Consider the following 138,498-nt stretch of genomic DNA (forward strand, 5'->3'; position numbering starts at 1 on the left):
CGAAGTTCTTTCGCGATCGACACAGACATACGACCAGCGACTCTAAAGGAATTATATAGAGTATTTCTGAAGCACGCTCTAACCAGTCTGAAAGAAACCCTGCAACATTCCGACGTAACAATGGCCAAAGAATGTCCTTCCATTGTCTTCAATGGACGAAACCGAAGGAAAAGAAGAAACGGAAGAAAAACCGAGACCACGAAACTTGCTGATTGCACTGACTTGTTCAGGAAAACAGAGTCGGGATGCGGGATTAAGAGATAACAAAGCTCACGGATAACGAGGGATCAGCAGTGTTGCCAATCGAGTTTCATCAAAGTTCCTGCTCTCAGTCTGCTGAAGGTGCTGAAGAACAGCTATAGCCTCCTTTAAACTAGTCCTTCTTTATTTAAACTCATCTAAACAGAAACAAATTATGAGAGAGGCAAAGGAAGAAGAAAGAGGGAAAGAAAAGATGAAAAAGACAGGGAAAAAAAGAACGGGATAGGATGAAAGATGTATAGGTAGAAAAATATAAGCCCAGCAGCCAAGCCCATCGAAGAAAATCCCTCCTGAAAAATGTTTTAAAAATAATTTTATAAATAATTAGAAAGAGACAGAGAGAGAAAATATAAATAGGAAGGAATAAGAAATGTAGAGAACAGAAGAAGAAAAGAGAAACACAAAAGCAACAAAGAGAATGAGGAGGCGGAGAAAATGAGAAAATGAACAAAGAGGTACAGAGAAAGAACGAAAAAGATAGACACAGAGGAAGAAGAAGAGTAATACATGAAAGGTACAGAGGGAAAAAGAGAGAGAGAATGGAATAATAAAGAAATGTCTAAACAGAAGAAGCAAAGCGAGAGCAGGAGAACAAAGAGAGAAAGAAGGAAAGAAAGAAAGAGGAACAGAGAGAGAATGAGACAAAGTAAGAATGAGAGAAACACAGGATAGAGACTGAGAAAGAAAGAAATAGATACAAGGAATATAGACACAGAAGATACAAAGCAAATGAGCAGGTAGAGAAGAGAGAAAGAGGAACAGCGAAAGGAAGGGAAAGAGAATAAGGAGGAAGAGAAGAAACACAAGAGAGATAGAAAACGAAGAAGAAGGGAATATATAAACATAGAAGCAGCAAAGTGAAGGAGGGTCAGGGCAATATAAAGATAGGAACAGAGAAATAAACAAATGAAGACAGAAACAAGGAAAGAGAGAGAGAGAGAAAGAAACAAAGAAAGGTATAAAAAGGAAGAGAGAAACAAAAAAATAAAAAAGAAGAGAGAGGAACAAAGAAAGATAAAAAAGGAAGAGAGAGAAACATAGAAAGATATAAAAAAGGAAGAGAGAGAGACGGAGAGAGAGAAAGAAGGAAGGAAATAAGAGAATGTTAACAAGTACGACTACCCAACCAGAGTGCACCTAAATATATTTCGCCCATTCTTGAGCTCACCAGAACAAAAAAAAATCTCTGCAGACACCACTACTGATCTGAAATAAATACTACTCTAATTGCAAATTTATATCACTGGACAAACTTAATATCTTCGTAAAAAAAAGAAATGTCTCTTCCCTATTTTCTTTAAAACAAGATAATGTTTTTAAAAAAATTAAAACGCACTAAAATGCCATGAAACCTCCCTAAAACTGCAATGTCCCACAAAGTCAGCAAACTTGCAAAAAAGTATAGGAAGATGCTCTATGTAACACCTTCGTTATGAACACATTTATACTCAACTGAACATAGCAGTGGCCTTGCCGGAAAAAAGATACAAACGTATCAAAATCCTTTCCTAAATTTAGTGGTGAGGTTCAGCTACATATCCAGTTTATATGTAAATAGCCAATTATTTTGTTTTCTTTTTAGAAATTGTTTTACGAAGCAAAGCCACAATGGCCCTTTACATCGCGTTGAAATAAAAGGTTCCGTGGTGTGATTTCCGGTGGGGAAGGGCAGAGTCGTAGCCAGAATTTTATTTCGGGGGGAGGGGCTCATCCCGTATCAGCAGCCGCCATCTAAAGGCGGACAAGTGTCGAGGTAGAAGCCTTGAAGATGCATTTCTCTGTATATTACAACTTGTTACGCAAGATGTTTAATCCTACTAAGGAAGTAAAATTAATTACCACTATACACTATTTAAAATATACATTTCTAGGATTTCGAGGAGGCTGTCGAGCTCTCTGGAGTCATTACTTGCGCAGAGACTTGATTGATTGATTTAATGTTATAAATCCACTTTATGCACAGTAAGGCTAATCGGGAATGGACCTACAGTTTTTTTTTAAAGTGGGATCTGAACCACTATGTGCTTCCACCGCGTATCGAACCCGGGACCCCTTGATTACAAGGTGCGTCATCGAGGAGGCCCTTGCGTAGAGAATTGTTTTCGTTCGTTTGCTCCAAAGATTCCCGGAACAGGGTTTAGTTTTGTGCGTCAAGTTCACTTAAATTGTTTAATTTCTTTGAACATAGCCACAATTTGCTGCAGTTGGCAACACTGGGGCGGAGTTCACGAAGTTGGAACAACGGTGCCTGTGTGGAGGAATCAGTGACGTCACGGTCTCGCGTTGAGGTTGGTTGCTATCGCCACGGAGCGTATCTCGTTTTCTCATGCGCTCGTGATCTTCTCCGCGATTTTTACACTGGCTTCCATTGTTTCGGCGGATCGTTTTTGTCAATTATACATGACACGTCTTGATAAATTATCAGCGAGCAGAGACAAAAATGCACTGCCCCCCTCCCCCCTGTTTCTTTGATCTGATGAATTCGTCCTGATTATAGAAACGACGGTCGCAGGAGGTCGGCCATGTTCTGCGCTGCAAGAGTTGGAGATTTTCTGCGGTAATTGTTGTCGGATTGGCCTGTCAGGAGTCTCGTTGTGACACTTCAAGGTCCATCACGACTCGAAGCGACATTTCGTGACTCCGTAATGACGGTGTCGCCTCGGTTTGCTTGCGTTACTTGCGAGTTCTGTCTTCGGTTCTGTCCCCGGTTGATGGGGACAGCGGCCCCCAAAACGTATGCTACTTGTATATTCTATAACAAATATAAGATCTACATCACTTTATTGAAACAATATATTTTGATTTCTCCTATATCTTTAATTACAGTGGGGTTGCTGCCTTCTTAATTTCCTTGTACCACCCTCCAGTTTTTTCGTGGTTAATAGAAAAGTTTATCTTTTAAAAAACACTTCAAGATTCAGGAAGAAATGAATTATTTAATGATTTCTTTTTTGGAAACGTCACATGTCACCAGTTAAATAATGTATAACTTGAATTTTTTTTCCATGCACTATCACAATTAATGGCACATAAATAAATAATATATGTGTGTGTGTGTTTAAGATATTATATAATCAATATTATTAATAGAAAATAATATAACTTACAAGGAATAATATTATTATGTTTATCGTATATGACTCCCTTTTAGCTAAATGGTTTTCCCTCCCGCCTTTAGTTTTTTTAATACGTGTATACAACACGTAACTATACTATACATGCACCATCACACACCCCAGTGGTACAGTGGTCCCGGGTTCGAATCCCAGACTGGGCATGGATGTTTGTGAGTGTCCGTTCATCAATTTCATCATATCATCACTCATCCCCATCTTCGCAAATTAGCCAAAAGTGGCACAAAAAGCGAAGTAAAATAAAGCAAATCAATCAATCAACCATTACACACCCATGTATACACATATACACACACAGACCATGTAGGCTCATAGTTAGTAAACTGGTACGTTGTAATTATGTACGTGTGTATGGGTAGGTACTTCTAAAATATTAGGATAGGAAAATATGTTGATAATATTAGTGAATAGTAAAATAAACCAGATCACCAAGACTTGTAAAAAGTACTTCCCCACCATGTAGTATTTTCCAGGGGAAAAGGTGTCACCAGGAGAGAGAGAATTCTCGTCACCCCTCCCCCCACAAACAGAAATGTTATTATCAGGGAATGGGTTTATATGTAAATATACATATTTTTGTATGAAGCTGAAACCAGCTATATTTTATATCACCTTTGCGCATCATGGCATGTAGACTTGAAAAATGTAATTTTTATTTTCCATATTTGTACATATATTAGGTTTTGGCTCATATTTCACATACTTTAGTTACTTTAACATATTATTTCCATATTTCAGAACATTTCTCAACATATTCTCCATATTCGCGCAGAGTATTCTTGCAAAATAACTGACAATTTCACACCTCCCAACTGTTTGCTTTTGTAATTGTAAAACACTTGAAATTCCTGTTTACTTACAATTGCTGTCAACAATTCCCGATTAAAATTACCACCTTAGCGCTAGTGTCGCTTCCAATATGGCCGCTCTACAGGCACGTATCCAGGAATTCCCTTCGGGGGGGGGGGGGGGGGGCTCAACACCATTTTTTAAGGGATATAGTAAGAACCTCACAATTGTGTGTTTAAGACCAGAGGTGGCAATTGGGTTCCAAAACGGGGGGGAGAGGGGGAAGGCGTTGCAAGGAAAGTTTACTTTCTCTTGATAGCCAAGGCTTAACATTAAGAGGTCATAATGTTCAGGTAAAAAAATTAAAAATGGGGAGCAACTATCCCTTAAATCGTTGTCACTGTAAGGCTATCATTTTAATCAGAACGTGAAATCGGAACATTTTTTACCACTAGACTCCTCTGTGCCGGAACCATCTCAGTATGTGGGTTTGTCCATTTTTTCTCATCAGGCATAAAATCATCTATGGTGTCTTTGAGTGTTTTTACGAAGCTGTTACACATGCACGGGATGGACAATCCACTCGACAACGCGAGATTCAAATTGTGGGCTGCGAACTGGACGCAGACAGCTCTCGAATATTTCTCTCTGATTCGAACCTGAACACCACTAACGTGTCTTGTACTCCCATTTTTTCAGCTCTTATAAAAGCCGAAACCCAACAAATTGTTCAGATTCAGGCCTTAGCATTCACAAGTGTTCAAAAATGCCTTTCACAGCTTCCGCTGTCTTGTCATATATCGGCACGAAACAAAGGAAGTCTTTTCGAATACAGGTGGATCACGAAACAATTAATGCACAGTGAAAACCCTTCCGTTCCCAACACATCTAATGTTTCGTCTCCCAGTATGATGAAATGCTTACTCATTTATCTCTAGTGACGTGCCCAAGGGAGGTTTGGTTAGGTAATAACCCCATTTGACCCAGTATTTTTTTTTAAAAAAAAAGGAACGTCAAAGACAGGGAAAATATGGCAAAATCAGGACTGACCACCAACAATAGTATGCGTAACCCCTCTCCCTTCCAAAAATCCTGGGCACGCCTCTCTTTATCTCGGACACATTTTTTAAAATCAACTCACCAGAAGTTTTTATCATCGTATTGGAGATTGAAGTAAGATGCGTTCTTCCTGCAGGTGTAGATATGATCCTTAAGGGTGCTGTCGTCTGTCTGCCTTCACACCTAACCTTAACAAGGCCCTAATTTTCCATACTTTGGGACTTGGATTTTCAAGACTTAGGAAGGTTTCAGACCAAAGGGACACGCGATACAAGTCGATTGGAATGGGCCAATCAACAGCAACGTTTCACACCGTAGCGACACAAAAGGCCGCACAAACCTAATCTTCAGGCGACACGGTGTGAAATATCCCTTATTAGGCCACTGTCATTGTCACCTCGAAGTAATAGCTCTTGTTGACCACAGAAAAAAATATCCTCAACCGGTGATAATGCTCCTCAGTTTTCTTCTCTCCCCTATATTTTCTGTGCTTGTTCACTATACAGGCAACACCTTACAATTTGATATACACAGGACATGTACTATGTAGACATTTTAACGAAAAATCGGTTGAAGTCAAGGATGGCTAGGTGGCTCAGTTGGTAGAGTCCTGATTTGGGTCCTGGCATAAAATTTTCGGCTGTCCCTTTATGGTAGTTAAGTGTTTGAATGTGTTTCGAACCCAGTAGGCTTAAACAAAAGTATTTTTTTATACCATGAAATTCTCGGACTGCATATACGAAATTTAGTTCTGGCAAAACTAAATCATCACTCAAAACTTCGACCTTCAGTTGATCTATGCAGCTTATTTCTGTTTTAATTATCCACTCCAATATCCGGTACTGCTGAAATATTCACTTTAGAGAGATACCTTTGATCTCTTCGGCCCTCGAACCGTGCTAGCGCTACACTGAGGCCCCGGAAGTTCCGCTGTCGTCAATGTCTTCATTTTCGAATCACTATATCTTATAAAGCAATCAGAGGACGCTGACTGATATGATCATAAATCGACTGTATGAATTGTCACACTTACCTCTGAAATCTCATTAACCGATTATTTGTACAGATCAACCGAAAAATTGAATCCGCGTATTTATATCCTCATTATATTCTAGAACGTTCCGCAGATAAAACGATTCGTTAATATCCCCAGTAGTTGACTCCTTCTCTCATTCAAGAACGTACCCTCTCCTGCCTTCCAGAGATTAGAAATTACAACGAATCGCCCTACGTGTGGCGTACCTTTGTTGTGCAGCTTCAAAATGCTGACAAGTTTCTACATAGTGCTCAAGTGCGCTGCGAGAACACCGAAAGCTCAAGAAAAGTGTACGTGCAATATTATCAACAACAGTTTTATAGAACATTCTCCGTCTTGCCTCGATAATTGTCTATCTCCTTAAATCATCGTCACATTATTCAAAAAGCCAAAAACCTTATTTTATCTAGTGTAAAATCAAAAAAATCATGGTGGAGGGGCTCGAGCCACCTCAACCCCAGCTTGGATACGTGCTATTAACAATGACAATGTTATAGAACATTCTCCATCTTGTCTCGATAATTATTTCTCCAAAATTATCATCACATTATTCAAGAAGCCAAAATCCTAATTTTATCTAGTGTAAACAGAAAAAATTCCTGAAGGGGGCTCGAGCCTCCTGATTCCCACCGTGGATACGTGCTATTGACAATAATAGGGTTATAGAACACTCTCCGTTTTGTCTCGATAATTATTTCTCTTCTTACATTATTTTCACATTGTTTAAGAAGCCAAAAACCTAATTTTATCTAACGTAAACTGAAAAATTTCCTGGGGAGAGGGTCGAGCCCCCTGTGCCCCATCTTGGATACGTGCTATTATCAATAACAGGGTTACGGAACATTCTCCGTCTTGCCTCGATAATTATTTATCTCCTTAAATTATTGTCACATTATTTTATTTCACACCACAAGAAATCAAAAACTTCATTTTATCTAGTGTAAACCTAAAACTTTCGGGGGGGGGGGGGCTCGAGCCCCCTAAGCCCCCCTCTGGATATGTGCCTGCCGCTCTATGTAGTATAAATCTTTGTTTACATTCAGTAGTACTACGTAATAGCAGCGTGTTGTCATGGATGGTATGGAAGAAACGTTGAAATTTTGTTGCGACATTTTTAAATATTGCGAATGTGATGACAATTCCAGGAACCATAACGCAGGTAAAACTGTGCTGAAAACGAAGCATTTAATTATGATAGGCAAAAATAACGGAGAAAACGCAGACGAAACTAATGTACGTATTGTTTCTTCAAAGGAGTGCTGTTTCATCTGCACCTAAGGTTGTAACTGGGGCTCTCAAAAATTATTTTAATATAAAGCAATATACCTGTACTTGAAATGCTGGCTCAGGAAAAAATGGACAACATATCGTTGTAGTTCTTCATCGCAAAACACAGGATAATAATAATGGAATTCACAGTTTCATCCATATTCAACTCCATATTTTGATGAAAATAACTAAATGTGTATTTACATATTTAGCACATTTTTACTACGTATAAATCCGTTCACGGGTTCTTATAAATGACAAATCATACGTGAACTGGATAGAATAACATTTAACTGCCCTTGACGTGATTTTTCACAGTGTATTTATTGAAACAACATACAGTAAATTGTGGTAAACAACAATGCATAGTAGGGACTTTTGTTTGACTTCCCCTAAATATCATCTTATGTACAGAAATTCTGTTAACTTCTGCTGTTAATGTAATATTGGCGTTTTTCTCATGCTATTTCAATGTTATTCATAACTGTATAAATATTCAGATTGAATAATGTTTTTTTAAATTTAGGCAAGTTTTAATTTTTAGATGTATCTAAATATGAACAAAGATATTCGATTTGGATGTTCACTTGATCGCACGTTAAATAGTATTTATTGGACATGGGAACTGCATGTAGTGATGGTACCGGAACTAGAAAAGTCTCAAGACTCGTCTCGAAACTCGAAATACCACCGAGACGGAGACGGACTTGTTTTAGTCGAGTCGAGAACGAGACTTGTAGTCACTGGGTCCCGGGTTCGATACCCGGTGAAGGCGCATTGTGGCTCAGATCCCGCTTAAACTGTAAGTCCACTTCCTATTAGCTTATCTGTACATAAAGTGGTCTTAGAAACTCAAATTCAAACACCGAGACTCTCGAACTCGTTCGAGACTTTGGTATGCTATTGAAAAATTTGAATATAATCAACTTTCCTATGAGACTTCCTCAGACATAGAAGCGATTATCTACCTGGTTATTTACAGGCAAGTCGTATATTTTTTTAATAGTAATTACATATTCAACACATTAGTGGCAATTGTGATTCTGTTCTGCGTGGTTGCATATATATTCAGGATAACGTTTTTCATAGCGTTGAAACGAGGCGGCAAACAGAGAATGAAAGTTCTTCCGGTGATACGTTGTATATGTTATTGTACGTACAGTGGGATCCATAAGTATTGCTCAACAAATTGTCCATGTCTATTTTCGTTGGCTTTATCTTCATCCTACGTATTAGGTTGTAAGCAGATTGTTTGGTGTTTTGTGTCAGTTCTTGAAACTCTCATTGCATAAAGCAAAGGGAGTAAACGTGGTGATGGACAAATTGCTTGGTAATACTTATGGATCCCACTGTACTATATATTTCGAGCGCCGAGACGGGACCGCGAACATGTCAGGAATTTATAACTTGCGACGATACTGATACACTGCCAAGTCTCGCCTGGTCTCGAGTCGATACCATGCTAAATTAAATTATTTTAAAGTTTCTATATCTATGGATTTGATTTTCAGAGAACAAATTTTATAATGACTTTGTAATTTACCTGTCAGTTCTGCAGATATGTTGCACATATCGTAGTTACAAATTAAAAATACTCACATACACCACTTTCTGCACACCTTGTCTTTAACACAAGACGTTCAGTAGGAAGGTTTTTGACCTCTTTAGCAAATTGACTTTTAATATAACATAATATATTGTTTATATCGATCTTGCCCTCCTCATTTTCTTCAACTTGCGCTATTAGATTCAGCCGAAAACGTGCACCCTTAAACTTCTAAAATTCCACCTTGCTGACAGAGCTTGCTGAGTGGTCGAATCATGAACTCGCTACTAAATACATTTCAGGTTCGATCCTGGGTCCGGGCATGGCTGTTGCCTTGTGAATTTTCTCTTCACCAGTTTCATCGCATATGTTCATTATCGCGATTACACAAGAATGACAGAAATATTTAAAAGAAAACACACAAGCATATTTGCACAATTTATTTTGTTTCCTTAAGCTTATTGATATTACTGCTAAATAAAAAATGTATCTGTATTTTTTGTATTTTGCGTTATATTTCTGCCCTTCATGAAAGTGAAGATGAATAATGATTAGATTAAATTGACGGCTACACTATCTTTCACGGGAAGGTCTCGAACCAGGGGTCATTGATAACAACATCGAGATTCCGGAGCGAGCACGCGCTACAAAGCCAGAGGTCACAAGTTCATATCCTAGATATACCAATCATGCATTTCATCGACCATTCTCAACGTCGTGAGGTAGAAAAGAGGCGCAAAATAGCTAAAACAGAAAGAGAGACCGTGCGTCGACGGTTGAAACGAAAACTTCAGGTCCCTTTGAAGGCGTGATCACTTGAACCTGGCTTCCGACTCCTTCTTCTGACGCCGCTTGGGAGTCTTCTTGAGGCTCTCCAAGGCCGCGACCACGTCCAGCCTCATGCAGAGCCTCATCACCCGCCGGGGTCCTTCGTCCGCCTCCAGCTTCGGCAGGGAGCGGATGGCCGCGGTCTTCTTGATCGGCCCCTTGCTCGGGTCCAGGATACGCCGGTGCGGCATGATGGACGGGAACAGGCTGCAAGGAGAGGAAATGAAAAAATATATTATTGGAAAGTATTCATCTTAACTGAGGTGCAGAAGCGTCTCGTGAACGCATGCGGTGCATGAGTCAATTGTGGGAAAAATGACAGCTTGCTCTGCGACGACATTCATGAGCATTTCTACATTCTAATTTCTTCACATACCTAGGAGAAGTATTTATTTTACACGAGAGCGCTGAACTAAGCTTATATTACATTTCTGGGATCTGAAGTGATGCATGCATCAATTGTGGGAAAATAATTATTACTTTCTTTTACTTCAGATCCAAGAAATGTAAGCTTAGTTCAGCGCTCTGGTGTAAAATAACTACTTCTCCTATATGAAGAAATTAGAATGTAGAAATGCTCATGAATGTCGTCGCAGAGCAAGCTGTCCATTTTTCCACAATTGACGCATGCGCAGCAATCACCGAATGCGTTCACGAGACGCCTCTGGGTACAGGTGACGTATTAGGGGCGATGGGTCCGAGGTTAAGGAGATAAGGGGTCTCAAAGTTAACATGGGAGTTTATTGAAATACTCTAAAGCAGTAGTGTTTCACTCCAAACATAGAGTGATGAGATTTTTAGAGGAAATGAATGTCCAACTACTGAACAAAACCAAATAATAACACATTTTGTTATGAAATTTGAAAGTAATTTGTTATTTGGAAGCAGAAAACATGGTAATTGGATTCAAAGAGTGATACAATCAATGTGAAGTTCAGAAAACAGTGCGTGCGTCATACAAATGCTCATCTCGCAGTGAACACACTTTACAAACGCGATTTCGTCGCACTTGAAGCACTTGTCGGTTCCGATCGAGTCGAAGCAGAAGTCACTATTTCCCTGGCCTGTTCTACCACACAAAGCCAAACTTTTAGATAAACAAGTCAGAGTTCCTATGGCTAATGGATGGGTTGTGATGGGCCCTTTACTTGTGAGTATCCTATAGACTAGTTTACGGAACTGCTCGGGAGAGATTCATTCTCAACCCTAGCATACCCTAGGGCAAACGCGGATCCATGGGGAGGGCGAAAGGGGCGATCCAAGGGAGCCCGCAGGATTTTTTCTCAGGGGGGCAGTCATAGAAACTTTTATTATTATTATTATTATTATTATTACTGCTTTTACTTTTGTTATTACTATTATTATATTACTTCTACTACTACTACTACTATTTATGATTTTTTAAAAATGACATACATTTGGAATTTCCATATTCATATAATTTGCTTAACCGAACACTTAACATCAATTCTTGCAGGACAAAAACTATTTTTATAGTTAAATCAGTGTAAAATAAACTGTAAGCTTAAATGTAACTCTACTTCAAATAATAATAATTATACTAATACTGATTGCTGTAACAATATATTTTGTTGTAAAATATCACTACAACTTCACCATTCGATTTTCATTAAATATTTCCAGAAATCTCAGGAGTTGGCGATCGCGCTTCCCAACTGTCATATATATATATATATTAGTATGCCTAGTAATATTCAAGACTCATTCGTTGTGTATTTTTTTCACCACGTTTAACAGGCTCGAGAAGTCCAGTGTATGCTCACGATAGGCTAATGGGAACTGGACCTACAGTTTAAATTTGGATCAGAACGACGAGTCTACAAGGTTCCTTAAAAGAGAATCGGATATGAGAACACTGCACATAATGCATTTTTATTACTTTGTTTTTCTCTTTTAACTCCTCATATCTGACCTTCAGTTTACCGTGACAATGGGAGGAATTATGATTACAACAGAGGCGTAGCAAAGGGTGAACGAAGGGGCCTCGCATCCCATGGGCTTGTTATTTCTTTTTTTTTTTAAAAAAAAATAATAAATAGAGGTGAGAAAAATAGATGGAAAGGGCTGATTTTTGTGGGAGATAAAACTACAACATTATGTTTTTAACCGGTTATAAATTCTGGTGAAACATTAAAATTTGAATGAATACATCAACTACTTAGTATTTTAAATAAACCGGATTCAGGAAGCCAACCAACAACAATGAAACGTTCTCTTACAAAGGTTGATAAGCATAAACACAATTTTTGACTTCTCATAATTTAGCGGTTCGAGAACGCCGAGAAACATACACAGCAGAAACAACAGAAAATTAAGGAAACTTCACGTACGCGTATTTGGTGAAATTTCTTTCGAAATATGACCAATTACCACAAGAACATTTCAGACGTACACAATAAAATGAGATTCACAATAATTATCCGCGTTCTGAAATTCAAAATGAACTGATACAGCAACGAAGTCAAAATGGCTATCTAAAAACAAAAAAGTAAAATTAGCTAAGTCCACAGATTTACTAACTTCATGTTCAGTTTCAATATTTACTTTTGTAATGATCCTGCGAGATCATCACAATTATTTAGTTCTGAGTGTTATTATTCCATGTTCATTGATATTTCTGTCAACGTTATTTGTATTAACCATTCATTGTAAATGGTATTAATGAGGTGAGGTGCTCTGTGTTAGCATATTATGCTGAGTTGTAATGTTAATCAGGCTCTGCGTGGTCGCAAGGAATATGTAATATTTATTTTATAATTGTATATTAACGTTTAGCACACGTTTGATATAATAATATGTATTTATCGTTTGTGCCTTGAGCACGTAGTTCAATTGTCTGCCGTAGAGATGACCTTGCCTGCTCTAGCACGGTTCCACGTAGTTCGCGTGAACGGCGCTAGAGGCGCTACTTGAACCGAGGCTATATAACCAGCCGCGGAGAAGATTTTGTTCAGTTGGCTTTCAGGTCGGTTCACGATAAGATGTCTTTTACCAACTGACCCGGAAGAAAGGAGCACTCCGCTCTTGCGAGAGGCCAAGCTTCTTAAGGAAGGAAGGTGCACTCTGCTATCCAGCAAGAGAGGTTGAACTCTGCCTTTGGCAAGAGAACCCACTCGACTTTCGAGTGAGAGATACCTCACTCCGCTTATTGGCGAGAGAGAAAAACTCCACTATAGAGTGAGAGGACCCGCTCCGCTTGCTGCGAGAGGTTTCCTCCCCCTATCAACCTGCGGCACCCCGCCAGGGTAGTGTGGCGTTGGGTTTCTAGGCAACCGCCCAGAAGGTAAAATTACAGGTCAGGTGAAATACTACGGTTATCGTGAGGGTGACCCTAATAGATGCCCTTGCTCCCCGAAAGCCAACAGTTCCCTGTAAAAGCCTGCAGGTACAGAAGTCGGCGCTAGTAAAGGACTGCACTTTCCTGACGTTTGTTGGAGCTAAGGATACAACTCCAGAGGACAGCAGCAGCAGTGTATCTGTTTCCAGTTTATGGCAGTTTTCAGAAGCCATTCTCCCCCATTGTGTGGTAATATATTGCCCAAGCTAGTGTAATATCCAACACGGGCGGGTGCTAAACTTACAACGTTTACAGTTGCATAGGTGTATCCAGCTACATTCATTAAACTTTCTCTAACGTTGGACAGTGTACTTGTTCCCGAACCCTGAGTGAAATAGAGTCTCATACCACCGCTGGAGAAAAGGTTAGCATAATGGGTAAAACTTTTCAGAGCGTATGGTGCTACTGATTGATCGTAGCCACGTTAGTAGACTTGCATCCCGCTGACGTGCTCGTGTAGGTGTAGTAGGCACCCTTTCTCGAGCAGGACGTTGCACTTTACGTTTGAAAATTCTTCTTGTACATTCTAGACCATTTTGTAAGTGATCGTGACCTAACAAAAAACAGCACAACAATGATTAACATGCAACAGTTATTGTTCATTGTTGAAGCTCGTTACAGTCGCTATGAAACTACATCCAAGAACTGACGACCAGACACGCATAAGAATTATATATATAAAGCTTAAACATCGGATTTCCACTCAAAATGGAGATATGCTGGCAGCTGCAGGATAGTAGTACGTAATTTTTTGAATTTTAATATTTTCAGTTGCTTTTCTGTAATTTCTGGCTAATAGCGATGATGCGAATTTAGTGATGATGTAATTAAAGAAAGGACACTTACAAGGACACCCGTGCCCAGATCGAGATTAGAACACGGGAAGTCCTGTGGCAAGATCGAAAGTCGGCCACTTAACACACTCGGTCACCGAAACGACGTGTTTATGTTATTAATGCTACAATAATTTGGCTTATTTTACTTTGCTTTTCTGCCACTTTTGGCTACTCGCGAAGATGAAGATGATGGGACAGTCACAAAGAACACCCATTCCCAGGCCGGCATTCGAACAAGGGACCCTCATAATGCTATATATGTTCAAACGAGTTTGTCTGTAAAATAGATAAACCCTGTGGCCAACAGGTCTTATAGTTCCGAAGCCTACCAACCAGATTTCAGTTAGATGGCGCCTGGCGAACTCATATAATCCCATCAGCGCTGCTGTATACAGCTTAATAGATTAGATTGCAGAATTAATGCTAGTTATTCTCTCTATCTGCTATTTCATCTACTAGTTGTATCCTGTGTGTTATATTTTGTTAGCTAACAAAATATAACACACAGGATTTTCCTGAAGTAACTTGGATTCTTGCTGTAACACGATTATGCCTTGTTTCCATATTAAACACACTATAATTGCTAACCAAGGCAATTTTTTTTTAAAAAAAAATTAAAAGCACTTTACACGTAATGTTTACACCTTACATGTCATGGATACTTGTTATTCGGATGGCAAGAAAAAGTGTGGGATCTCTCTGATAAAGTTTCTCCCTACAGTTTGGTAGGAGACCTCGTGGAAGTTCCACCTAGGACAATGGGCATGCCTCTGCTAGTACGAGTTCGTCTGCTCTGGAATATTGCTGGGTCGGGAAGGTCCTATGTTTGCTCGGCATCCACTGTTGTTATGCTGGGGTGAACTTGGCTAGCTTGCCATAACAGTAATCACTGAGATTTTTCCATGTCGCTTCAGGCAAATGTAGGTGTGTAATGAAGTAAGTCTTGATAGCTAGTGTGTATGTAGGTATGCAGATAGTATAATGTAAGACCACTAACAGTTCTTTCTTTTGGGTCTGCGAAGTAATTCCTTAAGCTTGTAGGTTAGGTTGAGTGATAGGTATTTCAAGTGCTTTGTGCAATTTTTATTACCATCGATTTAAACATGTCAGTATTTGGACTCAAAAGGAAGAATGGTGTATTACAAGAGATCGCTGTGGACATAAAAGCGAGATCTTTTTAAACACAGATGCAATCGACATTTATATCGAGTGTATTTGCAAGCAATATATCAAGTCGATTGCAGTTGGTTCTCCGGCGCAAGGCTGCAAGATACAAATGGCCTTGCGTCCCTCTTCCAACTGAAAAGAAGAGGCCCTCACAGATGGTACAGACGTTTACGGCGTTGTGAGGCTTTGAACTGACACCTGTACCAACGCCAGTTGACCCCATCTTTTCAGGATCTTGAGAGACATAGATTGCCCACGAACCACATCGGATGGAAAGCACATCAGACGTCTAACTTCACGGCTTCAAAATAAAAAACGCAACGATCCATTCTAGGTCACGAATTGTGGAATCTAAACTTGGAGCCATCTCTAAAAGAAATTGGGACATATTTAGGAGATCAGAGGCACAATAGACTTTGCAGATCACGTAATAATTGTTATGGAAGGTAATTCAAGAACAGAGTTGGAAACATAGACCAGTATTGCGATAAACTCTCTGAAGGGCTTGTGTGATAAGGCGAAATTGACGATTGCCACCCACTTTATAATCCTAAAGGTTAAGCTGAATGATAATAAACACCTACAGATAAAACTCAGAGAAAAATCTTAGAAGAGTAAAGGAAGATAAATATATGGATGTGAAATTACGAGAAATGCAACGATGACATGCATGACGTAACTTCAAAAGCTGAGCCTGTAATAAATAAACTGGTAGCAATAGGTTCGAATACATTCAGACTCCTATATAAACCCATACAAATTCATAATCTACAACGCGATAGTTTCTTTTCACTGACTAATCTGGAAAGACTACCTAAAATATACACCATATGTAGCAAAAAGAACATTACCACAAATGAAGACCAAATAATCAAATACAGAATGGCCATATACTGGTGCAAGGAAGGGCGAGAAGAGAGAATTTACAAAGTAATTGGCAGATATGTTCCTCCCATTGCAGAATTAACTCCCAGATCATCCAGGAGTGGAAGGAGACTGTAACACTTCTTCCCATGTATAAGAGACAAGCTGATAACGACAGACACTTCACTTACGGTAAATGGTCGACCGGATTCACAATTTCCAAATTCCTCAGCACACACAAAATAACTTTATGTTTAAGTGCTGCATCATATGAGAGACGCTTCTGTCTCTCCATTTTTAATATCAGTCTGATGTGCACTTTGCAAAATCTGGCTAACTGAACACCTAACCAGCATAAGAACAAATCACGGAGCTCACTACTAAAAATAGACCGACTCTTTGTTGTGAAATATTGATTGTTCTAACACAACAAATTTAAAGGAAACAAAATTTCATTAAGGGTGACTTTTTTAACCAATGCTTGTACTTAGGTAAAACATCAAGGAGAAAACTTGATTACTGAAATTTGCAAATATTTCATTCTATATTACACTAATACCATGGGATATTTACCCTCAGGGAGCCAACTCTTTTTTAATTTGTAAATATGTTATAAGAAAGCCATGGATCCAACTAAGATAAAGCTACACATTTTGAATATGACCTTAAAACATTTAATTTATTAATTTAATTGGATTGAAAGTAATTAATTTGTTGCACGAGAGTGGCCTTCCTCAAGAAGACTCAACTGGTAACAACATGAAAAACTATGCAATAATTCTAATTTATGGCCGACTCTACCATATCTCCATATTCGGATATAGCAACAGTGAAAAAATATAATGGCATGATTATTATTATGATGTAATGTTACACGTGATACAGAAAACACACAAACATTAAAAAACTCTGCTCGTTATTTTTTTTTAAAAAAGGTAATGGAAATTCCATAAGCGAACTAGAAATATTAAAAAAAAAAAAACATTTATTACTGAATGTGAAAATTCAGGCAGCAGGTGAATATTTTCAGGCATCCTGTATTTTTCTACCCCTGTTAATGCATACTTATTCTGATCAATACGCCATCGAATCCAAGGTTCACCTAAATTTTCAAGACGAAAGACCCGAGAAAAAGGTGCGCCTGGAATTCGAAGAAATACGGTATTTACATTTCATAATACCTTTGTTGACGTATGCCTGAAGATTTTGTATCTATGCACTTTGAGATGTACATTTTAAAGAACGGATCGGAGCTTTGCAATATGTTGCTATGTTGTACAACAATACCCATCTATTCGCCCTGGACCCCTTAAAAGAGCTAATCCGTAGAGCATAGTTGTCTCCTGCTAAAATAAGCATATCCAAGCTATTGTTCATATAAAGCAGTGCAATAGTAGTGTCGGTGAGGTACCCGACTCTGAAATTCGCACCTCCCAACAGTAATTTCTGGATCAGCCACTACCCGAGGGGGAGGGGAGGGGGGCTGTCAGGCCCACCACCTCTATTTTTTCAATTTTTCAACTGTGAAAATGTTTATAAAAATTGAAAATAAATTACACTGTTCCCTAGGGTGTTCTGAATATTCTGTATTACTTTTGTTCATAAAACACATAAATGTAATGTAATTAAATAGAAGGCAAAATGCACTTGTGGGACGTTTCAGGCGCCATCTTAAAAAGCGTGTTATTCAAGTCACTCATACCAGAGTGTACAATTGATTGGTAATGATGCTTTTTTTGTAACTATTATAATTAATAAACAACTGCCCCTCTATAAAAAAGAAGCATTCAAAGAAATTATTATGTTTTTTGTGAGTTTTAGCGAATGATAAAATATGGGTGTGACACTCATGTAATAATTGGTTATTCTTTTTTTATTAATGATGGTGATTGTTGTAATCATTATAATTAATAAATAATTCAACTTCTCTAAACAAAAAAGCAAGAAGCAATTCAATAACAAAATGTATTTTTTCTTGAATTTAAGTGATTTAAAGAAAGTGTGCCCCCTCCCTCACATATGTAATTTTCTCGTACGGCACGGGTAAGCTGAAATGCACAGTGGTTCTTACATACAACTTTGATTATGATGATGAATTAAAATTTTTGGGATTGTCGGTACATATGGCCATTTTGCACCCTTCAAATTGTACAAGGAAAAATTCTCTTATCAAAAACCCTTATCTTAAAGTTAAAATAGGATGTAAGAAAGCCCTTGAGAAAGATTAAAAGTGCAAGGCTGTAAAGTAACCTGCACAGATCGTACAGTGGGATCCATGAGTATTACCGTTCACATTATCAATCACCATGTTCGTGCACTTTATTTGACCCAGTAAGAGCTCAAGAATTTAAAGAAAACTCAAAACAAGCTGTTGACAACTTCTGCACCAGTACACATAAAAAACCATCGCTTAAAAACACATAGGATGCAGGAGAAAAATTAATGGAAATAGTCATGGACAATTTGACGAGCAATATGCTACTAGTGAATCCCACTGTACACAACACAGTAAAAATGCATTTCTCAAAATTCTTGTCTTACCTAAGCATAATAATAATTCAAACAATGGAACACTCAATAGGATGCTAAAGGCCTCTCCGATGGCGCAGTGGTAGCGTCGTCGCCTTGTAATCAAGGGGTCCCGGGTTCGACTCCGGTGGAGGCACATAGTGGTTCGGATTCCACTATAAACTGTAGGTCCAGTCCCGATTAGCCTTACTGTGCGAAAAGTGGACTTAAAACACGAACTCAATCAATAGGAAGCCAACAATAAGCTTCAAAATGACCATGGATAAAGCTGGGATAATGGAATCCATAAGACTAAGCGGAGAGTATTTTATTGGAAGCTCCAGCAAAAAGAAAACTAAATTGCTAAGTGAAATAAGATATTGAAACGAATATGAATGCAATTTATAAATATTATATAGATGGATTATCCTGATTTAGTGTAAAACATTTTATGTTAGTTAGTTATTTATTTTCTTTTTGTGCGAGCCATAGGCTGTACACACTACATAGTTTTGATTTTTCTACAATATTTTGTTACATTTAGTTTTCTTTTAAGCTGTCTCTTACTTTGTCCCCTATATACACATTCTTCCCCTCCTTCAACAGTTCTTCTTCCAGTCTTTCTTCCTTCTTCCTCGCCCCACTTCTCTTTTTTTGTACTCTCATCAAAAAACGCACACATTTTACTTTACACACACTTACACTATAAAGATGGCTCTTCTGGAGCATGGTCACTCATTTCGCTTCCTTCTCTAATAGCTTTCCCCCGCCGTTCTCTTACTTCTCCCAGGTATTTCCTCACTTGCTGCCCGCTTCCTTTATCTTTACTCTGTCGTCTACCACTTCTCTCACCTCCTTCCCTGTTAAGTTTTTCATCCATTTGTCCCTTAGGTCACGCGTAGAAGGGCAGTTCAGTAGGATATGCTTGTCCGTCTCCTCCCCATCGCACAAACGACATATCGTTTCCCCTGTTTCGTTTCTCTTTCTTAGTTGTTTCCATCCCCCTAATCTGAACCATGCTAGCGCGTATATTTAATTTTTTCCCACAACTTTGATATATTTCGCTTTCCCCCATTCTCTTACTCTTAGCTGTTCCGTGATTGAGGTCTTTGTTTGGCAGTCTGCTATTATGTTACTTGCTAATATTTCTATTGTTAGACTTTGTATGTGAAACATTGGGTAAATTACGTACTTCATCTCACTACTTTTCATCCAGAAATATTGATTGTCTTTCAAGAGGAAAATGTTAAATCTTGAGTATACAAGCTCCACAAGAAATTATAAAGCTTAATAATTATAATTTTAAAGTTACATACAGTCTATTATCATCATGTAGTGTTAATTTGACATCTATTTTATTGTGCCTTTAAGTATACTTATTCAAATAGTATTGAAAGTTATACATTTGGCCCCTTAAAGGGTGGGACGGGCCCGGGCCCTCTCCCGCCCCCCTAAGTTCCCGCGAAAATCGTCCATTCCAGCTAGGTGCGTTGGTGGCAGTCGAAAGTTGGTTTGATTTAAGTTCAGCACACGTGTCACCACATTTATATTTTAAATGTTAATACTATTAATAATAATACATTATTATTACTTCTGAAGGTGTTCTTTACTCCGTAACGTTAATCTACGAGAAATTCTCCAGAAGTATATTTCTACATACGTATCTGCTTCTTGTCAAACGATTGTGTGGTGGTTCTTTAGTTGAAGGAGGATGCTATTGGAATGCAGAAGGTTACGGGTTTTGTAAATACGTAAAATTTAGACTGACAAAGGAAAAGGTGACAGTTGGAGTGTCGTGGGGAGGAGTTTGTCTAGAGGGTAAGTGTGAAGTCCAAAAATAGAGGAGGACATGACAGAGAGTGGACGCCTCTTGTTTGTCTTAGAATTTTCACCTCTGGAGGGTTGTCATCTTGCGGACGTTTCCAAGCCTTTCTTCATCTTCATCAAAGCAAACTTCATTTTCCTCTCTCAGCATGTAAAAGAAGTTCGTTCCCGAATGTCAAATCTAGCACCGCACCGGTTACGGACGTGTTTGGCGTGGTTCGATCCTAGATGGAGGCACATTGCACAGATATTTATATTTCTCTTTGAACTCTGTCTAGTTCCCATTAGCCTCCTAAACGTCACAACTTTCCTCAAAAGTAGTAAATCAATATATTCTCATGTTACTTATAGTATTTAGGCTCGAAGATTTGCTTCGCAAAACCAATTATTTTGGCATTCTCACAATTTGATAAACAGAATTAATCCTTTTCTTATGATTATAGTAGGCCGCATACGTACATGGACATACAAACTGTTCTAAGCTTTTAAAGTGCCAACTTTTCATAAATCAACGTTGAAATAAATTGAAACTCTTTTCTTACGGAGTGACATTATACTAGTAACCATAGCGGAAGGATACAGGCAGTAGCTACTTGTGATTTGTTTTTGATTTGGTTTATTTTTACTTCGCTTTTCTGCCATTTTGGGCTGATCGCGACGATGAGGATGAGTGATAATGTGATGAAATTGATGAAGGGACACTCATAAAGAACACACACAACCAGACCGGAATTCGAACCTGGAAACTCTGGCGTCTTAGCGCAACGCCACGGAGGTCAGCTGGACGGTGCTTGCGAAATAATCCAATGACTAAATGCTGTTTGTTACTACTGACTAATCGATTTAATCAAAAGGATTGACAAAATCGTTTCAACTCTGTGTGTGTGTGTCAGGGTGTGATGGTGTGCACGCGTGCATCTAGTAGTACTACTATCAAATAATTGTTTTTAATTACATAACTAATTGTCAAAATGTTAATTGGTATTTTCTTTAAATATTTTGTATAAGCTCTTTGGCAAGCATCGAGGGCTTGCACCCACCCTCTCCCACTCGGGGGCTACGTCACTAAACTTATGACATTCCTTCGATTAGCAAAGCTTGCGTTGGATTCCATACACAGGCGTGCCCTGACGCGTTGTTTAAAAATGGTTAAGATTTAATGGCTTGTTATGGAATTAATTGGCCATTTGTACTGCGGGGTCAGACCGAAAGGTGAGGGTTTATTGACGCTTAGGTGGCTGAAGAAAGCACATAGTTCGTTTCTTCATTCCTCCCGTCGTCAATCATGCTCTGAAGAAAGGTGAAAGTGGTCTGTGATTAGCAGCCCAAGCGATTAGTGAGATAGTGCAAATATACTGAGTTTTCGTCATTGAAAAGGTAGCAAGTAGAAACGTAGATATGAAAAGTAATGACTATTTATAGTTCCTAGGTGTACTGTATGCAGTAGCACAGAAACATTGCGGGGAACACACGGATACATTGCAAGTAACCAAATTGTTAAGGGCACGAGGAACAGTTTCCAAGTCCAGCCAGACGCAAGGACCCGACACTTCTCCTCGCCATCAACCTTTCGCCGTGGAGAGTTGGAGAAAGAGAGGTCTGGTTGTAGGAGGGAAGCATTATTTTACTTGTTTTCCTGGGAAAATCAAACTTCTGATGGTGCAGAAAAACACATTAACGTGAACAGGACAGGTTGAATATTTTTGTTTGTATTAGGAAAAGTTGAAACTTCCATTTGATTAACCGTAACTTAAAAAGTATAAATTATTTGTCCATAAGGAATGCATGGGAGTCTATAAATAATTACTAATCATGTTTTTTACAGAATGTATCTAGCTTAATACTCAACTTAAAAAATCGCTTTCACTTGCAACATGGGTAGAAATTCATACTCTCGTGCTATGTTTTGTTTTCTTCAGGATTACTGATATAAATGTATATCTCGTGCGGAAATGTCACTCTTCGCCTTAAGAGGATTACAGTACTGTCCCGAAAGTCATCCGCACTCATTGTAAATTTGTCCGATTTATAGAAATGCAAAACAAATTTTCGTCTACTTTATACCTAGAAGCGTAAATTTGCAGAATCTGTACATTAGAAAGCACCATTCACACTTTTTCCAACTCTCTCTATACTGGGACCCCAGGCAAAATAATCTGAAAATAAGTGTTCCACCGAGACCGACTGTACAGGGGAAAGAAAGTACACTTTCAAAAAAACGAATTTTTAGCCCACTTCGTGTGTTTTATAAAAATCAAATTAGCTATTAACAAGGAAATACAGCACTTTTTTCATGTAGTCCAGGCAGCTTAACATTTAGGTGTTATTATTTTTTTAGCTTATCCATGTCGTTTTATTTTTTTTTACGTGCCCTAGCTCTATTTCAGACACTTTTGGAAATTTTAATTAAATGTTAGTGCATTTTAATCTATTTTACAGTACCATCTCGTGGGGGAAAAGGTAAATTAATTTTTTTCGTTGTTAAGTTTGAATTAATGTTACTATGTGCATTAATGTATTTCAATCATGATACTTTTCTCTTCAGAATACTATTGGAAATATTTTTTGCTAAAGCATGAAGTAGGCGTTGAAGGGTTGCCTACAACTTACGTACGGATTTCTCATCAATAGTTGCTTCATTTTGTCAATTAAACAATAATCTCTGGCATTTGCATGTATTTTTGTTATTTATCGTCGCTTTCCGTTTCCTTTTTCGCTAATCGTGACGATGAAGTTGAGGATGATTAGATGACATTGATGAAAAAAGACAAAAAACAGCCATGCCTAGGTTGGAATTCGAACCCGAGATCCGAAGTTGACTAACGTGCTCGGCAATCGGCCCTTTGCGGACGTGACGTGGTCAGCACCACGCTCCGGCTGCCTTGACCCACAGCTATAGATCCACCAAGCTTTCTGAAACCTCGGAAAATATGCGAACTAACCGGCCTCCCCCACCGCCTTCTTTCACCCCCGGTGTTTGCTCTGGCGCTGGTCAGGCAAGGACCTTCCCACTTCCGCTGACACAGTGTTGCTAATTTTACTCTCTTCAAGAATTCGAGGAGTGTTGTTGATGTGCGTAGACGAGTTTTTGAGTAGGCTAAGTGTAAAGTGTCGAAAGTTGTACACAGCAGTGAGCGAAATTTGCTACTACGAATCATCGAGAAGGGTGGAATTATCCTCGCGATCAACCCCTAAAGAGAGCAGTATATCTAACGGGCGCTACGACGCCAAGGGTCCCGGGTTCGAATCCCGGTCGGGCTTGGTTGTTTGTGAATGTCCTTTCATCAATTTCATCACTCATCCCCATCTTCGCAAATTAGCCAAGAGGCACAAAACGTGAAGTAAAATAAACTAAATCAAATCAAATCAAAATATCTAACGGGACGGTTGGAGTCATTGCTTAAAAAACTGAAAAGAGAGAAAAAAGATTTACAAACCCCTGACCAGAAATTGTCCATGAAATGTACGTAGTGAAAAGAGAAGTTCCTACAATATTGAAACTTTTAGCTATTGCTCAGGAAGAAATTAATTATCAGGGGGGTGGGCGAGAAACATTACGGAAAATTATGAAACAAATCGGCTTTAAATTTAAAAAATGTAGAAACTCTCGCTTAGCTCTGGTTGAACGAAGCAACATTGTGGTTTGGAGAGCAAGATATCTTCTTGCGATCAACAGATTCCGCAACGAAGGGAGGCCAACGAAGGGAGGCCTGTTGTTTACATTGATGAAACTTGGATTTATGCTTTTTTCTTTTTTTTGTTACATATTTTTTTTTTATAGTTTACATAATTTAGAATATTAATCTTATGTGTTTAAGTTGTTGATATCCTTCTGCGAGACAGCTGGTGTTTTTAACTTTAGTGTCCCCCTCCCTCCTCTCTCTTATGCTATGTTATTTGAATTACCACGTCTAGCTGCATATTTGTTTACTTGCAAACCTTTCACGGCACACGCCCACTTCTAGATTTGGCAACACAGGGGGAAAACACGTGTTTCTGCCATCCCTTCCCTTGCCCCAGAGTTCCCGAGGTCCCCTCCTAAACATTCGACACTAGCGCCACTTGTTTCTGGCCAGGGTTTCAAATAAGTTGGTGGATCTATACCCATTTCTTGGAGGCTTGGTGAACCGAAGAGCCACTCTATGCAGGCATGGCTGGAAAAAAAATCCACATGAAACCAGCCACCAAGGAAATAAAACCCCGGTCTCCTGTGTGATATTCAGACGTCATACAGACTTAAAACCTTTTCACATATCATTTACATTCTTCTTTCTTTCCTTACTCATTTTTACTCTCAAAGTTTCAACAGGTGAGAAAAACACAAACATCCATGTCTTCCCCAGGATTCGAACCCGGAACCTCACTGCTAACCGCAATGCCATGGAAGTCGACAACCGTACCACCGCGGCTCATATTACGGCGAATGGTTAGTTATGTGTAGCAATATAAAAAAACAGTCGATTTCAGGGGTGCCTGATTTCAGTAATGTCCCTGCAAAGGGCGGGAAGTTGGGCATGGATGTTTGTGAGTGTGTATTCATCAGTTTCATCATAATCCCCATCTTCGCAAATTAGCCAAAAGTGGCACAAAAAAGCCAAGTAAAATAAAGGAAATCAATCAATCAATTTAGTTCAGAGCTATAGTAATAAAACCATTCTGATACACCGGGTACACAAACGGATGACGAACTAGTTTACCAAAGAGCCACAGAGTGCAGCACACTCCTTCTGGCGATAGTGCAGACATCTGTGAGGCGAATGGAGAAATAAACTCGTTGGTTCTCCATGTCCCTTACGATGGATTATTCAGGTAGTCAAATAAATCTAGAAATAATTGTTATAATTTAGGCAATATTAGTATATTTCTAGACAAGGACACGAAGCTGATCCAAATTAGTTCCAGGTTTTCAGTTTTCGAAAACTGATTAGGGGGTCGGGGGGCGAGAGTTGCTCCAGCACTATGCTGAAGCCATGGACGTCCGCAGGATTTTTTCCAGGGAGGGGCAAGGAAAGTATTTTTTCCAGGGGGGGGGGCACATTTTCCCCCAAAAGTGTGTTGTTACCTAAAAAAACATTGCTGAAATTTGAATTTATGGTGTTCATGCAATAATTAACACATATTATTGTGGCTAAAATGAAATTGTATGTGTGAAATACATAAGTTTTGGTTGATTTTCATTTTCCAGTGGGGGGGCCACGGCCCCCCTTGCCCCCCCCTTCCGGACGCCCATGGCTGAAGCTTATCTACCAAGGGACAGAGATGGTACCAAGACGAGATTTCACAGTCTTCTCTCTCTTGATTCAGCGTGTCTCGTTCTGGTCTAAAAACACTCTTCTCTAGTGTGAGTAAGTCTCACAGAAAAGCTATGAAGGATAATGCAATGTTAATCGGACACTGTCCATCGCTTTTACTTCTCTTGCCGGCCTCCGTGGCGGAGTGGTTAGCACATCGCGCTACCATGCCAGAGGTCCCGGGTTCGAATCCTGGTATGGGTGTTTGTGCGTGCCCCCTCAACAATTTCATAATATATTTTCGCAATTAGCCAAAAAGTGGCGGAAAAGCGAAGTAAAATAAAAATCAGTCATACCAATATTTTACTTCTCCTAACGTAACGTTTCGAGGGAGCATCTCTTCTCTAGTCTTCAGATAGTGGAGATCGAATTTACGATAGATCTGACTGTAATCGAATTACTCTGCGCCGTACACTACAAGTCTGCCACTGCCATTAACATAGTTTATATTAGCTTATAATTATCCTAGCCTGCATAGACAGCACAGACGTCATAAGAAGACTGTTTGTATAAGGCCATCCGGAAGAAGTAAGTTATAAAAAAAAGTAATAAAAAAGTAAAGTGCTCCCATGTGCTTTGCATCACGCCATGAAGGCGTAAGGCGGTGTGGAGTTAGGACCCCACACTTTCTTCATCTCGGCCGAAAATTGGGGTGATGTGATCAGCACCACGCCCCTGGTCGCCTCTATTCCCCCAGAGTTTCCTCCAGGTGCCCACTTTATACCTGTACAACGGTGGGTTGGTGCCGGAGCCGCTTGAACATGTGGAAAGTTATGGTTTTTAAAATGTCAGCTTCTATGCAGCCCAAGGGGAAGGAGCTGATGGGGTTGCAGACCCCAACCCCCAAATTTATAAGCAAGAGAGTGAAATGTTAAAGGAAAAATCTGGAGTATGTTCTATTCAGTTTACAGTAGCGGTTCTCAACCATCGCGAGATCGTGACCCGGTAAATTCATTTTTAAAAGTAGGCGACCCGATCCCATTTTTCAAAAATTTTGTCTAGGATTATGGACAAATATAAATATTTGTAATAAAAATTGCTGCGCAAAATAAACTCACAAGTTCCAGGAGAAGCTCTTGCATCATGGATGGCACGGTCCGCCGGTTGAGAAACATTGATATAGAGAAAACATATTTTGTAAAAAGTAAGAAATACTAAAACATATTTAGTTCTAAACCTTTCATGTTCATATTCGTTAATTCTAATACGTTGTCTAAATTCATCTACACATATCTTACATTCTCTCTCCATTAGATTTTGTCACAAAATACTATATTGCAAATAAGCCTAACAGAATGAACAAGAAATGTTACATAGACTAAATAAACGCCACGCCACAGAATTGTCATAGCATTAGATTCACCCCTCTCACCCCGAAAAAAGAAACTGGTTATTCTACTGATCCAGTCGAATACAATGTTATTCACAACAGAAGTTGTTGCAGCTACTGGAAATATAAAATGTGGGCTATATCAATTTCTTTGTAATCTGAATTTCATTTTAATTTTTAGTTTTTATCTGTTCTATTGTATGAGATTTTATTCCATTTGAATTTTATTGTACTTTCTTGTTCATTTTCTTTGTAATCTTGAATTTTATTTTATTTTAATTTTAATCTGTACTTTTTGGGGTTAGGTGGTAGACCAGCAACAGCTGAACCTCGCCCAGCAATAAAGTCAATTCAATTCAATATTAAGAGAAGGGGTGTAAGGGGTGACCTTCCACGTAGCTCACCCAAATGTCAACCTCACTTCCACGTTAGTACACCCTGGACTGAAGACTACCGAGGCTCTGGCGACTGGCCCCATGGCCAGTATAATTTTGTTTGTATTGTCCTGTTCTTTTGTCCTTATGTGTGCTGAGTGCCCCTTTACAGCCTCAGCTTTTAACGAAAGTCAGAACATTTTAATATTTTATGATTTTAGTTCTTGCAACGATAGAGTTGTTATTTCTAACGATAAGGAGCTGGACCCCGTATAATGTGACGGGTGCAAAATAGCCTTAGTGCTGACGCACCCACAATTTTGAATTCAAATTCAAGAATTCAAAAAATATTAAGAGAAATGCCAGAAGAAAAATTTAGCCCCAACCCGCCACTGGACAGAAGTCAGATTGAGAAGATGGAATTTGTCTAGAAATAGTTTTATTAAAGTACATAATACAGAGACAATTGAAAACATTTTTTATCCACAAAAATAGTGATCAGGTGCTATAAGAAACATGTAAAAACATTCTTCTTACAGTCATATTCCAAATACCATTCCAAAATCGTACATGTTAAAAAATACCAGTCTTTCCACACAGCGTTTTAGTGTGATGTTATTTCTTTAGTTCCTGCATACTCATAGTTTGGTTCATCCCCAAATGTTGTCGCACTCTAAAAACAGGATTCTAGCGTTCTTATCAGGAGAGGGCAAAACTATTCATTTTTGAAACACAGATTACTAGTCTTAAAAATATATTTCATATGACGTACATGATAATAATTTTTCAAAGTGAAATCAATATATTAGAAGTACAGTTGTGTTGGAAGTTTTACCTAGATTTTTTTACGGAAGAGGGTAGAGAAAGGCACCCTTTGACCCTCCATGAACAAAGCAAAGTAACCAGTATTTGTATTGAACAAAATGTAGAGGGCGTAGGTGAAAGGCAATAGCAAAATTTATTATTTCACGTTTTGATATATTTTTTAAAAGTTTTATGGCCTGCCTAGTAAAGACCTATTCAAATCCTGCCTTAACAGTTATGATTGTAACGAGGTATACTATTCACATCATAACCGCTGGCCATTTTATAACAACGTTGTATACAATTGAATCTTTTAGATTTACAAATATTTGACACACCAGAAGGGCAATTATCGATTTCCACTTGAATAGTATATACAATTATATATGGTATATATAATTTAAAAATTGATAATGAATAATAAAGATAACATTATGGGGAGAATGCATTTAGAAATTTAGAGGCTAGAAAAATCAGTGTGGGGAGGTGGAAGAAATTCCTATAAACACGGAATATAACATGAGACTAATTATGTTTCTAGTAAATCAAATTATTTGATGATTTCAAATATGCATATTTCTAAACAAAATACTTTTCATCAGAACCATTACGAAATCAGTACATAATATTTTTTATTTAGGAAAATAATCCCGCTCATTAGCATAATGAATGTTTTCGTATAATTTTAACACTTCTCTCATATTGTAATTATAGGTTTCATCCTGGCATGTAATTGTAGTTTGAACGTTATGCAATAGATGTCAGTGATTCGTTATCTTAACATAATAGTTAGTTTCTTAATTATTATGCTACACCATCCACAGTTTACATTTAAACCTTAATAGCCCTTTGAACAGTGTGCGAATAAACGGGGGGATGCCGGGATTTCCCCCCTCCCCACAAAAAAATCATTGCTGTCACAAGAAAAGGTTTTTAATTCCTGACAGAGATGTTTTTATCCCCTCCTCCCCAAATGGAATTTAAAGCATATACCATAACATTTCTTAAACGTGGAACAAACACCACTAAAATATCATTAGGGAAAATAGTTATTCAACCTTCGCATCTGAAGTTCTATTTTTAAATAGCCCATTCTTTACTATTTACATTGGTGTCGGGTGCAGAGGTTATACAAGAACTCCCAAACTAACGTCGCTACTCTGTCCATTGTTAACGACGAAACCCTACAGATTTGATTTCGTTAGCTTCATTCTTTGGAGGTAGATTGCATTTTTCGCCGCACACAGTCATTGAGTTGAACGTGCAATAGAAATATGGTCAGGTTTTCTCAGTGTTACTAGTTCACAGAGGCGCAACCACGAATTGTTGTTTGGGGGGCAAGTACCAGGATAAACGCAATAACAATAATAATAATAAAATAATAATAATAACATTATTATTATTATTGTTATTAATTTGCTTTATTTTACTTCGCTTTTGTGCCACTTTTGGCTAATTTGCGAAGATGGGGATGAGTGATGATATTATGAAATTGATGAATGGGCACTCAAACATCCATGCCCAAGCCGGGATTCGAACCCAGAACCAACATTTTTATTATTATTATTATTAGTAGTAGTAGTAGTAGTACTATCAAAGACGTTATTATCCTCTTAAATTATGCAAAAAGGAGGTAGAAGTTGGTGCTAAAGCATTTGTGTTTAAACAAACTATTTGAATTATTTTTTCAACACGTTCAATTTCACATTAATAATGGAAAACAAGCACACAAACTATTTTTGAAAGACAGGAAATGCTTGATAAGTGCATTCCAAATATATTTTTTTTTACATTAACATGTATAACTTTTATGCACGATATATGTTTCACACATATACAACATGGAGCGACGTGGGCACTAAATTGTGTGCGTATTCAAAGTTTCCTTAATACATATTACAACATATATTATTTAAATACATTACAAACCAATTCAACCATGTCACAATAAACCAACAGCAAATATTACATAAATTATCTCTCAAATGTGCACGCTCCCTTTCCTTCAAACAATTGTTTATTCATTTAAGACTAAAATCAATTAACACAAGTGTTTTTTTTCTCTGTCTGGGAATTCAGAATCACAAATTGCATTTGCAATTGCATTACAAAGAACAATTATATATTACGAGCGAATCGAGCAAGAAAATTTTTGGAACCAATTTTTATCCTGGCTGAAATTAATATTGATTTAATAGGACGCAAATAATTTCTAGGGACGCCAATGCATTCTCTCCTTTACAACTTTTGTGCCTCCCCGATGGTATAGTGGTAACATTGTCGTCTTGTGATCAAGGGGTCATAGGTTCGATACCCGGTGGAGGCACAGTGGTTCGGGTCACACATTAAACTGTAGGTCCAATCCCAATTAGTCTTTCTGTGCGTAAAGCGGACTCAAAACCACAAATCAATGAATCAATTTTACAACTTATTTTCATTTAGATCGTTCGGTGCCCAGGGCCGATTCCCACCGCTTCTCTAACTACTGTTCTGAACTTGATAAGACCAAGAAAGGAAGCCTTTGCGAGCGTAGCGAGCAAGAAAATTTTACGGATAGTGTTTCGATTTCTATAAAATTTGAAGTTGTGGGCGGTAATTGCCCCCTGCAGGTACATTTGGCCGTCAATTTTTGCCCCCCCTTGCTCCCTAGAACTCATTTCCGTCCAAGGTTGGGGGGGGGGGGGCTATGCCCCCCTGCCCGCCTGTGGTTGGGCCACTGCTAGTTCAATAACTCTTTGTTGTGCATGCGTTTTCTTAGAATGCAAATACACTAAGAATCTCCAAATTACGTGTAAGTAAGATTTAATGTCCTAGGTAAGAGTCACTGTTCTAAGGCACTTTGAACTGGAAAATAATAATTTAGTTTACTAACTGCTAAATATACAAATTTCCATACCCAAAAAAACCTGTCCCCGAAATGAAATCGCAATACGCCACTGAGTGCCTCCCACAAAAGCAAAAAGCTTTATTCGCACACTGCCTTTAAATATACTGTACAACACGAATTGAATATAAATAAATATTACAACTTATGTATTATAAAAATACTAGATAGTGCACATTCACAAATAAAGAATTGAAACTACCTAAACTAGTTGCGAAAAAAGCTGCACATAATCGTAATTAATGTATTTTATTCCTTTGTACCTACTTTATCACTGTTCACCAATAAATAATTTTCGTTCATTTTCATAAAATTAAAACTAATTTTGTATACCTATACAGTATATAAACAAGATTTTCAAAATAAATTGGCATTGGCAGAGATTTAATTTGTAGATGCTAATAATACTGAGGTAATGTATGTTTAGGCATGTACGTATTATTCTCTATTGTGTTGAATTTTAGAGGATATAATATTACAATCGCTGAAATCAGAAAATTCCAATTTGTATTGTGACAAAGTACGAGGGCTTCTGTTTAATTACTTTGATTCTTGCAGAGTTTCAGCTTCTTATTCCAAATTATTTTTCCGAACTATTTAAAACCTGGGCAACGTGTTTAATATTTCGATGAACTACTATAAAAAAAGAAAGGTTTGCAAATTTATTCTGTTGTAACTACAGTTTTCGAGCAAGAAGGAAACACTCTTTCGCGTAACGTTTCATGTGATTTCATACCTCCACCTTAAGGCCTTCATTTCAAAATATAATAGAGATATTTCATGAAACATAACTGAAAATGTTGTGCTGTACATGTGTATTACAGTCTAGTACAGAGCATTCCCTAACATTCGCTACGAGACTCGGCTGCAAGCGGCCCGGCGTCAGTGCTTGTCTTTCCCGGTGAACGGGGTCCGCGACAGTCGCACGCTACAGTCTGTTTTTTTTTTTTTTCTGTCTCCCTGCCTTCACTCTCTTTCCCTTTCTGTTGACATTGCAGACTGACGCCAGTATAATCATCCCTCGGAAGTTGTGTTGTGTCGTGTCCGTGTGTTGAAGATTATGGCTTAATATGACACCACAAAAGTTTACATTACAACAAAGGATTTATCTTGTAAAATGTTACTTCGGAAAGAGGAATTGTGGAGAAGTGCGACGACGTTTTGCAACGAAATTTCCTGGTGTTCCCGTTCCACATAGGACCACTATATTAAACCTCGTAAAAAAGTTTAGAGTAACATGGTCAGTTCTGAATAAAAGTGGAAAGAAAAACCGAAATGTACTTACTGAGGAAAAACTCGATGCGATAGGACAAAGGTTAGAACAGTCTCCTCGGAAATCTATCCGCCGCCTCTCACAAGAAACGGGTGTTTAAAAAACCCTTTAGGTCCCCCGATTTGTCAGCCCGCGATTTTTATTTATGGGAAATCTAAAAAATAAAGTATACAAAGACAATCCGCACACCATCCGTGAGTTAAAAGAGTGTATTGTACGAGAAATCGGGAGAATTATAGTAGACGAACTTGCACGTGTAAATGCCAATTTCCTTCGGAGATGCCAGGAATGTGTTGCAGCAGAGGGACATCATTTTCAACACCTTCTGTAGTCAAGGTTAGTACACAATATGAAAACTGTAATTTTAATAGCCGACTCTACAGACTGTCGCGGACCCCGTTCGCCGGGAAAGACAAGCGCTGAACGACGGACCGCTTGTCCGCCGAGTCTCGTAGCGAATGTCAGGGAATGCTCTACAAAGAAACGTGTATCCAAATTTTTCACCACCATACTTATTTATATTGTTCTGGGTAAGGTGGCGTTCAAAAATTTAAACAAAACCGTCAATAAAGCAGAGGATATATATCCCAATGTGAGCTCACAGCATGTAAAAAGGAAATAGTGATATACAACTTGCTTCCACATAATCTTTTAATTTGATGATGTACAGCCGTAGCTATAAAAACGGTACATCTGTGAAGTTAATGTGAGTTGTGTATCACATGTACTTCCCATGATTATGTACTTAAAAGCAAATACAACGAATTTTTCTACAATGGAAAGTTTAATTTAGAATTCCGGTGCGTTATAACCACGAATCCTAAATACAAGATGCTACAAAATGTAAGTATATCAACTTATGGCTCCGCTTTTACTTCTCTAAGTACAATAATATAATATAGTACCTTATATATCAATTGCAAAATTATATATATCATGGGAAATTATTTTTGCCTTTCGAAGAGATAATAATCCCATTTACACTTAAATGTAACCGTTCCGAAGTTTGTTATGCTGCTGCAACGTAGATGATTCTTCCAGGGACCTTCGTTGTCATTGGCGTCAATACATAAATCTTCCTTTCCATTCGTGAGGAGACATTGGTCTCATTTCTTTGCATCGCCGTTCATCGACTCTGTACCTTCAGCATTGAGAGACTCGTTCTCTGGACTTTCCTTTTCCTCTTCTTCGTTCTTCTCTTCATGTTCGTTCGGAGGAGATGTTCTTCCTGCATCATCGTCTACTTCACCGCCATCAATCACCAATAGGTTCACGCTGTGGCCGTCATCAGCCTCTTTGCTGTCCGTCCCATTGGACTCATCCACCACATCTACTTCTTCCACGTGATTCTCTTCATCTTCTTCATCAAGTCGCAGTATATCGCAGCTCCCTCCATTGTCCTCACTGTCCTTTGTCGCCAGGCTCTCCACGTACTCCGCGTCTCCATTCTGGGTTTCGTCCGTGGTGGTTTTGTCGTCCGAACCGTTCCCTTCCTGATCCTCTTTCGACCTGTCCTTGTTCGTTTCTCGAGTCGGTGACGTGTCCTGTCCTGCTTTCGAGTTTCTTCCGTTGCGTCCTTTCCTTTTGCCCAGCTTCGGCAGAGACCTGACGCCCACCGTTTTCCTTATCGGTCCTTTCCTCGGGTCCAGAATCCTCTGGTCAGGTTGGATCCCAGAACTGTCACTGGAGCACAAAAGAAACACTGTTAGATCGCAAGTTTCCTTTCGCACAGCTTGTTTACTACAAAGTACGTCACAAACTACATTGTAAGCTTAATGCCCATCACTGTTTCAACATCTACGAACATAAACACACCATGCAAATAAGAAAAGCCAGTGTTGCAGGCTATTACATCCACAGGCAGCCATGCTACATCATGCCATACCATGGCAACTAACTACTGAATGACACAACAATAGTTTTTATGCAAGCTACGGTTCAACAATACTATGTTATGTTCGCTGTAAGAACGAACTCAATGTAAACAAATACACGTGGCTTTTCAGAAATCGTACTGGTTGTTCGAATGACAATTATGTAGGTATTCTTGAGATAAAGCCAGACCACTCAACGTAGATGTTATATTGAAGTTGTGGGACCTCATATTGTGAGCAGTACAGCTACCATCAATATATTTATGGGCAAGATAAGGTTAAAGTCAAGTGGTTTTGTTTAAATTATTTTCGCTCTTACAGTGAATGAAGGATAGTTACATTACTGTGATTATATGCAAAAAGACAAAACATGGGTCAAATTTCCATACATGTCCTCGTAAACATTGTTTACAATGGTATCTTAATCGTAAAAATGGGATCCAATCAATCTTTGCTCTAATAATAATCTAAGCAAATCTCAACATTTGATTGTTACTAATAGGCAAGCAAAATCTTTTTGGAAAGTGGTGCTATCTGTCGGTTGAAGTAGGAGTCATCGGACCCATTCTCGTAAAACAAAGACTATCTAGATGGAAACGTGACAAAGTAACAAACAGAGAAACTAAATATACTTAGCGATTCCTAGGCGAAAACTAAAAAACAGAGTAATCTGATGATTTCTACGTAGTGTTATGCTATGAAGCTGAAAGTATCACCAAAATGAACACGCGAACAAAGCATCTCTGAAAGAACCGTCTGTCAAAATGCACACCAAATTGTTTCGCACATACGTATACAAATATTTCATATTATTAAAGGATATAATTCTTGAATTACGTAGAGCCCTGATGTAGAAATGGAAGTCCGCAAGAAAGAGAATCAACAGAAACTTCACCAAGCACAAAAGAGAGAAGATGCTGGCATGACAGATGAGGGAGGTGTTGGTTGATTTGATTTATTTTACTTCGCTTTTCTGCCACTTTTGGTTAATCGCGAATATGAGGATGAGTGATGATATGATGAAATTGATGAATGGGCACTCGCAACGAACACCCATGCCGGGATAAGAACCCGGGATCCCTGGTATCGTAGCGCCACAGATGAGATGTAATACTAACAGAGAACTAACAAGTATTGGCTGAAATAAAAATAATAGGTGTGCCAGCAGTTAGGCAATTTGCTTCCGACAAGCTTCTTTCGGACAACAAAACGAGAACACCCCAGATATATAATTAAAGTAAATAAAAGTCATTGACGTAACAACCCTTTGAGAATCAGTGTCTACCAAACTGTTTTCGCATTGGGTCAGCGCATCGAGTCCCATCGCCGCTGTTTTTGAGCGGCGCTTTTGAGTCACAAGGCACCGAAAGTTCCTGGCGAGACGAAACATATGAGCGTCGGATACACAGCACAGCAAAACGGGGGAGGGAGGGAGAGAGGTGATCAGCGTCGTTACTGGCTAATAGTTGTATAATAGTACACAAAGCACGGAAAATTAGTACACAAAACACCCAAACAGTGTAGTACAAACAAGCCAATAAAAGCAACTGACAAAAACAGATTTACGCTTGGCAACGTGGTAACCGGAGAGCGATGTCACCCCTACAGCTTTCACTTTGCAACTGAGGTTGTTGACACTCATCAAGGTACATTCCCTGAAGACGATCGGTGGACGGATAGAATATAATATAATTTATTTTCAAGTATCAGCCTTTACACCTGTGCATACCATACAAGGATGAACAATTTTAGTGCAATTTTTCTACACCCCTCCTCCTCTCAGTCTAATTCCTCTTATCATTGCTTGGGAGTTCATAAACACAGTCTTTCATTTCCCTTACTTTCACTACACTTGCACCGTTTCACTACAGTATTTCACTAAACTCTTACCCGAGTGATTCCTAGATTTTTCTTAGATTTATTTATTTATTTAGTAGCCCCATGTCACACATTTTCGTTATCCCCACTGAGCATCTTTGCTCTCTTTGCCCAGACATATAATGCCTTTTCCGGAATGTCTGAAGTAAGAGAACGCGAACGCGTCCTTAGCGCACGTTGCGGCTGTGCGCCTCGTCCAATGAACGCGCGGAGGGGAGGGTACCGCGCTGGAGGGGCAACTCGACTGGTCCAGTAGTTCTGTAGCAAACATGACAACTCGCAAGCCTACTAGGGGAATTCTGCATTCTGCACCCTTCTCCACCTAGTCTGGCCCCGCCCACAAGCTTTCCCCTCTGCGCGTCGCTACTCCAGACATTCCGGAAAAGGAATATAGTGTAGGAAAGTTCCCAGATTCCTTATTTGCGCCTCTCCCCCTCTCGGTCTCTCCCTCCTAATAGCGATTGTCATTATGTTCTCAATTTTATTTTCATTTATTTCCTTGATATATTTTTGTCTTGCCTCTCCTGTTTCTTTGTTTCCATCCCTCCAGTTTGAACCAGGCCAACCCTGACTTTTTGCTATGTAGCAAAAAGTAGATCAGCCGCCAGTTGGGCTTGCGAACAGTATATTGCCCGTGACTGTACATGAAGTTGACTTTGAGAATGTTCCGTATATCTCAGAACACGTAGAAGAACCTTCAGAAGAAGCTGCACGGAAGATTTCCTAGAGTGAATGACACATAAGCCTTTCTTCTCCCACATAAGGATGCTCCCAGATCCTCAGGGTTTTTAAAAAAAGTCATGCTTCGTCTTCACGAGGGAACGCAGCAGAAGCACTCGAGCGACCTAAAACAACACACTCGGGTGGAAACGGTCGACTCCTTTGTTTACTCACTGCCTCCGGGGACATTTGTCAATCAGGACGACGACGTCTCCGTGAATGCTAAGTTGGGGCAGGGATCAAAAGCGATGATCAAGGGGTTTTCTAAATAAATATTTGGATTTCTGCCGAGGAAGAAACGTTGGTGTTACTTCCAGGGTTGCGGAGAGAAAGAGAGAGATGCATTCTGGGAGTGGCTGGAGGATGCAGCAAGGAGTTTGACCTTCTCCAAAGATTTCCACGGCGTTGGTGTGAAGAAGAACGACAAGCATAGAGGCGTCCTCGGCTCGTTGTGACGTTTCTCTTCCTCGAAGAACGGTTTGTAACAGCGCATGTCGTTGTGAAAAGTCTGGCTACCAAACTGGAGTAACACAGAAAGTAATATCCAGATAATATGCACGATGTAAGCGTTCAGTGGCGAACTAACGACCTCCTCTAGTGGGGAGAGGGAGGGGTGGTGGCAGTAACGTAGCAAGATGGGGTGGGCAAAACCCTGATGAAAAAAAAACAACACATTGTTTTCATTGTTAAGTAAAACAGTACTGAAATGAAAACTTCTAAGCAACCTGCCACTCTATACCCTGTTGACCTTCCGGATGGCGTAGTGGTAACGTCGCCGCCTTGTAATCAAGAGGAAGAGGGTGTGATACCCGGTGGAGGCATGTAGAGATTCGGATCCCTTTTTAAAGCAGTAGGTCCAGTCGCGATTAGCCTATATTTGCCTAAAGTGGACTCAAACCAGAAACTCAACAACAATATACCCAGCACTGTATTTCGTATTGTTTTAAGTTCACTTACTCTCAGGTAGGCTCATCGATACTAAATTTGATCCCAACTACTGTACAATGTGCCTCAGCGAGGATCGAACCCGGGATCCCTTCTTACTCGATTGTCTTTGGTTCCAAGATTATAGGCGTTACGTTAATGATTGCATCACCACATACGGCTAGTGTAATTTCCCGACGAACATCTTGAATCCACCATTTTGGGTTGACGTAGACATGGGACTTTTGGCACTCAAAACAAGCGGTCAAAAATACGCAATAGGCACTTACATTCATGAGCACCAAAAGAATTTTCATCATTTTCAAGAAGTAGGCACTCAGAAAAGCAGTTATCTTTGAATTAGGACATACATTACTGCATAAAATTATAATACAAATCTCCGAGTTCAGACAATCTAATATTTTTCAAAAGTTGGCCCCACTGCTCCTTAAATTCAGTGATCACCCACAGAAACAATGTCTAAAAACTAACGCTAATTCAAACCTTAGGACGAGAGCTCAATCCACTCCTCACTGGCAGTCAGGCAATGGCTACTCGAGCTTCTTCAGAAATGTTGCCAAATTTGAAGAAATATTGACCAAATCATTTAGAATGTTTTCAAGTGACACATACAGTGCCGATCATGAAAAAATATTCTTTCAACATTAATGCTGAAATATGAGTTTAGTAGCCATCAGCAATGGGGGAAAGTCACAATGGAAGAAATCAACTGATATGGTGAAGAAGCTTGTTCAGATCAACAAACAATTTTTGACCAAGTGTCTATGGACTGCTGCAGCAAGGAATTGTTCAGATCAACAAACAATTTTTGACCAAGTGTTTGTGGACTGTTGCAGCAAAGAATTGTACAGTTCAAGAAACAATTTTTGACCAAGTGTCTTCGGACTTTTGCAGCAAGGAATTGTTCAGTTCAACAAACAATTTTTGACCAAGTGTCTACGTACTTTTGCAGCAAGGAATTTTACAGTTCAACAAACAATTTTTGACCAAGTGTTTGTGGACTGTTGCAGCAAAGAATTGTACAGTTCAAGAAACAATTTTTGACCAAGTGTCTTCGGACTTTTGCAGCAAGGAATTGTTCAGTTCAACAAACAATTTTTGACCAAGTGTCTACGGACTTTTGCAGCAAGGAATTTTACAGTTCAACAAACAATTTTTGGCCAAGTGTCTACGGACTTTTGCAGCAAGGAATTTTACAGTTCAACAAACAATTTTTGACCAAGTGTCTACGGACTGTTGCAGCAAGGAATTTTACAGTTCAACAAACAATTTTTGACCAAGTGTCTACGGACTTTTGCAGCAAGGAATTTTACAGTTCACCAAACAATTATTGACCAAGTGTCTACGGACTTTTGCAGCAAGGAATTGTTCAGTTCAACAAACAGTTTTTGACCAAGTGTCTACGGACTTTTGCAGCAAGGAATTTTTCAGTTCAACAAACAATTTTTGACCAAGTGTCTACGGACTTTTGCAGCAAGGAATTGTTCAGTTCAACAAACAATTTTTGACCAAGTGTCTACGGACTTTTGCAGCAAGGAATTTTACAGTTCAACAAACAATTTTTGACCAAGTGTCTACGGACTTTTGCAGCAAGGAATTTTACAGTTCAACAAACAATTTTTGGCCAAGTGTCTACGGACTTTTGCAGCAAGGAATTTTTCAGTTCAACAAACAATTTTTGACCAAGTGTCTACGGACTTTTGCAGCAAGGAATTGTTCAGTTCAACAAACAGTTTTTGACCAAGTGTCTACGGACTTTTGCAGCAAGGAATTTTTCAGTTCAACAAACAATTTTTGACCAAGTGTCTACGGACTTTTGCAGCAAGGAATTTTACAGTTCAACAAACAATTTTTGACCAAGTGTCTACGGACTGTTGCAGCAAGGAATTGAACAGCTGAACAAACAATTTTTGACCAAGTGTCTATGGACAATTTTTGATGACAATGATATGTGAACCGTAGCTTCCGGTGACGATATCGCCACCGAAGGTGTGGATCAGAACCTTGGCCAGAACATAGATATTCGTAGTGATACCTTTTTCAAATTTCATACAGATATCTAATCACCATTAATTCTCATTCATCTCATTCATAGCCAAATGTTCCAGTAAAGGGAGGCAAAGTAAGAAAATTAGAAATGCCTACGCAAGAAAAAATATCGTGAAGTAGGATTTTCATAGAAATATATGTATTGTATGAATACGTTGAATATTGTATAAAATGCTGTGTGCGAATAAAAATGCAACAAAAATAATACTTGAAAATAATATGTGACTATACTTAGAGCAATAAAAAGCATTTTTATTATTATATCTTAGAAATCCTTACCAGTTCATTGCTTGGGAGATATTACGATACAAGCCTATAACACCTGCTTCTTCCATTTACGACTACATAGGTACAAGCTTCGTCAATTGAAAGTTTGTTTTCAAACGCAATTTAATCAACATCATCTTCTTCGTTCAAGGAATTGAAAACATGCTCACTTCTTATCGAGATTTTGCATATTTTATGAAATGGACGTTTCATCTTAAAAGAGGTCTTGTACTGCGCACCGATCGGTAAATCCTGCGAGAACCTCAGACGCGAAAATAATATTTGATTGTCTCCACTCTTCTGATTTCTCTATCGTTTTCTGAAACTTGCCCAAAACATAAGAAACGCGACACTCCGATCATTTTGTAACATTTCCACTGCCGTTTTTTCACGTTTAGTTACTTAAAATTGCCAATAGTTGAAACATTATTTTCATTGGCCAATGAACTTCCGCGTTGCCTAAGCTCTCTCGCCTGTGGTACGAGTGGCCACGGTGGGAGCTCTAAAATTTCGGAGTTGACCAAGCACCATCAGTACAATTGGGGAGCAACTTTCAAATCAACATTAACGGATTCCGCTTTCGAGAGCCAGAAAACAGCGGCGATGGGACTTGATGGGTTGTTCACGTGTCGCCCAACGAAAACAGTTTAGATTTTTGTTATTTAGCGTCGCTTTTCTGCCACTTTTGACTAACCTTGACGATTGGATGAGCGATATATGATGAAATTGATGAAGGGACATTCACTAAGAACATCGATTCCCAGGCTGGGATTTGGACCTGGGACCTCTGTGCTAACCACTCCGCCAAGGAGGTCGGCACAAGTTAAAGAAGGTAAATGGAGGAAGTATAGATGAAGTAATTATGAGAGTACTTAAAAGTGTGATTTGAAATGTGCTATCAAAAGTAGAAGCGACAAAATTAGCACAACAAACTTTAATGTTCTGATATATCCCTAGAACTAAGGAGCATATATATGAACCAGTGTATGATTTAAGGTCTGTGTCCAGCACCACACGCTGAGGTACTTAAAAAAAAAACCTTCTCCCACTCCTTATCTTAACCTCTCTCTCAGAATTTTTGTGTACACTAAAGCCAACATTCTTGTAATATACCTTACTTGAAATCCATTAATATAAATTATAATAAGGGTGTAAGGGTTGATTTTCCACACAGTACACCCAACTGTCAACCTCACTCCCACGTAGTACACCCTGGACTGCATTTTGCACACGAACGAGGCTCTGGCGACTGGCACTATGGCCAGTATAATTTTGTGTGTGTTGTCCTGTTTTTTGTCCTTGTGTGTGCTGAGTGCCCCTTTACAGCCTCTGCTTTTAACGAAAGTCAGGATATTTTAATATTTTTAGTAACATTTGCAATTATGCTATTTTAGTTATGGTAAGGGGCTGGACCCAGTATAATGTGACGGGTGTAAAATAGCCTAAGTGCTGACGCACCCAAAATTTTAAAATCAAAATTCAAATTCAAATAAATTATAATAGTTTTATTCAGTATCAAGTAGAGTGTGACGTTTACCGAACACACTCACGTACAGGTCAAATCAATAACGTCCCCAACCTTGCCTTCTTTTGATTAATTTGATTTGATTGATTGATTTGGTGTTTTAAGTCCACTTTATGCACAGTAAGGCTAATCGGGACTGGACCTACAATTTAAAGTGGAATCCGAACCACTATGTGCCTCCACCGGGTATCGAACCCGGGACCCCTCGATTACAAGGCGACGCTACCACTGCGCATCGGGGAGGCTCTTGGTTAATTTGAAATTTGGCATACTGATAGGACCACCTGAGGGATGGAACTATGCAAAGTTTCAGATCCATATCTTTTGTATTTCCGAAATGACAAGGGTTCAAAGTGTGTAGTTTTGACCATTTTTGCAACATCTTGTTAACTTTAAGTTGCAATATTTCGACAATCAGATTGTGGCGCTGTACTTCCATGATGAGTTGTACAAATAATCACCTTAAGTGGTTTTGCTAAGTTATTAATTAGAAAGACATTTGTTAGTGGCTGGAAGTTGCGAGAAAATAATCTCTCGTTTATTGCAAGATTGCAAGGTAAAGGCGAACCCATAACCAATTGGAGCAGTTTACGTCATTATTACAACCTATCATGGAAGTACAGCGCCATATTTCAACCTGGTGGCGGAAAATGGAACTATTTTTTATCGCCATCCTTTTCCCCATGGCCTGGATAGTGGATTCACCTAATTTCAGAGTTCTACGATGCCTCAATCAGGCTACAGAGGGCTCTGAGTTGGGTAACTTTAATTCTGGCCACCCGTTACGTATATTAGGTCAGGATAGGTTAGGTTAGATAATGCATGATAACATATTTTGATAGACAAATTCCTATAATTGAAATGTACAATTCTAACGGAAACGAAATACAATATAAACACAATATTGGTTAAATTAACAAACATGAAGCTGACTTTTACATTCCCCGTTATTGGAAATACATTAGTGCACACAGCGAAAAATGGAAAGAGGGGAAAGTTGTTGGTTATAGAATAGTATCAATCTAAAGTGCTTGAATTTTTAAAGTAGCGTGCACCATTAGGTCTGTACACTGATACGATCCTCCTTCGTAGCCGAAAACGTCAAATGCCAGGCCCGGAATATTGTAAACCATCTTAATATCATACAGTACTGGATAAATTAAGAAGTGATGGCGATAATTACAGGCAAGGTAACGGGTGGTTAGGTCGCGAGTCTACCATTTGTCACGTAGGATTGTGAGGAAAAAAAACAACAGATGAAAGCTACGCACTACGTTGATAAGTATGATAAGGTTCGATAATGGACTAATTACTAAAGAATACTCCTTCACAGCAATGTGTCAGTGGAGTCCAAAATCAGGCATGGTGTCGAGACTTAGTGTGATGAGGCATTGACAAGTATGTCTGGTATCCTCTCGCATTATCGTTTGGATTTTCGAAATGGAGGTAGTACATGTCACCACACAAACTTTCACAACGTATAAAGGTCATTCAATATTTTTGAAAAATGTTTTACGCCTCTTTTCGACGCTACGAACCCTTGAAAAACGGTATTTTATCCTGGATGTATGCAACCACGTTGGACAAGGTCACAGTTACCACGAATGAACGAATCTTAGGTGCATTTCAAGGTAAAAGTTTGGAACCTCATCTTTTATTTTAATCAGGATATTCTGAATTCTATTAACCTCTTTCCCAAGCCAAATTTTCAGTATTCGACTAATACAGAGGCGATGTGGTTTGTCTAATTGTCTCATGAAATGTATCACAGATGTCGCATCAAATGATAAACATAGAAATCTATTCCAAATGGCTATCCCTTTAAAGTAAAAAAATATTGATTCTACTTTATTAATAACATTACTCTCTGCATCATAATTTCCATGTCGATTTCTATATTCGCACGTAAAATGGAAATAGTGTGGTGCACCTAAGCTTCAACCAACTGAGGAGAATATATCACGTAATTATAATATAGGTTCGTCAGTAGTGCTATAATTCAATTTCTTGTCAATAGTCATAATGACTTAATTTTTGTTGACAGCGTTTTCGTCTGTCATAATTTGCCAAACCTACATTTCATGCCAAGTAACTTTCTTTGTCAACATGTTCATCGAACATACGTAGCCCTTACATCAGGAGCGGCACCAGAAATTTTCGACAAGGTGTGCAGAAGCTGCGTAACGGTAGATTAGTGTGGGCATTGTAAATGTAAGGTATTACACAAGTTTTACAAATTTTACAAATATGAACCCCCTCCTCTTTAACTCCCTATTTTCCTCTTACCTCTCTCCCTTTTCACTTTCTTCTCTCTCTCTCTCTTTCCATGCTTGAAGTCTTTACCACCACTATTTGGCAACACATCATCATATGGTATGACGTCAAGCTACGTAATAGAATAGAATAGAATTTATTTCCAGTATGAGCCGTTACAGCTATACATACCATACAAGTGCAAAATTTTCGTGTACTTTCCCTACACCCTTCCTCCTTTTTAGTCTGCTTCCACCTTCACCACTGCTTGGGAGTTCACAAACACTATGACATTTGAAATCTTTCCCTATACTTGCCCTGTTACCTGAGTGGTTCCTAAATTTTCTCAAATTTATTTATTAATTTATTTATTTAGTACCCCTCCCCCCTTTCACACATGTTCGCTATCCCCACTGAGCTTCTTTGATCTCATTACCCAGGCGTAGTGTAGGAAAGTTCCCAGATTCTTTATTTGCGCCTCCCCCCTCTCGGTCTCTCCCTCCTAATAACGCTTGTCATTATATTCTCAATGTTATCTTCATTTATTTCCCTGATATATTTTTGTCTTGCCTCCCCTGTTTCTTTACACTGGAGGAGAATGTGAAATTTCGTCTCGTCTTCGCCGCATAACGGGCATTCTACGCTCCCGTCCTCCCGTTTCAGTCTAACTTGTGCCCATCCCCCCAGTCTGAACCAGGCCAATCCTGACCTTTCTTTTGCCCCACACAAATCTACGTAGTTCCTCCTTCCCCATTCTCGATCCGTATCCACTATTTTCGCCGATGTTAACGATATTTTTGCGTCGCATTCTGCCAAAATTTTCTGTTTGGTAATATCTTCCAGCCTGGCACGTATGGCCCCTAGCATCTGTGTATCAATCCTCCCCTCTATTCCCTCTTCCCACATCCATCCTAGCCCTATACTGTATAATTCCGTCTTTATTTTTGCTACCCATTGCCTCCCATTACCCCCCCTTATCTGTGATTGTACACAGAGTTTCTTCAAATTTCCCCCCTCCATGGTGATCAGTTTTGCCCAGTATTTAATGCTCCTCATTTTGGCATCCGCTTCCTCTCTTAATTTTCCCATTTCCCTAAGTGCCCCACATGTTGCCGTACCCCTCCCTACTCCTAGCCCTTGTTTTAGGAATCTAGACTGCACGACGTTTACGGTTTCCCCTCCCTCCCAGACCCATAGTTCGATGCCATAGAATAATGTTGCCTTAACTGTGGCCTCGTAGAATTTTGATTGGAATATTTGGTACTTTGTATTTTATTTTTCTTGTTTTTTCTAACGCAAAAATTGCTTTACATTTATTCCTGTGTACGTGCCTTGCCCACCTACCCGTCATTGTCATCACCATGCCTAAATAATCGTACTGTTTCACCTTATCGACACTTGCCTCCCCGTATTTCCATTGTTCATCCTTACCAAATACGTACCCGTTCTTAAATACCATTATTTTGGTCTTCTTCATATTTACTCGCATGGCCCATTTCCCGCAATATCCGTGTAACGTGTCTAGACCGTTCTCTGGTGTCCGAGCCAGGAGAATCGCTCACCCACTTGGTCTCGGGTAGCGAAGCTATACACATACACTGGTGGAAAGCTCCACTGCAGTTAAGTATTTCAAATAAACCATTAATAACGTAAACTGCTTTAGTCAGCTTATCGGCCATTAGGGCTAAAAATTGACAATTAATTTGGGGGGGGGGGTTATATTTTTTAATTTTTTGAAAACTAAACTTTCATAGATTTGTATGGCCGATAATAGTACGGGTATTAATGCAAGAATTAATATCCATCTATTTTAACATACACACGGGGGGAAACACTAAATCACTAAATCTAGGTGCAAATTGTTCAAGGTTATTTACTGGATAGGTATATATATACATGACTGATCTTAGAATTGTTGTATTGGTTCTTCTATTTACTGTTAATACGTTGATTGCAATAAACCTGAAGAATGGAAAGATAGCTTTGGTTATAATTTATGCTTTATTGATAAGGTCTCTTGCTCTCACTACTAAGTACGTAGTTATATGGCTCAAGTATAATGGGGGCCCAGTATAACTTTCCACTGCGTGGTAAGACACTCGCACGTAAGTTGCTTCGTATATAGAGGTAAAATACGTGCGCAGGTCATATCTTTCTCTTAACTGATTTTCTAGTCCAAAAATCTCTATTTCTCTACCATTTCCTCTATCTTCCCTAATCTATCTTGCATCTCATTTCACTTCCCTTGCTTTCTCTCCCATGGACACTGCTTGCAAGAAGGTATTTGTGTACGCGCAATGATGCAATCTACTCACCTCCTTTTATGCTTACACCATAGTGAAACACTTGGCGAGGAAACGGTAGGGAGAGGGGGGGGGGGGGGTGTAAGGCTAAGACCTTGCTCAATAGCACCGCAATCTCTCCACAAATAACTGGGAGACCAAATTCGTAAAATTATATTTTGCTTCAGTGGAAACAGTACCAGTGGTGAAGGAACGTTCATGATTTGGGGTAGCGGAGGTTGGAGGCGTACAATGTTCAACCTTCATATTATATATATATATAGCGATTTTCAAGATACTTTTTAAAACTTTTAAAATTAGGTACAATTCAAGAGCAGATATAACTAACTCTAGGTCTCATTCCATCATTTTGTACTTATTTTACACAGTTTTCACTTCCATATAAAGATTTAAAAATTCCAGAAACAGATTCTTTAAACGGCAGCATCTTGTGTGTCTCAAATTATTTGAACGGGTACAAGAGGTACAATTCGTATTAAAGGGTTTAGGGGTGCCATAAACAACATATAGGGGGTGCAATGTACCCCTGTATCCCCCACTGCTGCGCCAATGACCAGCACTAACGGCGACTAAGAAATTGAAGCGAACTTTACCACACATCTCTTTATAAAATTGAGTTTTGATTATGTGAGCATCATTTTGAGAATATATAGACACCATTATGATACCTCTTAACCTCTAGACCTCTTAAGTATTGCGCCCCTGTATACAAGTTCTTAATTATTCCGCTATAAGACTTGGAAACATTTGTGGAGAAAGTAGGTACAGAAATAGGAGATATATGAAGGAAAAATAATCAACAACTTCAAGACTCGTACAGCCACGGACACTTCTGAGTTGTCAATCTCACTGACTTACAAAGGGATCATTACAACCCATAAGTGTCCGTGACTGTACAACTAAAAAATAATATAGTTTGAGAATATAACGCTTGTGTGCACCAGTAGGTACGTACTCTAGTATGTACTTAACCCAGTGTAAATATAATCTACAGCTAAATACGTGAATAAGAAAGCTTTGTAACTATAATCTGCCGTGTGGAGCAGCTGTTCTACAGTATGTAGTGAACTACACGTGTCATGTCCCATACACACATATATTTACAAGATTCTACCAAACATTTATGAAGCAAGAATGAATGTGCTGCATGTGAAAGTGCAGTAGTTTTTTTTTAGAGATATTAATATTTAAGTGGTTTATTTGACTTATGCTTTGCATTATTTATTTATGGTACTTAATTGAAACTATTTAACACAGTTTATGGTGGATACATATAAAACTTTATGAAATTCATCATGCAAACTGATCGATATTTTACCAATGTATTTAATTGAATATAAAGAGAAGTTTAAAAGTTAACGCTTTTTCCCCTCGCTTTTGTTTTGAAGTTCTGTAATGACTATTTCTGAAATGTGTTCTAATAAATTTAATCTTGCAATGCAGTCTCATATTACAACTCAGTCCGTTATAATATTGGTACGTTCCTTAAAACCATATGTATTCTGATATTTTGGGTAAAAATACCGTATTTGCCGGCATATAAGACGCACTTTTCACCTTTAAAAATCGGTCTCAAAAACAGGGTTCGTCTTATACGCCGATACTCAGGTTACACCATCAGGAAAAAGGAAGTTTGCGAATGGCTCAGAGCTTCGTGGAATGTTGTAAAACTAATTTAATAAGTGTGGCATTGTTAATGCATTGGATGGTGCAGAGGACAAGTTGTTGCATGAGGACTCCAGATTCTGATTTAGAAGAGGTTTCAAGTGACTCTTCACTTAGCTCTGGAGATGAATGTCTGGGTTTGGACGAAGAAGATTAATAAAATGTATTCTTTCCTAGTTAGATAAGGTAAGTTCTTTTTTAAAATAGACCTCCATAGTTTATAGTTTTTACAATACTGTAAATTAATAACAACATTCATGGATGAAGCTTTTTACTCAAAAATGTGTACAAAAGTGAGGGAGAGTCTTATACACTGGTGCGTCTTATATGCCGGCAAATAAGGTATATGGTCAGAGTTCGTTTTATATATTTGACCGTGAAAGTATTATTTTGTTATCAAGCCTATATGTAGAACTCGCATACTTTCGATGTGGCCTTTGGCCTCGTCTTGTGTGCTCGCGGACGTGACCTTGAGCCACGTTTTGTGCGCTCTCATGTTACAGATGGGGATTCCTCAATGCCCTTATGTCTTTGAAAATGTCAGCATGTGGTTTTGGAAGAAGGGAAACGAGTACGTTCGCTTATTTGAAAAGTTTGAACGTAACGTTGTGTATGTACTTGCTCCATTATTGTACAAATGCTCGAAATATTTTTGTCTATTTTTCTTAATAACGAACTGGGGATATATCCTATCCGTTTCAAAATTGTTAAATGTTTTACATAAACGAATTCAATAGCGGCACCTAATTTGAAAAGCAATATTTACTTCTTCATTTTTATATTTTTAAAAATAACTGAAAAATAATTGTTTTTCGTCATTCCCCGTAAATTCCTACCTTGTCTCTGTAATAAATTCTGAGGCTCATATTTTGAACTACGAAAATTCAAGTAACGCTCACCGTAGTTTTCGGCGTAAAAAGAACCTTTCTGTAGATTCCCTAGCAACGTCCTTTTCCATAATCAACAACAAATACGGCACTCGACAGCATTGTTACACTTCTAAGCATTTTATTTAAACAGCCACGATATAGCTGTTTTCGTATTTTGAATACTAAGTTGTATGGACTAAGTCTTCTTATGTAGATGTGACTCTTGTTTGGCACGTTTTCTAACTTGGAACTGAATCATCTGCGTTGTTGTTGATCTTGAGGTTAAATTGTGAGGAAAAAAAACCGTCTGATTTTTAGCCCCTGGAAACGGTCGTTGCTAGGGACGCGAAAAACTGGCACTTTACCCTTAAAAAGGGGATAAATGAGTGATTTTTAAAATTTTCTCAATGTTTCCAGACAATTTTGTGGGGGGGGGGGGGGGGGTCGTAATGGAGCATTTTTTTTGCCTCCAGGGCTTGCTTCATGGAGAATATTTTTGTCAGTGGGTCAGTCAGTGGTGGGATTGGGGCTCCTGTATGAAATAATTTTAACACCTCATTTTATCCATGTTTATTTGATGTTTCTAATTTATTTCGATGATGTGTTACATACAGGGTGGCATTTGAAGGAGAGGAACCTTCTCCCTGACTGCTGTACAACCCCTAGTTGCAAATTTCTAGCTTCTAGAGGATGTTTTGTACAGAAAGTCCTAATGCTTCGGAAGAAGTACGTATACCAGTACTGGAAGTTTTTCAAATACCACACTGGCTCAGACAATATGATGTTTAGTTATTACCAATCTTATAGTGATCCTTTAGTGCACAAATAAATGTCTGTATCAAGTGTTCAAGACGGTCTCTTGTCACAAACGTCACCTGAACGCCTTTCTTTTTTATTAGTAACAGTTAGAATTAATTCATTTTATGGACTGGAACTTTATAATATATATTTGCATTGAAGCAAACGTATTAGTAAAAATACATCATTACATATTTTACACGTAATACAAAAAAGACTGGCTCCTAGCTGTATATTAATTAATTTACGTGCAGAACTTTTAAGTTACCCATGCTCCCTCATTTTGATACTGCAAGGGAATATTTCAGTTCCCAGTTCAACAAGTTTATTGTGTATAGCATTCTCAATTCTAATTACGATGTAAAAACTTGTAACACTCACAAAATATTGGAGAATGAATTCTCTCAGTGTAGGAATCAAGTTCCTTAATTTTTTTTTGACTCATTTAAATTAGGTTATTTGGACGATTTTGTTAAACGCAGCGACATGACGACGAGGAATTGAAATAAAGGCAGAAGGAAATGTAGCCTTTCTTTAAGAGAAGCATTTGACGGAGCGACTGAGGAAAACCGCTTCAGGCAAGATACAGGTGCCGGATATCAAATTTGCTATGTAGAAAAATCACGTGTAGGGCATATAATCCTTGACAACACAAATATGTTATACGTAAATATCTGTTCATATTACTTTTTCATTGTGGTTTGTCAACATTGTCCACATTTTTCAAATGCTGAAATACATACAATGAAGTCGCATGCTCCATCCTAAGTGTGTGGAAACAACATTGCTCTCAAATGATTTGCAATTGATTGGTGGACGAGAACGTTTAGTAATCGCCAACATAGGCTCCGGGTTCGAGTCCCGTCCTGAGCATGGGCTTTCCTTTGTGTTTGCCATTTCATCAATTCCACCTTATCACCATTCCTCCTTACCGTTAAGATTAGCTAGCCTAGTATGCAGAAAAGCGGAGTAAAATAAGAAAGATACAAATTACATGAAATGCCCTTTACGACTGAAATATTGTGAAAAGAGAAGAAATGAGTAATGCAATACTTTAAATTGTAGGGATGGCTGTAGGGAGAAGGAAGCGTCAATACTATGGATCTTCCACCCAAAAAAAAGGGGGGGGGGATAAAAATGTTTACAGAAAACTGTGATAAAAATTACATCCAAGAACTGAATTCTTGGTTGAAATACGTCATGCTGTGTCACCAAGGGGTTTCGAGTTCGATTCTTAGTCATGGGAACATAGTGATGCAATGATCTGAATTCGTCTATAAACTGTAGGTCCAGTTCCAATCAACTTATCTAGCCATAAAGCTGGACCTCGAAGGAACAAATAACCATATGATATGAACAAGGTGACAAGAAAATTGCGTACAAAACGTGACAATTACCGAAAGGGCAGTAAAAGTGAAATTTGAAGGTATATAGGCGTAGGAGGTATGTAAATATGTGATAGATGAAAGCCACAATAAATGACATGAAGTAATTGTAATTTGTGACGTCACATACATAATCCATGAGTGTAAACATGGAAGTCAGATATTTGGGAAAAATGCTTACGAATTGTCAAACTGATATCTTACAATGGAATTTTATGCGAAGAAGTAAAAAATATGTATTGGCAATCCCAATATCATAGAATGATTTTTTTTAAAACTTTTGAGTATTTGTAGATCGAAAATAAGACGTAAGACGAACACAGATGTAACAGAAATAATGAATAACCACGTATGCTAGAAAATTTTTAAGTGGAAAAGACGCTTAGGCATTATTATCCTTTTGATTCCACATATATAACCAATGGACTACACTTTTTAGAAAATATTTTAGAATGGTTTCCAACAGATTTAATTAAATAGACTTATAATTTCATAATTTAAGTTGTGCATTGAACATTGAGATGATAGGAAATGTGCGTCACACAGTGTACTTACACCCACCGAAGCATCCCCGTGGCGAAGTGGGGGGAGGCCCCCCCGTCCATGTTCAGCTGATGAAGGCGAAGTCTGTCCAGGCAGCGGTTGTAGTGCTTCATCTCCGCTTGATACATCTTCCGGATCTCGTCAAAGTGGTGGAATTCCTGGAAGGGACGATTTCCATTATACTCAAACAACCACCTTCTGGGAGTGTGTGTGTGTGTGTAAATATACACATGCGTGACAATTAATTAGTCCCAGACTGAGCCCACAAGGGACATGACTTGGGACGGCAATATGACCCATCGTATTCGTAGGCGGCGCCAAGAGTGTGCGAGAGGGTCAGCATCCCCTTCCACACCCCCAAATTTTCATGTCAACAGTAATAATAATAACAAAAATAAGTGAGTAGATGTGACAGTAAGATTAAATACTGCAATAACGATATTACTTCTTCGTTGGAAATAGACATATCCAAAGTGTAATATAACTATAAGCAGTGGCGGCAATTAGGGGGGAGTGGAGGAGGCTGTTGCCTCCCACTTCTTGTCACTTTTTACCCTCACGCTATGGCCTGTTAATGCTAAACAATGTCTACCAAGAAAAATAAAATTTCCTTGTCCCCCAATTTGGCACCCAATCGCCACTACTGACTATAAGTAGGGACATTGAATTTTCGCGATGCGCGAAATCGCGAAATGTGAAAAAAAGATGCAATTTTGAACATTCTGCACGTAACTACACCCCCCACGATGAAATATGCATGAGTTTTATTCGCGAAGTAATGCGAAATGTGTGCTTTTCCACGAAATGAACGCTTTTTCGCGAAATAACCGTGAAATATCATCAAATTTAGTAGAAAACACGCAAAAACCGGCAATCGAGGTTGTGCGCGCACACTGTCGATTTGTAACGAAACGTTTGCCTAAAGTTTCCTACCACTTGCAGCTGAAGAACGTTTTATCTTCGATCACACCAGGAGGACGCTGCAAATTGGGATTTCCCATGCACATAATCTCAGTTCGAAAACTTCTCTCCCTGTCAAGCTGCATTCCATTCTTCCCCCGAATGTCTACTCAAATTTCAGCTTCATTGAACTTGCTAGCTGTAGCAGCGATAAGATTAGTCTGTTCCGCACATCAAGGGAAACAATGATGTATGTCATTTGTGTTCAGTCATGAATGAATTTTGTTTATCATCATGTGAGTTTCAACATGTGTTTGTGTATGTGCGGTACTGATTATTTTATTTGTTGGACAGCAAGGATATCCTTTAAATACATACAATGAAAAAATCACTTGAGATATGCAATTTAGAAATGAAGTGATTTTGTGTTGATGTTTTCTTTTTTGTTGGACAGCTAAGTACTTGTGTATGTGTACATACAGTATATAAAAATGAAGTAGTTTATCAATTTATAGCTCTTTTGTATGTGTGTGCCAATTTTTTTTTCCACCGCTGGTAAATAACGCTGATCTAACATTTTATTTACCGCTCTCCTCAGTTTTTATTTACCATAAATTTGTCTCTCTAACTATAAGTAATATAACATATTGGTGTTTTATGACCATTCAAAATTTGTAACAGCAACGAGCACTTTTTCTATTCTAAATTTATTGGCCTAAATAAATTAGTTATAAGTTTACTTAAATTTATTATGCTTGTCTCTCAGTTTGTTCCGGTCTTTTTCGTTATGTTTTGCTAATACAGCATTACTACCGCATATAATATACGTATTTGATAAGTAGTAACAACGTACTTTCAAGAAAATAAGAAATATTAAGATGATGTAGTTTTTTTCATGTTTTGTTTATACAATTATATAGTTTGCGTTAGCTGACGAAAGGAGATGAGAAAAGAGAAGAGGTTAATGCAACACTCACACAGAGACAGACATTATTCTTTGTTCTCTGTGTGTGTGTTTTCGATAATATTCATATTAAAGTATATTTGAAGTCAAAACTAATTGTTTATCTTTATTGATACAACACACCCCCCCGCCCCCCCGGAAAATTTTGCTGGTGTGGAAATTCCCTGTCCTCCGGGATTTTTTATTTCTTTAGGCTATTTATTTATTAAGTCTTGTTTATCATGGCGAAGTTAAGGCTTTGTAGCCTTTTCTATCACTTGACCATTGGATTTCGCACCCTGATGAGAGAGAGAGAAGTAGAGAGGGAGGGAGGGAGGGAGAACGTACGTACATGTGTGTGTGCAAGGGCGTGCCCCACCTGAGATTTCTGGAATGAAATAATTTAATTCGAATGGTGAAATTGTAGATGTATTTTATGACAAAAAGTATTGTTTTCTGTGATTTACAGGACGTAAGTTACAGCAACAATTATTATTATTATTTATTCATTTACCAAAGGTTTTAGATACAGCACTGAATGACCATTTCATACCGAAACAGTAACAGCAGAAAAACAACAACAATGATAAGAACAAAAAATAGAGTACAAGATGGCACAAGCAAAAATTAAGAAGTAGGGTTACATTTAATTAATCTTACAGTCTATTTTACATTGATTACACAAGTATGCATTTTGAAACTTTTTATCTGCTTCACTGCAAGTAAGAACTGATTTACATAAACTTATGTGTGCTGAATTGAGATCTGCTTTCAGTTTTCTCCTATCACGTCATTTTCTTTTGTAATATCGTTTTAAAATTAATGTACGTTAATCAAGTTTGGAGTATTTTCAATGAAACTGAAGTATTACAACAAGTCATAGGAATTAATATTTTATACAAGTTTTGTCATTGATGTCAGTGCACCATCATAAAGAGAAGTTCATAGAGTGTGAGTGAACCCTAACAGATCAAACAGAAGATATTTTGCACCGTTTCACTAAGCTTCTACTGTAATTGACAGAAGTATCTCTCTTCTCTTAATTAGATAATTATCTAACAATTAAAAGAAAACATCTAGCCCTACATCAATTAATATGTTATTCAGTTACGCAAATTATATAGATATACAGAATATGGAAATTTCAAATGTATGTAATTTTTTTTAAAAAAAAACAACATAAGTAATAATAATAGCAATAATAATAACAAAAGTTTCTATAACTCTGCCTCCCTGAAAACAAATCCTGTGGGTGGATGTAAGTGTGTATGTATGTGTGTGCGTGTGTAATTATACAGTACTTAGCATTGTCATAAAATCAAAGAACATTTGCATTAATATAAATATAAAACTATAATGAATGATATAGCGGAAAAGGCTTCTTTGAAATCTGACCTTTCCTTCCTTGTCCAGTTTCCATTCGGTGTTCCTCATGTCGCTGTAGAGGTCATTGCGCAGGCGCTGTAGGTGCTTCACGAGTCGAATTAGCTCAGCCTGTTGGGGAGTAATTTTTTAACAATTAACAACAATGTATAAATTGTATTTTCGTCCAGTTACCTTTCAATTTCCTTTATTCACATTACCAACACAACAATAATAAATTTATTTACATTGGTTCGTCAATATAGTCTGTTTATGGCACTGAAATGTTTCAAAAATATTTTCAACGTACGGATATCTTAAAATTATTCATGGAGGTGCAAATGTTTTTTAGCTTTTTGAGAAGGGCAGGCCTTTTACACTCACCTCGCTGAGGGAATCAAGGTCCAAATTCATTGCCTCTGGGAAGGAACCTATAAAATAATAATAATGGAATAATTAATTAACATACATTATCACACAATTTTAGTACCAATGGACTAATGGGCGTACCCACACTATTTCCCGGAAGGCGGAAAACACATATTTTTTGTAGGGGAACAAACAATACTTTCCCAGCTAGGGCGCTGCATTATTTTCAATTATTTGACACTTGTTTTACTTTTCATGCAAAAAAAGCATAATGAACAGGACGAAATTTTTACTACTAGTTTTCCAGGGGTGGAGTGCCCCGCTTACCCTCAGCTGGATACGCCTATGAATGGCCGAAGTCTCATGAGGAAAATGGGTGCAGAGATCCATAATAGAGCATATAATTGAAAAAGAAATTTCATCAATCCGGTGATAGATATTTCATTATCAGATTTTCCACGATGTCAGAGTCTATACAATATAATGGATCAACAAGGGTGTTTTTGTTGCAGGATGTTTCTAGAAAGAAGTAACTTAAAATAAAGGTGAATTCAAAGTTTCTTAACATGTTCTTCTAACTTTCATATAAATTCAATCATAATAATTGAAAAAATTTCGAAAAGTACAAATTGGCAAATTCTTGTTGTGGAGATCTGGATTGTTGGCTAAGAAAATGAATTAGCAAAACGCTACAAAGATGGAAAAAAACAAACTATTTTGTGTGGACTTGGATCGAAGGTTTTTAAATGGACGTGTGAGTTGTCCATGTTGAAATCAACTTGCACGTTCTGCGAAATTGTATCAACATAACAAATCCGTTTATATCAGACTATCAATAAATGAAAATAAAATGATGCACAAATAACAAGTTCAATAACGAAATAATAGGGAAGGTCTGGAACAAATGAACTCTTTTGAAAGAAAACTTTTGGAGCCATTTTATAAAATATATTACTTCATTTTTGTTGATACATGGAAACGGGACATGAGAAAATGGTAGGAGCTCACTAGTGAAGAGTTGTTTATTAATAATTCTGAAAAGAAATATCGAATCTGAAATTTAACGGTGAAGTAAAAGACCATGTAGGCTATTTGTAGAGTAAATAGAGTTTCATGTTTGCATAAGTTTGCAAGGGCGTGCCATCTGCATTTCACTATTCTAGAAGAACGTTATTACTTTGTTAACTTTATATTGCTTTTGCAAGCCATAGATTAAACACAAGAACCATACTGAACAATGGACAGAACACGTGATGTAAAGTGGGTTTCGAGGGCAGAAACATGATATCTACAAAGTGGTTAAAAAAATATCACAGTTCTGAAGAAAGTAAAAAGATTTGCAGCAAGAATTAGGATCTGCCTAATGGCATCAGAAGTTGCTTCACTTCGCATGGAACGTCACGCTGGAACGAAATTCCTTCCCCAAAAAACAAGCCAATAAACATCAGAGACTATTTCCCAACAGACACAGTTTGTTTTATGGTAGCCGTTCGGTTCTGCATGTTTGTGTCGAACGCGGAGGTGACGTCTGGACAATAATATGGAAGGAATCCCACGAACAAACCTGAAAGCGCTTTTTTCCTCGCTTGCTCCAGCTCCAGTTCCAGCCACTTCTTCTGCTCCTCTAATTGTTTGTTGACTGCCAGCTGCGCTTCCAGACGAACTCGCCATTCATTTTGCTCGGCGTCCCCTTCCAGACCTGTTCTCGGGAGAAGAACAAAAGGAATATTCACAGTCGGAGCAACTCGTTTCACAAGCAATTATAATCGTTGAAAAATGCCAGTTTTCATTCTTTGTAGTGTTGCGATTTTTCAAATTACTCAACCTTTACCTCTGTGCAATAATTACCTGCTTTAATTGTTCCATTTCAGCCTTGAAAGATTTCACAGTCAGTCATGTTGATGTTAGGTTTTGATAAAGAAAAATCAGTGGCGTGACGAGATATTTCGAAATGGATGATTGACTAAATTTCTTTTTTTAAAAAAATAGTCCTACACTTGACCATTTCATTTCTCCCACGTTCGTTTTCTTAGGAAATATTGTCCAAAGAAGCAGTTCACAAATCCCAATATCCCCCCTTCCCTTTGAACGCCACTGGGAAGAACTGTAATTTGACAGTTAGCTATTTGCACCCATTCCGTGGCGAGATCATATAGGACGCATGGGGAGTATAGAAACGTTTGTAGGGAAGCCTGATTGTAAGGGGATCTGTATGAAGGCAAAGGCGAGGATGGAATGGCAATATTAAGGCTCGGCTGGACCTTTGGCATGCAAATGGGCAATTTTTTTTCAAATTTTCCTCTCCATTCGAAAAACTTATTGGATATTTCAAAATATGAAACATTACATCAGCTTAGAATTCCTTCTATAGCATTGACGTGAATTTTCGTGTAATTTGCTTTCACTGTTGTCTAGATATTATCAATAGTTTTGTGATTACATAAGTCTATTAAACTATTGATAATATCTAGACAATAATGAAAGCAAACTACACGAAAATTCACGTCAATGCTCTAGAAGGAATTCTAAGATGTAATTTTTTCATATTTTGAAATATTCAAGAAGTTTTTCGAATGGAGAGGAAAATTTGAAAAAAAAATCGCCCATTTGCATGCCAAAGGTTCAGCCGAGCCTTAATATGAACCTGAAGGAAACTGAAAAGTATGGACAAGGGGGGAGGACCTTGCCCAGAATAGGGACAGGTAGAAAATATAGGTTGGTGCTACAATAAACCTCATTCTCTAGGGCAGGGGTTCACAAACTTTTCGTTTCACGGCGCCCTTAGTGTTTCAAGAGCTTTCCATGGAATCAGAATGTAGGCCTATCTAACACTTGCAATGCTCAGTTAGTTTAGTTAGGTTAAGTTATTTTTGCCTTAAGTTTAAAAAATAAACACATATTTCAAATTTAGTAACATTTTGTATGTAAAAAGGACTAAATAAGAACATATTTGGAACAGAGTTCCGACATTTCCGACACCGTCATTTGCGACACTAAGGCAAAAACTGTTTCTTTCCCGTCATAAGCGACACTGCTTGGATTTTCCCCTACGATTTCTAATTTGTTTACCAGAATTAGAGACATTTGCGTACGTGTAGCAGCAATAGTGTCTCTGAAGAAAGTATTTCCCGAGGCTCGGATCAGTGGTTGTAATTATCACTTTAACCAATGTTTGTGGCGAAAGGTGAAGGAGTTGGGACTGACAAACGATTACAAAACAGATCCAGACGTGCGGCTGTGTATAAGAATGTGTTCAGCTCTGGCTTACCTCCCTGTGGCTGACGTCGATGATGGATGGCTGTGTGTGATGGAAGATGCGCCAAACCACTACACATTGAGAAAATTTTTGAATTATTTCGTTGAACAGTGGATGAACAACTGTGGTTTCGACATTTCCATGTGGAACTGTTACCAACAGCGGCGCAGGACTAACAATGCAGTCGAGGAATGGAACCATACAGTTAATGTATTGACGGAAAAGTTCCTAACGTGTACCAATTAGTGAAGACTAAGATTAGAAGCTGTACAACGACTACTTATGTGAGAGGAAGGCCTTGAATCTTAAAGGTAAACGTAGACGACGTCAGTAGCGTACGCAGGATTTCATCAAGGGGGGTGTTATTTCTAAAACTTTTTTCCAAATTCACATTACCATTGTTTTATTATACTTTAATTAAATAATAATAATCACAATTAATTAATAATACTTATAATTAATTAATTAGCTGAATTAATACTAAAATACTAATACCACCACTACTACTATTAAGTAGTAGAGATCTACATAAATATAGTAATTATGAAAACAATAGAACGAAATTACTTTCTAGTCATTCGATTTTTATCAAATCCTGGGAGCATTTTTTTGTTACTTTGTTACGAAATAATTGTCTGGTCAACGAGGTGAGACATTTCAAGGGTGAAGAAGATCCATAAATAGAAGAAAATATATTAAAATAAATTGAAATAATCAAAGTATGGAACTCATCCAAGGAGCTTCGGTGATCGGTAGAGCGTCTGACAAGTGACAATCACGCAGGAGATCCGGATTCGATTCCCGAAATTGGTTGGAATTTTCCCGGCTTTTTCCCCGCATAAATGTCCCCGATAATTCACATCCTGCGTACGCCAGTGTGTTGAACATTGTTGCAACTAAGATACAAAACAACTTTTTTCTCTTTTAAATCATAGTTATCCTAACCTAACCTCATAAACTCGTGTTTATTTTCAAGGCATCACTCTGAAAGACGTATGTGTTTGGAATGCTCTGCTTTTCTCCATGCTGCATGGAAATAATAATTTGCAACGTCCTGCTCGAGAAAGGGTGCCTACTACACCTACACGAGCACGTCAGCTGGATGGAAGTCTATTAACTTGGCCACGACCAATCAGTAGCACCATACGCTCTGCAAAGTTTTACCCATTATGCTAACCTTTTCTCCAGCGGTGGCATGAGACTCTATTTCACTCAGGGTTCGGGAATAAGTACACAGTCCAACGTTAGAGAAAGTTTAATGAACGTAGCTGGATACACTTATGCAACTATAAACGTTGTAAGTTTAGCACACGCCCGTGTAGGATATTACACTCACTTGGCCAATATATTGCCACACAATGGGGGGGAGAATGGCTTCTGCAAACTGCCGTAAACTGGGAACAGATACACTGCTGCTGCTGTCCTCTGGGGTCGTATCCTTAGCTCCAACAAACGTTCAGGAAGTGCAGTCCTTTGCTAGCGCCGACTTCTATAGCTGCAGGCTTTTACAGGGAACTGTTGGCTTTCGGGGAACAAAGGGGCATCTATTAGGGTCACACTCACGATAACCGTAGTATTTTACTGACCCGTAATTTACCTTCTGGGCGGTTGCCTAGAAACCCCACGCCACTCTACCCTGGCGGGGTACCGCAGGTTGATAGGGGGAGGAAACCTCTCGCAACAAGCGGAGCGGGATCTCTCACTCGAAAGTGGAGTTTTTCTCTCTCGCCAATAAGCGGAGTGGGTATCTCTCACTCGAAAGTGGAGTGGGTATCTCTTGCCAAAGGCAGAGTTCAACCTCTCTCGCTGGAAGGCGGAGTGCGGCTTTTCTCAGGTGCTTGGCCTCTCGCAAGAGCGGAGTGCACCTTCCTTCCTTCCTTCTTTAAGAAGCTTGGTCTCTCGCAAGAGCGGAGTGCTCCTTTCTTCCGGGTCAGTTGGTAAGAGAGATCTTATCGTGAGCCGACCTGAAAGCCAACTGAAGAAAATCTGCTCCGCGGCTGGTTATATAGCCTCGGTTCAGGTAGCGCCTCTAGCGCCGTTCACGCGAACTACGTGGAACCGTGCTAAAGCAGGCAAGGCGATCTCTACGGAAGACGATTGAACTACGTGCTCAAGGCACAAACGATTAATACATGTTATAATATTAAACGTGTGCTAAACGTTAATATACAATTATCACATAAATAATACATATTCTTTGCGACCACGCAGGGCCTTATTAAGAGAATAATAATCACTATTGATAAACACAATTATCAAAGCAGGTATTAACACATGTAACATTGAACAAGTAAATAAAATAACTTTGAACCTAATAACAATGGTTACATATACACCGAGTAAATAAACATTAGTGTTACTAAGGGGTATGATCTCTTAGGATCATTACAAATGCCCCTCTCCTGGGGAAAAATTTTGAAGAAATTTTAAGTTCAAGTTCTTAATTCAAATTCAAAATTTCTGAAAAATTTTTGAACACTTAACACACATTGATCTCCCCTAATATTTCACTTCTCCGTCCGGGGGAACACTGAAATAGGCGCAGATTATCGAAGTTCACTCGATCCACACTTTGCTTCGTCTTGGGATGAACCAGCAAGGCAGTGTTGTTTCGAAGGTCAGTGGCAATGAAAGGGCCGATGAACACCTCGAAAAGCTTAGCCATAGTTCTAGTCTTTCTAGAGCTAAGCTTGTGATTCCTCACTAACACTAAGTCATTTTCGCGTAATTCCCGGGCATGTCCTTTAGTTTTAAACTTGCGTTTTTCACACTTTCTTCTCTCACGGGTCTTAGCGAGGAATAACTTTTGGTTCCAATTGGTAATTTGGGCGTCAGCTTCGTCATTGGGCCAGGTGAAATGGTCCAGCACTTCATTGGGCACCGGTCGGTTAAAGAATAATTCCGAAGGAGCATATCCAGTAACTTCTGACACAGAATTGTTCAGCAACCATGAAATGTCTGTTAAATGTTTTGACCAACGCTGATGTTCACTATGGCAAAACAGTCTAAGCAGTCTGACTATTTCTTGGTTCATTCTCTCTATGGAGTTACTACTGGGGTGGTAAGCTGTAGTGAAGAAATATTTGATTTGCTTGCCGTCAAGGTATTCCTTCCATATGTGTGACGTAAACTGAGTCCCTCTGTCGGATAAGATGGCTTTTACTTTAGGGAAATGTGTAAAGAAACCTTTTTCCATTACATTTACTACTTCTCTGGCAGTTCCACGACGTAATGGATAAACTGATACGAACTTGGTACCTACATCCACAAGGGATAGTATATACTGATAACCTTGTGAGATAGGTAATTGACCTATTAAATCAATTGACAATAGTTCATGAGGCTCCTTTTGACTAATGTGGAGTTTTTCCTTAAGAATGCCCAACTTATCCATTTTAGTTTTAGCACAAGTAAGACAGTCTCTGATATGCCTAGATATATCTTGCTTTAACTTTGGCCAAAAATATCGGAGTTTAACCCTTTTAAGAGTTTTTCCCAACCCAAAATGTCCTTGCTCATCATGGTTGTCTTTTATAACTTTGGTTTTAAATTGCTCAGGAACACATAATTTCCACGAAATTTCGTCACCAGAAGTCTTTCTGAACAATAAGTTCCCATGAACTTGGTATAATTTTCGCAACTTGGCCTCTAAAGGAGAGTCTTCTTGGGAGTTTTGGTTTAGAAGCTTAATAATAGGCTGACAAAAATTATCAGTTTCTTGTGCTTTGGTCCAATTCTCAGCATTCTCTAGCTCTTCTCGTTCTTGCCATATGTAATTTACATGAAAAAACTTGGGATTCTCTTCTATATGGTTATCCTCTGCTGGATACCTACTGAGTACATCGGGAATTACATTATCCTTTCCTTTAATGTAAATTATTTCGAAAGAGTAAGATTGTAATTTTAATGACCACCTAGTAAGGCGACAGTTCCAGTTCTTGGAATTTTGTAGCCAAATTAGACCTCTATGATCTGTGTAGATTTTAAAGTGTCTTCCTTTTAAATAAATTTCAAATTTATTTACACCAAATAATATTGCCAAGCATTCTAACTCGTGAATAGAATAGTGCATCTCATTATCCTTTAGCTTTCGGCTAGCATATTGGATGATGGCTTTTTCACTTCCTTCTTCTTGAAACAGTATGCAACCAAGACCTTTAGTAGAGGCATCACTCTGAATGCAAAATTCTTGGTTCAGATTAGGTTGAGCTAAGGCTGAGGCACCAACTAATTCTTCTTTGAGCTGGTTAAAAGCTGTTTCTTGATCTTGATTCCAAGTCCATGTACAAGCCTTGGATAATAGCTTCACTAGTGGTTCTGTCTTTGCCGAAAAGTTTTTAATAAACTTCCTTCGCCAGTTAGCCAATCCCAAAAATTTTCTAACGTCTTTCCTACATTTAGGTTGAGGGAATTTAAGGATGGCTTCGTTTTTCTTGGAATCTACCTTAATTGTGTCTCCAGAGATGAGATGTCCGAGATATACTAGTTTTCCCTTTACGAAATCACATTTTCTTAATTTTACTTTGAGACCCACTTCTTCCAATCTATGGAGAACCTTTTCAATATGCCTCAAATGAGATTGAAAGTCTGCATCAAAAATTAGAAGATCATCAATGTATACAGTTAGATATTCTTCAGTCTCGGGGCCAAAAACTTTATGCATTACCGAAACAAAAGTTGAAACAGCATTAGACAGGCCATAAGGCATCTTCAAAAATTCGTACTGCCGACCTTTATAAGAAAAGGCAGTATACTTTCTGCACTCAGGTTTTAAAGGAATTTGTAGATATCCAGAGGACAGGTCCAAACTGGTAAAATATCGAGAACCTTTGAATCTTTGAAGACTCTCGTCAATGGGTGGAACTGAACTTTTTGGTATAATCATGATAGCATTGAGCTGCCGAAAATCTAAACACGGTCTTACGCTTCCGTCAGGCTTGTCGACAACCAGTAAAGGATTCAGGTAGGGAGAGACGGAAGGGTGTATGATATTCCACGTCTTCCATAGATTTAATTCTTTTTCCAAAGGCTTTCTCTTGGAAAGTGGTACCGGATATGGAGCCCGGTGGACAGGTTCAGAAGTTTTCAACATAATTTCACATTCAGCAGTTTCCATCGTTCCTGGTCTTTCAGAAAATACCTCTAAATAGCGTAGCAACACTTCAAACAACCCCTGCTTTTGGGAATCATTCAATATATTTACAGCTTCGACCTTCTCTTTGAGGTCCTCAGGGCTATTCATCCATTCATCATCCTCTTCTTGGATTCTTTGGACATAGCGTACTATATCTATATTTAAGGGATTTCCCTCTTCATGTTCAGGAGTCCTTCCGAAGTATAAAATAACTTTATTATCTTTGAAGCTAATCTCAGCTTCATGCTGCTTAAGAAAAGGCATTCCTAATAGAAGGTCCGTTCCGAAACCTCTCAGGATAAACACTTCTGTGCTGAAATTCATTCCACCAATTTCCAATTCAACACTACGACTTCCATAAACTCGTTTCCTGTGACTTCCAGAGAAATCAACTAACCTTACCTCTGGTACTTTTTGAATTCGTATGCCTGGAACTTTTTCCACTAACTGAGTCCACACCGAATGACTAAGGATTGAGCACTCACTACCTGTGTCAATAACACAATTCACCAAAATGTCCATTAGTTTGGCCTGAATAACAGGAGATCTGTATTTAGTTCTGGACTCACGTGCAGATTTCAACTCTTGTTGTAACCAACTTTCTTCTGTTTCTGTTAACTGGAAATTAACTTGTAACTCTTGAACATCTCTTGTAGTTGAAATTAGTCGCTCCTTCGAAGCCCCTTGCCTAAATGGGAACGTAGCAAGAAGACAAGGTCCTAGTTTGTTTGACAATATTGGGACCTTTGATTCTGATGGAACTCACGAGCTGTATCAATAGCTTCCTCCTGTTCAGATGTCAGGTCATCTCTTATCTCAGGAGGCCTTTCCAAGTTTCGAGGAGGATTTGGTCTAGTAGAATTAGGAACATCAGAGTTTTGGTTATTTTCTCTAGGTCCTGGTGACCTCCTACCTTGGTTACGGTTTCTTAGGAAAGCATTTCTCTGACCAACATTTCGAGTATTACCATATCGTGCACCCCCTCTATTATATCTCCAAGGCCTACCATTAGTGTCTTCCCTTCCAGTAGGTCTAGATTCGATGTTTCTTACCTTAAAATTTTTAGCTCCATTAACTTCCTTTACTCGTGAATCCTCTTTGTTTTTCCAAGGCTCTGGTTCATCGTAGATGTCAAAGTCTTTCAAAAACTGAGTTAGTTCATACACTGTCCTAGGAGCATGGGCTAGACAAAGGCTTCTCATCCGATAAGACAATTGTCCAATAATTAAGTTAAGAACTTCACTTTCACTGAAATTCTCCGCCAGATTCCTGTATGCAGCGTAAACACTCCAAGCAAAGCTCTCCATGTTTTCATACACCAATCGAGAATACTTTCGATTTCTGACAGCCGCCAATTGCCTTTGCTTAGCTTTCTTAGAGGCAAACTCTTCTCTGAACCTATCACAGAAATCTGTATAATCAACAAAGTTATCCATGTTGCCGGCTAACCAATGTTCTGCCTTTCCAGTAAAAACTCGGGGAAGTAATTCAAGCCGATAGTGTTCTGGTACCTGCATGAGCTCGAAGCTAACATTGAGCTCTCGGAGATATTTCTCAGCAGATTGTGCTTCTATATCGCCTTTAAATTTAGGTATATGAGCGATATCTGCCATTCTGGGCATCTTAAAGTACGACTTTCGCCTTGGAGGGAATTCATCTGAACTATCACCATCACGAGGTCTCTTTCTCCGTTCTAGTCGGTCTTTATCTGTAACACAGAAGGGGTTTCGCACTGTAGCTGGAAATTCAAAAGATTCTGCTTCGGGATTTAAGCTTCTATCTGGAGTCACTATAGGAGAACTTATCCCATGAGTAAGCTCAGGTTGAATTTTTAAATTTTGGAACTGCACCTGCAAGTCGTCCACTCTTCTAACAAATAGCCCAGTTTGTTCTTGTAATTCCCGCCTTAAGCTTACTTCCAGTTTCTGATTTTGTACTTGAAGATTTTTAATCTTATCTACAGTTGTCCTCTCAACTTCATCCCGAAGAGCGGAAGCGGCAACCTCAATAACTTCATGCTGTTTTTGGACTTCTCTTTCCATGACTTCAGTTCTGTCATTTAACACTTGAACAGAAGCTTGAATGGACTCTACTGTGTTTTCAATATTTCTCACCTTCTCCTCATGAAGTTCACTATTCTTTTCTCTCTCAGCTAAAGCTTGGGCCAGTTCCAAGTAAGAACCCATTTGTTTAATGATTTCACTTTGCCAAGATCTTAAAGGTTCTACAGCTTCACTAACATATTCTTTTAACTTTACAGTTATCTTCCCCATTTCCTCCTGTAATTCTCCTCTACGCTTTTTATCTTCTTCCTCCTTCTCTTTATTTCTCTTTTCTTCTAGACTTTCAACTAATTTCTGAAACATCTCCAAGTCTTCTTGTCTTCTAGCTTCCGACTCTTTTTTTTCAAGTTCTCTTTTCTCTTCAAATTCTCGCTTCTCAAGTTCTCTTTTCTCTTCCTGAATCTGAATTATAGTTTTAAGCTCATGCAGCTCTTGTTTTCTTTCCTCTTTATCCTTCATCAACCAGTCTAGTAAACCTTGAGCTACAGGAGTCTGAGCAGAGAAACTTGGCTCTGGATCTGAGGTTAAGGCAGGTATTGACAAACACGTCTGACACAAAAGTTCACCTTCAGTTATCTCTTTACCTTCACAGTGCCAATGGAAATTTTTATGACACTGGCTACACTGGAAAGAGTCTTTTCGCTCTCCCTGGTTCCTACAGCAAGCAAATTCAGTATCTACCTCCATTGTCTTCTTAGATCTGCTTCGTAGGGTCTTCCCTGCTTTATCACTGTCCATGGTTTCACGTAAGTTCTCCACTTTAAAAGCGGCAAAATACTTTGAAAGGGTGCTTCCAGCTGTTTAACACCACCACCAGTATTTCCGATAACAGTTCACCCTAGTGTTGCACTTGCCAGTAATGTTAACAGTTCGGGAATATTCACCTCGGGCCCCACGTTGTGCACAATCGAGCCCCACGTTGGGATGCCAATTAACTTTGCAACGTCCTGCTCGAGAAAGGGTGCCTACTACACCTACACGAGCACGTCAGCTGGATGGAAGTCTATTAACTTGGCCACGACCAATCAGTAGCACCATACGCTCTGCAAAGTTTTACCCATTATGCTAACCTTTTCTCCAGCGGTGGCATGAGACTCTATTTCACTCAGGGTTCGGGAATAAGTACACAGTCCAACGTTAGAGAAAGTTTAATGAACGTAGCTGGATACACTTATGCAACTATAAACGTTGTAAGTTTAGCACACGCCCGTGTAGGATATTACACTCACTTGGCCAATATATTGCCACACAATGGGGGGGAGAATGGCTTCTGCAAACTGCCGTAAACTGGGAACAGATACACTGCTGCTGCTGTCCTCTGGGGTCGTATCCTTAGCTCCAACAAACGTTCAGGAAGTGCAGTCCTTTGCTAGCGCCGACTTCTATAGCTGCAGGCTTTTACAGGGAACTGTTGGCTTTCGGGGAACAAAGGGGCATCTATTAGGGTCACACTCATGATAACCGTAGTATTTTACTGACCCGTAATTTACCTTCTGGGCGGTTGCCTAGAAACCCCACGCCACTCTACCCTGGCGGGGTACCGCAGGTTGATAGGGGGAGGAAACCTCTCGCAACAAGCGGAGCGGGATCTCTCACTCGAAAGTGGAGTTTTTCTCTCTCGCCAATAAGCGGAGTGGGTATCTCTCACTCGAAAGTGGAGTGGGTATCTCTTGCCAAAGGCAGAGTTCAACCTCTCTCGCTGGAAGGCGGAGTGCGGCTTTTCTCAGGTGCTTGGCCTCTCGCAAGAGCGGAGTGCACCTTCCTTCCTTCCTTCTTTAAGAAGCTTGGTCTCTCGCAAGAGCGGAGTGCTCCTTTCTTCCGGGTCAGTTGGTAAGAGAGATCTTATCGTGAGCCGACCTGAAAGCCAACTGAAGAAAATCTGCTCCGCGGCTGGTTATATAGCCTCGGTTCAGGTAGCGCCTCTAGCGCCGTTCACGCGAACTACGTGGAACCGTGCTAAAGCAGGCAAGGCGATCTCTACGGAAGACGATTGAACTACGTGCTCAAGGCACAAACGATTAATACATGTTATAATATTAAACGTGTGCTAAACGTTAATATACAATTATCACATAAATAATACATATTCTTTGCGACCACGCAGGGCCTTATTAAGAGAATAATAATCACTATTGATAAACACAATTATCAAAGCAGGTATTAACACATGTAACATTGAACAAGTAAATAAAATAACTTTGAACCTAATAACAATGGTTACATATACACCGAGTAAATAAACATTAGTGTTACTAAGGGGTATGATCTCTTAGGATCATTACAAATTCAAATTATTATTATTATTATTAGTAGTAGTAGTAGTAGTAGTAGAAGTAGTAATAGTAATATTATTGTCCCAGATGTTTGACTGAAAAATTGGCCATTTTTTTTTCACAAGCTCAAGGGGGGGGGGGGTTTAAACCCCGTAACACCCCCCTTGCGTACGCCACTGGACGACGTCAGTACATTACATTAGATGAGAGAATACAAAGAGCGTTTGCCGACTATGAAATGCATAGAGATCTTAAGCGCATTTTTGGGAGAATGGCGTACGTTCAGAAATTAGAATGAAAATAGTAAGATGTTGGTTCAACTACAAGAGAAACGACGCATTCTATACATCTACATTGACAAGGGATTGCAGTCTGCTCCTATACTAACAAGGGATCTAAAAAATCAGTCATTGGCAAAGGATAAATGCATCCAGCTTTTAAACACACCAGCTTCCATGATGCTGCCAGTCCTAAGCCTGGACAAAGTGTGACGGGAAGCTATTTACACTTTGTGTCGCAGATGACGTTGTCGCAACTGTCATTGAATATATTTTCCATACAGTGTCGCATATGACGGCAGAAATGCTGGTGTCGCATACGACGGTGTCGTAAAAGTCGTGGATTCATTTGGAACAAGGATATCATATCATAACAAGTGCCATTTTAGTGACATTTAGCGGAACACACTTTGGGAACACACTAGGGCCTAACCAGCTCTTTGGGCCTAACTAGTTCTCGGGGTTGAATTCAACACCTGGGCAAAACCTTTGACAGTCATTCAGTGGCCCACAGACTTCACCAAAGTTGGGAATTTGCGAATTCGTTTATTCAACTCCGACTTTTGCGCTACGATCCCAGGGGTCCCGAGTTCGAATCCAGGCCTGGGCATAGGTGTTCTCTGCAAGTTTCCCTTCATCAATTTCATCTTCGCGATTAGCCAGAAGTGGCAGAAAAGCGAAGTAAAATAACAAAATTAATAAATCGTTTCTTATTGATTTCTACAGTAATATATGCCTGTTTGTTAGACGACCACAAGATTACACCTTAGTTCAGACTTCTAATTTCAAATAACTCGTACTATAGCTACTTATTAGCAACACACCAAAGTTATAGGATACGTTCCACTAAGACTGATTTTTTTCTTTTTATCTCATTTATTTGACTTGCTACTGCCAATTTATGATTATGTGGGTGTTGGGGGGGGGGGTGATTGGGAATTCACTCCCTCTGAATGCTGCAACCCCTCTGGCTACATTATTTTTTTTAGCTTCTGCGGACAGATTTATGTGTAATACCTGATTTGTATGTGTGAATCCAGCAAATTCATCGTTTATTTCCCAGTGAATCCCAAGGTATAGATGGACATTATTTTTTTTTGCGTAGTATAATGCTGTGTAGTACCGTACATAGATTACAAAAATAATTTGCAACAGAGAATAAAAAAAGGCTTAGGTGTTCACACTAAATCTTGTTGTAATAAAACTAGATGGAGCATGCTTTGACTTCATTATATTCAGCAAAGCATAATGTTATTAATTTTCTGGTACATATATTTCTTATAAAAGCTATAATCATTATTATGATGAAAGTGTAAAAAAAAATGGATTCATATCATTGACTTAAGAATACATATGTATAAGAGTAATATATTTTAAGTTCACATGTTTAATAACTATTATTAACCTATTATATAACAGCAAATATAATAAATAAAGTACTAGCAACTTCGTTTTAGCGAAATATTGCCTCAGTAGAGAAATTTCAGTAACATTATAATTAGACTATTATTATTACTACGCTTCATTTATTATGTCTAAGAAAGTTATATGGAATGATATATACACACCTTCTAGATCATTCTTATTTAGCTCCTTCAGTTCGTCTTCTAATTCCTTGATTGATCTTTCTAGTTCCGTATTCGACCACATGATGGTGTCCCTGAAATTGATAAAAAATCAGATAACTTCCTTCAAAATTTCAAAACTCAATAGGATTAGTTTTCTGTGACAAACTTGTAAATTTTAATCTTTAGAGCATACATTTATAATAATAATAATTCATAACATGTGATAGAGAAATTATAGGGTGTTCAGCCTAAGAACGTCAACGAAATTATGAATATTGTTTAATTACATAGGTCAACACGAATTTTCCTTTTTTGATTGTGGTGCTTGTTTTATTAGTACGTTGTGTACCTGAATCCAAAAATGACCCCAGTCTTGTCCTATCACAGACCAATTTTTTAAATATTTACATATGTCTATTTAATAATAAGATTACAAAATACACAATATCTCAATGAAATTTCAATACAAATATTGATGTGAAAGTCTACAATCACTCAGTAATTTTTGTATGTGCAACGGAAAAGGCTAAAACAAAAAAAAATGTTTTATCTGGACTTGGATTGTGCTAGAAGGCGTATACCACATGGCTCTGATGTTCTTGCACCGAATACTTCGAAAAACCTTGCGATAGTGCAATCTGAATCAAGTTCTACACCAGTCGAGCATAGGCGGAGTTTCCTCAGACTACTTGGGGGTGAGAGGCTAATTGGGGCTAACATTATTCATGTTTTCATCCCCACAAAGTGAAAACGTAAGTGATTCCACTAAAGAACTGTAGTGATAACCAATTAATGAAACGATTACGCGCGACTAACTTAAATTGCTTCTTCACGATCGCGAAACATTTACATTAACGTGACATTCAAACGTATCCCCCCCAAAAAAAACTGCTATTCTATTCAAGTCTGCATGCACTTCACGATGGAATATCAAGAGAAATAATATATAATATATTTTCTTTGAGTACAGTTAAATAATACAGTTTACATTCACAATGGGTGGGAAAATTAGCTTTGATTGGGATGTGTCTGTCTCTCATGACCACATAACCAGAAAGTGGAATGACTCAAGACAGAAAGGGTGTGAAAACCCTCTTGCCCCCTGTAAATCGCACCCTGAACCTACCTTCCGTTGTATTCTGTATCAAACATAATTTGAACTTCTCTTCTTATGTGTGACTGACACGCCACAGCAATAACATTTGAAAATTTCATGATTAATTTTATAGTTTTTTGCGCAGTTTCTCTCTCTTAATTATTTTTATGAATATGTCCCATGCGGTGGTGGGGGGAGGTAGTGTCCCGTTCTGGGGGGGGGCTTAGCACCCTCTAGCCCCTACCTAACTACACCTATGCAGTCGAGTCATCTGAAGATAACACACATCTGGGCAGGCACACAACGCACACCCCAAACTTTCACACAAAATGAACTCGATGATTTGGCCAAAGATTTAAATCTCCCAATGGATGCTGCAGAACTTGTGGCTTCAAGGCTGAAGGAAGAACCTGCTAGCTTCAGGAACATATGTAACAGTTAATAGATTTCGCGAGAAAGAACTAGAACAGTATTTTACCTAGGATAGCTCTTATGTCTACTGCATACACATTCCAAACCTCATAAATAAGTTAGAACAATATAACAGAGATGAATAGAGGCTCTTCATTGATTAATGCAAGAGAAGTTCAAAAGGTGTGTTGCTACATAATGGTAACATTCTTTCTAGTTGCTCATTCTGTCTATCTGAATAAGGCATATGGCAATCTTGAGCGGCTACAATAAAAAGTTAAGTACAACGAAAATGGAAAATGGAATGGTGGTACTAGGGATTCTGGAATACATCAATGATGGCTGACTACTGTTTGTTTTATGAAGCGTGATGATCCTGTTACTGTACAGAAGAGAACATGTCGAAAAATGTTTTCACCCAAGTTCTATTAAGAGAATATGTACGTGATCATTAGTGGTTCTCGTGCTTTTCTATTTGTTACAATAGGCAATGTGAAATGTGTTTAATGAATTTCGTGTACTGACGCCGGGCCACTTGCCGCCGAGACTCGTAGCGAATGTCAGGGAATGCTCTGTATATCTATACTAAGGACACAATACAATGCAATGTGTATTTCATCACTGTTTAGTATATTATGTTTGTTGTATGGTTCACTTGTATTACAGAATTACAAGTTCAAACATTTACATATTACGTGTCATTTTTAAGAGACCTGACGTGATTCAGCAAAACGGCAGTCTTTTCTGTAATCCATACATCTTGAAGATGCGAAATCAGTTATTGGATGTGAAAAAGGTCTCAACAACTTTTTCTTTGCTGACCTGTGTTATTAATTCCAAGTTCCGGGAATCTGTGCTTTGTTTACGCCAGATGGTACGAGTTGTTGTTAGCAGAGTATGAACTGCTAGAAACCAGTTGTTACTGGTGGATTAGGTATATGGCTTGCGATGATATCTTGTAAAGTATGCTTATAATGCGTTTATATATTGAGGAACGCATCGGTTTTTGTGGAACATTATTTCAAGACTCTTTTGTGAAATGTCAACAGAGGTACAGTACAATTAAGGCTAATTCTGGTTCCTAACTATCCATTATCTACCGCTTATGGTATGCTGACAACTCGCAATCGTTCATAAAAAAAACCTCTGCACGCAGTACATGTTCCGGAAGAATGGTGCGCTGTGTCTAGAATAATTGGGAGGTTTTTGAAAGTAAAGTGGATGTAAATGCACATTTACAATTAGTCCTACAGTTTGTATTCATACTGAAAGAGGAGACGAACGTGTGAATGTTGATTCCAGCAAGACAGCACATCTTGCCACGATCACTATGGCTACGTTTCATGCAAACATAATAATTTCTAAAGGATTCTGATCTGCCGGATCTCCTAATAAAACAAGTCCAAACCTTAGAGTGTACAGAAGCAACCCACACGAAATAGAGGAACTGCCGCACTCCAGAATATAACTGGAAAAATACTTCAAAACATAGCCAGAAATATGGTGAGACATGTTCCAAATATGTGTAGGCCACTTTTTTGTTCTTTCACGTATCTTATCAAGTATACTAAATCATATTTCTCAGTGTTAATATCCATAATTTACTTTTAGGCCTACTACTTTCTACTTTAAGGTATATCTTTATGCCGCTTGTAATTTCTCATACTGCTTGTTAATTTCAAGGAATTTCTAATATTTCAATTCTATAATGCAGTGATTTGGTATTATCCACCATTGGAAATAAATTGAAATGAAAATCGAAACGCAGAATATTCTATGATGGATAAGAGAGAACGGATAAACGACTCGCATGATTTAAGGCGATCTCAGAGAATAGAATAAATCGGAAATTTGTAGATTTCTTTCGTCATAAAACAGGTCAACCTTCCTGACGGAGTGGTAAGTTTGACCTTTACTCGTATTTTGGTCGATTTTTCCTACTTGTAATTTGGTTCAAAAATCGACCATGCAGCTGATTACAAATTCCTGTTTTTTTTATCTTGATATCTTTCTGTTAGGTTGGAAATACTTACAGTGGGTAAAACGAAGCTTTGGCACGTCATGTGGATGCAACCCCTCCGCCCCCCCGACTCCAAAGTTACGTATGGAAGTTGGCGCGAATTTTAAATTCGTACACTAATTTGACAAACAATGTTATTACTCGTAGACTATTTGACCAATCTACTTTGGGTAACATTTGTTTTGTAGCTAAAACATCAGGGCATGCAACCGTACAGAAATCAAAACGCCAAAGCTAATAGGAGAGGTTGGGTGGACCGCGGCCTCAAACTTTCAATGAAAAAATCATAAAAATTGTGAGTTTGCCCCCTCTTCCCCTGCTATTTTGGGAAGGGGACGCAAACTTTAGCCATATTTTCAAAGAATGGTCCTTTCTCAACCGAATGAAAGTCATTTCATGTTCCTGGGTGCATTACATTATCGAATATGTGAAACAAACTCTCCATTTTTATGATTTTTTTCATTGAAAGTTGGGGGCCGCGCCCCACCCAACCCCTCTTATTGGATTTGGCGTTTTGATTTCTGCATGGCTGCATGCCCTGATGTTCTAGCTGAAAAACAAAAGTTACCCGAAGTAGATTGGCCAAATAGTCTACGAGTTATAACATTAGTTATAACATTTTTTGTCAAATAAGTGTACGAATTTAAAATTCGCGCCAAAAGGCCTCGGCGAAACCGGGGTTACTTTCTGACGACCCCCCTCGGCAGAGTAAAGGCTAATTAGCGAACTGTGAAGTCAAAAGTCAGGGTTCTGTTTCTTGTTAAGTCAAGGAGGTTTCATCGAGTTTGTCACCTCATCAATTCGCCATTTATCGTCGTCGTGGTTAACCCCGAGAGTATAGAAGCGACGTAAAATGGCCAAAAACACCAAAACGATATAGTCTTTAACAGATTGTACAGATTGTTAACGCTAATCAATAAGTGTGTCAAGCTGAACCCATATTCATCTGCTGGTGCTTGCTATCCAAGGACTTTCTTCGGTTGCTAGGATACATTTTCCAAACAGTATGAGGCGAGAGATTTTTCACAAGAATTATCAGAAGTTTATTTTGTAACGATCCACTTGTTTGCCGGAAATTCCGTGATAAATCGAAAAATAAAATCTCGAAAGGTAGAAGGGTAACAGAAATTGGAAGTATACGTATATACCTTGGCTGGTATTATTTACGCAGGCGTTATGTAAATCAAACACTAATACCGCTTCTTCCTCTCTCTCTCTCTGTATTCAGAAATACACACGCACAATGGGGAAAAAGGGGGGTAGTTTGCAGGACTAGCGTGATTGCATTCTCCATAAAACTTGGTAGATAATAGTCTGTCATATCCTGGTAGTGGTATAACAACATTTTGGGTTTTTAACAATAGATCTTTGATCGTAGCAACATGGAATTCTGCACGAAATATCTAGGTAATCGAAATCGTAAGATGTAAGCAGTTTGAATCCTCACTTGTGAATTATCTTCAGACTAAAGCGTCAGGCGACGCGGGTCCCTTCAACCTATAAGAAATCACGCTCTTGTTTGGTGATTGATTTGGTTTTTTAAGTCCACTTTATGCACAGAAAGGCTAATCGGAACTGGACCTACAGTTTAAAATGGGATCCGAACCACTTGTGCCTCCACCGGGTATCGAACCCGGGACCCCTTGATTATAAGGCGACGACGCTACCACTGCGCCATCGGGGAGGCCATCACGCACTTGTGACCAACTGACCGAAGCCACAGGATGCACATTATTGAATGAATGAATGAGTTAAAATTTTGGGGTGTGTCGACACATATGGCCATTCTACATCCTTCAATGTGTGTGAGGAAAAATGCCCTTAACTAAAATCTTTACCCGAGTGTTAAAAAAGGGTTGTAAAAACCTTAAAATTGCATTTTGTAAAGGAACAATACAAGACACATTCAAAAGGTAAGGACATACTAAGAAATCCTCAGAGAGAGCGGAGAAGGCCCGCTGTTCTCACAAAGCTAAAAACATTAGTTAAAACACTGCCTCATATCCCATCATGGATGATAATTCACTGAGAAGGTTCAAACTTCGTCTGAGAGAAATTAAAAGCGGCAAATTCGAGAAGGAAGTGTCGCGTTGTCCGAGCGACACGCAAGCGACAAGCGACACGTACAGCTTGTCGTCGCACCTTGGTACGAGAGGTTGCATTTTTATCTGAAGGATCGATATCGAGTGGCACGTGTCGCTTCGGTATGAAAGCTCCTTTACATTTATTAGAACAAGAGGCTTCTCAGTGGACACAAATATTAACAAATATTTTTATCTTCCGTGAACATATGCGTCCGGAAACAGTCTGACTGTCCTTCGGACCGACAGACAGACAAAGAGACAATCACAAAATAGCAAAAGTAGACGCTGGACCTTCGACCACCACAATAAAAAATTTATGCGGAAAAGAAATAGAAGGCAGCCTGTAACGAGGGAAAACATACAGAAATATAACGAATTACTATAATTAGGTTGGATCTTACCCTCTTTTTGCGGGAGCAGCTCAAAATAGCAGGAAACTAAGAAGGGGAGGGGAGAAATCTGAAGGACAAAATCCTGACGGTAAGCAAGGCCGAAATTGCAGAAGACAGATTGCCCATTTAAATTGTCTGCACGCTCACAAAAATCGTAGAATTTTCACCTTTCTTCACTAATTACATTCCGAGTTTAATGCTCGACGCACATATTCTACTTGTGTGTTCTACTTGTCGTACGTTGGCATTTATTTATGTATCTCGGTCACTAATTATCCTATGGGAAAACGCAGGTACATTTATAAATTGCCTAACTAGCACACGCAATCTGATTTTAAGTTTCCTTTGGATTTTGACGAATTTACATTATCAACTTTTTACATGCATAAAAATTATGGGGGAATGTCTTTGATAGTACAGGACGGCAATTGTCTGAGAATTTGGTGGGCTGTCCTAATGAGCTTCATTAACCTTACTTCTTTCTTCATATAAACCGACCTTTGTGATAGACTGTTTCGTCAAAGGTCTATGGGATCGAATAGTTCATTTTCATCGTTCATTTTCATCGTCGCGATTAAGCAAGACGTTAAAAAGTAACAATGATATTTTCGTGTTGAATATTGTATACTCCTGTTCATATAAGGTGCCATATAGTTCAACTGTCCAAATTTATAAAAATGTGCCTCTTTATCTGAACAGGAATGTACGTACATACGTAACCAGTCTGCCACGGAGGCCACCAGAGAGGTCTGTTGCAGTTATGTTTTTTCTACTCTTACGGCGGGCGGCCCTCATGTTTGCAAGGGAAGTGGGTAGCGGCGAATACGCCGCACACCAGCCAGACAACAGTGGTGGCGCCGAGAGTTACGCCGTCGAGGGGAGGAGGTGCTGCGCTCTCCTCGTTCTACAGGCTACTGAGTTTCTTATGGCGCTGGATTGGTCGCTTCCCCGTTCCCCACTTTTACCAGCATGTAGGACGCCCGCCGTGAGAGTAGAAAAGACGTATAGTATAGTTTTAGTATTGTTAATACTTTTGTTCAGAAATAAAAATGTTATTTGTTTTAAGTCCACTTTATGCTCATATAGGCTAATCGGGACTGCACCTACGGTTTAAAGTGGGATCCGAACCACTATGTATCCCCACAGGTTATCGAACCTAGATCACCTAGGAAAACAAATCTTTTTTCAAATCCATTAAGAAATTTTCAGAATTTTCTATTTTTGCGTAAACATTTCAGAACTCTATGACAGAGCTGCGATTATATTCACTTTAGCTCGTTTTATCGGTTGTATCCTAATTGCAAATAGTCCTCATTGTGAACAGTGCCTGAATGGTCCTACTTGCAAACACGTAAAATACAGCGTGTCCATAAATATACTGTCATACTTTAAAGTGGTATTACGTCGCTTTGGATAATCGTATTTAAATGAAATTGGTGACATTTGAAAGAAAAACTCAAATATTTTTGTGCATGTCAGCAATGGACACCAATATTAGCTATGGACAACAATGAACGAGATCAAACATAGAAACTGAAATAAATTCACTCCTGACAACAATGGACGATGCGGGTTCATTGTTGGATATTTAGCAGGCAGGCAGGTTACATGTGAATGTTTTCCTTTAAAATTGTGTTGTTATTACAGAAGATTTAAGAACGTAGTTGGTGTGTTTTAAAATATCATTACACGCAGAGTTTGGTGAACGTGTTGGTGTGTTTTATCATTCCACGCAGAGTTTGGTGAAGGTTCAGCGTGCAGATTTAAGTGGTTATGGCGACCCCACAAGAACGTAGTTGGTGTGTTTTAGAATATCATTCCACGCAGAGTTTGGTGAAAGTTCAGCGTGCTTATAGGCGAAGGTTTCAAAATCAGTCTCCTTCACACACGTCAATTTTGAAGTGGTACCGGGATTTTGTGGATCGTGGCTGCATATGTCATCAAAGGAAAGGCCATTCAGGGAGACCATTTGTCAATGCGGGAATTGTGGAACAAGTGCGGGAGGCATTTGTTCGTAGTCCTAAGAAGTATGTACGTAGAGCTAGTCAGCAGTTGAACATCCCTAAATCCACCGTATCTAAGATCCTGCGTACGCGACTGAAGTTTCACCCCTACAAACTGCAATTAGTGCACAAGTTGAAACCTGATGACCCTGTAAAACGGTTAGATTTCTCTGAACATTTTATGATACTAATGGAGGATAACGTAAATCTGTCAGGAAAAATAATTTTCAGTGATGAGGCAACATTCCACGTTGGTGGAAAAGTGAACAGACATAATGTAAGGATTTGGGGGAGTGAGAATCCACATGCAATTTTGGAAGTTGAAAGAGACTCCCCTAAAGTGAATGTCTTTTGTGCCGTATCGAAACGTCAAGTCTATGGCAAATTTTTCTTTCGAGAGGCCACTGTGAAAGGCCCAGCTTATCTTGACATGCTCACTGAATGGTTATTTCCACAATTGGAAGAAAATGAAGGCAATGAATTCATTTTTCAACAAGATGGGGCACCTCCTCACTGGCAAACATCGGAATGAGCAGCTTCCAGGAAGATGGATTGGACGTGCCGGAAATGATGATAATGTCTTCTACAATTGGCCGCCGAGGTCACCTGACTTGTCGGTCTGTGACTTTTTTTTATGGGGTTACATAAAAGATTGTGTCTATGTACTCCCATTGCCTCAAAACCTGCAAGAACTGCAAATTCGCATCACTTCTGGAATCCAGTCCATCCCTGTGGATATGTTGGAGCGTGTGTGGCATGAATGGGAATATCGCCTTGATGTCTGCAGGGCCACTCGTGGGGGCCACATTCAATGTCTATAAGTTGTAAAATAAAATATTTGAGTTTTTCTTTCAAATGTCACCAATTTCATTTAAATACGATTATCCAAAGCGACGTAATACCACTTTAAAGTATGACAGTATATTTATGGACACGCTGTACATAGAATGATAATTCCATGTCCTAATTGCGAACACCGATCATTTAACCCTTTCCGCACGTTAACGTAATGCACTTTCATTTGTGTGTTAATGGTTTGCTAGTGCAGTTGTTCTAAAAATTGAAATCATCGAGGCAGAGAAAGGAAGGTCTGGTGCTTTGTTCAAAAACCCCTTACTACATACATAAATGTAGAATTGCTTCAAGTAATAATGCCGTGGAGGGATGGAACCACAAATTCAACAATGACATAGATAAACCACTTCCGAGAGTGACAGAATAAGCTTGAAGGATTATGAAGAAAAGTCTAATGACATGATTCTTAGGATCGACTGTAATCATGTCGGATTTTCCGTATGTTCCGACAAGCTTCAATTTGAACTGCAACTTTTAAATCACTGACCTAGCTATAAGACATTCACCAGTCTCAAGTCTGGAACAGAGATCTTTTAAAATTTAATTAAAAATACTCAGGAAGTGAGAGAGGAAGTTGTAGGTCCCAAGATAGAAAAATGTGCTCGCAACCATACTCTCGCTTTGTAATCAAGGGTTCGATACCCAGTGGAGGCACATACTGGTTCGGATACCATTTTAAACTGTAGGTCCAGTACCAATTAGCCTTACTGTGCAAATAGCGGACTTAAAATACCAACTCAATCAATCAATCAAGCAACTATACTCTGTCCGAGCTATCTTTGGAACAAGAGATGAAAACAAGCCTGTGCGCACGTAATGACGCGAAACGGCTCCATCAACGAACACGTGAGAGGGAATGGGCTTGCATGGAGTGGGCACTGCATTTACCATGCTTCGCTCTGCTCACTCCCCGCTCGCCACCCCCACCTTCTCTGCCGCTATGTGCGGTCTTGCTCCAAAGATTCCCGGAACGGAGTATAGGGCACAACATATCCAAGTAATATAATTCGTGCTCAGGTAGTAAGTTTTCGTAATTAGAACTGTTTGGATTTGACTTGATTTTTGATATTCAGCGTAACTTGTCGTGGTATAATTTAACAATACAGGGAATTTCTCCAATTTGTTTGAAATTTCGGATACTTACTAATTTGGGTCTCCTAATCACGAATCTGCACTTAAAATTTGGCGCTCACGTATAGAAATTCCTGAATTATGGCTAGGCCCACGGACCATTGGCGCTAGCCCCACGAACCATTGGCGCGTGGTTAGGTTAGGAAACATAGTTCAATTTTAGGGTCGTAGTAATATCAGGAATATATATATATTTCGTTCTTTAAGTATTCGAAACTGAAAATTTTGCGATAAATAATGAGCAATTGTGCATTGTCGGTTGCGATGACTGACCCTCTTATTTTGCAAGTTTGACACGTGAGCGCCAAATTTTAACTTCAGATTCGTGATTAGGAGCCCTAATTTAGTGACTATGCCGAATTTCAAACAAAATGGAGGAATTCCCGGTATTGTAAAATCGCTCCCCCGAAACGCTTAGAGCTGTGCACGCCCTGCACGCTTGTGAGTCATGACGAAAGTGTCCTGCCATTGTTTGGAACATTTAACAATCATTCCTAAGCTCTATTTACTACCCTTAACAATACCTACCTGTATCTCCTTTCGTGTTCCAACTCGTCCTTCAATCTCTCCATTTCTTCGTCTCTCCTTCGTCGGTGCGTTGAAGCTTTCGACGTCCTCTTCGGCGCCATTTTGTGCAATGTAGGTCAGATCACGTGCCTTATATCGACTGAGCTCTGCGTTCTGACAACTTCACCACACGGCATGCACACCTCAAGTGCTTTGACCTTAAAGAACCTGGCCAATCGATAAAAGCTATCGATTAATTCTATCCAACGCGATACGGCTGTTGTTGAAAACACACGCACGCATGCAGTTTTCATCTTATCTTTATTACATTCAGGAAATTCTCGAGTCCAAGGGGAGATTAGTCTTTGCTATTTGACCCCAGAGCCAACCCTAGGTGGGTGGGGGAGTACAACCAGCATTTTTCGAATGAATTCAACAGATCTGTAAAACAGATATCTTTTTTTCACGAGCTGATGCACATCCTGCATATCTGTCCTTCCTAATCGCACCAGTCCTTAAAGTGGATTCAATCAATAGCCGAAACGCAAACTACAATTTAACATGAGTACTTCTGCTACTACTGCCGACTCCGTGGCGGCAGTGTGCGAATTAACGGGGGGAATGCCAGGGATTCCCCCCCACGTAGAAAATTTCAACCCCTTGGAAAATATATTTTTTTAGCCCTGCCAGGGATGTTTTTATACCCCTCAAAGATTTATTGATTTGGTTTATTTTATTTTGTTTTTCTACCACTTTTAGCTAATCACGAAGCTGAGGATGTGATGATATTAAATTGATGAAGAGACACTCTGAAAGAACACCCATCCTCTGGCCGGGATTCGAACCCTGGACTTGATTGATTGGACTTGTTGTTTTAAGTTCACTTTATGCACAGAAAGGCTAATCGGGACTACTGTGCCACGTACCTCCACCGGGTATCGAATCCGGGACTCTATGATTACAAGACGACGACGTTACCACTACGCCATCAGGGAGGCCAAATCGAACCCGCGACCTCTGGCGTCGTAGCGTACTATGCTAACCACTCTGCCACGGGGATCGGCACCCCTAAAATAATGGGATTCAAAGATATAGTCAGGGCTCGAAAAATCCCGGTCGCCAGGTCGTCATGGCGACTAAAAATTTCAGCCTGGCGACTGTGATCTTATGCTGTATTATGTACGAAATTTTGATGATACTAAGTTCAAATTGCAGTACAGCGTAAGTTAGCAAATGATTTTTTTCTTTTAAATCAAAGTTGTGAACATTCCAGAGAGTGAGTAATAATTTCTTACTCTTTGTCCCCCAACTCTGCACTACGTAGAAATTTTCAGCGAAAAATGCAGGCTCGACCAGGACTCGAACCTGGGTCTCTGGCATATCGTACGATTTCTATAACCACTGAGCTACTGAGCCGGCCTGGCCTCGCCTGATTTCTCGCCGTCGCGGTTTTTACCTTTGTGGAATCGTCCCTGCCAGTGCTACCGCAACGGGATCTGTTGCCTTTGAAACACAGTAGACTTCGACATTGCCTGGTTCCTCCCAGCGTACAGATGTTAATGCATTTTTCGCTGAAAATTTCTACATAGTACATTTCCTGTGTGTGCCTGATCTTCAATAAATTAACTTCTTTACGCTGGGAGGAACCAGGCAACGTCGAAATCTACTGTATTTCAAAGGCAACAAATCCCGTTGCGGTAGCACTGGCAGAGACGATTCCACACAGGTAAAAACCGCGACAGCGAGAAATCAGTAGCTCAATGGTTAGAGCAATGGCACGGTATATCAAGAGACCCGTGTTCGAGTCCTGGTCGAACCTGCATTTTTCGCTGAAAATTTCTAAGTTGGTATATATTGTTGAAAATCAATTCTCAGATGTTTTCAGTAAATTAACAATATTTTTTAAAATATTATAATTGCTTTTATTTGGATACATGCTAACATAAATTTATTAACCCAGTGATAGCGTACATGATTAGTTTAGTGCAGAAAACCTGGTGTAAATACCTCTTACGGTTTTCATGATATGCATTTTCAAAGTTTGGGTTGTGCGACTTTTGAAACACGGTGTAGTTTCCTGGCGCCTGCTTTTCAGAGCTGGCGCCTAGCTTTGAAGAAAATTTTTCGAGCACTGCATATAGTATACTATTACTTAACTATGTAACAAACAAACAAAATCATTCGTGCATGTTAATGGGCCAGTCATCAAAAATTTCCCTGTCAAAACGTTTGCAGCCTTGTGGATTAAAGAAGGACACCATTCTGAAACTGACCAACCTTACCAAGCTAAGACAGCAGCTGGCTGTTATCCACTTATGTTTTCATGGCATAATACTGCATGTATTACAGTATTCACAAGAAACTTGTAGATGGGTTTCATCTTCCTGGATATTTATAGCCAGCTTGGGAATCTATTAGTCAGTTTACTGTGTGTAACTAGTTGTATGTGATGATAATAACAATAAGCATGTTAACAGCAGCCATGACACCATAATGTGTCGCTCAACGTATTTATACTAGTATTTGACGTCATTGTGATGCACTTTGTAAGACTGCTATTTATTTTACGACCACTACACCATCAAGTGGACTACACTAACACTGTGTTATTATTAAAGGTGAATGTGGCTGGGAAAGTGCAGACGCACAACATACAATATCTGTATGATACTGGAATGCCCAAAATATAGGAGAGAGAGAAAGTGTACTGAAGGCAGAGTTTGTTTGATACTGTACTGTATTTCGTGTCCTCCCGTTTCGCCTTATTGCGTTTTCACCTCCTCCAATACAATTTCAAATGATTTATGTGACACGAACTTTATAAGGCGAAAATGGAACATCCCATTTCGCCTTACATACAAAAAAATTCCAACCTGGGACTCGTATTATCGACTTGAAGGGTAATTCATAATGGGTTAGGTTAGGGATTTTTTTTTGTGTGTAAGGCGAAACAGCATAAGACGAAATGGGATGTCCCGTTTCGCCTTAGAAAGTTAGTGTCACATAAATCATGCGAAATTGTATTGGGGTGGTGAAAACGCAATAAGGCGAAACGGGATAAGGGGAAACGGGATAAGGCGAAACGGGCTATAATCCTGTATTTGATATGTTGTTCCATTAAAGGAACTTCTGTCAATGAAATTACTTCTGTATCACATCTTTTACTTCCTCTGTTACTATTAACATCAGGTCAGGATGAATGAAGACATTTTGCTTTTAGTGAACTTCCGATATAGTGAACCAAATGTCTGAATCCGTAGGGATTCATTATAAGCGGAGTGGACAGCATTTGCTCCTTGCAGTTTGTACTTTTGTGTTATATTTTCCTTATTTTGCGTGGTTTTCTCTCACCTTGTCGAATCGTGATAATGTGTATTGTGATTTCTTATTTTCCTTCACTTTTCTGCCACATGTGGATAATTGAAACGAGGAGAATAAATGATAGTTAAATTAAAGTAACGAACGGATACACAACTAAATACATGCCCAGTCGAGGACTTAACCAGGAAACTTCGGTGCCTAGATCAGTCACCGAAGTGGAGATTTTTGTTCTTGTGTGAGCAGATATTGTAAAATGTAAATCGTTATATCAAAGAAACGCAGTTATTAGATTTCTACTACACAGAAATTTTATTTAGTGTTTGGTTCTTTGCATAGTGACAGTAGATTAATATTTAACTGCCTCTTACTAATCGTACCTCGTATTTTTTCACTCCAATGTAGCTCTGCTGTCTATGTACTGAAGTTTAAACATGCATTAGCAAAAATGCCACTTAGTATAAAACTGTCTTGTTTAAATAAGAACTTAAGTTGCCATCTTCTTGTTAATTTCAAGCATCTCCTACCATCCTGTACACCTTTCTTAAATTAAAAAGTCAATTCACTCCACCGGCGGTCACTTCACGGTTTGCACTATTGCACCAGTGTTCTGCCTTTCAATGAAACGAAAGGAATGTCAAATATCTGTTTAGCTTCAAGTTCTAAAGACTTAAAATTGGTCACAATTCAGGATTAAGCGGCACACTGCCTTCATTATTCCTAACCAAAGTTAAACTAATATTTACAACCCTTAATCTAACTATATACAGCCATTAACGCAACTATTTACAATCCCTAACCTAACTATTTACATCTCACATCCAGGTAGATACTGCATGAAGCGGTTCAAGTCTCAATCGGGGCTTATAATGTCACATGAGTTAAATTCTGTCCATATTAACGGGTTTGTTTCTGTCGTCACCAAACGCAAGAGATGAAGTTCCTAATTGCAAAATAAAATGCTTCAAATTTTTATTTCTTCTTAGTGCAAGCGGTCACGATAGATTTAAGTTCAACTCGAAATAATTTTTTCAACCTTTGGCACGCCTTCTTTGCTTCTAACTGATGCTGCTTGGAGATTTTTTTTTTTAAATCGTCTCCACTTGAGTCAGGTTTTCCCCGAACGAACTCTTCAGTTGAGGTTTCGAATTCACACAAATGTTCATCGAATTTTGCCGAAACCACATTCCCAGCTGCGTGTATCTTCTTGGTAAGCTCACTTTCCAACTTCCAGTCTAAATTATGCTTCCTGATTTTACTCAGGCAGGAAGAGATTTCCTCGCGTGTCTTCCTGTGAATAGAGTCCTCTAATTTTGTGCTCACCGAGTTGAATTTCCACTTGAGGAAGAGCTCTCTGCATTTGGAGGCAGAGTCTTTCGTCTCTGCATAGTCTGCTCCGCTTCTTCTCCATATGTTAGGCACGTCTAGTGTATCAGCCACTTTCCAGCCCTCTCCGTAGATCTTCCTACTTTCTCCTTCAAAAGTGGTGGTTCTGATATTGGGCTCAAGATGGCGTCTCCTTCGTCTCTGGAGCAGTGAGGTAACTCTGCGCGTGGTTCTTCTGCGACAGATGTTGTTATTCCCTTCAAATCTTCAACCGACGCAATCTCTAGTGCTAGTTGATCAGCACGTTTAGCAACATTGACATCCGCATAATCTTGAAATATCATTCAAAATACGAGCGATTTAGCTTCAATCGACTGAGCATGGACATGTACAGGCTTCCATGCAACGAGTTTCAACAATCGCAACCCGTACCAATTTTTTCAATAATCGAAACAAAGGGCAAGTAAAACTATTGTTAAAGGGGTATATTCTAATAATGCGTCTATAAACTCGGAGAAATATTAAATTGGTGGATCTATGGTTTTAACCGAAATTTATAGCAGTACCCCCTAACGATCAAAATTGACAAACCTATTGGAACTAGATTTACGTTTAGTTACATTATTAGAGAAATGCTGAGTTTCCATATGGATACACTACGATTTAACTCAATGCGAATCAACACCTAAGCAAAAGGAAGAAACTTGATAAGATTATGCGATTTACGTAATGATCACGTAGTACTACAGTTGCATTCCCGCAGACTCTGTAGGGGAGACCGGGCTGAGTTGCCCATAAGGGCGAGTTGACAAATTGTTTTTTTTTTTTTATTCCTACTAGACGAGAGTTGGCAACTTTGCAAGTTACTGTGAATATGCTTCATGTCTAGGACCAACTCACAACTAAGAAATTGAGCCTCTTCTTCACTAAGGTCATAGTGTATGACAAATAACATCATTTCCTACTTGCGAAGTAAATTTTCTCAACTCTATATTCTTTCATAAACGTTTTCAAAGTAAGCACATAGTTTATGGCAAGGCTATCGAGAAGACTATAGTAAGTTGTATCGATACTACATTCTGATACTTTTTTTCAACTATATTGCTTAGCAATGGCATGACCAGAAATTCCAATATGGCGATCGGGTGAATTGACAATAGGAAGGAAGGGGTGAGTTGACAATGTTGTAAGCCTATTGAGAAAACTGTTCTTCTTTCATCAAAAAACAGATTAGCACATGGACATATTGCAATAATATACAGGGTGCTCGGAAATTCCCCTTACAAACTTCTAGGGCAAGTAGAGGGGACTGAGTAGACAATATTTGGAATAGGAACCCATGTCCGGAAAAGTACCGTTTCCATGCTACAACCATGACAATGTGTCGGATGTGCCTGTGTTGGTATGCAACCGGGTAGGCAGTACATGACGTCAGAAGATCACCTGATAACCTAAAGTGTAATCATTTATTACAACCATGTCAAATGAGGTGTTACGTAAGGTACAGAAGTGAATGACGTGTGACTCAGTCCATAATACAAACAAATTTATTTGGTAACAATGCCAAGGGAACAAAAAAGAAACGTACTACTGTATTCAATGATCAACACCTGTGTCGACAGTGGAACGCAACAAGTTGTAGACGTCACGTGCCATCAGGTGATCTTCTGATGTCATGTACTGCCTACCCGGTTGCATACCAACACAGGCACATCCGACACATTGTCATGGTTGTAGCATGGAAACGGTACTTTTCCGGACATGGGTTCCTATTCCAAATATTGTCTACTCAGTCCCCTCTACTTGCCCTAGAAGTTTGTAAGGGGAATTTCCGAGCACCCTGTATATATTATAGTATTAGGATTGCAGGACAGTCTATTACATTTGTATTTGTGATGTAAAAGTAAAGACTGGGTAAAACATTAAGTAAACACTTTTTTTTTATGTTTGGAATATTATGTTCCATATTACTACTACGTACAAAAGTACCCGGAATTTGTGAATAAAACACAAAATACGTGGTTAATCATCAACATTTATTTTGTCGCCTTCAAAATAGGCCCCATCAGATGCAACACACATATGCCAAAGCTTAACCCAGTCTTCAAAACACATTTCAAACGCAGAAGACGGTATCGACCTGAGTTCCTTCTGCGAATTTCCTTTAATGAATTCAATTGATTTAAAACGCCTTCGCCGAAGTGGTAACTTGAGTCGCGGAAAGAGAAAGGGCTTGGGCGAGGATGTGTTGAGTTTTTGGCCAAAAACTCGCGAACAAGAGTCGACGTGTGCGACGACGCATTATCGTGGTGCAAAATCCAAGAATTGTTTTCCATAACTCTAGTCTTTTCCGGCGAACATTCTCAAGCAGACGCCTCATAATGGTCACATAAAGCTATTTATTCGCAGTTTGTCCCGCTGGAAGGAATTCTGAGTGCACAACATCACGATAATCAAAGAAAACAATGAGCATGACCTTAATTTTTGAGCGACTTTGGCATGGTTCTTTGGGTTTTGGTTCATTTTCAAAGCGCCATTCCGAAGATTGTTGACCTGTTTGCATGTCATACTCATACACCCATGTCTTATCACCAGTTATGATGCGTTTCATGAAGGTTGAGTCACTAGAAGATCGCGAAATCATGTCTTCAGCAACATCCATGCGATGTGCTTTTGCAGGAAATTCAGCTCCTTCGGAACAAGTGCCGCGACGCGTTTCATGCCTGACACATCAGTTAAAAGGTTGTGAACGGACATGTGTGATATGCCAAGCTCAGGAGCCACCTCTCTCACACTCACACGCCGGCTTTCAAGCACCATTGTCCTGATTATTCCGACGTTTTCGTCAGTCGTCGACGTGGAAGGCCGACCAGAACGGTGCACATCAGCAACAACTTCTCTGCCTTCTTTGAAAGCCTTGTACCATGCACACGCTTGTGTTTTCGACAGACACGAATCACCAAAGGCCTTTTGTAGCATTTTCAACGATTCAGCACACGACAGTCCGTTGGCAACACAAAATTTCAAACAAATTCTTTCCTCGATATTTGTCTCCATTCTGCAAATGGCAGGACACTCGTCAACACAACTAACGTAAACAGCTGCTGTGCACAAACTGATAGATAGATTACTCTACCCCTCTGCGTGGTCATTCACTACAGTGCTTCTACCCTACGGACAAAATGAATTCTCGATACCTCCAATGTGGGACTTTTACCAGCCAAATTCCGGGTACATTTTTTTAATGAATGTATACTGTTCAATTGAACACATTTTTGTAATCTGTAATTTTTTAGGCGGTATATTGTTTGAAATAAAATATTACAAACCACATGAGGAGTAGAATTACACGTATTGTCAACTGACCTCGCATATATGGCCGCCTCACTCCATATACGGGGTAAATTGACAATACTGACACGCTTCGAAAAAACAAACAATATATTTACAAGTTTTAGGAGCATAGTGTAATAAAAATTCATAGTGGTCGAGGAAACTACGGGTATTGCTCATAGCATTTCATAAACAGTAGATAGTAATTTTTAAGAGCTGCAGAAATTGAAACAAAACCATGGTCAACTCACCCCAGTCCTCCTACTAAACCGCGCGACAGGCCAAGTTTGCAGCAACTTTTCGCATACATAGATCCAAACTTTTGCGCAGAATATAGTTCCTCTGAGTGAGACGGGTTCTATCCGACATAACTGTTTACTTGCAACAAAACAGTTATTTAATTTGGAACATATAGACAAAATAATACATACATTAGCAGGTATTGACTTGATCGGTTTCAATCACTGAGCAGACGAACTTGGTACCGCAGATTCGTCAACTGGGCAGTCTTATTGCGCGGAAGAAACATGAAGCTCAAGAGCGAGTCGAGGGCTACTGGAACACATTGCAGAGAGCTGTCGCGCCGTGGGTTATTATTATATTATTTATTGTTGAAAGTAGGATGTCGAAAGCGAAAAGAAGGCAGTTGAACCAGCACCCGGTTGCCAAGAACTTCAACTTTTCCAAAGACGAGAGAGAGAGACAGAGAGAATGGAAAGGGATATTCAACTTCTAAAATATAAAATATGTATGAAATTAAAACAATGGAAATTCTTGTAAGTGCATACTGACGAACTACAAAGTATGAAAAACATATTTTCGTGGTGGAAAACGGCATAGGTCTTCAAGTCATTTTCGAAATATCAACCTGATTTTTCTGTATTACGTATAATATGGAGATATGAGACGTTACTACATTAAGGAAAATTTACGTAAGTCGCCGCCTTGCCTCGAACTTCCAACTTAATGGCCATAATGTTTAATCCCAAAAGCATTCCCCATCTATCCTAAACGCTCCAGCAAACACCCTCTGTTTAAAACTTTCCACTTCACACGACGCTACACCACTACAAGAAATGCGTACGTGTTCGTCCCTCGAACGGAGTGCTTAAAATAACGTGAAAGGTGTGGGGACCGTGCTTGCTCGCCGAAGGTAGAGTCACGGGTTCAAACCTCATTTTTTGCAAAAAACTTTTTCTGAAAGTAAACGGCCTCGGCCGAGAATGTCGATCTGTATTTCTGGAACATTTCAGTTGATATTGATGTAATTTACGTCCAGAATTTCCGGATGACATTTGAATCGTCGTAAGCAGTTGCAATGTGGAATGTGCAGAAACTTGTGATGTAAATTCTGAGGTGGTAATTTTTAAACGTTGAATGTAGAAGAAAATTTGTGGTTGCATCATGAAAAATCCGATGTATATTTTAGGTCCGCAGTGAAACACGTGAACAACAAAAAGCATTTTGTTTGAATGTATAGGCCTACTTGTATTGATACGTCCTTATTATACATAGTTAGGCAATTCGGGAGTGAACCTACAGTTTAAACTGGAATTCAAACTACTGGGAAATGTGCCTCCATCGGGTATCGAACCCGGGACCCCTTATAACATAAGGGAGAGAAGAGGAAGATATATTTGTGACATATAAATTCTTAATGTGTGTTAACATAATACTGCGCAAGAGAAAAAAAAACAAGCAAGCTGAGCAAAAGTTTTCCTCGAGGAATGTAAAAATACTTACAGTGATTATTTTATATAATACAATATTCCAGCATTACAACACTTCGTACCCGGTAAATAACAAGAAAAGAAAAGAAACAGGAGCGGGTGGGATTTGAACCTACGATGCTTCGTTCTTGACAAAAATGTATAGCAGTGACACCATCTAAACCAACTGCTCCATGAGATTACTAACGAGAAAACCTGTAAAACAACCCTGAGCCGGAGTTCCGAACCATTTTTTGCCACACATCAAGGAATATACACACTTTGCAGAATCGTCCGATATTGTGCAAGAAATCTTTTACTGAAATTTCTCCTGAAATCGTGAGAAATTGACCTCTTTCCATTCAAATGTGACAGCATTTTTTTCAAGGTGGAGGAGAATCTGTTCAGTGTTTCAAACTGCAGCGAAGATAGAAAGTTTGTTTACTTAGAGCTAAGAAAAAAATACAAACAAATCTTGGAAGACTGGATGGGCAAGAATACGCAAATGCTAGAGAGAGATGTGGGCAGTCATAAAAAGATTAAGGGGGAAAGGGAGGAGGGGGTGACATTGAACCAGCAATCTGGGACAGATATTTTGAAGAGTTGTACAGGGGACCAGAGGTACAAAACTGTAGGAACGGCATCTTTCAGCTATTTCTAGGTACTTATACTCCAATTCTGGATGAGGAAATTAAGGCAACAGACGTGAAACAGGCAATAAACAACCTTAAAAATGGGCAGGCGTCAGGGGCGGAAGGGATCTTAGGAGAAATGGTAAAAACAGGCCTAGAAAGCGACGACATGGTAAATTTAACAACGAGATTGTTTAATAATATGTACAGTAGATGTACTTTTCCGGATTGCTGGAGTGAGTCCATTATTTGTCCTATCTACAAGGGAAAAGGGGATATGCAAAACCCGAACAATTACAGGAGGGTCACTCTACACCCGGTTATGAGCAAGGTGTGTACCAGTCTGTTATGTTCGAAAATTAAGATATCTTTGACAAATTAACGCCGTTACAAACCGGTTTCCGGAATAAATGTAACACAATAGACAACATATTTATACTGCAAACACTGATAGACGAACGGCTAAGGAAAAAGGGGGGTAAACTATCCTCATGTTTTGTCGATTTTCGCAAAGCTATCGACATAGTAAACAAGGACAAACTATGGGATAAACTGTGGCACATGGGAATGTCGGCGACTATGGTGAAAGCGTTAAGAGCGCTATATAGGAGGGTGGAGTTCTGTGTCAGGTGCCAGGCAACAACGGTGACTGAAAATAGAAAATCGGGGGCGGGTGTGAAGCAAGGATGTGTTTTATCCCCACTCTTGTTCATACTCTACACAAATGACATTGTCACATATATAGAGGGGGAAGACGCCGACAACCAAAAGGTCGGGACGGCCAAGGTTCCGGCTCTCCTGTTCGCGGACGACGTTGTTCTGATCTCGGAGACAAACGCAGGGCTGCAAAGATCGCCCGGCGGGTTGGAAAGGTACAGCCGTGACTCTAAGTTAGAAGTAAACGAGGCCAAAACGAAAATTGTTGTGTTTAAAAATGAGTATGTGTACGGGAAGGGAGAGAGGTGGAACTTTATGGGTCAAGAACTGGAAAGGATTAAACGGATAAATTACTTGGGTCTAACAATCACTATGACAGGAACATGGGCGAGACACTTACAAACAGTGAGGGGGAAGGCGCGAGCTGTAACGGACACAATAATGGGAATAACAAGAAAACTACAAAACTATGAAATGAGCTTCGTCATTAAACTATATCAAGTCCTATTAATATCTTCCGTTGGGTCTGGGTGCGAAATCTGGGGGGCAAAGGCGGAAAACATATTTAACCAAATACAGTTCAGCTACTTCAAGAAAGCCCTGCATGTCGCAACAGGCACCGCAAACAGTGGGGTACTACAGGAACTTGGGCTTGCGAGGGAGAACACCAGACTAACGTGGAGAAGGGTTAAATATTGGGCAACTCTTATAATAGCAGAGGGAGACACTATCAAAGGGAAGGCTCTCATACAACAAGTAAGGGGAGGGGAAATTGGCTCGTGGGCAAAAGAAGTTAAAGGTAAACTATTCGAAATCGGGTTGGGATGGGTATGGGAAGATCTCGTTAAACAGGGACTAGAAGATATAGATCGGCAAGAAATAATGATGGAAACTGCAACTAAAATATCACTAATATATATAGGGTGATTGGTAATTCGACCTATTCCTGGAAAGGGGTAATACTAAAGCACATTTGCAACAAATTTGACCCTATGCACCGGGGGTCGGAAATCAATGGGTTTCGAGTTATTGGAGTTTGTAGATTTTCGTGACATATTCCGACTTGCGACCAAAAAACTACTAATTGTGAAAAAAACTACTACACTCTGGGCACTTAATCGACATGTTGCTAAGAGCTGACGAATGAGTGACTACTGGGAAAATAAATTCCTGCCCAAAATTCCCATACCCCCAGAAAGAAACAGTCATTGGAGCACACGTCATGACGAAATTTGGAAATTATCGTTTAAATCGAAGAGCATTACTCAAAAAAATGGTACCACACTTAGCGTAAAAATTACGGAAAGAAACTTCCTCGTTTCATAAGCTCTCCAAAACGGTACAAATGTTGTCAACTGGCACACGGGTTGGGGGAAAATCTGAATAAAGAGCGGAGAAGGCGCGTTGTAGACCCCCATCATCTGACAAGAATACTGTGGACGGACGAATCCAAATTCGACCGCGATGGTATTACGAATTTTTATAATGCGCAATTTTTGGTCCCCTAAGGGTCATAACCCCAGAAAATCTAAAGAAAAGGCTCACCAGAGAAAATTTTCACTAAATGGGAATCATCCACAATCATGTGATCGGGCCTTCTATGTGCCACAAAACCTAAACGGCATTACCTACGAAAACTAAGGGAAGAATTGACGACGCTGCTGGAGGATGTGCCGCTCGCCACAAAAAGGGGTATGATTTACCAACATGATGGCTGCCCAGCCCACTATTTCCGGGTTGCGCGACAGTGGCTGGACGACAATTATCCCATGTGATGGATTGGTCGAGGCGGCCCGACCCCTGGCCGGCGAGGAGTCCGGATTTGACGCCATGCGACTTTTACATTTGGGGTCACATGAAAGAGTTAGTCTACAGTACACCAGTGTATTCCCAAGAAGAGTTGAGTTGAAAGAGAGAATTGTGACAGCCGCCCAATACATAAGAGACTGAGTGTCAACGCGAGTGACTGTGTCTGAAGTACGCCGCAGGCTGCGTGCTTGCACACGTAACCGGGGAGGCAATTTGAACAGGATTTGTAGTTTTCGTAACAGTTAATTCTGACAACCTGGAATCATGAGAATGGTAAATAACATTATTATTTCACTCATTTTCGTTCCTTTATTTATCACAGCCGACAACTTCTTTTCACTTTACAAAGAGGTCTGCAACGCGCCTTCTCCGCTTTTTATTCAGATTTTCCCCCCAACCCGTGTGCCAGTTGACAGCATTTGTATATTTTTGGAGAGCTTATGAAACGAGGAAGTTTTCTCCGTAATTTTTACGCTAAGTGTGGTACCAATTTTTTGAGTAATCCTCTTCGATTTAAACGATAATTTCCAAATTTCTTCATGACGTGTGCTCCAATAAATGTTTCCTTCTGTGGGTATGGTAATTTTGGGCATGAATTTTCTTCCCAGTAGTCACTCATTCGTCAGCTCTTAGCAACATGTCGATTAAGTGCCCAGAGTGTAGTAGTTTTTTTCACAATTAGTAGTTTTTTGGTCGCAAGTCGGAATATGTCACGAAAATCTACAAACTCCAATAACTCGAAACCCATTGATTTCCGACCCCCGGTGCATAGGGTCAAATTTGTTGCAAATGTGCTCTAGTATTACCCCTTTCCAGGAATAGGTCGAATTACCAATCACCCTGTATATGTGTGTGTGTGTGTATGTGTGTGTGTGTGGGAGGTGCGTGTGTGTTTGTGTGTGTGTGTGTGTGTGTGTGTGTGTGTGTATTGTAGAAAAAATCCAAACGTTATGTAGCGCGTACAGCTTATGGCACGCTCATGAAAGAATAAATCTAATCTTCTTTCAATATCAGAAAGAAGAATCGTCAATATTTTTAAACATTCGTATTTCCACTTACATTTTTTGTTTAATTCTGTATTGTATTACTGGTTTAGGGTTTCTAACTTCATGGAATGTGAGAGAATGTAAAAAAAACAAAAAAGGCAGGAGCTTTTTCATTTAGAAAGAAAAACTGTTGCAAAGTTAGCTAGTATATATTGGCCGAGAAGTGCTTTATTGCCAAATTTGCTTATTCAGAACTTCGAAATTTTTCAGTACGCGCAAATAAGGTGTTGCGAAGAGTACTGTACAGGGTCAACGAAGTTAGTAATAAGGCGTGTTTTATACAGCGTATATTGTTACATTTGTATTTTGAATTGTATCTTCTGCAAATAGGCTGTGTAAAGAAACAAATTGCCAGAGTACTAAGTGAGGTGAGTGTATACCTGGCGTCAATTATATCGGGCTGCGAGAAGTTCTCCTGAAGTTTGTGAATTGCAGCCCCAGCTGGCATCCTCCTGGAACCTTCCATTCGAGGTTCAGCAGCGATGAGAGGAAATTCCTTCTCGCCAGTGCTGGTGAGAGAGCAAAGCCACTGAGAGGGAACTGTAACAAGTGCAGACTCCAAATTTGAATTTTAATGATTGAGTCTTTCTCGAGTTGGAGCCGGAAGGGTGAAGCGACTTGCAGCCCGAGCTGGTAACCACTTCCTGGATACATGGCCTTTACTCGGGTTTGAGTTCGACTGCAATAACAAGAAATGCTTTCGCTAAAGTGGCGGTGAGCGATTAAACGATCTAACCGGATGGGGGTGGGGTGGCGGGAGGGCGGGGGGGTTGCTTCCCGCCTCCAAATTTGAAGGTTGCTTACGGACAGGCACCACGGTCAATTTAGTTAGTGCAGAAATTTTCATTTACAAATATATCGAAGTGGAAATATTCTGAACAATTTGAATTTTTCGGTGTCCGAAATGGAACATGCCAAGAAATCAGCATTTACAAAAAAATTATTTAATGATGTTGGCCAGATAAAACTAAAATATTCCATTATATCCAGTCGTTGTCAACTAGGCCTAATTTAAACCAAATTTTATATTTTTCCACAAGCCTAGACATAATCGAACTAGTACTCTCTATGATTATGCCATAATTGATTTACTAATTTTAATTTCAAGGATTCATATTAATTAATGCATGAAGTAAAAAAATATCAGAAAGCTATTTACGAGGACGATAGTTGGATTCGGGGGCATCGACGTTTTAGAAACGAATTTACCGGCCCCCGAGCTCACGAAGGTTGTAGGGGCGGCGCCAGGATGGAGAGTTCCTGGGGGTGCTTGCACACCCCCTGATTTTCTTCCGCACTCCCTTGAGCACACCCTTTTTTCAAAACCTTTGTTCAACCGAAGACACTAACACTTATCATGTCATATTATGTTATTTCGTCACATTGAGCGGAGAATGTTAGGTATTGGTGTGTCAATCTGAAATAATGTATTTCCCTTCCCACATATAATTTCACAGTATTATGTTAATTATTACAAGAGCGTTGCAGGAACATAATAAATTCAAACTGAAGGAATGTTTGACCCCCCCCCCCACTTTCCCCCGTGGAAAAATACCTTGATTGTCTCTCCCTAGGTGGAAAAAACTCCGGTCGCCAATGTATGTCATTGACCTCCCTTGAACAAGCTCTTCCTTCACGTTTCTAAACATTTGTCTGTTGTGCTAAAATCAAGCAAAAATTAACCAAGTCGATAAAGAGGAGTCACAGTATCAACCGGTATACATTCACAGCGCAGACATAATCCTGTTTCCCTGCTGGCTGCTTCGAGGAGGAGCAACTGTTTGACCGGAAGTTCCTTCGTAGGTAAACGCGGCAACAGATGGTCACTGCCATAAAGGCGGTCCCCGCGCCGACTCTAACGGCGACCTCACTGTGGTGTTCTTCAGTTTCATTGGCATATTATCATATATACCTACGAAAAGTTGATTGGTATTTGATTTAGTGGCTAAAACATGCATGCATATTTATGTTATCTTCTTTTTTCCAACACCGCACCCCCTAAATTTCATTCCCCACCCCCTCAGCTGCCGCTGGAATTTTGAGAACCACTGGTACAGCGCCTTGAACCACTGGTCTAGAGACTTACATCCTGGTAATTCGAAACTCCGACGACAGATGGCAGTAAAGAACTTAGGAGACACATAGTGCCATCTGTTGCAGATTTCTTGAAATTCGTGACTGGAAAAGATCCCAAGGCAGGTGGAGGGCCGTTAGGCAACAGGTGGGTAGTTCAGAGATTGTCAACAGGCATTGGTTGGCAAGTGACGACATCACATGAAAGTTATAACCGTGTAACGTACAATACTCATACATGCAGTATACGTTACAATTAAATGTAGACGGTAGGTCTGTTTAATTTATGTGCCATTTTCACTGCATCGATCGAGGTGGAATTTTAGGTCACGTGAATAAAAGAGAGCTTCTACTGATTTCTCAACTCTTCTTTGGAGCATGCACACCATTTTGTGTGCCTCGGGTTCGATTCCCGGTGGAGGCACATAGTGGTTCGGATCCCACTTTAAACTGTAGGTCCAGTCCCGATTAGCCTTACTGTGCATAAAATGGACTTAAACACCAAACCAATCAATCAAATAAATAAAAATATTATTTTCTCAGGGGTGTGTAATCGAGGGGGGGGGGAGGAGGACGTTCCTCTACGAACAATCATATTCCAAAATATCCCACCCCAGCAAAGTTTCTATAGAGCAGTTCCCCATACAAGCACCACCCTGAATTAGCAATTACTTTTAAACCCCAAACCAGGGCTGGCCCTTTACGTGTGCCGGCCCTGGGGCATACAATAAACGCGGGGCCTACAACCAAAAATTTTCAAAGATCTGTAAAAATGAGAGATTATTGTTCCTTAGTATGAATCACAAAATAAATATTACTATTAAAACAAATAATATGAAATATACAAATCATTATTTTTATTACTTAAGAGCAATAATCTGAGCATGTTCAAGGTTAAAACTAATTATGGAAGGTTAATAAAAGTTTCTAACTTAGCATCTTTTTTCATTTCCTATGTTCCACTCAACACACGTTTTATTATTAATGAGTTCTTCATAATATATTAAAAATATCATCTTAAGGTGATGTTATACCTCGGTGAATGTTTGAGCATTTTTCTCGACAAGTCTGTGTAAGGTTACGGATTAACTTTGGTCACGATTATCTCGAAAACAAGTTGACAGAAAAATTTCAATTTTAACTGATCACTGAGAAGAGCTGTTTCTAGAGAACTGTTGTTTAGTATTTTTATTTACTGCATAACCTTCCAGAAAATGAATTAATTTTACTACTGAAATATTTCAAAAATATTTAGCTTTTCTGTACAGGGTAACCCAATAGCCAGCCACTGGGCTCTCTACTACGGGATCTCACAGTCAGCAAAGGGGCTGGTATAGTGAAACCACACGCAAGAGAACCTGCCCAGACCCGTGACTCCTGTACGCCGTACTCCCGCATGGAGGGGAAGGGCAGAGTGTGCATCATATCGATTGATGCGCCGGAATGCATCGATTTTTGCACTAAAGTGTGTATTATGGTTTCTTCAAAGAATCAGATTCACATTTGATGCATTTGGGTGCATTTTTGTATGTCGTGAAAGAAACACCAAAGTGCATCATTTGATTCAAGTGAGGATTTATTTAAGTCGAGATGCACTTCAATGCATCAGTTGATGCGCTTTAATGCACTTTGATGCATTTTGATGCACCAGAATGCATCTTTTTTGATGATGCACTTAAACGTTTCGTCTGAGCTACATAAACTCTGTGCATCACCAAAAAAGATGCAGGAAGGTGCATCAAGGAACATCAACTGATGCATTGAAGAGCATCTCGACTGAAATAAATCCTCACTTGAATCAAATGTTGCACTTTGGTGTTTCTTTCACGACATACAAAAATGCAGCCAAATGCATCAAATGTGAATCTGATTCTTTGAAGAAACCATAAAAAACACTTTACTGCATCAATCGATGCATTCTGGTGCATCAATTGATATGATGCATTTAGTTTTCTGTGTGTGGAGCATGCTTCCTTATAGCCAGAGTTGAACAGATGGAGGGGAAGGTGAGCGATTTTGGCCCAAGGTCCCGGGTTTGATTCCCAGTGGAGGCACAGGGTGGTTCGGATTCGACTTTAATCTGTAGGTCCAGTACGATTAGCCTTACTGTGCATAAAGTGGACTTAAAGCACCAAGTCCAATCAATCAAGTCCAGGTTGGAACACAGTGAGTAGTTTCGTTGTAACCGTACATTAAGAAAAGTAAGATAATGCATTACGTCGAAAGGAGGAGCAAGGATTGCAGGAAGGAATGTGAAGTTACAATCACGGAAGAAGATTCGAGAGAACCAAGAACATGAAGAAAAGGGGCGTGACAGTTAAAACATCGTCCTACTTTCGAGACAGCTCGTCAAGGAACCCTAACCTTTTCCAACTTTGCCCTTCCAATCGGTGCTCTTCAAAAGCTCCCATGTCATATTTAACTTTTTCTATTATTCATATCCAGAAGGAGCCACCGCAACTGGATCCGCAGACAGTCTGAATTGCAAATAAGATCGAGACCCTGCCGCACTCTCTGCTTTGAAGCAGACTAGTTGCCAAGCTGCATAAGAAGGTCACACGCCAAGGGGACACACACACACACTTGCCATGTTCACACGCCTATGCGAATTGGACGAATTCTGGTGCTAATTACAAACACCAAAAGAAATGTTTCGCGTCTCTGATAGGTAACTCTGCGTCAGGTTTGTTAAAGATCCAGCAATTCTAAATAAATTCAATTCCTTCCGGGAACAAAAATCAGCAAGCGTAAATGGGTTCTACACCGTAATGGACATTTTTAGGTTTAAAGATTTCAATTCGGTCCAGGAACCTTTCTTTCCGGATCAATTTAAATACAATCCAAGTTCCGTATTGAAATGAAACAACGCGCAACTTGGACCGAATTTAAAATGTGCCAGAAAAAATGGGCCGATCCTCTTACGGAACTCACTACAACCCATTAGAAATTATGGGTTCCTAGACATTTTAACAACCCTGCGGTGTGCCACATTCTGCCCTTCCATTTTTGTTCATATCTCTATTATTTGATATTTTAGCATATTATTATTATTATGTACGCCTTCTGTCATTGGAGGATATACCTCTGTTGAAGGTAATAATAAATAAATAAATATTGTGTGGACAATGCTAGAAGCCATGACACTACAAAACCTTGTCTAAGTGCACTTTTATGCTCAGATAGGAAAATCGGGGACTCTACCTAAACTGAATAACAATTAATAACAACTGCACATCTAGACTTTTGTTTGCTTTACGTCTTAGGTGGAATACAATTTTTTTAAAAATATGTCAATGTTTGTTCAAGTCCACTCGGATAAATTAATCGGTAATGGAACTACAGTTTGAAGTGTGATCCGAACCCCCTGGGGATCAAACCAGTGACCACTTGATTACGATGTGAGGGAGTTCTTACTGCATCAGCAGAGAGGCTCATTTAATAATGTATCTCATTTCGACTCCAATTTTCATAACTTTTCCTTCGGCTTATTTTCTTATGACCTGATATTGAAAAAAAAATCGGAAATCGAAAAGTAAGGAATTGTTCCATCTTGGCCACACAGGAAGGAAAAGTAAGAATTCGTTGAAAGATTTGCAAATAGCATGTGTATGTACTATAAACTGCTTCCAGTGGCGGCGATTGAGGGGGCGAAGGGATGCAGTTGCCCCACACCCCACTTTTGACCCCGCACTATGCTTAACCTTATCTCCCAAGGGAGAGTCAACTGTCCTTACCCCCTTAGTTTTGGCACCTTACCCGCCCACCCACAGTTTTGGAACCCAATCGCCGCCACTGACTGCTTCTGAAATGTTAAACACAAGGCAACAACAACAACAAACACAAAAGCACTACATTTATTTACCTTTTGTAGCAGACATGTTGGAGAATCGATAACACATAAATCAAACAAATGACAAAAGCTTGACGGTTATATATTTCAGGTCTGCCCTGTGATGTTAGCCAATGCAGGACAGGGATACCTTAGTTTACAGTATAAATCGGGATCAAACCCGGTACCTTTTGATTATAAGACGACATCCACCGGGTATCGAACCAGGGACCAGCACTGGAAAGAGGCCGACCAGAGGTGAAATTCCAAGAATGAAACCTGATTCTCACAAGTTTCAAGAATTCTGACTGAACATTTCAGATCAATTGTTCCAAGAAAGAGTTCTTTCGGCATTGTGTAGCCACCTACAAGAATTGCCGACTTGTGAACGCGTGGGGGCTTCACCTACATGGCTATTTCCTATGTGTATGAGAGGTAACTTTACCTTTTTACTTTTACTACATCAATTCTAAAATCTTTCTTTGAGCTCTTTCTTTTTATAACTTGCGAAGTATTTATTGTTTAGTGTTGTATTAGAAAACTGTAATACTAGCACTTTTTATATATTGTTACATATTTATCTTCATTTTTTTTTCTCATATAGGTTAATTGCCACAATGATGGTGGATGTTGAGTACATAAGAATAGATGAAAGTAAAGGAACCACCTCCCCTCAGGTTGGTACTTGAACCTTGAATCTTGTGTGTGTTGAGACCAAGAGATGATCACACATCGAGCGCCGCCATTGGCAAGACCTCAATGATTTAATTAGGCTATAATTATAATTATATAAATCACAATACACGTATATTCCTATATCTACATAAAGATTAGCTTTATATCCAGTTTCCAAAGCGTAATACATTTAATTTTAGCAAACAATTTAGGCATTCAAAGTAACAATGATGCCCCCCCCCACACCCCCCACGATACAAAATCTACCCTTACGATGTTTTAAAATGATGTATATCCTATTTAGATCTGTGAAGTCTAAGGATCACTAAGAGCTGTTTGTTAATATAATTGTTTATTCCTCGTACACTAGCAAAATACAGTTTCCTTAAATGCTTTTTAAAAAATATTCCAATAGATGTCAGGAGCAAAACAGATTTGAATTTTGCAGGTATATAACCATATATTGAAAGATGTAAGGAAAAAGCTGAACATATTATATTTAATAAACAATATGTTCAAAATTAAGCAAAATGTCATATCTTTTAAAACAAAATTATAAAATGGCTCATCCCATGTAACATGTCTCACACATTGATTAGCTATGGGTTAAACTAAAATAAAATAATAAAAAAAATAATGCCATCTTCAAGGATCCATCCCTTTTATTTATCGCAACAATAATGTGGAATACTACATTTAAAACTTAACACTAACTTTTACTCGTATTATTTGCTAAGATCAATCCAAAAACATGCAATGTATTGAGAATATGAATTCATCGTAGCTAAAACAATATCGACAGCAAAACTGAAGTTTAAGTATCACCCCCACCTTCGACAGTGATCAAGGAAGTGTGGAGCACTAACTCCATACGCCTTCATGGCGTAGTGCAAGGCGTAGGAGCGCACTTTTCTTTTTTACTTTTGTAACTTTTAAAATTAACCTTTATTTCTTCTTGCAAACTTTTGTTGGAAATTATGCATCCGTTGACATGTTCTGAGGACGGAAATGGCAAATTCCGAAGAATTTATCTGAACGGTTACCGAAAAATCTTACTTCATAAGAACTTGAACGTCAAGGCCCCTTTAAACAAAAACAGCCATCCAAGTAACGTTCTGGGCGTGGTGTTCTGTCGATTACCTGGGATGAGCGAACACATTAGGACAGCCAGGCAGAAACATGTGGTTTGCGAACATGTATACAGGGTGTCCACATGAAACCTCCCTAATTTCAAATTACAATTGTGAGGAAACTATTCGACATAGGGCCTTGCTGTTTGCGGCATCATGTAAAGCAACTCATTTTTTAAGGCGCTGAATAATTAGCAACAATGATGACAGCACAAGAGAAACAGCAGTGCGTGTATGAGAAAACGAAATCGGCAATTTCAGTCCAAAGACAATTTAGACATGCGTTCGAACGGTAGCCACCAGACGTAAAGACAATTAAGCCTTAGTGTGACAAGTTCCTAACCACTGGCAGTGTTAACCAACAGTCAGGTTGTGGCATAAATACATCTGAAGAAACGGTATAGGTTATTAGGAAAGCCTTCGAGAGAAGACCGTTCATGTCAGTTTGTAGAGCATCACGAGATCCCACGCTCAACAGTTCACAAGATGCTGCGTAAACGTCGTCGTCTGTATGCATACAAAGTGCAAATTGTTCAGGTGCTGCAGCCATAAGACAGACCACAACGTGAATAGTTTGCTATTGAGATGCTGAACCTAATCGAGCAAAACCCTGACTACCTTCGGAATGTGATTTTTAGTGACGAAGCAACTTTCCACACATCTGGAAAGATTAATTGGCACAATGTTCTCATCTGGGGTTCCGAGAAACCGCATACTGTTCTGGAACATTTCAGGAACAGCAAAAAGGTGAACTTGTGGTTCAGATGAAAGGCAGAATCGTCGGACTGTTTTTCTTAATCGAGGAAACTGTAACCGGGAACTCTTATTTGGACATGCTTGAGCAATTTGCTGTCCCTCAGCTCCTTCCTTTGCAGCCAAAGGTGATCTTCCAACAGGATGGTGCACAATCGCACTGGAGTTTGGATGTTGGTGAGTTTCTGTACAGAACGTCCCCACAGTGCTGGACAGGACGCGAAATAGTAATTTGAAATCAGGGAGGTATCATGTGAACACCCTGTACATACCGTTCTTGTTTGTTTGAACTGGCAATCTTAACCTAACCGAATCTAACCAGTGAGGGTGCTGACGTTTCAAGGACCAAGACGGATAAATATATGAGTGGTCGCTAACTCCACGTATGTCTTAGCAGTCTGTCCTACATGTACCATCTACAGGATTCCACGGTTTTCCAACTAACGTTCGGAACTTAGTGTCCTTTCGAAGAATGCACCATCTCCTAACAAATGTTCGAGACTGTGTCCTTCTGAAGAATGCATGATCTTCCAATTAATGTTCAAGATTTTGTGTCCTTCTGAAGAATGTACGACCTTCCAACTAATGTTCATGACTTTGTATGCTTCTGAAGAATGCACGATCTTCCAACAAAAGTTCGAGACTTTGTATCCTTCTGAAGAATGCATGATCTTCCAACAAATGTTCGAGACTATGTGTCCTTCTGAAGAATGCACGATCTTTCAACAAATATTAGAGACTTTGTGTCCTTCTGAAGAATGTACATACTATCTTTCAGCTAATGCTCTGGATTTTGTGTCTTTCTGAAGAATGCACGATCTTCCAACAAATGGTCGAGATTTTAAGTCCTCTCCAGGATTACACGATTTTCGAACCAGTGATGCCTGGAGGAGGTGGGGGCCGCGAAAATAATTTTGTAGGAACTTAATTTTACTTCCATAATATAATTCATTAACTATGTTAAAAATATATTTTTGAAAATTTTCTACCTTTTCTATTTACTCGTACCTTTACAACAAATTGGAGGGATTGGTTGAATATTAATTGATTTTTGGTTGTTTAACGCCATAATTCTACCTGTCGTGTTAATCTCGTCCATGAAGCTGAGTGAATGATTAATAATAAAACGACCTACACGTACATATTTCTTGCAATCATGTGCATGTATAATGAATTTAGCCTACTATAACCAATAAATATACCTTCCTCTGTGGCCCTGCGGTCTAAGGTATGGGTTCGTGTCCGCCTGGGTTCAGTCTCTGGGTTTTCTGCCTGTGCATAGGACCGGTGGAAACCCACCATCGTGAGGAAATTGGGGAGCTACGAGTGAGTAGCGTAACCCGGTCATAAAAATCTCCTATAACGGCTGGGGGTTCGACGTACTGACCCAACGTCACCCCATTACTGGTTGAAAATCTCCACATTTCTAGGTAGGATTGTGGGAGGGAGACTGGCAGTCGGGAGATAGGCCATGGCTTTTACGGGCTGTCGAACCACGGGCTTTTAACCAATAAATATTTTGTTATTAATTCTTATGTAAGCCTTTGTCTATAATTTGACCGAGGAATTTAATGTAAAGGATGGGGAACGCTGTATTTGATATGGAAAGCGTCATAGTTTTTTTTTTCCCGGGTGGGGTGGGTACCCTTGTTTTGCAACCAACGGTCGAAATTAGCGGTCGCAAGTCGCACAATGCGAATAAAATTCTTACATTTTGGTCTACGTAGATTTTCAAATTGACATTTTCGGCAACAGTAACTATTCAGTTCATTTGGTGACATACTATGTCTTGTTAATGAAAATGAACAGGTACTCACGAGCACGTAACCAATGGTGACGAAGTAGATGCTGAAGAGTTCAGTATGAAGATATTCCTCTTCCCATGATTTCCAACATGCGCCTTTTAATGGCCTGTTGACACACATAGCCAATATAACTGTGCCCTATACCCCCTTCGTTCTTGTACTGGTTCGGAAATTACGTTCCAAGATTTTGGTTTTCAATTGGGCTGTAAAATACCCTTCCGAAATACAGATGAACGATAGCTACTAACCAGCATAAGTGGTATTCCAAAGGTTCGTGTTACTAAGTCAGTAACTCTATTAATTATTTTCATGAAAACATGAAAATGCAGTGGAAACAGTTTATTAACAAGATTACTAATTTAATTTGAACAACAATAATAATGAAACATATAAACTGTCACTGAATATATTGCAATGACTTCCATAATGAGATTAATGTATTTTTTAGGTAACATGAACACTCATTTAATCACCATATTATAATTGTTCCAAAATAACAATTGACTGACTCTCTCTGCTGATTTGTTCAGTGGATTTAAATAACAAACCGAGTTGTACCTTTATTACATTGGGCATTATTTATTATTAATAATGTATTTGTGTGTGTCGATTTTTCCCTCCATTTGTCTGATCACTCGAACCAGAGCTCAACAAGTAAAATTAAATAATGCTACTACTTCTACAAAACTAAATAAAATAGTGTTACGCAAAATAACTACTAATGTAAATTAAACCATCACCACTACATGTATCTAAATCCAAACACTTGTTGAACCCTTCCGTCACGTCGGGTGTTCGGTTAGAATAGTTGCCAAGAGTGTGCCAGCTGGGAGTGAAGTGTAGTGCTTCAGAATACCTTACACTGATATCATTGGGGTGGGTGACGTAACACCACCACTGCTCCATCTATTGGCCTTTACATAAACTAAACCTTTCTTTCTTTCAGCTAGAGAGGTTAATATTCTACACAGGGCTATAGCCCTCTCATTCAGATATGCTTACGTAAAACAGCAGCTACATTTCTGAAAATGGCTCCTCCATAGAAAAAAAATTGAGCCTCAAGACCCATAGGCAGTATCTCTGTGGGACCTGTATTGGGGGAAGGGGTACGGGTGTCTTGTCGATGTGTGTGATTGTTCTTTCTTCAATTTCATCTGATCACCATTCATCCTCATCGTCGCGATTAGCTAAAAGTGGCAGAAAAAAACGACGCAAGCAATCAAATCCATCAATCATTGAAACATTGCCACACCGCCTAGGGACATGCATCGCAATCCAAGTATTTGTGCAAAATCCTTTGTGCATGCAGAACTGTTACTGTAGAGCATTTATTTTGTTCATATTTCGTGTGCTTCTCTCTAACCAAAGTGAAGCTTGTCAAGTTTCAATATCAATTTAGTATATGTATTTTAGGACATACTTCGCTGATATCGCAAGCATCGTTGCCATACCATTACAGCAAGATTTATTACCAGATGGAGCATGTTGTCCCTCAAAATGCTATGTGCAGATTTCCTACTAATGGTAACCCAGTACGTAATATACACACTGTGCATGCATGCTATGTTTAAAAAGGGAAATAAAATGGGCTCGGGTACCCTTTTCTACACCCTCGATTTTTCGCACATTTCAAATATTCTCGTTACGAAAATTAGTTCTTCATAAGAAACGATGTTTCTAAATAGCGCGGAAAGTAATTTTTTTAGATCTACGTGCTAGGAAACTTACGTTTTTCAATATTTAGATTCCTTATGTAACGTCGAAACGGTTTTGCAGGGATTTGATCATGGCGCATCTTGGATTCATGTCACAGGCGCACGTCTGAACATTTTCTTTTTCTTCTTATCTTTGACTTGTGCAATGGGATAATTTGCAATTTTTTCTTGTTATGAATGACTTGTGCAATGGGATAATTTGCGATTTCAATATATTATTTATGTAATTTATTGGCGGATTGGATATTTGAGACATTGCAATTGTTTTGTGCCACTTTAGACATTGGAATTGATTTGTGTGACATTGAATTAAGACAAAAGGACTAAATATGAGATTGACACACGTTCAACGGATGAAGGACATAGAGGACTTTGTTCGACGAGACATACGGGACATTGTAATTGACTTACAGGGAACCTAGCCCCACGAACCATTGGCGCTAGGCCCACGAACCATTGGCGCTAGCCCCACGAACCATTGACGCTAGCCCCACGAACCATTGGCGCTAGCCCCACGAACCATTGGCGCTAGCCCCACGAACCATTGACGCTAGCCCCACGAACCATTGACGCTAGCCCCACGAACCATTGACGCTAGCCCCACGAACCATTGGCGCTAGCCCCACGAACCATTGGCGCTAGCCCCATGAACCATTGACGCTAGCCCCACGAACCATTGACGCTAGCCCCACGAACCATTGGCGCTAGCCCCACGAACCATTGGCGCTAGCCCCATGAACCATTGGCGCTAGCCCCACGAACCATTGGCGCATGGATAGGTTAGTTCAGTTAGGTTGAGATCGATAGTTAAAATTTGGTGTCGTGTTAGTATCACGATCTAGAAATTGGAAATAATTGCGAACCATTTCAAACGACAAAATTTCAACTTTAAACGGCTGTACAGTCGTAAATACTTCTTTCCGCGCTCCAATTTTTTTATATTCACAAATAGGATCAAATAATGTTCATAATGAAAAAAAAAAATTCAAAATTCGAGGGTGTAGAATAGGGTACCCGACCCATTAAATGTCGGAATGGCGTCTGAGTGCCACGAGGTGGACCCAAGATCGATTCCTGGGGTGGCAGGTGACAATTTTTCAAGTAATGCCCCTGCATAGAGAGTTTCTATTGTTCACCCAGCCGCAGCTGGAGAGTGGTGCTGATCACAACACCTCCACAAATGGTACAGATTGTGAGTGTGTGGGAACAGTAGCTCCACATTCCCCAACATGCCTTCACGACATGTTGGAATTGAATGTAGCTTGCTTTAAAAAAATTACTATCCACATTTTTATATCTGAAATATTTTAACGTATCAAATATTGCATACAGATCTCCTCAATATACCTAGGTATTAAACATTCAATCTTATGCCTGAAATGTATTGTATGTCAATAATTTTTACTTACTGTTTGTCACTAGCCTCGTAGTGAGAATCCAGAATCCATGGGAACACTAGAATTTACAATGTTGGAGAAAGCACTGACGTAATGATGATTGCATTGTTGCAACAGACTTTGTTGACTTGCAGTTTTCAAGAAAAGAACTGGGTTTTAATTAATTGAACATTGAATTGGGATTAGAAAAAAATGGCGTTGAGCTTGTGTTCGGCTACGAGGTTTTTCGGATCGTGATTGTGTTATCCGGTTTTTATTTCGTAGTTATTACGTGTTTGACTATAAAATACCTCTTCTGAGGTATTCGAAGTGAAAATTAATTTGGATTTATTAACTTAGTGTGTGTATTTGTGTAAATAAGAGTATAGTAGTGGTAACGATAAACTGACTCACCTGAACGCTATTAATCAGTGTAATGGGGGAAGAAGCAACCCTATGTGCTGCTGATACCCTATTAGCATTAAGCGGTGGTGAAACTCCCGTCTTTCTACAGACTAATATATCAAGAGTGAATGACGAGGATGCTATCATGAAAGGGGTGGAAGAAAAACAAGAACATCGTGCAAAAAAGAGATCGGCGGATTCAGAATCAACCGCCCAACCAGATAAAATCATCCGATCGAACGAGAATGAAAATTCTCCATCACGACAGTACACATATGACAATGCACAATCAGGTCCATATATAGTACTGTTAGAGGGAACAGGAAAAAATATAGGAAAACTGTCCGGTGGCAGTTTAGGGAATAAATTTCGAAAGGCAGGACTAGACATAGAATTGATCGAACAGTGTGGTAAAAATAGAGTCCGTGTGACTTTTCCAAATGCAAAAGCTGCAAATGCTTTCACACAAAACGAAATGTATCATAAGGATTTACAGGTTCGCGCTAGAATTCCTCAAGCTCTTGTACAGCGAGACGGTCTTATTTTCGGAGTTGGCATAGATATCAGTGTACAAGACATTATGGATGGAGTGCAATCGGCGATCCCAGTCATCAGTGCGAGGCGTATGCAGAAGAAAGTATGGAATAATACGGGTTCTTTCGATCTGAGAGACACAAAATTAATATGCCTAACCTTTCAGGGTAATGTCTTACCAGAAAGAATACTAGTAAACAGTGAAATTTTTGAGGTCCGACCTAGAACGAGGTCTGTCTTACAATGTCAAAACTGTTTCCGTTATGCGCATCAAACTAAGAACTGCCGTTCAAAAGCAATCTGCATCAACTGTGGAAAAGAAAAACATGGAGATTCCTGCACAGAAGTTCCTATTTGTGTCATATGTCGAGGTAATCATAGAGCTACATCCCCAGATTGCCCTCAACGACAAATAGAACAGCAAATACAGACGCGGATGGCGGAGGAAAACTTATCTTATTTTGAAGCTAAGGCAAAAATATTGGGGACATATAAACCACCTCTAACCAGAAGAGACATTTTAGCACCTCCATTAACTGCTAAACAATTTCCACCGCTCCCCTCTCACGCTGAGGTCATCCAAAGTACAATGGCACGTCCATTAATATCTGTGACAACTAGAGAGTCAATAACTCCTAAAATAGTTACATCCTCGCAACCCTCAATGCGAAAACAGAAAAATCACACGGGTGTGAGCAAAGATGGGCTGCACTCACGTAGAAGTAATACGCGGACACGAGAAACTCCAAAACCACCTAAAGACCTATTTTATGAATCTTCATCACTTGACAGTTTATCCGAAGACGAGGAGAATACGCCATCACCCCCAATTGGACGAAATGCGCAACCCCAGTCTGGATCCAATCACATTGAGCAACATCCACCTGAGCATAGATCATCAAATAGACAGATCATTTCAAATCCTCCGGCGGAAAATCTTCAGGCACTGTATAAATCGTTAATGCAAACTTTGCCAGAGCTGTGGTCGGCACTAATAAATATATCAGAACTTAGAAGACAACAACCACTACTTAAACATATTCATGAGCTAACAGGGAATCTCTTGACTGTTTTACAAAACTTAATTTCATAAATCCAGGAATCAAAGGGGAAAAAATTAATAGCATATTGTAGGGAATGGAATTTTTAATTCAGTGGAATATAAATAGTTTTTCCGCACGTAAAATCGAATTAAATAAACTAATTGAGGAATTCCATCCTTTAATTCTCTGTTTACAAGAGACTAAAGGAAAGCAATACGAGAATTACAATCTAAAATATTATAATACTATAGGTCCGCCATTTCAACACAATGAAAGAGGTGTGAGCATACACATTCATGAGAGTGTGGCCCACCAAACTCTTTTTTTATACCCAAAAATTAATATAGAAAACAGATATCATGTAGAAATCATAGCAGTGCGCATAAAAATACAAAACTTTTATTTCAGTATTATTAATTTTTACATACCTTCGAATTCGTTATCTCAAAAAATACAACTACAAGATTTTCAAGGTATTCTGGATAATATTCCAGGCCCTTATATTTGTGTAGGAGATTTTAACGGGCATCATCCAATGTGGGGCGGTTCACGATCAGATCATTTAGGCCAGATTTTAGTGGACTGGATAGAACATAATAATTTTATCATACTTAATGATGGTTCTATAACACATATTCCTCGATCCGGAAATAATCCTTCTGTGATAGATCTAACCATAGTGTCTGATGAAATTTTCCCCCAACTTACCTGGTTTGTGGATGAGGATATGCGTGGAAGTGATCACTTACCCATACATGTTCAAGGAAGATTTATGTATAATGTACAGATCCCGCGAAATACACCTCTCCTTAGACGCTGGAAAACTAACCTTATTGATTGGTCATTGTATTCCACAACAATTGACTCCTTGATATTATCAGAAAATTTACGATCTAATACTGATATCTCGTATTCTCAATTTATACAACTAATTACAAAAACTCTGGATATCGTAGGTGTACGTTCAAAAGGGCAAGATACACATAGATTCCCACAATTATATTGGTGGACACCAGAATGCGAGACTGCTAAACAGAACCGTAAACGTGATGAGAAAACATTTGCTAGCAGACCCACAATTACCCACAAAATTGCCTGGAAGAGAAGTCAGGCTCTTGCTAAAAAAGCTTTCAAAAAAGCCAAAAAAATAGCCTGGATAAATTATTGTAACTCTCTAGGAAATACTGAACCTATAAAACTCGTCTGGAAAAAATTTAATTACTTAAGACACCCGAAACTAAGCAGGAAACAGACAATTGATGTAACCTGGCAAAATGAATTTCTCTCCATGATTGCGCCTCCTTCAGTAAATATAGAATATCAACCTCCTCTGGTTCCACAACAAATTTTTACAAGAGAGTTTCCAGCTGTGACTGTCATAGAATTACATAATATACTACATAGAGTTAAAAATTCAGCACCAGGAATGGATGGAATTCCATACCAAGCTATAAAGAGCTTACCTAAAAGGGGATTTGATATTTTAGTCGCTATATACAATAAAACATATACCGGGGGTAGTATACCTTCAGAATGGAAAACACATGTAGTAATTCCTATATTAAAGTCGAATAAACCACCATCAAATGCCCGTTCCTTCAGACCAATAGTTCTAATTTCAGTATTGGAAAAATTATTCGAACGCACGCTACAAAAACGTCTTATGTGGACTTTAGAAAAACAACGATTCTTTCCCCCTACGCAAATTGGTTTCAGATTACAACATAGTAGTCAAGATGCCATTGCAATTCTCAACGCTGTAATTCAAAATAACATTGTTATGAATTCCTATTGTTATAGTTTATTTATCGATGTGGAAAAAGCCTATGATGCTGTACCACTGATGCAACTTTGTCAATTACTAGAAAGAATAGATATATCTCCTATGATTCCCAGATTAATTTGGAATTTATATGCTGATCGAAAAATTTTTGTCTGGTTTCAAAATTCTATCCAGGGGCCTAGATTCACAACCACAGGAATTCCACAAGGAGCTCCACTCAGTCCGATACTATTTAATATATATACACAGTCTCTACACAATGAACAATTGGAGGATTTTGAACTTATTCAGTATGCAGATGATTTCTGTTTTTACAGAATTACTCCACAAGCAACACAGGGATTAATAGACATGACACGTTTAATACATAAACTTCAAGAATGGTTTTATGAAGTAGGTTTATCTTTCAACCTTAATAAATCTCAAGTTATGATTTTTAATTCTCGTAGCCAAAATGTATTTCCTAATAATATTAATCATATTTCTGACATCCCAGTGGTATCTACATGTAAATATTTAGGAATTCATTTCGATCGTAAAAATAATTGGAAACTGCATATAGATTATTTAATAAATAGAGGGAAATCTGTCCTAAACATTCTTCGTGGATTGGCAACTACTAAGTGGGGTAGTCAACCCACAATTATGTTACTATTTTACAGAAACTGCTTTCGTTCCTTATTTGAGTATGCGGCTTTCAGTTACGGTGGTGCGTCCTCAAAACAGTTACAAAAAATTGATGTACTACAACGCAAAGCATTACGAATTTGCTCTGGATTGATGAATTCTAGTCCAAACGTAAGTGTTTATATGGAAAATAGAGAGATGGCTCTATCTCATCGGCGCAAACAATTAACAAATAAATTTCTTTTTCAAACCTGGGAGAATCATAATCACCCATTTAATTTGCTATTTGAAACACAAAAACAGTGGGCAATTATGAATGTTATAGATCCGATCAACCCGAAATTTTATTTTCTTCATTGTTATTGTATGGATCCTGACGCGTACCAAAATTCTTTCACATATCATTCACCTCCAGTATATAAATTAGATTTGCCTCTTTATGCTCAGGCTAACGTCCAATTTTTAGATCATGGTCAGCACGCTCGGTATAGAGAAATATGGCCAGATTTAATTTTCATATATACTGATGGCTCCAAAAAATTTCAGGATGTAGGTTGTGCGTTTTATATTCCTGAAATGAATCATCACCAAATATTTAGGTTACCAGCAGACACTACAATTTTTACAGCAGAATGCTATGCTATTTACCGTGCATTAACTTATTCCATACAAAATAACTATAAAAAAATACTCATTCTAACAGATGCGTTAAGTGTCTTACAGGCACTAACATCATCATATCCTCAAATATGTCGTCAATCTATTTTCATTATATTGATTATACAATTAACTCAACAAGCACAATCCAAAAATATTACTGTTCAGTTTACATATGTCAAGGCACATCACATTAACCAGAGTAATAATATGGCAGATATGTACGCTAAGAGAGCAAGGGATTTACCTCAAATATCTTTCATCAGACTCCCTTATACAGATCTATTACCTAGAGTTAAAATTAAAATAAAAAATCACTGGAAAATTTGGTGCAAGGAACAATTGACGATGGTAGGTCATACATATAGATGGCTGGCGGAATTTGATGCAAGTCAACCATGGTTCCACAGATGTCCTCTTCCAAGACAGGTTATAGTTTTTATTAATAGATTGCGAACTGGTCATGTACGTACACCAGCACATTTAGCGAAAATAGGTATTATACATCAACAAAATTGTACATGTGGTAAAGAAAATCCAGATGCCCAACATTTATTTTTGGAATGTGATCAATTCTCTCACCAACGAAATATATTATATAAAAATCTGATAAGATTAAAAATTCCATTTCCTATATCTTTACCTTCTCTTTTATCTGATTTATCAATACCAATTATTTGGATTTTATATGGATACGCTCGAAAATGTCAAATTGAATTATAAACAGAACATAGAATGTAAAATTGTAAACATTGAAGATTGTTTAGTGTCATCTGTTGTGTATTGTAAGGAAAAGTTGTGTAACAGAAATCCCATACCACAGACTAATGCTGTCCCATAGTATAAATACAGAAACATTGGCCAAAGTCGACAGTGTTTTGTCTGACAGGGTCAGAAGAAGAAGAAGATGAACATTGAATTGTTTAAAGAGGAGATAAATTGGTGGAATTTAAAACAACACAGTCACTAATCTCGTCGCTGTAGTAATCAGAGACCAAAAAGAGACAACGCCATGGTAACGAAAGTAAAGCGTTTTGTTTCGTGAAAATTTCCATTTCGAGCACTGTCCGCATGTGAAAAAAATGTGACACATTGTCAATTTTATTGCTAAACAAGTCAGCGATAAGTTTACTGGCACCAATGGACGAAAATGAGTTCACTGTAACTGTATTGTAGAATTATAACGATAATATGAAACTCGCAGTTATATGATGCATTCTGCTTATGTTTAATAGGGAAGCAAGTTAGGTGCTCAATAGATGGCGTTGCTGCACTTGTCCAAGTAATGACGCAATCAGGTGAAAATGTTTGTTTAATATAAATTTATTGTTTTCCTTGATGTAAAAGTTTGATTTTAGCACTTTAGCAATTATTTAGTATTTATACCAATCATTTGTATGTTTGTAAATTCTAATTCAAATTTTAAAATTACGTAACAACTGTATCCAACTCATATGCTTGCCAAAAATATTCGACCTTATTGAGAACACAGGGATACTTTTGCCATAAGCGATGAAATAGTACAAACTTGTTTAGGGCGGACGGATTATTCCCACAAAGTTGAATGCTTATTTATTTACGAAACGTACGTACAATTACTAATAATATGGTGTACGTATAGCTATCGTATAAATACGGTGTATATTTTGATCGGTACAAAGGATTATTTTGTTTTGAAAGAAGACAGCGAAGGAAAGGAAGAACTCGGCACGTAACGTAAGATACTTTGGCCAGTATGGGGGAACAATGAATGTATAACTAGTGTACGCAAGTAGTGGCAGTTGATTTGCAAATTTCTAGTACATTTCACGCTCTGTGTAAAATGTGTGGATGTTATGCACACACCGAAATATCTGCTGTGGAAAATATGACGTGGTGTAGTGTGGTTCAAGCGTTAAAACGAGGAATGTAGCCTTGTGTAAACCAGCCCATCTTGCCGACATTGGGTTCAAACAGTTAAGGTAGGTGTGGATTTAAATGTAATTTCGTTCGCATTCGTTACAAAGGCAACATTCTGGTACAAGTATATAATGTTTGTGAAAAAAGCAGTGCGATTTAAGATACAACCGTTTGTCAAGTATGTTATATTTTTCAAATAAAGCCTGCATGCTTTATGATGAAGACTAATCCTTTTGTTTGGTGACTTGGTTGTTATTCCCCTTCAGGTTTGACGAAACAAACTTATCAGATATTACTGCTGCATCTAATCTGATAATGGCGTGTCGTGCAGTGCAGTCTTGGCTGTGTAACATTTCCGATGCGTCTCACCCAGCAACAGCTTATTGCTTGTACACGATGCAAACAAGACCTTGAATGCTTACGATCGACGCAACCAACAAGAAGGGGAGGAAATGTTTAGATTTGTTGATATGATGAACCCGCTCGGTGATAGAACGCGTTATATGGTCAACTTTCGACCTTGCCAACGAATTTCTTGGGTTCGATTCACTACCTGGCATGCTTTTTAAAGCAACTCGTGACTTGTGTGGGTGGTGCAGATTTATATACGATAATGACAAAAAGTCGTATGAAAACCTGAGAAACGCAAATTAAAAAATGCCGTTTTCAGTTTTGTTTAAATAAACTCCTCTAAAGATCTCTATTTGGAGCAGGGTTGGCCTGGCGAGGTAGGTACTCGTTACGTTCTTTATGTAAATTACACGTAATTTACTAGTAATTTTCTTCGCGTAGAAAACCAGATGTAAGAAAAATAATTTGGTAAGAATTTACTAAATTAGTGAGTATGTGAAATATTAACAAAATTGGAGAATATCTCTATATTGTAAATTCGCTCCACATTATGTACCTGCAGATGGCGCGAGCGTCGAAATTCACGCGGTCTCGCCAGTTTTTCCAAACATCCCTTTTTCTTACGCGACTTTTTTTTAACTATGCTTACCTAACCTAACCCAACCTAACCTAACCTTGCCCGAAATGGTCCGTGGGGCTATCGTGAATGGTTTTTTGGGGCTATCCGTCAATGGTTTTTGGGGCTATCGTGAATGGTTCGTGGGGCTATCCGTGAATGGTTCGTGGGGTTATCCGTGAATGGTTCGTGGGGTTATCCGTGAATGGCTCGTGGGGTTATCTGTGAATGGTTTTTGGGGCTATCGTGAATAGTTTTTTGGGCTATCCGTCAATGATTCGTGGGGCTATCGTGAATGTTTTTTTTGGGACTATCCGTCAATGGTTTGTGATGCCATAATGAATACGAGAGTAGGTATTTTTCGGTGAAAAAAGGTTGAAACACTGCATACCCACTCCAAATCGACAAAACACAAGCACGACGCGCGATGATCCATGACGAGTGCACGCCATTTTCTTATATATTTCAGCACAAAATTATTATTTTCTGAAGATTGTTTATACAGCCACCACACGCTCTCACCATCACTAACAGAATATTAAAATGGAACTGTTCTTTCACATATTTCAAAATTGAGAAACCTGTTGATATATACGTCCTGCACTAGTAGCTTTATTTATAACATAACATAACGATTAACGACAATTTATTTGGATTTGATTTCAAAGTTTTATTAAAGGCTTCAAATTCCTTTTTCATGCGTATTATACACTTGCATAGGCTAATTATGATGTGAATGTCAATATGGCAGTTTGTAAAATTCCAACATAAGAGTACATACAAATTCAGAAGGATAATCTTTTTAGGCCCTTTTTTGTTATCTACCTTTGCCAACTGCCATACGTAAAATTAACCATACAAAACCATGTTGTTTAAAAAATGTTTGATTCTAGTTTTTTTACGTACTTTACGTTTTATACGTATTTTACGCGTAATTTACGTGTCACGTAAAAAAATTTTTAGAAGTAATTTAATTTAACAACACTGATTTGAAGTCAGATCGACATATCTCCACTTCTAATAGGCCACTTAGCAGTAAGATGGATTCACTTATCTCTGTCAGACATATTCCTAAGGATACATGATTTCCTCTCTCCTGTAAATTTGATAATACAGGGAAACTAGACCCAAATCGAGACATAAGACCGACCATTTTAGCTTAAAGATCAACGTAATGCGGTACAGACTCTGAGTCACTAGGTTCGAACCCTTGTCAGTGGTGGATATATCATTCAATTTGCACTATCAGAATTTCATCATTATTTCTCATCGTCGCGATTAATATGAGGGGTAGAAAAGCCACGTACAATAACAGAAATAGACTCTATCATTGCTGTCTCGGTTGTCGCTTCACGACCTCGCATTTGAAGGTTCGAACTATTGAATTTGCAAGTGCTATACAAAATAGTTGTTCTTATATTTGCATTGTTATATTTCAGAAATGTAGATTATTATTATTTCTTTGAGTGTTTGTGTATGCTTTAGTTTACCATTGGATAATGAAACTAGCTTTATGGTTTTACTTTGTATTACGCATTCTTTATAATTGTACAAATCACTTATCATTAGGGTAGGATTTTTATGACTTAGCATATTTCTTTTGATAAGGGTGATGTGTTCCCTAAATATATAGAAATTCATATTGTGAAGAAACGAATTGAATTAAGGTGCTTTTTAAGAGCATATTTTGGCATATTTGGCCATTTCTACGTGATAAAGCATATTTTGATGGATTTTCGGTCATATTCAGCATATTTTCGCTTGTTCAAGAAATATACAAGTCATTTTCCATGTGGATTCGTTCTTACTCCCATATTCACTCGAGAGTTTTTTTTTGACTGCAGCAAAATCTTTTTAATTGAAAATTTACAGAAAGGATTCATTGTGCATTTCAACTCATCAGGACCCATAAAGTGTATTAAAAATACTATGTACATGAAAAAATTTCAGCATAAGTTAGATATTGATGTTTGAAACAGTCGAGTTATAAGGGCATATTTTCCAAATTATAGTGCATATTTTCCAAATTATAGTGCATATTTTGTAAAATTTTAAGTCATAAGAGCATATTTTATTTTGCATATTTTGGTGATTTTTACGTCATAAAAATCCTGCCCTACTTATCCTATATTATTGTCACCTATTACTGTCTGAAAATTTAAGTTGACAGTAGTTTATTCGCATATCAATACATAATTTATTAATGTATGATTATGTAGCGTGTGCTATGTACGTATTCATTGTACAGGCAGCAAAACTACCATTTTCGAAGCCTGTATCGTTGATATAAGAAGGAACTGGACTTCCTCCATTGAAAAACCCATAACAACAGCAACTTTAAAGTGCATGTTGCAACGAAAATGCAAGGTCATATTTTAATAATTACCATGCATTTGCTGCACAAAGTTTTTCATATGTACAGGATTGGCAAGGAATTATAATAATAATTATTAATCAGTGGCGGCGATTAGGAGGGCGAGGGGGGGCAGTTGACCGCGCACTTCTCGCCACTTTTGCCCCTGCACTATGCAAAACATTATCTACAAAGGGAAATATACTGTCTTTGCCCCCCCCCCCCCCGGTTTTGGAACCCAATCGCCGCCACTGTCATTAATTATCATCATCATTATTACCATTATTTTTACTTAGATAGATTGCTTAGAGAAAGTGTTGAGTCGGACGGTTAAGTTGTTCATGGTACCAAAATAGCATGTTATTTTAAAAGAGATAGAATTCATATGCTCTAAAAATGCCAAAATATAATTCCTATTTTCTACAATTTTGCAAGTATTTGTTTAAGGCATAGCGCGTATTTACGAGTAGCAAAGTAATTACTATTAAGTCATTTTTTCATGACATTGTTTTTTTTTTTCAAAAGTTGTTAGTTACATTATTAAGGCTAAGTTCAGGACTGGGGAATTGATGAAATGGTTTTTATTTCCTGACCTTGAAGATTAGTAGTTCGTTGCACTTCAGATAAAACAAGGATTTTTTTTTTTTTTTTTTTTTTTTGTAATTTTCAATTTTTAGGGTATTAATGAGCAAAATAGGGGTTACGCTGATACCAGCCGATACTTTACCCACAGGAAATCTGTGTACGCCATTTCACTTTTCAGTCTCCAATTAATCTGAGTCATCTTCTCCAGCGGAAAGTGGTTCTCGCGTGATCGCCAGTCACTATCGCAACATTCGTGATTGGAACACAGGTCAGCATCCATAAAAAATGCAAATGTATTCTGCAGGGGAACAGGAACACTCGAAAGGTCTCTCACGTGTTCGATGGAAACTTTTTCCTCTTGAGACTGTGTGGAGTTATCAGTAGTGCATGAATTAAACTTTTGGAAATACGGAAAGGAAGGGGTGGATACATTGTTTGGTTTAAGTGTTCATACACGGGAATAAAAAAATAATTTAAAATAATATAAACAATAACTATAAAGGGTACACATAGGCGGATCCAGATTATTTTTCTGAGGGCACATCATACGATGCAAACATTCATACACAGACACACACACACAACAGAGGGAGAGACATATATATCTATGTTACAAAGGCAGTCAAATTATTAAAAATTTATATTAACGTCCTTTCAATTTCATCAAGACTCATTAACTGCAATACACACACACACACACACACACACATATTTACATATATTAGGACTGAACTGATATTGATGCCGATGTATCGGTATCGACCAATACCGTTGATCTACCGATACCAGCCGGTATTTTACCGGCATTTTGCTGCCGTGGGACACTTTTGCGGAGTCAAATTATCCTGGAAATTATGCAAACTTCGAAGTTTCCGTTCATTTTGCACCGATATTGTGTGAAAAACTGGGTGTTCTGACATAAAAGGCATTTCAACATTCTGATGTAATTTGTGAATATTTTGAATCAAAAATCCATGCTTCTGACTGGAGTGGAATACTCATCCACTATCATCAATCATCATTTTTTACAATGTTTGTACAATTGTTACAATTTTCAAGCATCAGTGGAAATCGGTAGGAGTAGCGGCATTGGTATCTGTTCAAAATTGTATCGGCTCAGCCCTAATATATATATATATATATATATATATATATATATATATATATATATATATATATATATATATATATATATATATTGTGTGTGTGTTTACATATACATATGTATATTTACCAATGGGGAAAACTTGCCTTTTAGTGGTAAAAGTTCGCTTGTAGGAAGGAATTTAGAGAGAATGTTAAACTGTAAAATCATTGAACATTTGAACAAATAGGATATTATATATTTTTGAGTTAATCGTTTGCATTTTTATCTTATTTTTTTATATTCAGTACTATATTCATCTTCTCTTAATGAAATATGAAAGGTGACGCGCATGTACGTTAATCACTTAATTGTTTACTTTATTTTTTATCACCATGCCTTAACTTCGTGCACAGTCTGTATCTACTCTTACATATTTTATATACAATGTAGATCTGTGTAATCTTCCTGTTGGTTAGACATCATTATATACTTGTATATAATGGGGATACCTTAATAACCATGGTACGTACATATGTATATATATAGTCTATATGTGAGTGGGTGCGTGTAAATAATTATATAATCACAGTTATGTATACATTTTGTATACAATTTTATATAATCATGTAATGAGAGAGTCATGTATCAATTATAGCTATGTTTCTTTCAATTATTATTATATGTAAAACACTATAAATTGGCACTTGCCTGTAGTGTTAAGTTTTATAAATAAATGAAAAATATTTGCAATCTACTCTCGGTGAACCCATGGAAACAGATGACTATTAAAAAAACAGACAAGGCGGCGCCTTCTGAGAGGTTGACCCAGTGCAGCTAATTTATGCAATCTAGATCTCCCCACTGACACGCTGCGCTATCTGCTCCGAGATCAGGAACGAACGAGTCCCTAACCACGAGAACAACGTAAGATGAAGCTTCTGACCACGATCTAGTTTCTCTAAATGCTCATGAACATTCTTGATATTTTATTGTTTACAACCTTCTCAAGGTTGTTCCTAAAATCAGCTCTAAGCTCACGAAGATTCCAGTAACTCACTCGTTTTGAAATTGTACAGTAAACAGGTTGCAATTGAAAAATTGGTCATTCACTTTGTACCTATTATTTTATGTATGAATATAAATGTTTATTTAGGCTTATCTTAAAGATGAGCATAATGCAGATGTACAAATTGCATTACGCGAACCATGCTTTGCTGCGTGAATTGAGTTAGCAACTAGCCTACATCATTATAATTACGATGATACACACATGAAAAGTACTTACCATTGTAAGAAATAAACCGGAACACATGAGAAGAAAAATTAATCTTCATTAGAATGTATTTCCTAAAAATTAAGAGGGGTCTCAAGTCCTCCTGTCCCATCTTATTGTCGCTAATTATTTTGTACTTATTCCATTTTCTAAAAAAAATCTTGTGCTTGTCGTGTCTTGTAGGGTAAAACAATGCATAGTCCAACTTTAAACTTTGCAGTTCAAAACCTTATAAATTTGTAAGGTGGCCAAAGCTTAATAACAAACGCCACAACTATATTTCTTTTGATTCTGGTTTCTTTTGCAAGTAAGTCTCATACTTTACTTAAAGTCGGTGCTAATTTTTGTATTTTGAACAATGTTCATTCCTATTTGTTTCAATTTGTAGTGTTAATTTTTAGAAAATATTTTTGTATTGTGACATTTGCCATTTATTTGAAACATGGGCGTTAATTAAGGAAAAATAACTGAATTACTTTCCAACGTAACGTTGTATTAAATTATCATCATTATTATTATTGCCTTACTTTATATAGTGGAGTAATGGCCGTATACAGTCTATTCTTCTACTTAACGTACACATAAAATTAAATATGAATACATTATACACACACACACAAATCCTGCTGAGGTCTCAATTCTAGATAGATGTTTGTTTTCGTAGTGCAAGAAGTTGACGTTGAAAGATCATAATTGAAATTTTTAGAAAAGCCAGTAGGGTGTCTATCTCTCACGATGGAGCCCACAATTTGGATGGGTGATCTCGGGTGAGATTTTTTCCTGTAACGCCTCTTGCCACGTCCTCTCACGTAAGCATCTGCCAGCTTAGCACAGGGTAGAAACGATGAGATACCTCTGGGTACAGATCAGGGTGACTAACACGAATATATGGAAAGAAACAATCGATTTAACCCACTACGGAGGGTACAATTCGTAATATATTCTTGAATAATCATGTACAAATATTAGATAACTTTGGAAATCTTTTCATACAATATTTTTCTTATATTTTTATTTCTTATTAATTGTAGCCAATCTTCTTTGGGCTTCTTCTTGTAATCGCTGAGGCTTCTTCTTCTTATAATTAATACGGCTTCTTATTCTTGTAATTAATAAGGCATCTTCTTCTACTAAGGCTTCTTCTTCTTATAATTGCTACGGCTGCTTCTTCTTGCAATTAATAAGGCATATTCTTTTTATAATTGCTAAGGCTTCTTCTTCTTGCAATTAATAAGGCTTCTTCTTATAATTAATAATGATTCTTCTTCTTATAATTGCTAAGGCTGCTTCTTCTTGTAATTAATACATATTGTGTACTTTGTCTTCTTTCTTTTCTTTATCTATCTTTTTCAAATTGATGGAAATATTAATAAAACCGATCTCCCAAACATACAAAGAGAAAGGGGTTAGTTCAAGATCGCCGCCTGGCCGGCGCTAACCTTAACTTGGAGCTGCAATAGATGCGCCTACCAAAAGTGCTTGGGTGCCTGCCGTGAGATGGCGCTACACGTGGGACAAAACAACCCAAAAGCCGCACGAAATTCTCAGTTCGTGGGAACCGAAAAAGACACAGAATCGTAATTACAATTCGACTTCTTTACTTTTATATAATGATCACTTATGCTATTACTGAATATTAATCACCCTTTCCACCTTATTTATATCCTGTTATTGTATTAAGTTCATTTATTTCTTTCATTATAATTAGTATTAATATCTACAATCATTATTTCACCACATCATCTCTTTTCTTTTTCTCTTTTTACAATTGTATACGTTTTCTTGAGTGCTGCCATCTCTGGCCAACTTTCTAAACTGCTTTATGCACAATCAAACATAAGTGTCGTTCTTTTTGCATGCTGCCATCTATTATCCTCTACCTCAAACAACAACAATGCAGTTTGTGTACGTGACACTCTGCATGAAATTTGCTTTGGGACTCATCTATCCTCTATTCAATGGATACCTAGGGCAAACCTGGAGGATAAAGGTGATCGGAGCGCGATGCTGATCATATCCTTCCCACCCCTACGTTCATCAGTTGCATTGAAAATCTCAGGGCATAACTACGACCATCATAGAGGGCTGTCTTCTTATCCTATGTTTATTTCCTGCCTACTATGCAGAAAAAGAACTTAGAATTCTTAAGATATAGATTGTTGTCCAAATATGAGTACGATATACAAAAGGTTCGTCTATTGTTTCACGTACTAAAAATTGAACGAGAATAATTTAAATACTCTGTAACACGCCTCATGACTGATAAAACGGTTTGAAATGGATAATATACAACAAGAAATTTTGAAAGATTTATAGATAAGCCACATATTCCTGTTTTATAACAGAAACATTGATTTGATGTTTCGTATTTCTCTTCGGTTCTTGTATAGAAATTGCTCGTTATAAAAAGGGCCATCTAACAACTTAAACCTCTCTTTAACATAATTAACACCAAGAAATATCAACAATACTATTGCCCCAGTGAGTTTTAATACTCATAAACCCTGAAGAAAATTTTAGTAATTGTACACATGCATTTATTTATTAACTTCTCCAGTTTTCCGCGGTACATCAGCAGCCATTAAAAATGGTTTAATAAATTTTGCTTATTGCTTATGTAATTCAGTTTTACTCTAAATATTTCTAAATTTAAAAGTAAATTTGTAATATTTGTTCCAGAAAAGAAAAGGCCGCGGGTTAACGTTCCTTCCTTCCTTCGCCTTAAGTTCATATTCAGGAAAGGACACTAAAACCTTTGTGTAGAATTATGGATAAGGAAATGTTTTAAAACTAACTGTTAGAAACTTTGAATCTAACACAACGAAAATTTTTACGCCAAGAACCGTGTCTTCAATTCATTGCGTGGAAATTCCGTCACTCCATTGTCCAGAAAAGTTGTTAAATTCATTTTTTCCCCTTTCGTTCCAAATTTAAGTGTGTTGGTTCTTTTCATTCCAGAAGACCTCTCAGTTAATTATTTTTAGTGTCTGCTTCACAGTGATGAAATTATTACTTCCAGAGGCACTTTAGTAAGTCACTTATTTATTTCTGAATAAACTGACATTAATAATTTCAAATTGACTGCTCCATCCTAGATATATATTGCTCTTCTCCTAAATTATCAAACTTGGCCTTGACCTTTATGAAGCAAATAGACAAACGATATTAATGGCTCTTCTTGAGTAGTTTTCTTCATGGTGCAAGATAAGCAACAACTTCAGTGTTCCTCCAACCAAACTTATAATTCGCATTTAGAAAAGCGCTAGCAGCCTAGGATTAAATCGAAGAGCAGAAACATACGTACAGCCCCCTTCATGCACTGAAATCGATTCCATCCAACCATTGGAAAACGGCATTTTGTGCGTTTAATTACTGAAGGACATTAACTAGAAACTTTCTTGTCGTGTAATCATAGGCTGCCACTGACCCAGAAGCAATAAATATAAGATATGACAGAAACTAGTGTTCTTTGTAGAGTTTACTAATCGGTTGACTGAAGAAAGAAACCATCGAATTTACATAACCCCGGTCCCCATTAAGTTAGAGCTACTACAGACCGTGACCGCCAGTGAGGAAAGTTACTTTGAAAAGAGCCACAAAGTGAAAAACCTGAAGCATTTCCAGCATTCGAAATGTGAAGAAATATACCAATTGTACTCGCCATCTTATATAAATTAGCCTAAAAGTTATACCGGAAATGTTATACATAGGGTCATTCTAGGAGAGTTGACACACTTGGCTGAAAAACTACAGTTTTTAGTTTACTGGAATGGTTATATTTTTGACCAACCCTTATTTAGCCTTTACGTCCTGAAATCGGAACCATTTCGTAAAACGATGAGTTTGGCCATGTCTCCTAAGAATACAACGAATATTGTTTGAATTAAACCGAAATAGAGTTTTCATTGTAAGAAACGTGTACATTATCGAAAGCAATCGTTTTGTTGAATGAAAATCCAAATATTTTGAAATCATTACATGGCATATAAACAAGGGAAACATTTGAAAAATTGTGAAGAAATTAGTATTTTAAAATAGAAAACGTTTCCCAAGTAGACTTATTTATATTCCTCCTAGGCTTATTAATAGTTCTTTATTTTCCTCTTTCTCTCACAAATATTACACCTATTGTCATACAACATGCATGTTTCGGGCATGCACCTATGTACTTCTAAGAGTATACTCTTAATGTTGCCTTTTCTCAGTCTTCCAAACATTGCAAACACCTAATTGTGCCACGTTTTCCTTGTCAGATGGGTATTCGAGAGCATAGGTTACTAGGTTATCCTCATCATTTATTGGCTCAACTTTATTCTTCATCGTGCAGATTTCCCCATAATCGATGATTTATTACTATTCGTCTGTAAATTCTTTGATTTTACTCAAGATATCTACATTTATTCATTTTTAAAAATTTATTAAAATTCCTTTAAAGTAAATTAGGAATACAAGAAAGTGGAACATCTCTTCTCACATCAAATTCATGGGGCATTTCTCCTTTTTCTGAAACCGGGCATTAGTTATTTTATCTAAGGAGAGATGCCCGGCTCTGTCGTGCTCGTTGAAAGGCGACATGGCCGTGAAATCGTAGGAAGCTAGTTCCTTGTACGTCACTTACACCATTTACCACAAAACGGAGACATTAATCATTATTGTAGAAGTACAACTGTAAATTTAAAGTTTATATTTTACTCTTGAGACAAAAAAGTGACGGAACTTTCCTTTTGCCTCAGTTACTTATTTAAATAAATAACAGATGCTTCAAGTCAGATTTCACACAAACAAACATTCGAGCTGTACCTGAGAACAACGAATAACAAATAACACATTCTCGCAAAAACCAAGGATTGATTGATTGATTGAGTTAGTTTACTTCGCTTTTACGCCGCTTTTTGCTAATCGCGAAGATGAGGATGAGTGATGATATGATGAAATTGATTAAAGGGACACTCGCAAAGGACATCCATGTATGTGCATACATGCTGACGCGCACATTATACTTTTTAATCAATAAATAAAAAAACAATCCATATGTAACGAACAAGACAGGGTTCACGCAGAAGCAGGGCTAAAGTTGTAATTATACATATCGGCGCGTTTCCCGTACAATACTAGCTTTTCTTCCATTTCTTCTAAAAAATGAGTTCACTTCAATATGACGTATTTCAAGATGCCTGCCAGATTGTTAACATATCGTAACAAGTTTGTCTACTTTTCATGTATCGTATTTTACTGCCGAATATGTTTTCTGTGGTGTTTTCACATCTATGGACCACCCCATATTTTAAAAGTGAGCTACCCGAATTTTTAAATTCTCGAGAATAACGTAAACGTTAGAATACACCATAGCTATTGGCTTCCCCTTACACTTAATCATTCATAACTAGATATCCTACTTGTCTTTTCTATTCTATGGAAGTTGACAGTCCGTTAGATTTGACCATATATTGTTTTTTGGATCCTTGCAATATGCTAGAATCTTTTAAAAATCAATTTTGATACACCTTTACTAGACACTACATTTGAGAAAACTTAGATAAAAATCTGTGTACACTATGAATTTGTGCTTCGCTAGAGATTAATTAAAAACACAAAATATATTTTTAAATCTAATTCATTTACACTTTAATACGACCACTTACTTTAAATTAGACAACTTGAAAATAAATAATTATCATGTAATAATGAGCAGTTTTATTTAGGCATCGAATGTCCCGCTATCTATTGTTCAGCTTTGCTGTACTTCTGACACTGTAATTGTCAATGGAAGTCTCCTGTGTCTTATAACAAGCCGTGTGAAACTGAATTACTTTAACAATAACCATTTTACTCCCAAAAATACTTTTGCATTACATGTATCAGATTGCTGCACAGAAAAACAAGTTCAGTTTGCTGCACGGCAAGACTTCCATGCCCGAAGCCTACTACACTCATCATCTTGCCGCGCGGCTATCTGATCCCAGTTATATCAACGCAGCAGATGCATGTAATAGTATGGCCAAAACACGAATGACATGATACATGCAGGAAGGAAACACACTCTCGTATAACACAACACTGATTTAGCATCTATGAAATTAAAGTTAATTATTATTATTATATCCTAAAATATAAATATGAGTAAGAAAAAAGTATTGCACGCTTATCGTTATTTCATTTTTCACGTGGCATTCTGCTACGACGCCAGGGGTCCCGTGTTCGAATCCTGGCCTCATCACTCATCCCCATCTTTGCGCCTCCCCGATGGCGCAGTGGTAGCGTCGTTGCCTTGTAATCAAGGGGTCCCGGGTTCGATACCCGGTGGAGGCACATAGTGGTTCGGATCCCACTTTAAACTGTAGGCCCAGTCCCGATTAGCCTTACTGTGCATAAAGTGGACTTAAAACACCAAATCAACCAAATCATCCCCATCTTCGCAAATTAGCCAAAAGTGGCACAAAAAGCGAAGTGAAATAAAACAAATCAATCAATCAATCACGTGGCATTCTCTTCCTTATTTCGAGAACTAAAAATTGAGACAGAGAGGCAGGAAAAGCAAAATAATAAATTGGGGGAGTAGAGAGAGAAAGATGCAGAATTTCAGGAGGATAGATGGTGAGCGAGAAAGAGAGAGAGAGAGAAAAAGGAAAATGCAGAAAAGAGAGAGAGAAAGAAAAAAGGAGGGAGAAATGAAGCGAAGAGAAATACAAAAACAAGAGAGCAAAATTGTAGAGAGGGACATATGGTAGACACACACACGAACACGCACACACATATACAGAGTTTAGAAAAACAACTTCAACAAACGTTGGAAGGTAGAAGATACCATGAAAGACGTTACTCTTTGGAATAAATATTAGCAACTGTACTCTTAGGCTCCATGTCGTACGGGCTGTATCCTGTATGAATGCAACCGAACACAGCGACTGTTGGCAATGATCCGGGTGCGCGTGGTAGGTCCTTCGTTAACAGGACGACTTTGAATCTATAGCGTGGGAGTCTTAAGAAATTAATAGCCGAGCTCTGGAATTCGAACAACTAGGTAATTTGCCTGCCTTCAATTTACGCACGAAACATCTTATACAGGTTACATCTTATCGAGAATAAAGTTATTTCTAGAAAAACGATAACCGTAACTGAGTTACTTTCTCAAATTAATAACTAGAACTGGAACGTATTTACTCTAGGGGCGAAATGACTGCAACTCAGTTATCTTTAAAAGTAAATTTCCAAACGCAGATTTATGGGTATGATAACCCTTTCTGCACGATCTTTAACTTTGAAGAAATATATCAACGAAAAGGAGAAGAAAGAGAGATATATCAATTAGCTAAAGCAGGAAAAAGAGAAGAGTAAATGAGGGCGGGGGAAAGGGATAGAAGAAGGAAAGAAAAAGTAAGAAATGCAGAGAGAAAGAGAGAGAGAAGAAAGCAAAACACACACAGAGAGAGAGAGAGAGAGACAGAAAGAGATACAAATGCAGAAAAAATAGAGAAAGAAAGATATTGAGAGAGAATTTGAGAGAAACGATGATAGTAAAAGAAAGGAGACGGCAAGAATCGAAGAAGACATGCATGTATGTACTTTTTCTTTACTATCGCATAATGTTAAAATCTATCCACTAGCGTTATCTCATTTTACCCTTCATAGATGAAATTCAGTTTATGTTGTACCATCTCTCTATCTCCAGCTTTCCTAGCAAGCATTACATATTCAGTGGAGGGTTACAATCAAAACTAGACACACTGTCTAAAATGTAATGTGTATACGATTTTTCCGTGGAAAACTTGACGCACGTGGAAATCTCTATTTACGTTTTTAGCATGAAAACTTTGATTTTTCGGCCATCTAAACATATTCTATTGCTGACACAATGTCGTTAAGAAATATTGAATATTTATTTTATGCTTCCTTACATGTACACAGCTCCCTCGCTCTGTCAAATGTTTAAATCGAGAATCAATAATTCACACGTGGGGTACGTCAAAAATGTGACTGTAATATAAAATGAAGTATTGATTTGGCTGAGCAATATTTTCAGTTTTGATTTTTAGAAGAGCTGAATACTGGAACAAGAATGTTGTACGAATGACATTATTCATTTGCACACACCCATCTAAAAACATTTATTCTGCTCCCCTCAAAACGTAATTGAAATTCAGCAAGACTACGAGATTAGATTATGTGACATGGTAAAATACATTACATCTTTACTACAATAAATTGCGCTTTCTACCTATGCTCTTAATATTTTTATTTTTTTCATTTGAGTGTGGTAGTGATATATTAATAATCCACAAATATCCGGATTAAAAATTATAGATACTAGAGTTTGGACTCCAATTTAAAATTAACCAGTAGACCTACATTAAAACTAGTTATATCAAAATTTATCTTATTTATTTCTGCGTTAATCTGTGCTAACCAATATTTTTTCGAGCATCCCTTCTATTTTTATTGCCGTGAGAATAAGAAAAGGCAGTTTTTTTTAAAAGTTTTGCAAACGATCGCTATCTTTGCAATTCTGTAAATCAAGAAAGGGGTTTCCGATCGTTGTGAAATTTTAGTAGGGTTCATGCAGAAAGGTTATAAACACAATTATTAATTTTCAGGTTTTCAAAATCGGTCAAAATACTGTTTTTAGCAATCTTGCGAGACAACGTTTTTTTGTAGTATTGGGTAGTCCTACAAATGAGGACTAAAATTGGTAAACGTTGTAAGTGCCAAAAGCGAAAGTGTTGGGAAATCGCATCGTTCCGCACATCAGCCCGTAAGAACGTTCACGCTTGTGCAGTGGCGCAGGAACGGGGGGTACAGGGGTACATTGTACCCCCTAAATTTTTGAAGGGGGTACTGTACCCCCTAAATCCGTAAATCGAGTTGTACCCCCTGTACCCCCCTTGGTAATTTGACAGCAGACGCAAGGTGCTACTGTTAAAAGAACCTATTTGCAGTTCGCCCAATAGAAAAGTGTATATTGTTTATAACTTATAAACATTATCTTCCTTTTCCTTACCACAGAAACTCAAACCATTCTAAACCTTTTCTACTACATTGTGGTTTCTACTACTTAGTTCATTCACTAAGTTCTTGGAAACCTCTTTAAGGAGATGAAAATTGTTTAAAATATGTGTGGAAAGATGGAATCAGATTTGCTGTCAGAAAATCACGCTGCAGACGAATGCTCATTTGCGTAAGGGGAGGTAGGGTACACTTTTCTAAGGAAATGGTCGCGTCGATTCGAAGATAAGATACAAATCTTCATCAGAAGAGTATATGACTGATCCCATTTCCTTTTGAATATTTAAAATGGAATTTTCCAAAACGAAATACTTACACGAACGAGACGAGACACTACAGACCAACTTGGTTGGGGGTACAATGTACTGCTGTACCTCACCCATATTTTTCATAACTTTGTAAGGGTGTGTTCGGAAAACCATACTTAAACCTATATATTAAGAGAATTTGAAAATAGAGTCCCGATTAGCCTATCTGAGCATGAAGTGAATCTAGAATAAGTTTTAATAACTTCTGAGTGGAAACCGACACAAAAATAAACACAAAAAAGAACGAGACGCACCTCGCCACACCGGAGACGAGATGAGGCTGTGACAATTCTCGACTCATCGCATCGCGATATCATTCCTAGGTGAAATGAAATTTTTCCTAGACATTTAAACACGGTGCAATTTGCGATATTATCAGAGGAGGGGGGAATTATTTTTTACCTATGTATTAGGTATACTTATAATTGGACATTAATTGCTTAAAATCTAATTTTGGTATCGAATGCAACACAAACAACGCAATTTTAAGTTAAACCCTAAAGTCAATCTGTAAGAAAATTACATTAGTCAGATGAATGCACGAGATAAATGAAACTCACTGCAGGTTCTATTGGTAGATTTTCAAGTGGAGCCCTACCCCGTGCCTTCATGTCACGGTGCTACGGAGATGCACAGAGCACAGGGAACTTTACCTTTACCTGTATATATTGTATTCATTTCTGTACCCCTGAGTAACGGAGTTTATTTTTTACATACTTTTTACATACGCATATACGAACCATATACTATGTCAATGGCTTAGGGCCCCCTACATGCTTACTTGTCTCCGACTCCCCCCCCACTGCGGGGTTTTGCGGCTTGTAGATCGAGCACTGGTCAAAGCGCTATGCTAACATCTCCGCCACGGAGGTCGGCGAGGTGGGAATGTGTTTTGGATTTTCTTTGTAGATGCGAAAATCTTTAATTGTGACGCATACATGCTTTTGCTTACATTAAAGTTTACCTTTTCACATAAACGAAAAATTGACATATCACCCTAAAACAGACGCATGTATCTGCATTTAATACTACTACGTACGAAAATAAACCTTGGGCGGTTCTTTATATTGTCCACCAAAGATTGAAACGAAAAAAAAACCCAACCTTTCGAGCGTATGTCTTTCCTTGCTTCCTCTGACATCTGAATGATTTCGGTTTTGTATATGTAATGACTAATGAGAGTACTTTCAGTGCTTGAAGAGTGTCATTAGGTATAGCTTTGTCAAATGTTTCACAAATATTTCAAAGTTAGACTTCTTAAGAGTTGATCGGGAACCATCTCAACTCGGTTTTTTCTTCTTTTTTTAATACAACGCCCTACAGATGTCTGAGTAAATACCAAATACATGGCTTCTAAAAGACATTGGATGTGGTAGTCTACACATCTGCCATAAATTGTTTAAAGATATTTTTATACGTAGCTATGGGAATTTAAAATTAGAATGAACTGAATTGAAGTGGAACTCTATAAGTATGGTATATTCAATAATGTGGTTTCTATATCCAGTGGGTGGGAGGTGATTATTCCTGGTTGGGGTGGCTCAAGATCCTCCTCACCCCCTTTAATCTCAACCTGCATTAAAATGAATACATGTATCTTTGTTCGCAATTTTCACATTTCGAACTCCTGATTTTCCGTTCCGTTAAATTCAAATAAGCCCAGAACGAATTCCAGAGCGATATATGTTTCAGAATTGTTATCTGGTTTAAAAATCTGTTTAAAAAAACATAAATTCTAAGAAAAACAAAGAAAAAAATAGTTATGCAAATTTTGCATTAAATAACAGGACATTCGTGTGTGCTGTTCTAAAGTAGAATACATTCCCATGCCTTCACATTATACCTAAGTACCAAGGACGTATTTAGGACGAGGTCCAGGCACTCCTTCGAAAGACTTACCAAGAAGTAAAAGTAAATAATCAAAATATAATTGTTTAGCATTTGTTATATAATCGATGGTTATTTCCGCTGGAATTTGGCTCATACGGCTTTGAAGGGTTCCAAAAAAATTATGCACACAACTAATGATAATATCCATAAAATATTAATCAGAAACTTTACTCTTCGTTAATTTAATTTGATCTAACTCCTTGTTTGGTAATCAATAAATATTGAATTATTTTTCTATTTGACATTAAATTCCTTGCAAGGGCAGTTGTTTTTATTCAAATCTTGGCGATCATAATTACACGTAAGCTAGATAACTTACATATTTAATTAATATTTTCATTTAATTAAATATAATTATTATAATTATAATTATTTATTATTATTATTGTTATTATTATTGTTATTATTATTGCAACACTTGGTTGGACCCCGAAATGTATTTCTAGGTGCAGTAGTATGTGTGTTTATATATATGGGAGGCTGAATTTTTTACCCCCCCCCAAATGAAAAACGTTCCTGCGCCACTGCGCTTGTGACCTCTTTACACGTCCTTTGAACTACTTAGAGGGCTACCAGCCACATTTTACGTTTACCACATTATAAAGCACAGTTTAACGTGGAAAACGGTGTTTGAATTATTGTGGCACTTACAGCGTTTACCAATTTTAGTCTTCAAATACAATATTGGTCTTGTTTTGAAGCTCTTTACATCTGTTTTTAAAATGCCTTATCATTGTCAATTCACATTGCGAAACCGATTTTATGTCACGAGATTTAAATTCAATGGAGTAAAGCTGAACGTGGCAACACGACACACAGAGATATCCGTTGAACAGCGGAAACTGCCGTCGGGCGCTTTTTGTTTTTCCATCATCACGATTTTGGAGTTATATTTCTGTAATGAGTCAGATTTACTTTTACGGTGTATCTCTAATTAACAGCTAGTGTCTTCACTCAAGGGAAAAGTTTGGGTGATATTTCAGTCTAGCATAGAAGACTACATTCCATCTCACTGTTTTATAAATTCTGGAATAAATTGGTCCGTCCGCTAATCTATTCCATTCCTTCTTTTGTCCTTTACTGTTGAAGCTATTCCTGTGAACACTACCCTTTTTTTGTCCATTACTGTTGAAGCTATTCCTGTGAACATTCTACCGTTATTTTGTCCATTACTGTTGAAGCTATTCCTGTGAACACTCTACTCTTCTTTTGTCCATTACTGTTGAAGCTATTCCTGTGAACATTCTACCCTTCTTTTGTCCATTACTGTTGAAGCTATTCCTGTGAACATTCTACCCTTCTTTTGTCCATTACTGTTGAAGCTATTCCTGTGAACACTCTACCCTTTTTTGTCCATTACTGTTGAAGCTATTCCTGTGAACATTCTACCCTTCTTTTGTCCTTTACTGTTGAAGCTATTCCTATGAACATTCTACAAACTTCTCTCCGACTGACATTGGTCATTTTCGTGTCACAAGGCACCAGAAGTTGCTGACGGGACGAAACAAATGACCGTCGGATACATAGCATGTCAAACATACTGTAAAAGTTTTACAATAGTACACAAAGCACGGAAAATTAGTACACAAAACACCCAAACACTGTACAAACAAGCTAAGAAAAAACAACTGACAAAGGCAGACGTACGCCATTGTAACGGAGGAGCGATATTACCCCTACAGCTTCTATACGTCGCAACTTATGTTGACACTCATCGAGCCACACACCCCCGCAGACGATTGGTGGACAGGTTGAGCTGTTTAGGTCAGCTGCCAGTACGCGATCACTATAGTATTGCCGAAATGTATAATGGCTTCCATTACATGGCGCATGCAATATTTTTTTTTCTGCATGACACAGCTCTCCCCCTTATCACTTTTTCATCGGATAGGAATGGTTGAAACGCACGAAGTTTGTTAAGAACCTACACAAGGAAAGAGGACAATACAACGAAATTAGTACTCAATAAAGTAATATCCTCATGGAACCGTTATGTTTTTCATTAACGTAATGTAGTAAATAACGAAAAACAAAAGGAACAGGCAGTGCGTCGTTCCAAATCTCACATGTATTAGATCTGCTACGTTTCTGCAATGGATTGTGGGAGTTCGGCTTTCCTCAAGCTTTATAGTAAGTATTGCTATTCTATGTTCAAGTATTAGTTTGTTTTACCAACAGAATAATTTGCTTCTTGGTGAAACCTCGTTTGTTAGAGAACAAGCATGGCCACAATACTTAAATTAACTTTCACCTTCAGGTTCTGCAACTTGTCATCATCTACTGAAAAGACGAGAGATGTCATGTCATGACGGAATATCTTATAACAAATTAATGCACCAGTGTTCCGTGCACCTTTAGAATACAGTTGAACTGGATATTGGTAAATTGAAGTTGAGAATTACAGCTGTTTTAAAAACCGTAGACAAAACATGTTATAAACAGCATGGAGTGAGATCGATTACATACCGAGTTTGTCTTAAACGTCATTAGTTACAATTCTATGGCTGTAATACTTACCTTTTCTTGATATAACAAATTAAAAGTGTATCAATGATTTCTATTGGCGGATGGTATGCATGCAGCAAAAGAAATAACGTTTTGATAATTTGATCCTCGTGTTTGTGTAATTTTCCAAAAAAGAAATTGACCATGCTTTGTCACTGACTGTTATGTACTTTTAAAAAATCTATGAATCATATGACCTGGTAGAAAATTAATTCCTACATACAAGAAGGCAAAGAAGGAAAATTCCATGCTTCCGAAACGCTTATATGACAAGCAAATCACTTCGTCAATGCGTGAAATCGCCAGAGCATTGTTTCAGGATCGTTTCAAGTTTTATATCTTCTCAAACACGATTGTTACTTTACGCACGCTTAAAAGCACGAACGTTACAGCGAACAATAAATTCAAAATTAAATATTCTGTAGATGTAAGTATGAGGATGGAACAATACATACATTTGTTCAGGAATTTGAGAACATTTCTCTGTGTGTGAGCCTTCAGAACCTCTATATATGTCCAGGTAAGTAAATTAATCTTCTATTTAATGTATGTATTTACTGTCGGTGATGATAACATTGATATGGTTTGGGTTGAGATGATATTATTCTCGAAAAGCTGCTAATATGAACTGAACACAGATTTGTATTTCTATCTATCGTATTTAGTGTCGCTCATCTCTATCTCAACGATGAAGATGAATGACGAAAGTGTGAATGATGAAGGGGTACTTACAGAGGGTACTATACTTATCAATCGTATTCAGTAAATATTGAAATCAAATTTATTGAAAAGGATGCACAGACGAAAACTCGAACTTGAGAAAGATGATTACGCAAACACTCGATGTACTAAACTAGGATGTAATCCAGTATTTTTGTGTCCCCACCAGGAATGGAACTCGCGACATAGCCTATTAACGTCAGAAGTTTTTCATTTCGCTTCAGTGTTTGAACTACTTAAATAAAATTTGGCCTATTCTTTCCTTCAATTTCAACAAATTGAGTAACGTGCAACAGCACAGTAGCCCACACTGTACGAATTAAACTTTTTGCTTTGGTGGTGGGGGGAATGCCCACTACGTGGCGTATTTGTGATTTCATTTCGGGAGGTCGTTTGGGGGGGGGGGGTTAACGTGCGTAGGGTGTAAATTTGTATGTGTTACCTGTCAGTCATTGCCTGGCGGTTCTATCAGTAAATACCTTAGAACATTGGTTCTAACCATGGGCGTATTTAAGGAGAGGGTTCAACGGATCCAAACCCCCCTTATGGTTCAATAAAATTACGAAATTACATGTTTTATCCGCTTGTTCATTAAAATTTCTTCGGACTTATTTTATTCTCCTCAATTCGAGACGTATAGAACGGGATACGGATGGGATGAAAATTACGTAATTTCACACACTAGATGGAACTGTAGACCAAATGTCTGCAATTTCCTGATAATTTCGGAATTTCTGCGATAAAAAACTGCATTTGGACTGTCAAATCAGTTATATTATTTTTCCTTCGAGTTTTCATAAAGAAATTTGGTTTTTGAAAACGCAGCGCAAGAAAACCAGGCAAACACCTTAACATTCTCAAGTTGTTTGACACAAAATGAACAGAAAAGCATCAATTCATGCAGTGCAAGATTATGTTGAGCACCTCAAAAGGGGTACTGTGAACATGTCAGTATTCTAAACGAGATATTAAACAAAATTGCCCGCAACCCTAATCATGGACGTCAGTAGATTTTTTTCCACGGAGGGACTAGCAAGGTATTTTTCCATGGGCATGTTGATCCCTCAAGAAACACCACTTGAATGTGAAATTATCGCATCCCCATTATAATAATTAATGTAAACTACTGTAACTGAAATCAAATTCTACGTGTGAAATATATACTTTTAGATTGACATTCGTTTTCTAAGGGGGAAGTGTGGCCATCCTTATACTTTTAGATTGACATTCGTTTTCTAAGGGGGAAGTGTGGCCATCCTTGTCCTCCTTCCAGATGTCCATTTCCCTGTATTATACTTTCACCTAGATTTAGTGTAGAGGAATCTTATTGCCGTTATTAAACGATATTAGATTTTCAAGCTGATGAAAGTTCAAGCAACTACGGGGAAAGGGGGTGCAGTAGACGGAAATCAATTCTGGGGGAGGGGGCACACATTTAAGTGAAAGGAAGCAAGGCTAGCCGAATCTAAGAGTAGCAGGACAAAAGGACACTCAAGATGAAATTAGTTTTCACGTCTTTCTTGGCATTATTTCTTCCAGACGGCAAAGAGAACCTGCAGTGGGGCACAGTGGTGTAATTGCCACTCAATTAAAAATTTTATCGGGAGTTGGCCCTCGGCACTAAACAATCTAAATGAGAAAAATTTAAAGAGAATGCCATGGTACCCCATGATTTTTTTTGTGCCCTTTTAAATCAATATTATTTTCAGTTTGCAATAATTTGCATCACAATTTTTTCTTGCTCGCTTCGCTCGCATTTTACGTATTTCTTATCTGTACTGCATTGTAAATTACTACAAAGAGAGAGAGAGAGAGAGAGAGAGAGAGAAAGAAATAATAACAATAAGAAGTTCAGACTGTTGCTGCTAAACAGTTTTGTCTTAAATGCAGGAACAATTGTTTGGAGGCCGCCCCCCGTGATGGTTAGCACATCACGCTACGATGCCAGGGGTCCCAGGTTCGAATCCTAGCCTGGGTATGGATGTTTGTGAGTGTCCATTCATCAATGTCATCATATCATCACTCATTCCCATCTTCGCAAATTATCTACAAGTGGGCCAAAAAGCGAAGTAAAATAAAACAAATCAATCAATCAATGAAGCAATTGTTCGGAGGTAAAGGTTCGCCCACATTTCAGAGACAATTTTTATCAATTTTGCTGTTGATTTGTTATGGGGAGGATGAATTGATTATGTAATGTATTTAAATAAAATATATAATATAATATTATATACGCATATCCACACACACACATACACACACCCTCAATGCAATAAAACTAAAAGGGTGAGATAAAATGAGGTTTTTCTTTCCAGACTGAACTTTCATCAAGGCTTTTGTACCCCCTAAGCAAAAGGTCTGCGCACGCCTATGTCAATGATATACTTCGAAATAGGTTTCTGTTTCTTTTTAAGAAGTGTAAAGAATATGATAATGGATATGTACATACACACAACTTTGTCGGGTCCAGCACCCCTCGCTCTTCACAAAGCTTCCGGTCAGTATTGTCTCGGATTTTCACTTATGAAATATAGCACCCCTAATCATACCAAAAGTTGAACCCCCCCCCCTTACGTGAACTATATATACACGCCCATCTTCTAACCTAGGTCATTAAATATTATGATAACTTACATGTAATTTAGAAATACTTTACGTGTGTTTACATTCTAGGAAAACCAAAACTTTCACACAGAAACAGGTATCGAAGTAGTCACACCGAAAATATGCCAAAATTTCTATTGTCAACCTACTTACAAGTTTCTTGTGAACTTGAATACATGTAAAAACTTTAGTGGAAAACAGCCTGCTGTTGGCTCGGTAAGTTGTTCAGTTGCAAAAATGTGTTTTTATTTGTGTGTTTTTTTAAATTCATAAAGCTACAAGCAACGAGATCTTTCATAACTGGACCATTAATGAACACAAATCATTTTTCAATCGTTTTTGTTACATAGTTAAAAATGGTATCCTTTCAATTCCATTTTCTGAGAGGGATAGAAACATCCTTGGCAGGAATAAAAATAATTGTATCTTGCCAGGGATAAAAATTCTTTGCGAGGGGGGGATCCCCGGCATCCCCCCGTTAATTCGCACACTGGTAGCCCATATTAAGCAGTCGCCATTGAAAATAGACATGTTGAAATACACAAAATGGATTACATAACAGATACAAGTAACAGAGTACCAATGATGACATCATCACAATATGGACGTTAAATTATCGAAGTATAATGTAGAGAAGATTAGGTCAGACAATACACTTTAAGCATTCGATTATACACATCTTTTCTTGTGATACTTTTATCATTTTCTGTTCCTGCGTAACAGAGACGCAGAGGTAATTTGTTTAGAAACCAGACCTATTTCCTTTGCTGGAAGTAACCATTAACGATTTGTGTAGAAATTGTTGTTCGTTGAAAACAATCGGACACAAAAGTATATTCAAATTTTAAAGCTTTAAACTGTTTAAAACAGAAGTACATTAATATAATCTAAGAAAATAAAATTTCATGTCAATATTAC

General features: G+C 38.4%; 1 protein-coding gene across 3 annotated transcripts; it reads right to left on the bottom strand.

The window, feature by feature from the left end:
• Nucleotides 1-9,017: 9,017 nt before the first annotated feature.
• On the bottom strand, nucleotides 9,018-80,352 carry LOC145986619 (coiled-coil domain-containing protein 169-like). 3 transcript variants are annotated; one of them, XM_083120845.1, is made up of 7 exons: nucleotides 80,176-80,352; nucleotides 69,656-69,747; nucleotides 56,648-56,782; nucleotides 55,099-55,145; nucleotides 54,748-54,846; nucleotides 51,522-51,667; nucleotides 9,018-10,129 (listed from the first exon to the last, which is right to left on the bottom strand). In XM_083120845.1, exons 1-7 carry the CDS (start codon nucleotides 80,274-80,276, stop codon nucleotides 9,907-9,909), a joined length of 843 nt encoding a protein of 280 aa, XP_082976971.1. In that variant the 5' UTR covers nucleotides 80,277-80,352; the 3' UTR covers nucleotides 9,018-9,906. The 3 variants fall into 3 exon arrangements, with proteins under 3 accessions (XP_082976971.1, XP_082976970.1, XP_082976969.1); XM_083120844.1 differs by lacking the exon at nucleotides 9,018-10,129 and adding an exon at nucleotides 32,881-34,118 and having other exon boundaries at nucleotides 51,528-51,667; XM_083120843.1 differs by lacking the exon at nucleotides 9,018-10,129 and adding an exon at nucleotides 32,881-34,118.
• Between the last annotated feature and the right edge of the window lie 58,146 nt (nucleotides 80,353-138,498).

This window comes from Lepisma saccharinum, chromosome 4 (genome assembly GCF_977018435.1).
Source record: "Lepisma saccharinum chromosome 4, izLepSacc3.1, whole genome shotgun sequence".
Lineage (NCBI taxonomy): Eukaryota > Metazoa > Arthropoda > Insecta > Zygentoma > Lepismatidae > Lepisma > Lepisma saccharinum.

Excerpts from the sequence above, each read along its gene's own strand:
- LOC145986619 (XM_083120843.1), bottom strand. The coding sequence starts at position 80,276 with ATGGCGCCGAAGAGGACGTCGAAAGCTTCAACGCACCGACGAAGGAGA. Across the intron at positions 56,783-69,655 it reads AAATAAGAATGATCTAGAAG|GTCTGGAAGGGGACGCCGAG; the intron begins GTGTGTATATAT and ends TCCCGAGAACAG. Across the intron at positions 34,119-51,521 it reads ACGGGGATGCTTCGGTGGGT|TGACAGTTCTGGGATCCAAC; the intron begins GTAAGTACACTG and ends TTTGTGCTCCAG.